Source organism: Gossypium arboreum, chromosome 5 (assembly GCF_025698485.1).
Source record: "Gossypium arboreum isolate Shixiya-1 chromosome 5, ASM2569848v2, whole genome shotgun sequence".
In the NCBI taxonomy this organism is placed as follows: Eukaryota; Viridiplantae; Streptophyta; class Magnoliopsida; order Malvales; family Malvaceae; genus Gossypium; species Gossypium arboreum.
In genome coordinates this window covers 89,138,635-89,282,813 of record NC_069074.1, presented here as the reverse complement: position 1 = coordinate 89,282,813, position 144,179 = coordinate 89,138,635, and the positions used below count along the sequence as shown (strand labels likewise).

The window sequence follows — 144,179 nt, the reverse complement described above, 5'->3', positions numbered from 1 at the left end:
TTGGTTAAATCCCAAAAGCATACATGAACAATGGTTTATTGTGCAATTGTATACATGAAATTTAATTAATTTGATCCAGTTCTTGAAACTTATTAACACAATTATTGATATAACATCATTTTATATTTATATATTGCATACATAAATATTTATATTTATTCAATATAAAAATATATTGATGTATTTATTTTTAAAATGTGTATGATTAAATCAAAATTAAAGTTTCAACTATACATTTAAACCACAATTAGAATTTCACGTCTACAATTACACATTAAACCGAAATTCATATATAATTTCGAGATGTATCTCTATCAAAATTTAGGTGTATACATATAATTAAATGCCATTTATATAAAAATATAAACAACTAATGCGGACCATACTTAAAAGAATAATGCTTGTATTAATATGTCATTTTATATTTTTTAATTAATCGAATCCATTTTATTTCATTAAAGTTTCCTTTTATATTTTATATGTTAATTTAAAAATGATAAAATCTTCAAAAAATTTTAAAATTTTAAAATTTTAAAATTTTAAAATTTTAAAATAAAAAATAAAAAATAAAAATAAAAAAATAAAAATAAAAAATAAAAAATAAAAAATAAAAATAAAAACTTAAAATTTAATATTTAATATTTTAGTCCATATTTCAGTTAAAAAGTTCGATATTTAAAATAAAAAAATTCCAAAAATGATAATCTCAGTACAAAACTTTTGAAAGAAAAAATAGAAAAAATATATTAAAATTGAAAAATAAAATAAAATTGAACAATAGTAGCAATGAAGTTCAAAAACAAAATTAATTGCCCACGTTTCAACCTCGTGTGGGCCAATTTCAAACATTGTAATGGCCAAACATTATAAAGGAATAGGAAAGAAATATAAAACATAAATAAAAGAGAGAGAAACAATGTAAAAGAAAATAAAAGAATTAAAATTATTTTTTAAAGCTTATATGACATGACAATCTATAATTGGTTGGAATCTTTTTAACGGATATAACATTTTGATGTAAAATAGGTATCAAAATAATAAAAGAAAGTTTGGTATACCAAATTGGGAAAACGAAAAGAGTATTGTTTAGGTTCTAATTTATGAGTTATGCCTTCCTTTAAATAGATTTAATAGTTTGACTTACGGAGATATCAATGTGGAAAAAAAAAGTAATTCATATACTGTAACGCCCCAATTTTCGGAAATCCTGTGAATGTTGGCATAGGTTTAATTATGTTAGTGGGCCTCTAGAAAGCCCAAACTTAAGATAGAACCCGACAATTTTAGTTAATTTTTGTTCCATAAGAAAAAGGGGGTGAAATTATGAAATAGGACCTATGTGAAAATGTTTGAAAATGATATAGGCTAAATTGAAGTGGCCAAATAAATAGGAGTGCAAAATAGGAGGATTTGCATGACAAACCTCCCATTTACATGAAGTGGCCAACCATCATGTTGTTGTAGACAAAATGTACACTTGATATCCATAATTTATGGTACAAATTGATACAAATTGATAATAGGTTAGGTAAATGTTCCATGATAATGGGTTAGGTAAATGTTTCATGATAATAGGTTAGGTAAATGTTCCATGATAATGGGTTAGGTAAATGTTTCATGATAATGGGTTAGGTAAATGTTTCATGATAAGAATTTCATGTCTTTTGTATTAAAGAATTAAATGGATGAAATATGAAGTTTTATTAAAAGAAAAAGGGGTGAAAAGAACAAAGTTTTGTCCATCTTTGTTCATCATAGCTGAAAGTTAGAGAAGAGAAAGAGAGGAGAAAGCTCTTGAGTATTTGGTCATTAGGAGGAGGAAAATTGAAGGTAAGTTCTTGGTACCTTGCTTCTATCTTGAGGTTCATGAGTTCTTCTTGATTCTACCTTAACTCTTGAAGTATATTTTGATTTTTAGTTGTGTTGTGAGCATTTAGTCATGAATTAAAATGAAGGAAATGGTTGTTGTTTCATGTTCTTTTGATGAAAAATGGAAGATATGTGAAGTTGAGCCAAACAAATGAGCATGCATGTGCCTTAGATGCTAAAGGGAAAAATCGGCTAAAATGTTGTGCTTTGAAATGATGAAATGGAGATTATGCTTAAGTAAAAATCATAGATATGTGATGATTGATTGGTGATATACATGTTTAAATAACATGCATGCAAGATAGGTGTATGAAAGAGTGATTTGGTAATAAATCTGCTTGGGATAGCAGCAGTAACGTGACTTTGGAAAATCACCATAAATTGTGGGAGATGAATTAGAAGCTGAATAAATTATGTAATTAAAGCTTATTGAGTCTAGTTTCTAATGAAATAAACAAGAACATATTTCGAATTCTGTACAATGAGAAATTTGATTCGTAATGAAGGGTGGTCAGATTAGTCAAACAGTGAAACATGGGAAACTTTGAGAAATTTCTGGTATTTATTGGCTAAACCAAAAATTCTGAAAATTTTATGGATAGAAGATATATGAGTCTATTTTCAGGGAAAATTAACGGAACTTGATTTGGAGTTTCGTAGCTCCAGTTATAAATGATTTAGTGACTGTTGCTCAGGAAGACAGCTTGCAGTGAAATTATGATTATGTGGTAAACATTGACAAAAATTTGTTAATGAGTTGCTTATTGATTTCTTATAAGCTTACTATGATCTGTAGGTGTGGTTGACCGAATATTGTAAGGGGTTAATACGTAGTTTGTATTTGAATAGTTAGATTAACGTGTTAGTAATCCAATTGTAGGCGGTTCGTGTGTGGATCTCGTCAGCATATCGTCGCAAACAGGTGTGTAACTAACACCCTCTTTCTTAGTCTAGATCGGCAAAAGTCGAAAAGCCGAAATGCCGAAAACCTGTATTTTGTAGATTTGCGAGTGTGCGAATGCTCGTGAGGTAAATCGATTAATGTTTTGGTAAGTTACAATGTTTGGACGCAAAGTGCATGATTTCGTGGCCTCAATATTTTTGGGCTTAATGGGCCAAAATTGGAATGATGGGCCAACGGCCCAATTCGTAAGAACCCTTGGTGCGTGATTACGTTAGTACGTGAAAAGTAGGAATATGCATGAAAAACCCTAAAATAGATAAATTCTGAAATACCTTTAAAAGTGGAAAATTTATAGTTTTACCCCTAGTAGATAAATTACCAAATACCCTAAGGTTAAATTGACCTAAATGCATGTTTGATTGTTGTTATTTCTTGCATGCCATGTTGTTATTATCGATGCATGGGATTGGGATATTGACGGAGGAAGTACTGAAAGTGGCTTGTCCACGTCTTGGAGGCTTTGCCTCAATTATTGATAATCGAGCAAAGAAGGCCGCAATCGTGGAGTGTTGGGTGGGTGGGTTGAGCTACTCCTACATGGAGTGTATGGCTGGTGCAGGTGGAGTGTAGTGGTTGGTGGGTTGAGTAGTCTCCCAAATGGGCTTGCATATGTTTCTTGATGTTGCATGTATTTTGAAATGGGCCTATGGGCCATCTCATTATCTGAATAAGGGGCTAAGGCCCGCTTTATTATGTCTGAAAAGGGCTCGCCCAGATATCATTATTACTGAATGGGCTTAGGCCCAATAGGCTTGAGCTGACTTGGGCTTTGAATGGGTTTTCCTTACACTGAGTTTCCCCAAACTCATCCCTTTTATTTTCATCCACGCAGAAATCCCCAACCATAGTGGGCTTGGAGTCGTGAGGGAATTTGGAGTGGCCACCCGCTCGAAAGTTTGATTTTCTTCGTGAACTGGACATCCTTTTAATTACGTTTGAGGTTTTGGGCTTTTAAATGTAATAAGGCCGCTTATTTATTTTGATGGTTTTAATATGTATTACTAAGATAGGTAATACTTATTTTAATTGTTGAAATTGGATAGCTTTAGGCGTTTTCAAAAACAACAGTTGATTTCAAAATAACACGACAACAAGCAAAGCTTCCATAATGAAAATATTTTCCAAAATTAATCACTTTTCCTAAAAATGACTTAATCGAATCGGTTTCCTAGAAATATCCATGACGTTAAGGTGTGGCAATGGCGGTATGCATGTCTAGGATTGGATCCGAAGGAGCTTGGTATAGCGATCCGATGGACTCACCACCTCTTTTCGGTTTCCTACCGGTGCATGACTTCCATTCACTTTAACCTTTAATGAATTAATCTTTTGAACATTAAGTATGATTTTCGGACTTAGAATGGAATTTTTTTTTTTTACGTTTTGATGTGGCATGCCGGATCTGGCCATAACTTCTGGGCCGGGTTTGGGGTGCTACATATACCACTTATAATAAAAAAAAAATATTTAAGTACCAAAATAGAAAAAAAGACATAGTTTAATTAAGTAACAATTTGAAGGTTAAACATTTTGAAAATTGGGCTTAGAGAAAATATTAGGAGAATATTTTTAGTAAAGGCTGTTATATTTTATAAAAGGGATTATGTTTCTTTTCTACAACATATAACAACTTTTTCTATTATTGTTACTGTCAAGCTAATCTATTTTTCGTTTCTCAAAGTTTGTGTGGTACAAATGTATTGAAGTCGTTTGAATATTGGCATTGATTTTAAGAGTGAGAAAAATTCGATTCTATTTAAAAAAAAAATTGAATTTTAAGTTAATTTGGTTCCTTAGTCAAATTGAATATGTAATTCAAGTTCGGGTCAAGTTGAATTTGAATAATTTAAATAATTGAATAACTTAAATAATACATTGGTAAAAATACTATTTTGATCTCTATTCAATTTTAGAAATAAACAAATTGATCTCTCCGATAAAAAATAGAATGTGAAATATGTTGCAAATAAATGGAATATATGTGTTATATACTCAAGAAATGATTATGGAATGGATAATGAAATTTTATAATGAAATGTGAAATGAATTGTGAAAAAGTTATTTATATAGCAAGTATGAGAATTGAGATATTTGTGAAATAAATGAAATATGATATGGTTGTTGTAGAAATTAAATATTAATATGTGTTTATATTTCAATTGTATATCTATAATTTCTTATATTTAATTATTCGGATTATAGAAATAACACTGAGTTTTACTCAGCGTACAATTTTTTTTCCCGTGCGCAGGTTAGGTACTTAATTTTGATCACCAATTCAGCATCCAACAACGATCCCGAACTCAAATGTGGTAATGTTTATCCTTTGTATCGGCATATACCTAGGGTGTCTAAATAATAGTTATTTTGTTGTTTGATTGTAAATGAGGTTATAAGTTCAATTTTAGTTGGTTTTATACATATAAATATGTGTTTGTTTTTGAAGCCATATTATGGCATGGTAAATTGAACTAAATCTAGATAAGTGCATATGAATTTAATTCTATGTTTAAGTGCTCATTAACTAGGAAAATTGATTTAGACTTGGTATGTTTATAATTTGGATTAAAATGATGCTTTGATGACTTGTTTTGATGATATGAAATGTTTGAAATTTCTATCTGTTTGATCTGTAAACTTCGATAATGCCCCGTAACCCTGTTCCGGCGAGGGATACGGGTTGGGGGTTACATATATGGAGTTTAGGGCTTTCTAATGATTCTAATTAAATTATAGGGGTACTTTAATATTTGAAAGGTAAGATCATGGGAACATGGCAGGTGATTAGTGGTAATAGGGATACTTTGTCATCTCGACCAATCTTATGTGCATAAAATCCTATATAGTTATTGGTTTAGGCTAATAGATAGATAATAAGCTGATCATGACTTTACTTTCTATAAGAGATATCATTGGATTAGATTATATATGTAAAACCATTAAAAATAGAAGCATAATAATAAGTTAATAATACTTGTTAAAATGCATCAGTTCAAACACTACAATGGTTTATTAGAGTGTAAATTAAAGGTGCACCATAACTATAATCAGCTAAGTTATTAATTGGAAGTAAGAGACGATATAGCCTTTTGCTTCACAACTCCATTAAAGCAAGCTTTTATACCAGTTAGAAGCACAATTATCAACACACCTGTTTTTAACAAAATAATAAACATAAACACAAGTGAATTACACTAAACTTGGCTGTTGCATAGGTAAATTTAGAAAAAAAAAAGAAACTAAAAATTTAAATCGACAACCATGTTTTTACCTGAAGTTAGTTGATATATTTGAACTTATGATACTTCGAATCTTCATTTTCCATTTTTCATTCATGTCCATTTGGATATGAGTATATAAGATCCTCTAAATATATATGTAAAAAAAAAACCTTAGAAAAAATCAATAAACTCATGTTAGACGCAAATTATATCTGACACTTGACCAAAAAAATCCAAACAATATAGATCTCCACCTACTGGTTTAGGTAACATGGCTTTGAAACCTGTTCTAAAATAATCCATTCTTTCATGTAATGTGTGGTAGTTGACTCCAACCCCACCTCCGGCTCCAATTTATATTCTTGTTGAAAATTGTATCACTGACAGTCTCTTCAATCGCATCTTGCTCAACCAATTGGGGTGTCTTAAAAAACAATTGAAGAAAATATTATAACTGAAATTTTAATCTCATGTCATCAAGGAAAAATAAGAAACATATAATTATTTACAAGATTAGTTAAGTAATTTAAGTAAAAATTTTACATGTTATGCCTTTTGTTGTAATTGTTATAACTACATAGAACAAAGTAAGATTAAAGGATTGCAGGGTCTATACCTTTGTTATGCAATGCACAAATTTTTGTGAATCAACGAAGAAACTAGTAGTCAACTTAGGGAATCTTTTACTTCCAATTCTATCAATGCTGACAATTCATAAATTTAAATTTTTTAAAATAAAGTTGAAATATTAATTATTTTATGAACATAAAAAATTATTTGAGTCCAAAAACAAACAAGCAAAAATATAGAAAAGAAGTACCTGTAATTCAAATTCATCCTTATTTGTTTCCATGTTGAAGACTTGTATAAGTCGAGGACAATTTTTTATACTAATATAATTCAGGTTGGGAAGCCTTTGAGCCAATGTACTTGAACACAAATATTTCAAGTTTTCACAACTTTCTATCTTGATACTTTCCAATTTTGGCCAGAACAGAGAATAATGATTTTTCATGTTCGAAACATATGTTTCAGCCACGTTTTCCACTTCTTTGGTTAAATGTTCCAAAAAGGAGCAATCCTGAATCTTGAGAACTTATAAATGGACCAAAGTCCGAGCAGTGAATTCCGAAAAGAGATATTTGAAATCCAACAATGCAGTTGCAGTTAACTCTAAACGAGTTAAATTTACAAAAGATTCCTGTCATTAAATAATATTTATTAGTCAAAACCAACCACTAAAATAAATTCATAATACAATGATATCAATATATATTTACATACGCACTAGTTTTAATAACTTACATATATTATCAAATCATAATATGATACATTACAATGATTTAAATCAAAAATTGATTTAAATTCAATAAAAATTGAATTGAACACTACAATTCAAGTCAAATTTCAATTTTCTTCAAATTTAAAAAAAAATTAAACATAAAAGTACCTGTGATCCAAGTCCAGGAAGCAGAATATCTTGTCGATACTTATTTTGTTCCATATTGAAGACTTGGATAAGTTGAGGACAACTTTCTATGGAAATAGATTTCAAGGATTGACGCCCCCGAGTCAAAGTGTTTACACAAACATATTTCAAACTTTGGCAAAATTCTATTCGAAGAATTTCCAATTTCGGCCAGCAACAAAGAGGACAATCATTCTGCATGTTTCCAACACACAACTTAGTAAGTTATTTGTTTTTAATGTTTTATTTTAATATTATAGACATATCAATATAAAGATTGACTCGAATAAAAATCAAAGGAGCTAGTTTGTCTTTTGACACGAGTATTAGTCTGTCTTTTGACATGGGGTTTTTCTAGGGTTCTTTTTTATTTTCCTTTGATTCATGTTGTTTATTTTTCTCCCTTTTACTTTGGTTTTGGGGTGGGGCCTGGTTACAGTTTTGGTTTTTGTGGTCCTTTTTGGGTGGGGTCATAGTTTTGATTCTTTTGGTACTAATGGAAGAAGATCTGGCTAAACTGAATATTATTGATGAAGAGGAAGAGGCGTTTATCGAAGAGGCGTCAGTGATGGAAATGAGTTATCAGCTTTGTTTAGTGGGTCGTTGTTTGACAGATAGCGTGGTACATTTTCCTTCCATGCACAATACTATGGCAGATCTTTGGCATCCTATTGGGGGGATCTGTATTTCAGATTTAGGAAATAAGAGATTTCTTTTTTAGTTTTTTCATGAAGTGGATATGGAACGGGTACTCTCTGGTACTCCTTGGTTTTCAATAACCATTTGCTGATCCTTCACCTAATTTAAGGTGACGAAGATCCTCTTGAAGTTCCGTTACAGTTTACTGAATTTTGGATACAAGTTCATGATCTTCCGGCAGGGATGACTACAATGGCAAAACAGTTTGGTGATTTTGTGGGGCAGTTCCTTGAGTATGATTCATCCATACCAACAATGGTATTCCATAAGTTCATGTGTATCCGAGTTAAGTTAGATGTGTCCCTTCCGTTAAAGCGAAAAAAGAAGGTTCGAATAGGGCCAGAGAAAATTTTGTATGCTCGTTTTCAGTATGAAAAACTAAGCCTATTTTGCTTTATCTGCGGTAAATTGGGTTATGGAGAAAGTTTTTGTCTGTTTCGCCTACGTATTGAACCAGCTAAAATTGTTTTTGGTTGGGATATCTCGTTACGAGTGGTGGGGCAACGTCGAAACACTGCGACGAGTCGGTGGTTAAGGGAGGCAGATGGCTCTGGGTGTAGGGAGGAGTTTTTGTTAAGTGATCCTAAAATATTTAATTTTGGAGATGATTTTGATTCTGGGCGAAAATTAAGGGGATTTTTAAATTCTCAATTAGTTAATCATCAGTCAATCGTCAAGGAATCTGGTCATAATCTTTCCTTTAATGGAGATGCTAATTGGCGTAATTTGAGAAGTTTGGGGCAGGACGGTATTTTTAATTCTAGTGGGCCCATGGACTTGATTGTAGTGGAAGAAAATGACCCTCTTACTGTTATGGAAGGAAAGAAGAGACAAAGGCTAGTGGGGACCTCAGCCATTGTCACCAGTAACGACAAAGGAGATCTAAATGTTTTAACGGCTAGCTCTGCAGGGTAGAGCAACAGGTCACAATGAAGGTTTTAAGTTGGAACGTTCGTGGTTTGGGGAGACCACGGACGGTTAGTAGGCTCAAAAATAAAATTCAAGCTATTAATCCCTGGATTTTATTTCTTATGGAGACAAAATTAAGTTCAAAGCGGATGGAAAAAGTACGTTTGAAGTGTGGTTTTGGCAATGGAATATATATTGATGCAATTGGTTCTAAAGGGGGATTATCTCTTGGTTGGAAAGGAAACGAGCTTATTCAGCTTAAAAGTTATTCTTCTTTTCACATTAATGTTGAGGTGCATGAAGCGAAATGCGGAGAAGTTTGGCGACTTACCGGTTTTTATGGAAATCCAGAGGAAAAAAAATCGTAGTCAGTCTTGGGAGTTACTTCAAAAGTTGGGCATGGATTCTAAGCTTCCTTGGTTTGTAGTCGGAGATTTTAATGAAATTATGTATTCTTATGAAAAAAAGGGTGGCAGGCTTAGATCAGATCATCAAATGTCTAAGTTTCGAGATGTGTTGGATGTTTGTGGACTTAATGATGTGGGTTTCATTGGCAGGTGGTTCACATGGGAGCGAGGAAGGTTCTTATTGACGAACATTCGAGAACGTTTTGAAAGCGGTGTTGCGTCTCTTGATTGGATGTCTCTTTTTTCGAGCCACCAATTGGAGCATCTAAGCCATTCTTTCTCGGATCATTTTTCTATCCTTTTAGAAACTCATGGCTGTGATCCTGAAAGTCAACAACCTAGGCCTAGTATGTTTTGATTTGAGGCTAAATGGTGTTTAGAACATAATTTTGAAGAGGTGATTCTGTCGAATTGGAACAGTTTTGATGGAAATATCCCTGACAAACTCCGATTCATGGGTCAACAATTGCAACATTGGAGAAGGTTAAAACGTAGAAAAGACAAATTCTTGCGGTCGAATATGGAGGATCGACTTCAAAAGCTTTATTGGTATTGATCCTTCTGATGAGGTTTTAGATGAAATTATGGAGGTTCAGCTTGATCTTAACCTGGAGATAGACAAGAAGGAGATATTTTTGGAACAACAAGCTCGGGCGAATTGGCTGAAATACGGAGACCAAAATACCAGCTTCTTTCATAAAGCTTCTATTTAGCAGTTTTATCGTAATAGGATTTCGGGGTTGGAACATGAGGATGGGAGTCGTGTCTCAACGAATGAGGAAATGCTTCAGCTTGCTTTGAGGTATTTTGAGAATTTATTTACGGCTTCAAGCTCCGGAGATGACGTTCGCCTAATGGGATTGGTTGATAAGCGCATTTCAAATGATATGAATGAAGAGTTACTAAAGCCATTTATGGAGGAAGATATCTTGCATGTTGTTAAGTCCAGGTATTGACGGGTTTTCAACAATCTTTTTCCAAACTTATTGGCACATAGTTGGTCCTGAAGTGTCTCGGTATTGTTTATCTATTTTAAAGGGGGAGATAGGGATGGAATATATTAACAAAACACATATTGTGCTAATTCCAAAAGTGGAGAAACTGAAAAACCTTGTTCAATTCAGACCTATAAGTCTCTGTAACGTCATCTATAAAATTATAGCCAAAGTTCTGGTTGACCGAATGAGTCCTTTCCTAAATGTATGTGTTAGTGAAACCCAAGGGGTTTTATTCAAGGGAGACATATCTCGGATAATGTACTTATTGCCTATGAGGTTCTACATTCTCTCAAATTGAAGAAAAGAGGCCAAAAAAGGAATTTTGCGCTTAAACTTTATATGAGCAAAACATATGACCGTGTTGAGTGGGATTTTTTGGCTGGTATGATGAATCGTTTGGGTTTTCACCCTGATTGGATTATTCTTGTTATGAGGTGTGTCTGCTTAGTTTCGTATTCGGTAGGGATAAATGGAGAACTTGGGAAATGGTTCTCTCCTTCGAGAGGATTGAGACAAGGAGACCTTCAAGTCCTTACCTGTTTTTGTTTTGCGCAGAGGGGCTCTCTACGTTACTCCAAAATACGAAGCAGGAAAAGTTGATTCAGGGAGCTCTTATAGGAAGGGAAAGGTTGGCGATTAATCATCTATTTTTTGCAGATGATTGCATTCTGTTTGGGGAAACATCGTTAGAAGGAGCTAATTTAATGCATCAGCTAATAACTGAGTATGAACAGGCTTCAGGACAATGGGTTAATTTTAATAAATCCCTTATTTATTTTGGAGCCAATGTGGAGCCAGAGATTAGGGAGATAGTGACAGGAGCTTTGGGGGTTCGTGTGGCCACAAACCCGGAGAAGTATTTAGGTCTTCCCATGATGATTGGTAGAAAGAAGAAGTGGGCTTTTGCTCATTTTGTGGACTGTTTTAGGAAAAGAATTGCGGGGTGGAATTTATGTTATCTATCTATGGGGGGTAAGGAAGTTTTTATCAAATCAGTCTTACAAGCTATTCCAGTCTATGTTATGCAGTGCTTCGCTTTACCTAAACTCCTTTGTCGTAAATTAGAGGGTCTTTTAAAAAAATTTTGGTGGTCTAATAACAAATCAGCAAAGGGGATTCATTGGAGTAATTGGAACGCTTTATGCAGACCTAAGTGTGCTGGTGGGATGGGCTTTCGAGATTTATTTTTGTTCAATCGTGCTTTGTTAGCTAAGCAAGTTTGGCGTATTTTTTCGAAGCCCAATTGCCTTTTACCAAAGGTTTTAAAAGCTTATTATTTTCCTCTAACAGATATTTTTCAGCTAAAGTGGGTACTTACTCTTCTTTTACATGGAGGAGCATCTGTAGTGCCAGGGAGTTGATTGCTGATGGGCTGGTCTGGCATATTGGAAATGGCAACAATGTGAATATATGGAATGATCCTTGGTTGCCTGGTCATGACAATAACAGGGTTTTAGTGCAAAAAATTAATACATCATGGACTACTGTGAATCAGTTGATTGATGCCGAGGAAAGCACCTGGAAAAAAGAGGTAATTCGAAGTCTGTTCGATGAAGATCAATCAAGGCGAATTTTTTCAATTCCTCTTGGTTGTCGAAGAACTCAAGACTTATTAGTCTGGAAATTTGAGGCCACTGAAAGTTACTCAGTGAAGAGCGGGTACAGGGTTTTGATTTCAGAGCATTTAAAGGGTACTAACCATATTGGTTACAATGCCAGCATATACAAAGATTTCTACAAGCTTCTATGGGAGTTACAGATTCCATCTAAAATTAAAATTCATGTCTGGAGACTCATTAACAATTATGTACCACATTTAGTTAACCTTTTTCAAAGGCATCTTTTAGCAATGTGTTTTGTTCCCTCTGTAAAGAATCACCGGGGGATTCTGATCATCTCTTATGGATGTGTGGAGTTTTGTAGCAACTATAGGTCTCCTTCAATGTCAGTTTTGCTCCGAATGATCTCATCTCGCATGGCAAAGATAATTTCATAAAAAGTTTTATAGAAGCAGATGTTAGCACAAGACAAATTCTTATTTTTTCCTCATGGGCTCTTCGGAATAGCAGAAACAAACAGATATATGAAGGATTTAGGTTCTCAAAGTAAGATATTATAGGTTTTATTTGTGGGTATGGTCAGGATCTACTATCTAGCCGTACTTATCAGAAGCCTTTTCCTTGTTCTAAGCGACATCAGCTTTGGCGTCCTTTTGATAGTGGGATGGTTAAACTAAATTTTGATGCGTCTTTTCTTAAAGAATTTGGATTCTCTTTTGCAGCAATTCTTGCAAGCAATGAGGAAGGGCAGTTCTTGGGAGCGTGTACTTACCCTTTTAGTGATGTGGTGGACGCGGTGGTGGCAGAAGCGAGAGCGTGCGAGAGGGCCATGCTTTTTGCGGCTGCGGCGGGGTGGACGAGGATTCTGTTGGAAAGTGACTCTCTGACTACTATTAAGAAACTGAACTCTGTGGAGGAGGACAGATCGATCCTTAGACCCATCATTAATAATATCCGAGTTCTGAGGAATCAGTTTGAGGATGTTTCATACCTGTTTGTACCGAGGACGGCTAATAGTGCAGAGCATACTCTGGCTTGTGTACACAGAGGATAAGGGGTTTTGTGCTTCTTTGAAGAATGAGATTGTGCTGAAGATTCTCCATGGGTGGTTTCAAAGAAGCTTTTCTGTTGGGTCAAGTTTTTAAGAACAATTATGTGGTTTCAGGAAGCCATTTCGTTTGATATTTCTGTTGGCTTTTCGTTTTGGTGCGGGGTGGTTTTACTTTGTGGATGGTTTTTTAGGTGTTTTTGTCGTTTCTTTTCTTGTGTGCTTTTGTTTGTTTTAAATTCTGTTGTTTCAGTTTTTCTTTATTGTTTTTGGACATATAACCCCGGGTCAAGTTTTAATAGAATATCAGTTATATTTGCAAAAAAAAAGAGATTGACTCGAATATACATTCAACTTCAGAATTTAATAAATCACAATTATAACAAGATAAAACATTAAAACACGAATATGCAATATTTGTACTTAGTTTTTTTTTTTTTTAGTATACAACTAATAAGTTGGAACAAAAATAGCATCGCTCTTGAACAAAAGGTAGAGGTTACAGCAGTTTGGTTGTTACAACTTCAAAAATCAATAAATCACTATTATAAAAATTAAAAATATCAAAACATATACGTGTAATATAAAAATTAGAAAGGGAATAAATTATATTAGGATAATCCTAAAATATATAATATTTAGGCACCAACAATAAAAGGCCACATCATCAGCTTTTAAAAATGTAAAAAAGTCTTATTATGCATTCCTCCTTATTTAATATATTCCCTAACTTAATTTATATGTTTATGATGTGAATAAGTAAGTGCGTGGGTGAGAAGAAAAAGGAAGAGTAAGAAATGAAAGAAATGTGCTTGTGTTTGTGTTTACTGAGAGGGGAAATAAGCAAAAAGTGAATTGTGAGTGTATAAGTAAGAGGAAGATATATTTGTATTTTGTGTAGGCCTATTTGTTTTGAGCAATAAAAGTTAATTTTCTTAGTCACTACTACACTTTCAACAAGTGGTATCCAAGTTATGTTTGTGTCCCTATCATTAGGAGATGGCAAACATGGTTCAACTATAATTCAAACATTAACAAAAGACAAAGTGTGATAATTGGATCATCAAGATGAAGGTTTTGCTCAGCCCCTAATATTGTTGAAGAAGGATGTGCTGAGCTCGAAAATACAGTTGTCGAAGCAACTTTGACAAAAGAAGAGAAAAGGGCATTGGAGGAAGCTTGTAAAATGGACAAGAATGCATTAATTGTTCTTTATTTTTCAAGGAGTTGGCTAATCAAACTTTGAAAAAAAAAATTAGATGCGAAGCCATTTAAAGAAACATGAGATATTTTGAAAAAAAAAAGCTTCAATGAATCAAAAAGGAAAAAAAGGTACTTCTCCAAACATGTAGAGCTAAAATTGAGGTGTTGAAGAAGAGAATGTCTGCAAATATTGATGGCTAGTCATTCAAGTGAAAATGATGGTGAACGAAATGAAATTAAATGAAAACTCTCGGTGATGTTAGAGTAATGAAAAAGATTCTGTGGTTGATGCAATCGAAGAATAAAATTTATTTTCATAGATATCTATTGATGAACTTGTGGATTCTCTCCAAGCCCATGAGCAAAAAAAGGCGACAAAATGAAGATACTAGAAATTTGGAGCAATTATTAAAAGCAAGATAATGGTAGGCTTTGACACGAAATGAAAATCGAATCAGTTGCAATAAAACAAGCTACACATTGAAGTGGTGCCTAAGGTAGTTGGCACTCCTTTAGCCACCAAATCAAAACAGAAAAGAAATAGAACATGAGAAGGGTTGATTACGCAATTCGGTTTCCCTATATTTGAGGAGCCTAACTTAGTGAGAAATATACATTCTCTTCAACAATTACACATAGTGAATCTAGTCAATCACACCATGTAATAATTTCCTCATTCTTGAACTTTGAATACTTGATACTCTCACAACTAAATTCACCTTTTGTGAATTCAGCAAGTAAAATCACAACAGAAGGTTTTACTAAAAAAAAAATCACACTCTTATTATAAGGTTTCCACACTAACAAATTAAGTACTTAAATATTTGTAGATTCACCCAAGCAAGTCTATTATCATATAAACATTGATTTGAAACTTGCTTACATATGGTGATCTAATTCAATCCCACTAAAAGATAAATAAGATAAGTACATCATCTTATAATAATGACAAAACAAAGTAAATATGGACTATTGTCAGCTCATCGTATAGAATCACAAACCAAATTAAAGTCCACAATCTAAAAGATTATCTTGAGCACTTGTCACGGGGCTAGACCTTTCGTCTCGAGAATTCTGTGAATGTTGGCATTGGTTTAATTATGTTAGTGGGCCTCTAGAAGGCCCAAGCTTAAGATAAAACTCGGTAATTTTAGTTAATTTTTGTTCCATAAGAAAAGGGGGTGAAATTATGAAATAGAACCTATGTGAAAATGTTTGAAAATGCTATAGGCTAATTTGTAGCGGCCAAATAAATAGGAGTGCAAAATAGGAGGATTTGCATATCAAACCTTCCATTTTACATGAAGTGGCCGGCCATCATATTGGTGGTAGACAATATGTGCACTTGATATTAATAATTTATGGTACAAATTGATAAAAATTGATAATGGGTTAGGAAAATGTTCCATGATGGGCATGATAAGCATTATGGGCATTTTTTTATTGGAATTATGGCATGAGTATGGCACAAATATTAGTATATCATTTATGTGTCATAAAATGTTGAGTGATAAGAATAACAAAAGGAAGTAAAGGAAGGTTTTTGTTCATTCTTTGTTCTTCATAGCCGAATTTGAGAGAGAGAGCAAATAGGGGAGGAAACCCTTGAGTATCCGGTCACTAGGAGGAGGAAAATTGAAGGTAAGTTCTTGGTACTTTGCTTCTATTTTGAGGTTCATGAGTTCTTCTTAATTCTACCTTAACTCTTGAAGCATATTTTGGTTTTTGGTTGTGTTGTGAGCATTTGGTCATGAATTAAAATGAAGGAAATGGTTGTTGTTTCATGTTCTTTTGATGAAAAATAGAAGATAGGTGAAGTTGAGCCAAACAAATGAGCATGCATGTGCCTTAGATGCTAAGGGGAAAAATCGGCTAACATGTTGTGCTTTAAAATGATGAAATGGAGATTATACTTAAGTAAAATCATAGATATGTGATGATTGATTGGTGATATATATGTTTAAATAACATGCATGCAAGTTATGTGTGAAAGAGTGAATTTGGTAATAAATCTGCTTGGGACAGCAGCAGTAACGTGACTTTGGAAAATTTCCATAAATTGTGGGATATGAGTTAGAAGTTGAATAAATTATGTAATTAAAGCTTAATGAGTCTAGTTTCAAATGAAATAAACGAGAATATATTTTGAATTCTGTACAATGAGAAATTTGATTCGTAATGAAGAGTGGTCATATTAGTCAAACAGTAAAACATGGGAAACTTTGAGAAAAATCTGGTATTGATTGGCTAAACATGAGACGGTTTATGAGCGTATAATAAGGTTTTATATATTTATAATGTGGATAAGCAAGTGCATGGGTGAGAAGAAAAAGGAAGAGTAAGAAATGAAAGAAATGTGCTTGAGTTTGTGTTTACTGAGAGTGGAAATAAGCAAAAAGTGAATTGTGAGTGTATAAGTAAAAGGAAGATATATTTGTATTTTGTGTAGGCCTATTTGTTTTGAGTAATAAAAGTTAATTTTCTTAGTCAGTACTTCAATTTCAACAAGTGGTATCCAAGTTATGTTTGTGTCCCTATCATTGGGAGATGGCGAACATGGTTCAACCATAGATTCAAACATTAACAAAAGACAAAGTGTGATAATTGGATCATCAAGATGAAGGTTTTGCTCAGCTCCCAATATTGTTGAAGAAGGATATACTGAGCTTGAGAATATAGTTGTCAAAGCGACTTTGACAAAGGAAGAGAAAAGGGCATTGGAGGAAGCTTGTAAAAAGGACAAAAATGCATTGTTCTTTATTTTTCAAGGAGTTGGCTAATCAAACTTTGAAAAAAACTTAGATGCAAAGACATTTAAAGAAACATGAGATATTTTGAAAAAAAAAAGCTTCAATGAGTCAAAAAGGAAAAAAAGGTACGTCTCCAAACATGTAAAGCTAAAATTGAGGTGTTGAAGAAGAGAATGTCAGCAAATATTGAAGGCTAGTCATTCTGAGGAGCCTAGCTCAGTGAGAAATATCCATTCTCTTCAACAATTAAACATAGTGAATCCACTCAATCACACCCGATGATAATTTCCTCACTCTTGAACTTTGAATACTAGATACTCTCATCACTAAATTCACCTTTTGTTAATTCAGCAAATAAAATCAGAAAACAGGGTTTCACTAAAAAAAATACACTCCTACTATAAGGTTTCCACACTAACAAATTAAGTGCTTAAATATTTGTAGATTCACCTAAGCAAGTCTATTATCATATAAACATTGATTTGAGACTTATTACTTATGATTGTCTAATTCAATCCCACTAAAAGATAAATAAGATAAGTACATCTTATAATAATGCCAAAACAAAGTAAATATGGACTATTGTCAGCTCATCGTATAGAATCACAAACCAAATCAAAGTCCACAATCTAAAAGATTGTCTTGGGCAATTTCTGAATAATTCAATCTCTAAATGATAATCTCCCAAGTGGCATGATCTTCCATAATGGGCTAGATATCAACCATAAACTCATTCATAGCCCATAAATTTGCTTAATAAGTTGACAATATAATGAATATGAAAACTATCTCCATATCAAGTTGGTGCTCCATGGAGTAGGCACTCCCTCTGGCACTAAAATGTTAGTTTCATGTTTTTCAATAATATCAAACCAACCTTGTAAGTTAGCAATCCAAGGGTAGAAGAAAGGTGTCATGAAATTAATTGAAGACTTTTCTAAAAATAAATAAAAATCTAAATAAAAATGAGAGACACAACAATTCATAATGCAGTTTATAAGCCTATATATAGGTTTCATATATTTGTGATATGTATAAGCAAGTGTGTGGATGAGAAGAAAAAGAAATAGTATGAAACAAAACAAAGGTGTGTGAGTTTGTGTGCATGAGAGTGGAAATAAGCCAAGAGTGAATGGTGAATGTATAACTAGTTGTAGGTAGTAATTGAGAGGGGGAGGAAAATATATTTTTATTTTGCGTTGGTGTATTTGTTTTGAGTAATAAAAGTAAATTTCTTTAGTGGCCACTACACTTCCAACAAACCAAATACACAAATAATATAAGAATCTAAACCAAACAGTTCACTTCAAGTCAGTTTTTGGTTTTCTTGTAATTTATCTCATCCCTGAAAGGATGCTATCAAAAAGCTAAAACAATTAAGAAGATTAAAAAGTTTGGAGAGAATAGGTATCCGTACCTCAATAATCTCTTCTTCTTGGACAAAATCAATGACTTGCTCTAGTCTATCGCAGTAGCTTATGGTGTGTTCTTGTAGATGCAACATACTTTGAGCTAGGCAAGTTGAGAAGATTGTTTTTAGTTTATTGCAATTCGAAATTGTTACAACCTTTAGTCTCGTGAGGCTTATAATTTCTTGATGAGATGGCTCTAATTTCCATATGCTCTCCAAGTTCAGCAATGAATCTAGATTCAATATTGTTAAATTTGAGAGAAGTGGTATTTGATATTGCACCTTTTTAGAAAGTTCATCGATTTGAAATATCACTTGTAACTGCTGACATTTTTTGATGATCAATTGCTTAAGGTTTTGCAAGAACCTAGTCGGAGAAAGACCGTAGCACAACCCTTTCAATGAAACCATGCTTTGTATATCTAATTTCGCCAAATTAGAGAATGCAGCAACCCTGATCCCTTGTTATAACAGTCAAGAATTCCATATCATTGCAAGATTCAAGCTTCAAATAAGTCAACTCATTTACTTCCATTTCACCTATGCTTGGCACAATGTTCTTTTGTCCACTAACATTCTTTAACTTCAACTTCTCCACATTGTAAAATAAATTGCTAAATGCACTCAATGACGATGAGAAGTTACGAATTTTCAATGTCCTAAACGCCCACTCATAGGTAAAACGCTCATTTACAACTATAGTGTACATTTGTAGTTTAGGGAACACAAAATCTTCTTGAGAAAATTGATCAGTAGAAAGTCTCAATGATAGCGCAGTTAAACAAGAGAATAAATTCAATTCCATTAAGTTGATAGTGTTTTTGCTTTGCACATGTAACTTTTGCAACGAAGTCAACCTGTTATATTCATAAAAAAAGCAGCATTAATTGTTAAGTTATGTGATACAAATACGAGGTCCAGAAAAGGAAAAAAAAAACTCTCACGTAAGTCAATTATTTGTGTTTAAAAGAACACATTTTTATTTTTTATGCGGAAAGATTAAATCATATAATTTTGAAAAAAAGTTAAATATTGGATGCAAATATCATATAATTTATGGCATGTACAATTTTTACAGCAGATTTTTAAAAATAAAATTTATCTCTAAATGAAAAAAATATAAATGCCTTTTCAATAATTTATAAAAAAATGGGGCAATGATTGAAATTAAAAAATGAAAAGTTTTCATTTGAACAAAATTGAAAAATTATGATTGAAACTTGTAAAAATTATGAAAAGAATTCAAACATTGATAGAAGTTTATATATCATTAGTGAATTTATATATCTTGTATATCAAGTAAACAAAATACTTTAAAATTTATAAAAGTATTTAAAATTATAAAAAAAATTGCATGAAGTAAATATGAATTAACATGCGTACTTTCATGTTTAAAAACTTAACATTTTAATTAGTATTTCCGTTATAAAATAATTCTAACACATTTTAAAAGTTGATGCTCAAATTTGACTCTTTTAAAAGGTTCGAACCAAATTTAACTAAAAAGAAAAGAATAAAGACTAAATTGATAAATCATGCAAATGTTAAGGGCTAACCTTTAAGTTATTTTTTTAAATATTTATTAAGTTGAATATTTGAAATATATATTGTGATATCTCCACGTGCAAGGAATGTGTTAAAACTAGTATTCTAAAATACAAAATAAAAAATACCTATTAAAGTAATTAATAGGAAAATAAATGATGTCAAAAGAAATACGAATATGATAAAAAAGAATATTACCTTGATACCAAGCTTGGCTGGATTCTCATTTCTGATTCCTCATAATATTGGTGGAATATGGATTCTTTAGAAAGACGTAAATACTTCAGTGTAGACAATTTCACCAATTCTTCACTTATCTGATAAATCTTAGTGTCAATCAATACAAGAATCTCAAGATTTGTCAGCGATGATGAGAAGTAGCTCGCAACTAACACAATTCAAAGTTTTGAGATTCGGTAAGGAATTGAATCCTTTCAGTGAGAAATAGACTTTTTCGAGATATAGAACTTGGAGGGCTTTCATTTCTTCAAAAAATGTACTGGAAACCACTAGTAAATCATCCCAATCCTCCCCCTCAAGACACAAAGTCTTGAGCTTTGAAAATTCCACTTTGTCGGGAAATTTTATGTTACTACTACAATTCCATAAAGCGATTGCAGTATAACATTCAAAACTTTCAACCATATCAGGCCATTCTTTCAACTTATCTTTTACCATGAACCTATTTTCTCCGGTTGATGTTAGCCAATGAGCAAAATCTCGAACCACGTCATGCATGCTTATCGTTTCTCCATAATCAGTTCCCAAAAGGAAAAAAATTGACATTCTTCGGCTTTTTGCATCATCAGTTACCAATAACAAGCCAGATTTTTGGAGTTTTTTAAGTGCCATAACCATTTCATTCCTTTTATCTTCAATCGAGTTAGCATTAGGGAACAATCCTATTCCAATTCCGCACATAATCAACTGCTCAATAGGGATTTCAAAATCTTCAGGAAAAAGGGAACATAGTAAGAAACACATTTGGATGTCATTCCTCGTCATTTGGCTATTGCCTTTCTTCAAATAATCATAGCTAAGCTTAAGAGGCTTGAGGACATCCCCGAGAACTTCCTCATTATCCAAATGCCTCGGGCCCTCGAGTCCTTGAATCTCTGATTTACGGCTCTCCACCCATTTAAATCTAAACTCAGACATTTCAAAGCTTTGGCCACGACAACAATTGCAAGAGGCAATCCCTTACATTGAGCAGCAACCTCTTTGGCTTCATTATTCAAGGCGGAACTGTTACCTTCTAAACCAGCTTGATCTCGAAATAAAAGCCATGCTTCGTCTTCGGATAAGATGGCAAGTTGAATTTCCTTCTGACAGTTCATTTTAGTGCAGACTTGTTGATGACGTGTAGTCAGAAGAATTTTACAACCCTTGTGGTCATCACCGAATGGAATTCCGATAATCTTCAATTCGAATTCTTCCCAGAGATCGTCGACAATTACGAGGATTTTGTTCACTCGTCGCATACTCTTGAATAGCTCTTCTGCTCTTCCTTCTCGGTTACTTGTTTGAAATTTTAAACCAAAAACATCTGCAACTTTATCTTGAATATTGTTGATGTTTGGATTTTGGGACATAGTAAACATCACAACTTTATCAAAGAGCTTTTGTTCTCCAGCATGCTTCCCAACTTCACGGGCTAAAGTTGTCTTACCAACTCCTGGCATTCCGTACAGTCCGATCATGTTGACAGCTTTCATAGCCTCCATGATCTGGTTCAAAGCTGATTTTGAAGATTTAGAGTCCATGAAATGCGTGGATGTGATGAAGTCTATTCCTTGAAGAGAACCGCGACAGCCCACCTGTGCAAAGTTAGAAGTCTGTAAAAGTTTAGAGATAATAGGAGTCTTCTCTGCCAGTTTCTTACTTAAGCAATATCGCCAGCCCCATTGAGGACACTGTTTGAAACACTTGACGCAATCTATTTCATCTTGCAAGTTCTGGGTTTCTTCCAGTTCTTTCTCAGCCCTTTTAAGCCAGTCCTCAACGTCCTCATAGATGACCTCACCATAACAGAAAAAGTAACGGAGATAGGGTGATGCGCATTCCATTGCCTGGTTTGTCACATTTTCGACAGCAGCAGAGGCAAGAGATTCGGCCATTTTTGTTGATAGTCTGATGAGGTTGAACAAAAACTTTGGTTATTAGTAAGAAGGTTATCAATTGTGACAAATAAAAGCAACTGTGACAAATAAAATGGAATGGAAGCTAGCAATTAAGAAGCTGTAATTATTGTTGTAAAGCAAAGCGGTTATTATTGAAGAAGCTAGAAATTACTCTTGAACTTACCTCTCTTTCTGTCTGTGAATACCAGAAAGTATATAGAGCTTCAGAGATATAAGTAGCTGTAAAAGATCAAAAGAGTAATTTAGGGCAGGTAATAGAAAATTGTGAAGGCCAATAAATAAAATAGAGATCCACTCAAATGCAAACTAAATGGCATTCAACAAAACGATGAAAATATATAGCAAGGAAGATGAGGAGCAGTTCCTCAAGACTTACCTTCACTGAACTATTCTCTGCGCTGTTTGTTTTGCGGAGTGGAAATCAAGGTATGAAGAAAGTTTGGTTTTCAGAAATAAAAGAAAGTTTTTTTTTTTTCCCTTAATTGAGACAGAATACAAGAAAATGTGAAAACTGAAAAACAAAGAGTGGAAATGATCAGAAACACAGATTTGAGAATTTGAAAGCAAAAAACACTTCGGATGATGAAAAAAACAATGGATTTGAAAGCAGGTTTTTTGTTTTTGTTTTTCTCTTAATTGCATATTTAAAGTGGTGAAATTGTTAGTTGAGGCATGTAATTTGAGTTTACTTTGCTTTGCGCTCCTCAAATAATTGAAGGAAAGAAAAGAGAGTAATTAATTATGGAGATTGTCTGTTTCTTCACCACTTTTTAGGTATTGTCTAACTTTAAGTTCTTGGGTGGGGATTCCAGATTCTACCGGCTTAAACAGCTGAATAGAGGGATCAAGAGCTATTCAAAGTGAAGCTAAAGCTATCAAATCTCGTCATATGAACAACAAAGCAATAAGCTGGAATGTCCATTACCATTAATCCCACCTTGTAGAGAGAGAAGATGAAATCTTTCTTTGAAGAAATAGATTAAAGTAGCAACTGTTTTTCCATTACTTACAAAAAGCTTTGACATGCATAACAGGCTCCAGTTAAAGATCTCCAAGCTAATCCCCAAAACTAGATCTTATCAAGACTCGACCTTGCTTCAAAAAATGCACAACGGCACAAACGTTTTTGTTTTAACATTTATACAGATATGACATTCACCAAAATACATTATAAACATCCATCACCTTCCTTCACCTCTTGTGATGAAACCTCACTTTCAACAGGAACTGTATCTTAACCTGTCCCAATCAACAATAATGTAGATGATAAGTACAAATCACATTAAAAACATCAATTGGATTTCAATAATTATAGCAATAACATTGTTAGGAGCAGGTTTAGCAGCAGTGGTAGCTATATTAAACGGACTCTTCAGTTTTTATAAAGTACTTGTGTCTGACAAACGTTCAGACATACTTATAAGGGTATAATCTTCCAAATGTATGGAAAAACTTACAGAAAAATTAAGCATACCCATCACGTCACTTACCCCCAGGACCTGATGCTATAGGCGGTAGGTGGTAGTAATAATAACAACACATGTCCAATTAATTTCAAACAAGGCTACATGTTACACCCAGAACAAAATATGTCAGAGGTTAAGGTCATTTAGTCCTCCCGAAACACTTTCCTCGAATCCAGGTAACCTAGATGGTATGTTGGTAGTAATAATAATTAGACATATAAACAAGGCCACTTAAGTACAGCAAGAAGGAAATATGTCATAGGTTACTTCAAAACAAAGGTCATTTAGTCCTCCCTGAACAATGCCAACAATTTCTTAGCCTCAAATATTTTCAGCACCTTTCAAACCTTAATCTTATGATTTCAAAATTAAATCCATTGTTCATCTAACCCAAACCACTTCTTAAAGAAAAACCTCAAAGCACTTAAAAAGATAGAGATAGAAATGATGGCATCTTAGAGGAAAGGGCTACAGAGAAAATAATACACTGATGGATATGCGTAAAGCACATTGCAATCGAACCAAAGTTGTAATTCATTTCATGCATTAAAGGTAGATAAACTCATCAACTGCAAAATGCCAGAATCAATATTTAGCTATATGGAAAGAAAAGATCTTTTAACTTACTTGAGAAGTGTTATAAACAATGTATTCATTATACATCAGCTCAGATTCCTTCACACTGGATGGAACCGGTTTGCTACAAGGAACAATAATGTCATCCTTCCACTTTACAAAGTCAGACCTCTTAGGTACTTTCTTTCCGAGCCCTTTCGTTGAGTGCTTTCCTTTTGGTAGTTTTTCTATATACTGAACAAGAATGACAAAAAGCAAAGAAAAATAATGAATAAATGCCAAGATCTGCATCTACACATTGGCATAGAGGGTGCACTCACCTTGGCCTTTGTTAGTTCATAGACCTCCCCTAAAGCAACTTCGCTGAGAAGCATGAGGCCCACGGGATTTTTCCTATCTGTAAAGCAATACTGAGCACTCTTACTGACCAAATCAGCAAAATAGACCCCCTTGCCAAACTGGAATGCAAAAGTGTTACAAATTTAATTTCGAGAAAGAAATGTGTATGTCCTGTATACAGTGATGTACAATAAAGAAAATGTAAGAGAACCATATAGCCAGTCGCTGGAGCTTCTGGAGGAGCTATTCTTAGTCCCTGGCTAAGTATCCCTACAAAATTTGTCAACCTAGAACCTGCATAAAAAAAAAAAAAAAAACCATAGTATGAGGAAAATTGCCCCAAATTATTTGTAGCAATTTGGGAAGCACGCATCTCTTGCGTAAATAACAAAGCCATTTACCATGCCAGAGAAGCATTCTGTTACTAAGCTTTTCTCTGAAAGGAGCAAACTTATCAAGTTCTCCTTCTCTTTCAAGTGAGAATACTTCTTCCAATTCAAGCTTCCAATCCTGCGAGTAAAATATATATAGTTGCAGTAATTTAATATTGCAAATTGAACCTACAGGAGAGAGGCAGAGGTGGGGGAAACAATAAACAAGCCCATAACCAGTTAACAGTAAGAGCTTTTCACAAATGCAAAATGCATACTCACAGTATGAGTAGGGGCATGAGTGGTAAGGAGATATTTCTCAATCAACTGAAAATCTTCACTATCATGAGGAAGGGGAGTAATATCACAATGGAGTTTCTTATATTTTTCATCAAGGGAGTCATCATTGTCAACATCAAAACCTACTAGTCTTGAGGCTATTTCAATGCCTTGAAGAGCTTCCAACATTTTCACCTACATTTCAAGCAGAAAAGGAAGACCATAGATTACTCATAGAAAGATTGTATAAACTTGCAGATTAGTTTAAACAGTTTTCAAGCAATAATTGAGCAAGTTGACTCCCAACTTCCTGCCTTCTGCATACAATAGTGTAAAAAACATTGGCATCTCACTCATACCCATGGTAGATGATACCACAACAAAGCAGTCTCAAGATAACCAGTCAATAACATTTTTCAAAATTTTTAACAGTGTTCTTTGTAGCAAAGAATAGCACCTAACTATCAAGTGCCGAGAAAATGTAGGTTCTACAAAATGAAAATGGCATTTCACCAACAGCATAATGGTACAATACAAGGAGAAAATGTCCAGCTATAATCTAGCACAGTACAAGCAATCAACAAATTTTAACAAAGAGCTACAACCTAGGCACCTAATCTGCAAAAGAGTTGAAGATGTCATAAGGAAACAGCATAACACCTTCAGTATTTAAGGAAGGAAAAAAAAGAGAAGGCAATTAAGTACCAATCCTAGAATGAGAAATTGTTTCTGAATTGAACATGAGAACACCAATGCTCAGATCAAACAGAGTTGGGACTGCTTAAAATAAACCAATACAGGAAGCAGACAAGTAAATTCAACTAGATGCATGCAAGATAATTAAATAGACTACTTTATTTATTACACAATAGAAATTGGTCCTCAAACATTTAAATACAGCACAAACTAGACCTTATAATTTGGGTTTAACACAGTTTATAAGTGGCCATAAATGCCTCAAGTGAAAGGAAATCAAATTTGACGGACTGTGACACGGTACCATCATTGAATTGAAAGCAGTCAAAAATCATGAAAAGGCAATAATATGTAGGATGTATACCTTTGCCTTAAAATCATCTTCATCCCTTATGACATGTGGATGGATAGAAGGAATAACAGTAAAAAATCTATTGCTGGCATCAAAAATAAAGCTTTCTTTGAGAGAAGGATCAGAAGCATCACTATTCAATAGATTTTGTATCTCTGTTAATGCCTCAAAGCCTGGGCCAAGAAGATATGGTTACTAAAATTTCTACTCTGCATATGCCAGAAATTTAACTCCTAGAATGCAACCTCTAAGGTGTTCAGCATGATAGAGAAAATAAACCAGATTTTACAGTTACCTACCTTTCTGAATATTGTTTTTGCTTAGCTTTCCAAGGGGCATTTCCGACATATTAATCTCAAACTCCATCATTGCGGCCCTGTAATCAAGAATGGATCTTTAAGAGATCAAAGTAATTTGAGAGAATAAGAGACGGGAGAGTTTGCTTGGAAAATAGGCAATTTGCCTGTATGTTTCCACATTAAAAAGCATCTTCACCAATTCAAGCAAGGGAGGAGGAAGTTGACTATCTGCATCAGTGTGCTTCTTTTCTAACACCTGTTTGTTAACTCCATAATCCTACAATTTCCAGCATGTAAAAGTGAACTATAAGAAAAGGGAATCCACTATCAAGCAAGAGGCATAACACATTTGATGAAAGACGGAAAGAAAATAAGCAATACAATATCCAATGGGAAAAATCTGCCAGGCTGTTTCTGGAAATTTTGTTTCTTTTCCCCTGCCTCCCATGAGTTCCCAGTTTTCTCTAGAAATAAACGTTTGAATTCAGAGATTGCATCTGATTTTGGCATCTCTTCCAATTTGCTTCCGCCAATTTTTTCATTCCCAACACGACCCCATTTACGGAATACATAACAACCAGACCCTTTATCTTCTTGGATTATTTGGAGGATGTAGTAACTTCACATAACAAACAAGTAGAAGTTAACATTTATTGAGAAGGAAAATAATCAAAAGAGGACAAAAATACTAAAACAGAAAATTAAGAAAGCTAAGTGGCAAAATTAATGTGGCGATAAATTGATATAGAAAACAGTCAGAAACTATGCTACTCCGACTCTTCATCTTTCTTGAAGTGCCCATGTCCGGTACTCATGTCTGGCGCTTATCCAGAAATGAGTATAGGATATGATCCTCCAAAAACTCTCAAAATACATGGGAATTTTGAGAAAATTTGACCATACCAGAGATGGACACATAACCATCTCCAACCCTTGCGTCCAAGTCCAAGTACAGTAGGTCAAAAAAGCAATGGGGAAAACACAATGTTTCCAAAGTAGCATGTGCGTCAGTCTTCAAAGAGGATTAAGGCAAGAAAAATGCCCTTATTATCCTCTGAAGAAGCAAGGAACACACAATCATTAAGTTGCATATGTCAATAAGCAATAAGGAAAACATTTAACACAAGTTCGAAATCAGGAATGTCAGTCAGCTATAACAGATTAGAAAGCCAACAACAGAGACAGGTGTATAAAATGAAACCTGTTAACACCGGTTGATAAGTCGGACAAGTTCAGAGTTGTGTTATATATACTTCCACTGTCCTCAAGTATATGACATGAATCTTGCAGACCAGAGGCTTCATGCACAGCACTTCGTCCTTTTACTTTGACAGTGACCATGCTAGAGGCCTCACCGATGGCTTCAACTTTGTACAAATCAAAAGGAAGCTTCTTCTGTTTTTTAAAACAATCAACAAGATAGTCCTCCCTAACAATTGGCAATCTCATTCTCCTGAAAAGTGGAACACTTGAAATGAGTCTAAAATGAATGAAGAACTCAAGAGAAGAAATCTGGAATCAGCTTTACCTTGCCTTCCTCCTCTCAGCATCATGACCCTCCGAGTCCCCACTCACAACCAAGCAATTTGTATCTGTAACATTATTTACTTATTTATTAAATAAAAACCAATTAACACAAGCAATTATATCAAAATAGAGTCCAGGAAGCACATACCAGTCTTGATCTTGGCATGAACCATACCACCTGCTTCCTTGATTTTTCCCTTCCACTCTTCCTGAGGAGCAAATATCGTCAAGGAATAAACAAACATTCACATTTATTCTGAACAAACTGAATATAACTTCACTAACTTTTAAAATACAGTGGAAGAGATATTACCAAAGACTCCTTAGGCAATCCAACAATGGAAACTTTCAAATTTGCCAAGCTTTCAACATTTGAAGTTTGAGATTGGCCATTAGCAGCTTGACTTGAAGAAGCAGAAGCTGGAGGCAGGATGCGAGCAGGTTTTTTAATTTTTTGTGATTTAAACCACTGCAAAAGTTTGAGTCAGGAAAATGTTACAGTTTAAACACTTCTACATATCACGTCAATATTAGTTAATACCTTGCTAAGAAATTCATTATTTGTTTCATCTGGTACTTTCCATTTCCCTTTAAGACGTTCAGGTTCACAAGTAGAGTAAGAACACTTGCTCCATGCTGAAATGTAGCCATGGCAGCGATATTTGCCTCCAGAAAAGCGAAGACAACCAGAACACATTGGGCATTTACCAAGTGCTCCAAACATCATCCCACTTTTGCTAGTGGGATGGTTGATTAATTCTTCATCTTGTTATTGTTTATTATTTTTTGATGAATAATTAATTATGAATTAAGAGTCTTCACCACTTTCACTTTCGCTACTGGGACAGCCATTCTCCATGCTCTTACTTTTTACTATTTTTACCTTACCTGCTTCCTTTGCTTACTTATCCTCTATAAATATCACCTCATATAAATTTTAAGAATTAAATAAGTTATTATCAATTTAATGGTGGGTGATTAAAATTAAGAATATGAGCATAGTTGTGTGATTATTGGTATACTTTACTCTAATTTATTTGTCGTGTCAATTTTTAAAATAGCATAAGTTAACCTAATGAATTTAATAATTACCATTTGAAGTCTTGACTTGAATGAAGCAATGGTTAAAATTCTTATCAGACACCTATTTAATATGGATTCGAACCTTATATCAAAAAATTAAAAATTAAAAATAATAAAATTAAATATAAAAATTAAGTATGGAACTTAAAAATTAGGATAAATTAACTACCAAAATAATCACTTTTGTTTGCCTCAAATTACTTTTTACGAAATCCATTCATCTAACTATTTTGTCCAATGACCTCGTCATGTGCATGTTACCCTCATATGACATCCTTGACTCCTTTGGGTTAAATTTATTCACTCAATACAATCCTAATTTATCTCCTTGTCATCCTTGTATCTTCCTAATGATTAATATAATCATTGTCAATCAAATGATTGTGATCAATTGCTTGTTCGAGAACAAGCAACCCGTGGCCACGTTTCATATTTATCAATCCACACAATGTTAATGTGAGGACATCATTAACTCTTTAATTGATCTATGAATTCCACTGTTACTAGTAAAGCCATGCCTTAAACAAGTCATGTACTCAACATACCAGTCATATGCTCGATTATCTTTAGAGCATAAATCTCCACTTATATCAAAGCACATTATAAGTTGCATACGCATGACCAGTGACTAACTTAAGGTTTAGGTAAATCACACCGTGAACGTTACAAGTGTATTAATTCACAAATGGAATCAGAATTAATTCATCTTGGGTCCAATCTAATGTATTATTCTACCAATGAATACATCTATGTCTCTACTTGTGGAGTCTGCTGCTCCGATAGCCAAGACTAGCCATCTCCCCAATTGGAATTGTAGACGACATAATAATTCTTCTTAGTATTTGACTCAAATGCTCATTTTAATTCTTTTATGAGATTACAAACTCATTTAGATTATCTACTAAAGTAAGTTGCAACTCATTTAGAAAGACAATTGTCTTTCTCGCAATGTAAACGTTCTTACAATTTCACTTATCTTTGGTTTGAACTTTAGACAATCAATGAGCTAATATTTGCTTGTCACAATTAATCTCTCCGGATAAAAAATAAAAAAATTAAAAAATTAAAAATCCAAAGAAGATTAATGGTGGTTAAGGCATGTGATTAGAGCAGAACAAATATTTGCATATTTAAAGTGGTGAAATTGATAGTTCAGGTAATTAATTTGAGTTTACTTTGCTTTGCGGTCCTCAAATAGTTGAAGGAAAGAATAGAGAATAAAGATTTGGGTTTCTTCACCACTTTCGCTAGTGGGATTGATGAATTTGTTACTTTTTATGATGGATAATTCATTATCAAGATTCTTCACAACACTTTCGCTAGTGGGACAGCCATTGTCGATGAATTATTGATGCTCTTACTTTTTACTAGTTTTACCTTACCTGCTTGCTTTGCTTAGTTATGGTGTATGAATACTACCTTTTTTATTATTGGTTTTCCTCCCTTGATTTATCTTAACATTTGAAATAAATTTATTTTTAGACTTTTTTATTATTATTTTGTTTGGTTTTTTAATAGGAGAAGTATTTTCAACCTTTGTTAGTTACACTTGAGTTTTTTTTTAAAGAAAAAGTTTAACCCTTAAATTGGTACATAGGCTCTATTATTTTTCCTATCCAATTAACTGATCCGGTATAATTTTGAAAATACTGGTTTTGATCGATGAAGACCTTTTTCGGTCCTGTCAAGTCAAGCAAGTAGGCGATGAAGTTCAAAAACAAAATTAATTGCCAACGTTTCAACCTCAAGTAAAAAAATAAATATAAAAATAAATAAATAAAAAAAGAGAAACAATGTAAAAGAAAGTAAAAAAATTAAAATTTATTTTTAAAAGGTTATATGATGTGGCATTCTATAATTGGTTGGAAATTTTAAACGGATATAACAATTTAGTGTAAAATGGTAACAAAAGAATAGTTTATGTTCCACTTGTGATAAAAAAAAAAGTTTAGATATCAACTTCGGAAAAAAGAGTATAGTTTAGGTAGTAATTTGTGGATTAAGTCTTTTCTTTTTTAAATAGATTTAATAGTTTGATTAATGGAGATATGAATTTAAGGGGGAGAAGTAGTTTATGTACTACTTGTGACAAAAAAGTTTAAGCACGAAGATAAAAAAAAAAACATAATTTAAGTATTAATTTGTAGGTTAAAACAATGTGACGTGTAGAGAAATATTAGGAAAATATTTTTAATAAAGGTTGTTATATTTCGTAATTGAGGATTATGTTTTTTTATTATAAGATATAACTTGTTAATATCAAGTGAATATATTTTTCCTTTCGTAAGTTTGTGTGAAACAAATATATTGACGTCAGCATCACACATATGATAATATATTGAATAAACTTTTCAAATGTTTAGACAACATTAAAAATTTTCATTGTGTATGTAGAAGCCTAAATTAGCCCGGGCCTTTTACAAAAATTAAGACCCACTACCCAAACTCAAAATTAAAAAAAACCCTAGCCCACAACCTAAATTTTTTCTCAACTAAACCCTAACCCCACTTTCTAGCCACCCTCTCCCCACTTGCCTCTAACAACTCAGCACCATCCCCTAGCCACTCCCATACCATCTGCCACCACCATGCCTCTGCCACACCTGCAAACAAGCAAAGGAAAAGGATAAAAAATGGAGCAATAAACAGTAACAGAATATTGTATTTTTGGCTATAAAAGCCACAAGCAAAAACGGAATGTGGGGTTTTTTTTTTTTATTTTTGAAGAAAGATTGTAACACAGATATTAGAAATCAAAACGGATACAAAAACAAAAAAGGAGAATCAAGGTTCAAGAGGTTTAGTTTTGTTCTTTTTTTTTTCTTTTTGTTCTTTGCTTACCTTGTTTTTTTTTCGTATTTATTCATTGTTTTTTTCCCTTTCTTTTTTTAAGAAAACCTTTTTTTTACAAAGAAACCAAAAAAATTTTTTTAAGTAGGCGTACCTAGGTTGCGCTCCTTTGCTGTACACGGCGATCAACGCCGTCGTCGGTGGCGATGGGGCGGATCTCTGAGTAACCCAATCGACGGAAAGAAAAAGGGGGAGGGGAAGAGAGCATAGAAGCTTTCTGTTCTTTTTTTTAGATTGAGGGTTGAAAATGAAACACAAAAAAAAACTTTGTTTTTAAATAATGGTGTTGAAACGACACTATTTTGTTTGGTGGGTGGGGTCTGTGCACTTTCCCTAAAAGGGAAATTTATGCGTTTAGTCTCCTCTCTCGCAACCTCGTTCAATTAACCCCCATCTTCTATCTTCTTTTGTTTTTTAAATTTGGCCCTCAGATCTTGTTTGGTTTTCGTTTTGATCCCTAATTAACTATCCAATATTTATACTTTTATACCCTGAATTTTAATTTGTTTTTAGCCATGTCCTAAATCTATTTAATTCATTTATTAACTCTTTTTTAAATGTTTCATTTATATGTTATTTCAAATATTTTATATGTTGTTTATTTACATCATTATTGTAAATATTTTATATATATATATATATATATATATTTGTACATTTCCTAATATTTTCTTTTATTGTAGATATTATTATTATTATTATTATTATTATTATTATTATTATTATTACCAAATATATCATTTTTCTTATTCTATTATTAGTACGTGATTTGTTTTATTTTCTTTTTATTGTAAATATCATTATTCTCTGTTATTCTAATATTCTAGTATTCCATGTTAATATTTTTCATTAATGATATCATTTTTTGCGTCGTTTATTTATTTTAATTTCTCATTTTAGGAATATTTTTTCTCATGTTTTAATTAATTTCAAAATAAGGCAATGTTTCGTGTTTTAGAACATCGAGAAATTGTGCCCTAACTTACGGGGTTTCGATTTTTCTCGTTAATTCTAAATAGCCAAGTATCCTTTTGAGTTTTGAAACACACAGAATTCCAATTAAAATTAAAGACAAACTTGCGCTCGGAAGTTCATGGTATCGTGTCCTAACTTACGGGATGTGATACTCCGATACCTCGAGATAAGGAAATCTTTAGCAATCATTTTGAGCTAATTCAAGCATTTTCAAAATTGATATCGACATAAAAAGGGATCGTAAAAAATTAGAAACAAGGCAATATTTTGTGTTTGGAAATTTCGAGAAATCGTGCCCTACGTGTTGGGTTTCGATTTATCATTTGACCGAACAACCGAATATCCTTTTTAAAAGTTCAATGCATGAGTTTTGTAAATCATGAGATGACCTTGGTATCGAGGGTTTAAAATGTCATGTCCTACGTGCTGGATGTGATATTTTATTTCTTCGGAACGAGAGAATCTTAATATCCACCTCGAGTTATCCAAACATTAATAAAAATAGATTGCATTTCAGAATTTATGTTAAATCTTTTAATTTTCAACATTAAGATATTAATTAATCAATTAGGTACCAATTTTGGGCGTTACGAGGGTGCTAATCCTTCTTCGTACGTAACCGACTCTTGAACCCGTTTCCTCAAAATACGTAGACCAAAATCGTTGTTTTAGTAAACCAAAATGTTTTATTAAAATGACCAAACTTCTTGGTGATCCGATCGCACCTAAACAAAAAAGATTGGTGGCGATTCCCCATTTTAATTTTCATTTTCAAATAAAGTCGATCCCCGTTTTTTCAAAAAATGGTTTCGACAGCTTGGCGACTCCACTGGGGAACCAAATAAGAGAGTCAAGCCACAAGTTGATTAACTTTTGTCTTTTTGTCGAAAATTGAAAATTTGATTTTGATATACGATTCTTTCATTTCACCCGTTTTTCTTACAGTTTTCATCATTTTATTCCTATTTTCTTTAATCGCTTCGAGTTTTTATGCATATATCCTCGCACATTGCATTGCATGACCGCTATGGTCACACCCTTTTAAGTGGGAGTGAGAAACTACTCCTCGTGAGGTTTTCACCTCCGTGCAAGATAGTGGATTGCTTTCGGGATACATCCGTACCTATGTCTTCGTGAGATTTTCATCTCCGTGCAGCCATAGGGAAATGTATTCCCCTGAACTGAACTCGGTCTATATGAGCCTATAATGGGTGAGGATCGAGGAATCTGCTAGTTCAGGTACCCTTACTCTAGAACCGAGCCACATATAGAGAGACCTAGGAGCTTACCCTAGGTAGAGCCACTCCGAACCCCTAGTTGGTCACCCGAATAGGTGCTTTATTTGTTATTTATTTCTCCTGTACTAACGTGTTTTATTTTTTGTCTTGTTTATAACCGTATTGCATTACATCATTATAGAAAGGAGGTGTTGATTCATATTTGATTGCTAAATAGAATAGTTTGTCATAAGAAAATGAATTTCTTGATAAAGTGGATTATAACACGGTTGTCTAAATATGTTCCAAGTAAACACAATGAAGGAAGATTGATATTCCATGAAGAAATACACGACTTTGCTTTATAGCCTGAGGACTCAAGCTAACAAAGATTATTCGAGAGCCGTCATGTCTTAAAGAAGCTAACGAGTATCACGGGGATAAGTGGGCAATGGGCCGCGATCCAGATCGAGCAGAAAGAAGATAATAGAGATATCTTTTGGAAAATTTGTAAGATTTGACCATAACAACCAGATATGAAGAAAAAGATCGGTGTCTTCGCTTGGAATATGAGGGCAAGGCTGCATATGTAATCCGTTTTATGTAAAGAAATTTGTTTTCTAGAAAAGTTGTTCTAATGGAATTGAATTCATAATCAACGCCTCTCTTCCTTTTTGTATTGCATTTCATCATATGCATTAGATTTTCACAAAAAAGAACCTAATTAGGTAAAATTAATTCAATTAACATGGGAACCGACAAAATTCAAACGACTAGGCATCTTGTTAGGAAAATGTTGATTAGAGATTGGTTGCCAAAAATGGGTTTCTGATGGAGGAGTCAATTACACAAGTGACTGAAATGTTTTGTAATAGACTCTTTTGATTAATGAAATGCCTAAGTAGGGGCCATCTTGGAATCAACACCAAATTCTTGCATATTCATTCATGACTAACATTCATTTGTCATTCATGCATTCATTCATTTATTGCATATTCCATACTCGTTCGCTGAGGTTAAAACATACAAGTTGCAATTGTAATACCACAAGACTGGAACCACGTCAATCGTATAGAACACGCCGACAAACTAGAGTAATGGAGGCCGAATTCAACGAAAGGATTGAGAGGATGGAAAGAATTCAAAGGGAATTACAAGAGCAACTGGCCAAATCACAGCAAGAGACAAGAGACTTAATGGTGAGATCCCGAGAAGAATCGCTTGAACAGAAGGATCAAATGGCCAAGATAATGGAAATGATGTCAGCTTTAGTTAAGGGAAAGGGACCTATGAACCCTGACGTTGTGGAACCATGGTCAAGGGGTAATCCCGATCAAGATCCGCCCCATCCGCCAGGATTTACTCCACCGCACGCCCACGCAACACAAAGAGGATACACTCAATGGGAACCTATAGGCCCGGAGCAGCGACTTGCACCACCTGTTAACTTGGGACAAGGAATGTTCGTGTCGAACCCAGGGGCTAGTCCTGCTGATCTACTAGTTCCAGATTTGGACAACCTAGCAGAGATAGCTAGGTTGAAATTAGATAATCAGGACGCAAATGAGAAGTATAGGAGTCTAGAGGAAAGACTCAAAGCGATAGAAGGCACTGAAGTCTTCTCCGCACTAGGTGCCAAAGAACTCAGTTTGGTACCCGATCTAATTTTGCCTCTGAAGTTCAAGGTGCCTGATTTTGAAAAGTATGATGGGACAAGGTGCCCAAAAGCACATCTCATCATGTTCTGCCAGAAGATGACTGGCTATGTGAACGAAGATAAGCTACTCATACATTGTTTTTAAGATAGTCTAGCAGGACTAGCTCTTCGATGGTATAACCAGCTTAGTAAGGAAAAGATCCGATCCTGGAAGGACTTGGCATCAACGTTCTGTGAGCAGTACAAGCATGTATCGGATATGGTCCCAGACCGGATGACCTTACAAATGATGTAGAAAAAGCCATCAGAGACCTTTAGACAGTATGCGCGAGATGGAGGGACGTTTCGGCCTAAGTGGAACCCCCACTAACAAAAATGGAGATAACCGTTCTCTTTATCAACACCTTAAAAGCGCCGTTTTATGGCAAACTAATGGGAAGTGCCACGAAGGATTTTGCGGATGTTGTAATATCCGGTGAGCTCATAGAGAATGCCGTCAAGAGCAGTAGAATAGAGGGTTCAGAAAGTTTAAAAAAGACAGTGCCCATGAAGAAGAAAGAATCAGAAGCCTAAATGGTAGGAATGGGAAGTCGTTATGCCCCTAATCCATATCCAAACCAACCCCGACCTCAAAATTATCTACCTCCAAATTTCTATTATCCCCCTCAAACCTCTTACTACCAAGCACCACCTCTTTCCTACCCCATATACGCCATGAACAACCAAAGACCCGTCACCACATTCTCACAAAACATGGTACCCGCTCAAAGCCAGCCCAGAAATGAACCAAGACCAGTAAGGTATAATCCCGAGAGACCACACTTTACTCCCATCCCTGTGTTGTACGGGGAATTGTACCCAAAACTTTTAGAGAAACAACTGATTTCTCCCCATTATATGGCACACCTGAAACCCCCGTACCCGAAATGGTACGATCCAAACGCTAGTTGTGCATACCATGTGGGAAACCAGGGACATTCCACGGAAAATTACCTAGCCTTTAAGAAGAGAGTTCAAAGACTCATTGACGCGGGTATCCTACGATTCGATAGTGCTAGTAACACAACTGGAAACCCGTTCCCTAACCATACCAAAGGGAATGTGAGCACAGTGGGAAAGAGGACGAATGGAAAGTCATAAGATGTGTTTCAGAAATAGGGACGCCTCTGCAGAAAATCTGGGAGGTACTGGTTAAGAAAGGATTGCTTTGTCACCCTGATAGAATTCTCGGAGAAAAAGGTCAAAGTTTTTGCAATTTCTATGGAATTGTAGGACACGACATTTAGTCGTGTGAGGAATTTAAAAGGGTGCTTCAAGACCGGATGGATAATAAGGAGATTAAGGTCCTTAACAAGAGGAAAGAGACTAACAAAAGAGAAGTATGCACCTCTGACAACCAGTCATCAGGTCTCCCTTATAGCGCGGATCGACCGTTAGTAATTTATTACGACGCGACGAAAGAGCCGGTGAAATCAAAAATGATAATCGAAGTACCGTCTCCTTTCCTGTACAAGGACGACAAAGCCGTACCATGGAAATATGACATCAATATCGTCACACCGAAAGGTGAAAAGTCCGAAGTCATAACTGGAAATGTTAGAGAGGTAGGTCATTTTACCCAAAGTGGAAGATGTTATTCGAAAGAGGTCGAACCAGTGAAGAAGAACAGTGACTGGAAGCAAAAAAGGAAAGCAGTGATGCATGAGGCTGAAGTCAAGCAAGAAATTCCACCAGTACAAGAAACTAAAAAGCCTGTGGATGAGGAGGAAGTACAGGAGTTCTTGAAATTTATCAAGTACAGTGAATACAATGTGGTGGAACAATTGAATAAGCAACCAGCACGAATCTCAGTTTTATCTCTGCTGTTAAATTCGGAGCCACACCGGAACGCTTTGCTGAAGGTGTTGAATCAAGCGTACGTGGCAAACAATATATCCGTTGAGAAGCTTGACAGATGGGTGAACAACTTGAATGCAGATAATTTCATTTCTTTTAGTGATGACGAAATACCGCCCAATGGTAGAGGCTCCGTGAAAACACTGCATGTTACGACTCGTTGCAAGGGCTACATAATACCGAATGTGCTTATCGATAATGGCTCGGCACTTAATGTCATAACTTTGGCCACGCTTTCCAGAATTCCGATGGATCTGTCCTATTTAAGGCCCTGTCATTCGACGGTAAGGGCATTCGATGGGACAAGGCGTGAAGTCATGGGAAAGATTGATATCCCTCTAGAAGTGGGCCTTTACATTTACAATGTCGAGTTCCAAGTCATGGACATCACACCCTCGTATAACTGCCTTGAAGGAAGGCCCTGGATCCATTCTACTGGAGCAGTTCCATCCTCTCTCCATCAAAAAGTAAAGTTCATCATGGATGGTTGTTTGGTCACTATCGAGGGAGAAGAAGACATTATCGCATCTATCTCTGTTGATGCGCCATATCTTGAAGTAACCAAAGACGTAGTCGAATGTTCCTTCCGATCCCTTGGATTTGTCAATGCCACTTTTGTCGCTGAGGGAAACAGAATTTCGGTGCCAAAACTGTCGAGAAATACCAGAATGGGTGTCAAGTTGATTATAGGAAGGGGAGCTCGAGCGAGAAGAGGTTTAGGAAGATACTTGCAAGGAATAGTCAAGGCTCTAAAGCCAGTGCACCACAAAGCCCGATACGGTTTAGGGTTCTAGCCGGACATACGTTAAAGAAGAAGACAGTGGAAGAAAGATCAGGAAAGAATGATCGCGAGAACCTTAGGCTGAGAACCAGAATGGGAGCCTATGGAATTCCCTCATTTGTCAAGAACATTTACGTCTATGGGAATGATATACCCGAGGCAGGATAATGCACAAGACACAATGTTAATGATCGAAAAAGGTTTTTAGAACATTAGTATAAATATCATTGACAAAGGAGCTGACACAAGTAAAGATGTCTCAAGGATACGCCTTTGTCCCCCGGGTTTCACGTTGAACAATTGGACTGCCGAGGACCTTCTTGTAGTTTATAAGTCTTCAAAGTAATGCCCAAACATTAACATTCTATTGTGTCTTTAGATATAATAGATTTCTTTTGTAAGAGGTTGCATTTGCTCTTTATCATTCAAATAAATATTAATGAAGATGCATTTTTCCATGATCTTTCGCATTATCACTAATCATTTTCTCATTTCATAGCCTATCTTTACATTTGCCTTATGCCATGCCATAACATTTCGTTTGTTGGTTCCAATACTTGGATGCCCCTCTATAGTTTCCTTTTCCATTCAACTTTCAGGTGCTCAGATGTCAACAGCATGAACAAACCTGTTACGAGTCCTGGAATCAGTTTTGAGAAGGTTGTTTGTTTAGGAGAATTCGAAGCCGAAGAAAATGCTGAAGACTATGTCTCATCTCCTGACTTGCTAAGAATGGTAGAACAGGAGGATAAATAGATTTTGCCTTATCAAGAATCTGTTGAAACAATAAACTTGGGAACTGAAGAAAGGAAGCAAGAAGTGAAGATTGAGACCTCTATTTCAGGGGGCACCAGTCATAATTTGATTACTTTGCTCCGCGAGTACAAAGATGTATTCGCATGGTCATATCAAGACATGCCAGGATTGGATGAAGATGTAGTGGTCCATAAACTCCCATTAAAACCAAAATGCAAACCCATTCAGTAAAAGCTAAAGATGAGACTTGAGATACTGTTGAAGATAAAAGAAAAGGTAAAAAAGCAATTCGATGTGGGTTTCTTACAAGCTTCTAAATATCCAGAATGGGTGGCTAACATAGTTCTGGTGCCAAAGAAAGATGGCAAAGTACGAATGTACGTGGATTATCGTGACCTGAATCGAGCAAGTCCTAAAGATAATTTTCCCTTACCACACATTGATAGATTGGTGGATAACACAACAAAACATTCATTGTTTTCTTTCATGGATAGATTCTCGGGGTATAATCAGATCAAAATGGCCCTTGAGGATATGGAGAAAACTACCTTCATAACGATGTGGGGAATGTTCTGCTACAAAGTAATGCCATTTGGGTTAAAGAATGCTGGGGCAACATATCAGAGGGCTATGGTGACGCTATTCCATGACATGATGCATAAAGAAATAGAGGTCTATGTTGACGATATGATTGCCAAATCCCGAGGGGAAGAAGAACATGTGGTGAACCTCAAGAAGTTGTTCGGAAGGCTGAGAAAGTTTCAGCTAAAACTTAATCCAGCCAAATGTACGTTTGGGGTTACCTCGGGAAAGTTGCTAGGCTTCATTGTCAGTGAAAGAGGTATCGAGGTTGATCCGGATAAAATAAAATCCATTCAAGAGTTACCGCCTCCGCGCACGCAAAAGGAAGTCAGTGGATTTTTGGAGAGGTTAAACTACATTGCCTGTTTCATCGCTCAACTTACCAACTAATGCGACCCAATCTTTCGGCTTCTTCGAAAACATAACCCGGGAGAATGGAATGAGGAATGCTAGGTGGCTTTTGATAAGATAAAACAATATTTGTCTAGTCCTCCAGTGCTAGTATCGCCAACTCCGGGAAGACCATTGATATTGTATTTAACTGCGTTCGAAAATTCAATGGGCTGCGTTCTGGGGCAACACGACGAGTCAGGAAAGAAAGAAAAGGCGATTTACTACCTCAGTAAAAAATTCACTGAATATGAGGCAAAGTATTCATCCATTGAAAAATACTGTTACGCTCTGGTTTGGGTAGCTCGGAGACTCAGGCAATATATGTTGTATCATACGACATGGTTAATCTCAAAGCTGGACCCAATAAAATACATGATGGAATCAACGACACTCTCAGGAAGAATAGCACGATGGCAGATCCTCCTATCAGAATACGACATTGCCTATGTAAGTCAGAAGTCGATAAAGGGGAGCGCAATAGCTGACTTCTTAGCCAATCGAACAACGAAAGAATACGAGCCAATAAGATTTGATTTTCCGGATGAAGACTTGATGTGCGTTACAGAAAAAGAGTGCGAGTCATCAAAAGAGAAAGCATGGAAGATGAGCTTTGATGGTGCATCGAATGCATTGGGGCATGGGATTGGAGCGGTCTTAGTATCATCAGAAGGGAACCATTATCCGTTCACTGCCAGGCTGAATTTCTTCTGTACCAATAAGATAGCAAAATATGAGGCTTGTATCATGGGACTTCGTGCAGCAATTGGAAGAAACATCAAAACTTTAGAGGTATACGGAGACTCAGCCTTGGTGATATACCAAATCCGTGGAGATTGGGAAATGAGAGATTCAAATCGGTCAAATCTGGTGATCTAGTGGCAGAGCTGATTAAAGAATTCGAAGAAATAACTTTTAATTACCTCCCACGAGAAGAAAACCAATTGGCTGATGCCCTGGCCACTTTGGCTTCAATGTTTAAAGCAAATAGAGAAACAAAAATAATGCCTCTTCAAATGAGCATATATGAAGTCCCTGCATATTGTTTCAGCATTGAAAAAGAGCCAGATGGACGGCCATGGTTCCAGGATGTCCTAGAATATATCAAGAATCAAAGGTATCCCGAACAAGCAAATGAGAACGACAAAAGAACAATCAGAAGAATGGCAGCGGGATTTGTTCTCGATGGAGACATTCTGTACAAAAGAGGAAAAGATCAAGTACTCTTGAGATGTGTAGATGCTGTTGAAGCCAGAAAAATACTTGAAGATGTCCACGAGGGAATTTGTGGGACACATGCCAATAGTTTCACTATGGCTAGGAAGATTATGAGACTCAGTTACTACTGACTGATGATGGAAATTGACTGCATTAGTTTTGCAAGAAAATGCCACAAATGCCAAATTTACGGTGATAAAATTCATGTAGCCCCTTCGCCCCTTCATGTTATAACTTCTTCGTGACCCTTTTCTATGTGGGGCATGGATGTTATAGGGCCAATTTCCCCAAAAGCTTTTAATGGACACCGGTTCATTTTTGTGGTTATTGATTACTTCACAAATTGGATAGAAGCTGCTTCGTTTGCCAATGTGACAAAGATTGCAGTTTGCAGATTTTTGAAAAAGGAAATCATTTGTCGATATGGTTTGCCTGAGAGAATCATTTCAGATAACGCCTTGAATCTGAACAACAAGATGATGAAAGAAGTGTGTGAACAGTTTCAAATAAAGCATCATAACTCGTCACCCTATCGCCCGAAAATGAACGGAGCTGTTGAAGCGGCCAACAAGAATATTAAGAAGATTATTGGGAAAATGACCGAGACATATAAAGACTGGCACGAGAAGCTACCATTTGCTTTGTATGCATATCGCACATCTGTACGGACATCTTCGGGGGCAACTCCTTTCTCTCTGGTCTATGGAATGGAAGCTGTGCTACCTATCGAAGTTGATATCCCCTCTTTACAAGTCTTAATGGATTCGAAATTAGAGGAGGCAAAATGGGTTCGAGCTCGATATGACCAGTTAAACCTCATCGAAGAAAAACGTTTAAAGGAAATTTGTCACGGACAGATGTACTAGAAGAGAATGATCGCGGCCCATGACAAGAAAGTACGGCCAAGAGAATTCCACGAAGGAGAACTCGTACTGAGAAAGATTCTCCCAATACAGAAGGACCTACGAGGAAAATGGGCACCAAATTGGGAAGGACCATACGTCGTAAAGAAGGCATTCTCGGGCGGAGCTTTGATTCTCACTAAGATAGATGGGAAGGAATTATCGAATCCAGTGAACTCAGATGCTGTGAAGAAATATTATGCCTGAAAAAAATTAGGATGAAAACCCGAAAGGGCCTTCTAATAAAGCAAACCCGGGCTTAAAGAGCAAGGCGGTTGAACGATGGGTTAAACAGCGAGACTACAGCATTTAAAGTATTTTTCAATAGCTCGAAATCTTCTACGCAAGAAGCCATGCTTGAAAAGATTCTTGATAAGAAACATGGAAGAGTTCATGTGTTGAATATCTAGAGCATTTGTATCCGTTGAATGCGACCCCTTTTCTCTTTATGACACTTTTTCACTATAATTGGTTAATTTTCTTTGTTTGCTACATTTGAAATAAATAAATGTGAGTATCCCTTTATTCCTGCCTGACCATTTTCATGCATCTCATTATGTCGTTTATTTTCATGATAAATAGTGAAATGACATACTCTAGACAAAAGAAATGTTGAGCATTACCCGGATAAGAATTTGATAAGTACAAGAGTCTCAAGGTAAGGACAAAGTTCAACCAGGGGCATCTGAGAAACATTGATTACTTATAAAGCTTGAGGATGGGTACAGGGCCTAAAAAGAAAGTCAAGAGCCGAAGAAATGAATGCAGATCATCACAAAAAAATCGTGACAAAAAAGGACATAAGACAAATATGCCAAAGGCGCATAGCATAATCATGTAGGCATAAAGACATTTAAGACAAACATATGCATATCATGATAACGTTATGCATGACATCTATAGGTACTTCAGTAGAGTAAGAAGATGTGATGATAGTTGTACTGAATCAAAGGAAAAGACACTTGAGTTCCACCAGATGACAAGTTTTGGTATTTTGATGTTTTTAATTTATGTTTCAAAATTCAACTCATATTGCGAGAAATGAGTTGAGCCTCAAGACACGTTGAGGTAATTTTTATTTTTATTTTCAAAATTCAACTCATATTGCGAGAAATGAGTTGAGCCTCAGGACACGTTGAGGTAATTTCAATTTCTGTTTTTCAAAATCAACTCATATTGCGAGAGGTGAGCTGAGCCTCAGGTTACATGTCGAGGTATTTTCAATTTCTGTTTTTTCAATTTATGCTTTTCAAAAATCAACTCATATTGCGAGAGGTGAGTTGAGCCTCGGGGCACGCTGAGGTATTTTCAATTTCTGCTTTTCAATTTATATCTTTCAAAAAAATCAACTCATATTACGAGAGGTGAGTTGAGCCTCAGGGCACGCTGAGGTGCTTTTCAAGTTCTTCTTTTCAAAAAAATCAACTCATATTGCGAGAGGTGAGTTAAGCCTCAGGACATGCTGAGGTATTTTCAATTTCTGTTTTTTTTTCAATTTATATTTTTCAAAAATCAACTCATATTGCGAGAGGTGAGTTGAGCCTCGGGACACGCTGAGGTTTTGTTAATTTTTGTTTCAACACTCAACTCATATTGCGAGAAAGAGTTGAGCCTCAGGACATGCTGAGGTATTTTCAATTTCTATTTTTTTTTCAATTTATATTTTTCAAAAAAATCAACTCATATTGCGAGAGGTGAGTTGAGCCTCGGGACACACTGAGGTATTGTTAATTTTTGTTTTAAAACTCAACTCATATTGCGAGAAATGAGTCGAGCCTCAGGACATGCTGAGGTATTTTCAATTTCTGTTTTTTTTCAATTTATATTTTTTAAAAAAATCAACTCATATTGCGAGAGGTGAATTGAGCCTCGGGACACGCTGAGGTATTGTTAATTTTTGTTTCAAAATCAACTCATATTGCGAGAGGTGAGTTGAGCCTCAGGACACGCTGAGGTAATTTCAATTTCTGTTTTTTCAAAAAAAATCAACTCATATTGCGAGAGGTGAGTTGAACCTCAAGACACGTTACATGTTAAACTCAAAATGGTCTCAAAGAAGTTTGTACAGAGAAGCTCAGGCTGCGATATTTGGGGCATTTAGCTTTCCATTTTACCCATTCCTGAATTTATCTTTGATTATCTTATTCTTTTCAAAATGCGCTTCCAATAAACTTACATTTGCTCTCATTATTTAACTTGTTTGTTTCGAGTTATGCTCTTAGTCAATTTTCTTCTTGTCCATTAGTATAATCCTTTTCAAGCATTTCACATTGAAATAATTATTAATGGACTAATCATACTTTCGTAAAAGGAGTTTCGCGTATTACTCTAAAAACTTCTAAATAGTACAGGAACCTGAAACCAGTCGGTTGTTTAAGAGCTCACCAAGTGTAAGGGCTGGAAATATTTGAGCTCAAATTAAGTTTATCTCTCGGATTTTCTATCAAAAAATATCAGTCAATGGAACAAGTTACAGATCATACACCCTTGAGTTATAGTAGGATACAGATCCTATAGCCAAGAATTATAGTGGAATAGTTTAAAGATAGTGCCAACCTTGTGTCCCCAAATTATAGTGGAATGGACCCTGAAGTTACAGTGGAGCAAGCTGGTTAAGCAAAATGCGATTATTTCCTTGGGTTTTGGGTCGAGATACCAGCCGAGCAATAGGGCAGCGTACTATGTCAGTGATAGAGCCCTGATAGGCAATGAGTGATGACGCGTTAAGTTTTTTCAAAAAAAAAAAAAATAAATAGATATATCAGGATGAAGATCTGAAAGGGCGTCCTAATAAAGCAGATTTGAACCCAAGAAGTAAAACGATTCAAGCAGTGAGTCAAACAACAAGACTATAGTATTTAAAGCATTTTCAGTAGTCCAAAACTTTCTACGCAAGAAGCCATGCTCGAAAAGATTCTTGATTAAGAAATATGGAAGAGTTCATGCGTTGAACATCTAGAGCATTTTGAAATGACATACTCCAAACAAAACAAATGTTGAGTATTACCCGGATGAGAAATTGATAAGTACAAGAGCCTCAAAGCAAGGACAAAGTTCAACCAGGGGCAAAAGAGTGATATTTGAGAAACGTTGATTACTCGTGAAACTTGAAGGTGGGTACAGGATCTAAAGAGAAAGTCAAAAGCCGAAGTAATGAATGCAGATCATCACAAAAATCGTGACGAAAAAAGACGTACGACTAACATGCCTAAGGCGCATAGCATAATCATGTAGGCATAAAGGCATTTAAGACAAACATGTGCATATCATGATAACATCAGGCATGACATCTACAGGTACTCCAGCAGAGCAAGAGGATGCGATGTTAGTTGTACTGAATCAAGGAAAAGACACCTGAGTTCCACCAGATGACATGTTTTGGTACTCTGATGTTTTAATTTCTGTTTTTCAAAAAAATCAACTCATATTGCGAGAGGTGAGTTGAGCCTCAGGACACGCTGAGGTATTTTCAATTTCTATTTTTCAAAAATCGACTCATATTGTGAGAGGTGAGTTGAGCCTCGGGACATGCTGAGGTAATTCCAATTTCTGTTTGTCAAAAAATCAACTCGTACTGCGAGAGGCGAGTTGAGCCTTGGGACACGCTGAGGTAATTTCAATTTCTGTTTATCAAAAAATCAACTCGTATTGCAAGAGGCGAGTTGGGCCTCAGGTCACATGCTGAGGTATTTTCAATTTATGTTTCAAAACTCAACTCATATTGCGAGAGGTGAGTTGAGCCTCAGGTCACACGCTGAGGTATTTTCAATTTCTTTTTTTTAAAAAAAAGTCAACTCGTATTGTGAGAGGCGAGTTGAGCCTCAGGTTACACGTCGAGGTATTTTCAATTTTTGTTTTTCAATTTCTGCTTTTCAAAAAAATCAACTCATATTGTGAGAGGTGAGTTGAGCCTCAGGACACGCTGAGGTATTTTCAATTTCTGTTTTTTTCAATTTATATTTTTCAAAAATCAACTCATACTGTGAGAGGTGAGTTGAACCTCGGGTCACATGTCGAGGTATTTGCAAAATTTGCTTTTCAAATTAAGTTCAAAAAAAAAATCAACTCATATTGTGAGAGGTGAGTTAAGCCTCGGCTCCAATGCTGAGGTATTCAATTTCTGTTTTTCAATTCATGTTTTCAAAAATCAACGCATATTGTGAGAGGTGAGTTGAGCCTCAGGTCATGCTGAGGTATTTTCAATTTATGTTTTAAAAAAAAATCAACTCATATTGCGAGAGGTGAGTTGAGTCTCAGGACATGCTGAGGTAATTTCAATTTCTGTTTGTCAAAAATTAACTCATATTACGAGAGGTGAGTTGAGCTTCAGGACACGCTGAGGTAATTTTAATTTCTGTTCTTCAAAAAAATCAACTCATATTGCGAGAGGTGAGTTTAGCCTCGGTTCACATGCTGAGGTATTTTTAGCTTCTGTTTTTCAATTTCTGTTCTTCAAAAAAAAATCAACTCATATTGCGAGAGGTGAGTTGAGCATCGGCTCACATGCTGAGGTATTTTCAATTTTTGTTTTGCAAAAAAATCAACTCATATTGCGAGAGGTGAGTTGAACCTCGGGACATGTTGAGGCAGTTTCCGTTTATGTTTTCTAAATTCAGTTTTTATCAAAAGTCAGTTCATATTGCGAGAGGTGAGTTGAGCCTCGGGTCACATGCCGAGGATAAAGATTGGAGTTAATCGATGACACAGATTTTGCCTCCTTGAAGTTACAGTGAAGCAGGTTGAAGTTACAAGTCTTATCTCCCTGAAGTTGTAGCAGAGCCCTGAAGTTGCAGTGGAGCACATTGAAGTTACAGATCTTATCTTCCTGAAGATACAGCAGAGGAGCAGATCACAACGAATTTCATATCCCTGAAGATACAAGTAGATTGAAGCCACAAGTCATAGCTCTGAAGTCGCGATGGATTGAAACAAAGCTACAAGATGCGGTGGACTAGAACGAGGCTACCTGAAGAAGAGGAACACCAAACAAACCGAAACTCAGCCAGACTGGGCAAATTTGGTCTTCCTTGAAATTCTTTGCTCTATTTTTGTTGCACGACAATGAGCAAAGAGGGACAGCTGTTGAAACCCAAATTTGCCCTACCCACTTAGCCCACTTAACCCCAACGGAAGCCCATGATCCATTTACACTAAACCCCAAAACCCATTTACATTAAACCCCAAATTAAACTCAAAACCCAACCCAAAACCAAATTGTATCAGCCCAATTGATTAACCCTAACCCAAAAAAAAAAAAAAAACAAACAATCAAGAAACCCTAGCCATCTAGCCACCTTCCCACTTGCACCGCAACCACCTTCTGACACCACGCCACCGACGTCGCCCACTTGCACCGGCCACCAACTCTGCAGCACCGCTCAACTGCTCCTGCAAGACAATAAAGAGAGAGGACAGAAAATAATGGAAAAAAGAACTTGTAAAGGCTATAAAAGCTAATTTAAAACTTTGTAAAGGTTTGGGGGCCATTCATATATCATAAAACGAGAGATTTAAACAAAAGATAGCATAGATCAAATAGGAAAGCAGAGAAAAATACCTAAGAAAAAGACGAATGGAAACCGAAATTGGAAGGTGATTTCATTTTTTTATTTTTCTTTTTTGGCTTTTTTAAATCGGTTCCTTTTTCTTTTTTTTTTTCTTTTTCTTCATTTCTCATATATATATATACATATTATTAAAATACAAAAAAAATTACCTTTTTCGGCCACCTTGCAAGGTGGTAATTTTTCAATGGGCAATGATTGGTGGTGGCAATCGGCCGGAGTCTTCGCCGGAGCATACACCTGCAGAGAGAAAACAAAAGGGGGTAAGGAAATTTTTTTTTAAAAACAAGCTGGAAGTGATTTTTTTAAAAAAAAATTTGGCCTTAAATAGGCCTCCAAAACGACGTCGTTTTGGACAAGCCTTTTAAGCACCAAAACGACGTCGTTTTGAGCCTTAACCCATGGCTGACCCGCCACCCAACCCGCTCCAAATTCAGGATCCACCTGTTTTTGGTTTAATGGGTTATTTATGCGCGTGGTCCATCCGCTTTTTATTGCTTTGCGATTAAGTTTCAATATATTTTCAATTCGGCCCTATAATTTGCTGCGCTTTCCAATTTGGTCCTTATTGTTGCTGTGCGTTTTGGTTGGAGGGGTTTATTGCGTTTTTAGTCCCTCCACTATTTGTGCGCGTTAGAATTGGTCCTTCTCTTCTTTATTTATTTTTAAATTGCCCCAAAACTTCCATTTTAGTTTCGATTTGGTCCTTTTTCGCCTCTATTTGTCTAATACTATTTTTTTCTTTTTTTTAATGTATTATTATTGCTAATTATTATTATTACTAGTATTATTATTATTATTAATCTTAGTGTATGTTTTATTATACATGTATGTATATATATTTTTATATATAGTATTATTTTAATTACTTTATTCTAATATTATTATTCTAATATTATTATTATTGTTGTTATTATTATTATTATTATTATTACATTTATTTTTATCCTATTATATTTATTATTTTCCTATTATTATTATTTTATCATTATTATACGTATATACATATAGATGTTTTTAAGTACTGTTATTAATAGATTAATTTCTTACTATATTATTATGTATATTATTTTACTCATTTCTTTATTAATTTTTATTTATTATTTTAAATACTCTTATATTATGTATATTATTTTTTAAATATTATATTTTTATATATTATGTAAATTTTTCTTTTCCTTTTATTCATATATTTTATTATATTATGTATATATTTTTTTTTAACTACATTATGTATGTATTTTAATTCTATATTACGTATATACTTTTGATATTATTATATGTATATATATTTTAATATATATAGGTATATATTTATATAATATTATTAATCGGTACTTTTAACATTATTATTTCTAATATGTAAATGCTATGTAAATATTTTAATACTATATTATGTATACATTTTTATATATATTACATATATATGTCTTTTAATATTGTATTTTATATATCATATATATATATATATATTTGAATACTATATCATATTTTTTATATTATCTTATGTATATATTTTTAATACTATATTATGTATGTATTTTCAACATACATATTATGTATATATTTTTAATGCTATGTATACACTTTGTAATACTATTATTACATTTATATTTTAATATATGTACGTATGTATATAGGTAACATTATTAGTATTTTTAATATTATGTTTCCATCATTTTACTAACTATTATTATATGTATATATATATATATATATATTCATCGTTTTATTTCATGTTTAATACTATTGCTGTCATGTTTAATATCGCGTACGTTGTTATTGTTTTTTAATATCATCGTCATAGTTATCATTTGTTTTGATATATTTCTAAATCTGTTATTTTTTATTTTCGGCCCGTTTTTGTATCATCTTGCTGTTCACTACTTTAAAGATTTTTATCCATGTCTTTTAATTTCAATAAATAAGGCAATGCATCGATTTAACATTAAGTCATCGATTTCATCGCTATGTTGGGTGAAAATCGTCAGCTCGTGTTAAAAACGGAGCACCCTTCTAAAAAAATTGAAAACTAAAAATTCCCATTTTTCAATCGGATCATGGTTAAACGTCAAATTGAATTCGTATTTTTGAAAATCAAGACAACACATGTTTAATAAAGATACCAATTTTGGGCGTCGCAAGGGTGCTAATACCTTCCTTGTGCGTAACCGACTCCCGAACCCTATTTTTCTCTGTATTTTCGCGTTGACCCAAACTCGGCCTTCATATTTGTTCAAGAATAAGTTTTCTTTTCTAAAAAAGATGATTTATTAGGTGTCTGATCACACTTAAAAAAAAAGATCGGTGGCGACTCCCCTTTTTAATAAATTTTTAAATTTCCAATAAGTCACCTCAATTAGTGATCGAAATCAAAAAAATTTTACGTCGCTCCAATTTAAACATGAACTTACCTCGATACAAAATATGAGCAATCGAGCCTATTCCTCGTAAACTTTGTTTTTCCCTCGATCACGACTTGAATCTTGTTTCTCTTGATCTATAATACCAAATTAATTTTATTTAATACATACATTCATCAAAACAGCCCCTAGTACGAACTTTGGCAAAATTACCATTTTGCCTCTAAACTTTCACATATTTGCACTTTTGCCTCAAGGCTTGTAAATTAAACCTCATCCTATTTTCTTATGTTTTATGACATGCTGATCACTTTTCCCTTCTATGGCAACATCAAATTCACACTCTAACATGTACTTATGAATATTAGGTATTTTTACCGATTAAGCCCTTTTTTGTCCAAAATTTTAGAAATTGGTCAAATTGCTATTTAGGACCTCCTCCTTAATATTTCAAAGCAATTTCATACTAAAAACTTCTAGAATAAAAGTTTTGCAAATTATTCGATTTAGTCCCTAATTTCAACTTAAGCACTTTATGCATAGAATTTCATCACGAAATTTTCACACAATCATGCAATCATATCATAAACCTCAAAATAATTATAAATTAATTATTTCTATCTCAGATTTGTGGTCACGAAACCACTATTCTGATTAGGCCCTAATTCGGGATATTACAACATCATTGTGTCTTCTATCGACAATCACTTTTTTTTTCTAGCCTTAAAGCGGATGTCTTTTATCTTCCTCTAATTAAGGATATTTTAAATGAAATACTCCAAAAAGTAAGACTTCATCAAACTCTTATCTATAATTTTTGAATTTTAAAATTTTAAATGGTAATTATTTTTATACAATATTAGTAGGAATGGGAGTAATATGGTTTGAACTTGTACCAAACATATGTTTAACAAGAATTTTAACCGCCTCTCCATTCAGGTCAAGACTTCAAGTGATAATTGTTAAATTTATTAGGTTAAAGCTATGCAATTTTTAAAATTTGATGAGACAAATATATTAAGGTAAACTATACCAATAGTGATGGATAAGGCATGTAATTTGAGTTTACTTTGCTTTGCTCTCCTCAAATAATTGAAGGAAAGAAAAGAGAGTAATTAATTATGGAGATTGTCTCTGTTTCTTCACCACTTTTTAGGTATTGTTCATGAATTTCTTACTTTTTATTATTTTTATGATGAATAATTAATTATGAATTAAGAGTCTTCACCACTTTTGCTAGTGGAACAGTTGATTAATTCTTCACCTTGTTATTTTTTTATTATTATTTGATGAATAATTAATTATGAATTAAGAGTCTTCACCACTTTCACTTTCGCTACTGGGACACCCATTCTCCATGCTCTTACCTTTTACTATTTTTACCTTACCTGCTTCCTTTGCTTAGTTATGGTGTATAAATATCACCTAATATAAATATTAAGAATTAAATAAATTATTATCAATTTAATGGTGGGTGATTAAAATTAGGAATATGAGCATAGTTGTGTGATTATTGGTATACTTTATTCTAATATATTTGTCATGTCAATTTTTAAAATAGTATAAGTTAACCTAATGAATTTAACAATTACCATTTGAAGTCTTGATTTGAATGGAACAATGGTTAAAATTTTTATCGACACCTATTTAATATGGTTTCGGACCTTGTATCAAAAATTAAAAACTACAAATAATAAAAATAAAGTATAAAAATTAATTATGGAACTTAAAACTAGAGTAAACTACTAAAATAGTTACTTTTATTTGACTCAAGTTATATTTATAATATCCTTAATTAGTGGAAGATAAAAACATCCACTTTATTTGGAGTTGTTGGTTAAAAAAAGAAGTGATTGTTGGTAGAAGACACAATCATGTAAAGGAAATTTTCTAAATCTACTTTTTTTAATTAGAAAATTATATATAAAATTATATTAACATTTGCAGAAACTTTAAATATTTGGAAAAATATATAATACAAAGAAAGAGGAAAGTACAAAGAAAATGTAAGGAGAAATCAAGAAAAATAGTAAAAGATAGTTAAGATATTTGTATAAAACAGTAACATGGACATAGTTGGATGGCCATTGATATAATTCACTCTAATATATTTGTCACGTCAAATTTTAAAAAACAGTAAAACTTAACGTAACGAATTTAGCAATTACTATTTAAAGTTTTTACTTGAATGGAGCGACGTCAAAACTCTTGTTAGACACCTATTTGGTATGGATTCGAATCGTGTTACTCTCATTTTCTACTTAAAAATATTTGTATTCAAAAAATAATGACCATTAAAAATTTTAAAATTCAAAAAATTAAAAACTAAAAATAATAAAATTAAAGTATAAATAAGAGTTTCATGAAGTCTTACTTTTGGAGCATTTTATTTACAATATCCTTAATTAGTGGAAGATAAAAGCAATTCTCTTTATTTTGAGTTGTTGGTTTCACTTTTTTTTTAAGAAAAGAAAGTGATTGTTGGTAGAAGGCACAATGATGTGAATAGAGGCGATTTTAGGGGGTTGGCATGGGCCTCGGGCCTCCCTAAAATGAAAAATTGTCATTTAAGTAATCTAATTTTTTTTTTAAATTTTAAATTAAGAAAGATAAAATTGCAATTTAGCCCCCTTAAAATTATAAAAATTTGATTTAATCATTTAAAAATTATAAAGATATAGACTATAAAATTTAAAATTCCATTCGCCCCTAAAAATTGTTTTGGCTTCATACGGATGTAAAGGAAGTTTTCTAAATCTATTTTTTTAAAATATATAAAATTATATTAACATTTTCAGAAACATTAAAAATATATATAGAAAAGCATATAATTCGAAGAAAAGAGAAAATATGGAAAGAAAATGTAAGGAGAACTCTAAAAATTAGTAAAAGATAAGTTAAGATATTTGTATAAGACAATGCAACCTTCCATTTTTATCTCTAGAAACAATTCTGAATTTTATTGTTTATTTATTTTATTTTTATGTTTAGAATAAAATATTTGTTAAAAGAAATTATTGTTGATAAATTTATATATTCATTGTTTTCTTGATTAAAATAAAATGCTTATTATTCTATTTATTTTTGTTACCGAAATTTTGATTAATCTAAATTTTAAATTGATTGTTTTATTAAATTATGAGAGGTTGGAACGCTTATCCCCAATTTTTTGAAAAATGTGTCCATATTGTAGTAAACATGTAATTATTTTCTATATATTTAAACAATGAATAAATAAATAAAGTTAATTTCACATTTCTCTATTATATCATCTGTATTTCTTTATTTTATGTTTTGCATACATTGCGAAATTGTGACAAACAAATGTTAGCCCATTGATTGTCTAAGTTTAAACTGATGATAATTGACACTATAAGAACATTTCCATTACGAGAAAAATAACTTACTTCATTAGATAATCTAAGCGAGTCTGTAATCTTGTAAAAGAATCAAAGTGAGAATTTGATTCAAATACTTTGAAGGATTATTATGTTGTCTACAATTCTAATTAGGGAGACGACTAATCTTGGCTATCAAAGTAGTTGACTCCATGGGTAAAGACATAAATGTATTCATTGAAAGAATGATACATTGGACTAAACCAGGTTGAATTAATTTTGAATCTGTTTGTGAATTTATTCACTTGCCCCAATGGACTAAACCAATTATGCAGACATGAGCTTGAAGATAGCCAAGAAAACTACTGAGTCGAAGCGCTCATCCTAAACAAATCAAAAGATACAAATTTTGATTAACTATTTATTATTTTAGATAATACAACCAAGTTCTTGTGGAAAATTTTTAAGCTTTAGTTTTTCCCTTAAACCTATTTTCTATTGTGTTTTCCGAACCCGATCTTCTAATAATTGGTATCAAAGTCAAGTTGTATTCTATCTATAAGTATAAACAAATAATCAAAATAGATTTTCTTCTTCTTGAATGATTCAACTACATAAAATTGACATGTTTTAGATCTTATACATGTCTAGAGTTATATATAAGAAAATTGACTTAAATTCCTAATTTTTTTCCTCAAATCAACATATACCCTTAATTTTTCCAAGTTGATATGAATTCTAAATTGGTTTACCAATAAACATGATAAGCTTATTTAATAAAAATTAAAATAATTAATAAATTTTAAATGAAATTCTATAGTCAACTTGTTGATGAATCATTTCAAACACATTAATTAAATATAATAAAATAGAATTATTATAATAAACGAAATATAAGCTGAATTAATATATGACACGATAAAATGATCATAGCATTAATATATAAAATACTAATTATTGACATGTAAAATTTATTTAAATTTACAAACTTTGAAATAAAAAAAATTCACAGAGATAATGATATTTTAAATTTAACTATTATGATAAATTATACAAAACATGTAATGAGGTGAAATATGACACATAAGAGTTGCAACTTGAAGGCGGGTTCCTTGTCTCAAGTATGGAGAAACTACATTTGGAGGATATGCAAGAGTTGCAAGTAATTTGGAAAGATTCTGAACAAATAGCAACCTTTCAAAATCTTACTCATCTTGAAATAGTTGATTGCAATAGACCGAGACATATCTTCACACCCATGTTTTCTCCAAATTTTCTGCAATTCAAAGACCTAAATTTGTGATGATGTAATGAATTGGAACAAATCATTTTCAAGGATTAAACTTCTCTATCATCTTCAAATGGTCTTCGACGACAAGTAAGCTTTCTTAACTTGACAAAAATATGGATCAACAACTACAACAAATTGGAATGTGTCTTTCCTTTAAGTGCTCCTCTCTATCTTCCAATACTCGAAGAGTTCAAAGTGGAAGAATTGTCTAGATTAGAGCATGTATTCGAACATAAAGATGACACAAACACTGTAACTGAAGAGGATATGGTAATTGCAGACTTCAATAAATTTTTAATTGCTTACTGATATAATCAAATGGAATTTTGTTTTCACAGAAGTTAAGTCTTCATGACGAGAAGAATAATACTCAACTGTCTAAAACACAAGGAGACCACTTCCTAAATTTGGAAGATGTAAAACTTAACAATTGAGGAGTTGAAGAGGTGTTTCTGCTGAAGGGTCTTCAATTTCATATTTTTCAAGAGTCTTGAAATAATTGTTAGTAAACTTTGGTCTTTTGATTGTACTTCATAGGTATATGTGGAAACTAAGACACAAATATGCACTTACTTCCCTTTGAGCTTGCACCGCCACTTTACTGCTTTGGCAACCTTCTTTAGTGGTTGTACCACTGTTTCCATCAATTGAAACTGAAACATATTCTTCAACTCGTTGAGAAAAACTTCCATGATGACTTTGTTCTACTCTGTCGTATCATGCTTTTAGAAAAGCGCAGATGCCCCTATATTGAACTAGGCCTTGAGCATATGGAGTTTAGGGCTTTTTAATCATTCTAATTAAATTATAGGGGTATTTTGATATTTGAAAGGTAAGATCATGGGAACATGGCAGGTGATTAGTGGTAATAGAGATACATTGTCATCTCCACCAATTTATGTGCATAAAATCCTATATAGTTATTGGTTTAGGCTAATAGATAGATAATAAGCTGATCATGACTTCACTTTCGGTAAGAGATATCATTGGATTAGATTATATATGTAAAACCATTTAAAATAGAAGTGTAATAATAAGTTAATAATACTTGTTAAAATGCATCAGTCCAAACAATACAATGGTTTACTAGAGTGTAAATTAAAGGTGCAACATAACTATAATTAACTAAATTATTAGTTGGAAGTAAGAGACGATATATCCTTTTGCTTCATAACTCTATTAAAGCAAAGCTTTTATACCAGTTAGAAACACAGTTATCAACACACCTGTTTTTAACAAAATAAAAAACATAAACACAAGTGAATCACACTAAATTTGGTTATTACATAGGTAAATTTAGAAAAGAAAAAGAAACTAAAAATTTTAATCGAAAACCATGTTTTTTACCTGCATTTAGTTGATATATTTGAACTTATGATACTTTGAATCTTCATCCATTTGGATATGGATATATATGATCCTCTAAATATATAAAAAAAAAAAACTTAAAAAAATCAATAAACTCATGTTAGACACAAATTATATCAGACACTTAACCAAAAAAATCCAAACAATATAGATCTCCACCTACTGATTTATGTAACATGACTTTGAAAGTTGTTCTAAAATAATCCATTCTTTCATGTAATGCATGGTAGTTGACTCCCACCTCCCAGCAGGCTCCAATCTATATTCTTGTTGAAAATTGCATCAGTGACGGTCTCTTCAATCGCATCTTGCTCAACCAATTGGGGTGTCTTAAAAAACAATTGAAGAAAATATTATAAGTGAAATTTTAATCTCATGTCATCAAGGAAAAATAAGAAACATATAATAATTTACAGGATTAGTTAAGTAATTTAAGTAAAAATTTTGCATGTTATGCCTTTTGTTGTAACTGTTATAACTACATAGAGCAAAGTAAGATTAATAGATTGCAGGGTCTATACCTTTGTTATGCAATGCACAAATATCTGTGCATCAACGAAGAAACTAGTAGTCAACTTAGGGCAATCTTTTACTTTCAACTCTACCAATGCTGACAATACAATGTGATATTCTTTGGGACAGAAGTGAATGAGACTTGGTAGCTCTTCAAGTGTTAACCTTTCTAATTTATCAAATTTCATCTCCTCTTCAGCTGTCACTTCCACTTCATCTTCTAATTTGAATACTTGTTCTAATTTAGAGTTCCTTTTAACTATGAGACTTTCAAGTTTTGGAAGAACAGGAACAGATCCAAAAGGAAAGAGACTTTTCAAATTACCACAATTTGTAACTATGATCTTAGTCAAATTTGGAAAGCTTAGAGGTTGGAGGCCAGTATTCGCATTTGATGATGAAGAAGAAACTTGATCCTTGGCTAAAATGATTCGCTCTAATTCGTCACAGCCCTCGATGAAAAGATCCATCAAATGTGATAGACTAGGAGCCGTCGCAGGTGAAAATATATATTTTAACTTCTTGCAATCACTTAGCTTTAGAGTTGTAAGGTTCCCAAGGGTTACAACTTGAGCAAAATCATTCCATATAATCCGTACTTCCAATAAATTGGCCAAGCATAAGTTTTCTATGCTTGAGAACGAGTACTCACCTTGAACTTGAAATACTTCTTTATGATTCCCAACTACTATACAATCTTTATTCAATACAGGGACATCAATGTCACATAACCGGTGGCTATTTCCCACGTCTCTAAGAACCAATTCCTACGTACACATAGAAATCCTAACAAATGTCATAAAAACACACTACAGTAAATGTTGCCCATAAGTCTTCATAATTTTACATATTCCAAGTAATAGAGAATACTACTACTCTGATCCATATACAAAATGCAAACAATTTAAATAATACCTTTATGAGCGGAGCTTGTACAATGAAGCATGAGAATTGGGGACAATTTAACACTTCTAAATATTGCAGAAAGGGCACATTAAGTAGAGTGTTTGGTAACACATATTTCAATATTTGGCAATTCACTATCCGAAGAATTTCCAATTTTGGCCAGCAAAGATTCTGCATGAATGAACCACATATTTAGATATTATACATAATATACTTGTTTAAATAAAATTGAGAACTATCATTTATAAAACACAATTTAAGTTATAAATAATTTCTTTATCAAAACATATAGAAAAGAAATAAATTCATCTTTGAACATACGAAACTCTATACTCCAACCACTTCAAAACCATTAATCATGACTATAGAAAAATAAAAATACAATATTCATTGTAATAGCCGATGAGAGTGGTAGAGTTCTAATGCTCATTCAATTTTAAAATAAACGAATTATGAATATAAATTTTTTCGGTCAAAACCCATATTTGGGAAGCTTTGAATAAAAATATTAGCCTCCACAAATGGATTTTGATAAGTTGCAAATTAACATACAATTGATAAATTTAAATTGTTTAAAATAAAGTTGAAATATTAATTATTTTATATATGAACATAAAAAATGATTTGAGTCCAAAAACAAACAAGCAAAAATATAGAAAAGAAGTACCTGTAATTCAAATTCATCCTTATTTGTTTCCATGTTGAAGACTTGTATAAGTCGAGGACAATCTTCTATACTGATATAATTCAGGTTGGGAAGCCTTTGAGCAAATGTACTTGAACACAAATATTTCAAGTTTTCACAACTTTTTATCGTGACACTTCTCAATTTTGGCCGGAACAGAGGATAATGATTTTTCATGTTTGAAACATATATGTCATCCACCTTTTCCACTTCTTCGATTAAATGTTCCAAAAAGGACCAATCCCGAATCTTGAGAATTTCCAAATGCACCAAAGTCCGAGCAGTGAATTTCGAAAAGAGATATTTGAAATTCAACAATGCAGTTTCAGTTAACTCTAATCGAGTTAAATTTACAAAAGATTCCTGTCATTAAATAATATTTATTAGTCAAAACCAACCACTAAAATAAATTCATTTTACAATGATATCAATATATATTTACATACGCACTAGTTTTAATATCACACATGTATTATCAAATCATAATATGATTTAACAAAAATCATAATATGGTACATTACAATTGATTTAAATAAAAAATTGATTTAAATTCAATAAAAATTTGAATTGAACACTACAATTCAAATCAATTTTCAATTTTCTTCAAATTTAAAAAAATTAAACACAGAAGTACCTGTGATCCAAGTCCAGGAAGCAGAATATCTTGTCCATACTTATTTTGTTCCGTATTGAAGACTTGTATAAGTTTAGGACAACTTTTTATGGAAACATATTTCAAGGATTCACGCCCCAGAGTCAAAGTGTTTACACAAACATATTTCAAACTTTCGCAAAATTTTATTCGAAGAATTTCCAATTTCGGCCAACAACAAAGAGGATAATCATTCTGCATGTTTCAAACACACATCTTAGTAAGTTATTTATTTTTAATGTTTTATTTTAATATTATAGACATATCAATATAAAAATTGACTCCAATATACATTCAACTTCAAAATTTAATAAATCACAATTATAACAAGATAAAATATGAAAACACGAATATGCAATATTTGTACTTAGTTTTTTTTTTTTAGCAAACAACTAATAAGTTGGAACAAAAATAGCATGGCTCTTGAACAAAAGCTAGAGGTTACAACGGTTCGGTTGTTACAACTTCAAAAATCAATAAATAACTATTATAAAACTTAAAAATATCGAAACATATACGTGTAATATAAAAATTAGAAAGGGAATAAATTATATTAGGATAATTCTAAAATATATAATATTTAGGCACCAACAATAAAAGGCTACATCATCAACTTTTAATAGTGGGCTAGATATCAAACATAGACTCATTCATAGCTCATAAATTCGTTTAATAAGTACTAATAAATACTAAACCAAGCAGTTCACTTCCAATCGGTTTTTGGTTTTCTTGTAATTTGTCTCATCCCTGAAAGGATGCTATCAAAAAGTTAAAACAATTAAGAAGATTAAAAAGTTTGGAGAGAATAGGTATCCGTACCTCAATAATCTCTTCTTCTTGGACAAAACCAATGACTTGCTCTACTTTATCGCAGTAGCTTATGGTGAGTTCTTGTAGATGCAACATGCTTTGAGATAGGCAAGGTGAGAAGATTGTTTTTAGTTTATCGCAATTTGAAATTGTTACAACCTTTAGTCTCGTGAGGCTTACAATTTCTTGATGTGATGGCTCTAATTTCCATATGCTCTCCAAGTTCGGTAATAAATCTAGATTTAATATTGCTAAATTTGATAGAAGTGCTATCTGACATTGGTCATTTTCAGAAAGTTCATCGATTTGAAATATCACTTGTAACTGCTGACAATATTTGATGATCACTTGCTTAACGTTTTGCAAGAACCTAGTCGGAGAAAGACCGAAGCACAACCCTTTCAATGAAACCATGCTTCGTATATTTAATTCCACCAAATTACATAATGCAACACTTGGCCCCTGATCCCTTGTTATAACAGTCAAGAATTCCATATCATCGCAAGATTGAAGCTTCAAAGAAGTCAACTCATTTACACCCATTTCACCTATGCTTGGCACGATGTTCTTTTGTCCACTAACATTCTCTAACTTCAACTTTTCCACATTGTAAAATAAATTGCTAAATGCACTCAATGAGGATGAGAAGTCATGAATTTTCAATGCTCTAAACGCCGACTCATAGGTAAAATCCCCATTTACAACTATAGTGTACATTTGTAGTTTAGGGAACACAAAATCTTCTTGAGAAAATTGATCAGTAGAAAGTCTCAATGATAGCGCAGTTAAACAAGACAATGAATTCAACTCCAATAAGTTGATAGTGATTTTGCTTTGCAAATGTAACTCTTGCAATGAAGTCAATCTGTTATATTCATAATTAAAAAGAAAAAAAACAGCATTAATTTTCAAGTTATGTGACACAAATACAAGGTCCAAAAAAGGAAAAAAAAATCTCATGTGAGTCAATTATTTGTGTTTAAAAGAACACATTTTATTTTTATCTGAAAAGATTAAATCATATAATTTTGAAAAAAGTTAATTATTGGGTGCAAATATCATATAATTTATGGCATGTACACTTTTACAGCAGATTTTTAAAACTAAAATTTATCTCTAAATGAAAAAATATAAATGCCTTTTCAATAATTTATAAAAAAAAAGGTGCAATGATTGAAATTAAAAATGAAAAGTTTCATTTGAACAAAATTGAAAAATTATGAAAAAAATTCAAACATTGATAAAAGTTTATATATCATTAATGAATTTATATATCTTGTATATCAAGTAAACAAAATACTTTAAAATTTATAAAAGTATTCAAAAAATAAAATTTTGAAATTCAAAAACTATAAAAAAAACATGAAGTAAATATGAATTACCATGCGGACTTTCATGTTTAAAAACTTAACATTTTAGTTAGTATTTCCATTATAAAACAATTCTAACACATTTTAAAAAGTTGATGCTCAAATTGTCTCTTTTAAAATGTTAGAATCAAATTTAACTAAAAAGAAAATAATAAAGACTAAATTGATAAATCATGCAAATGTTATGGGCTAACCTTTAAGTTATTTTTAAAATATTTATTAAGTTGAATATTTGAAATATATATTGTGCAAGGAATATGTGTTAAAACTAGTATTCTAAAATAAAAAATACCTATTAAAGTAATTAATAGGAAAATAAATGATGTCAAAAGAAATATGAATATGATAAAAAAGAAGATTACCTTGACAGCAAGCTTGGGTGGATTCTCATTTCTGATTCCTCATAAAATTGATCTTTAGAAAGACGTAAATATTTCAGTGTAGACAATTTCACTAATTCTTCACTTATCTCATCAATCTCAGTGTCAAACAATGCAAGAATCTCAAGATTTGTCAGTGATGATGGGAAGTTTTTAAGCTCGCAACTATCACAACACAAAGTTTTGAGATTCGGTAAGGAAGGGAATCCTTTTGCTGAGAAACTGACATTTCGAAGATATAAAACTTGGAGGGCTTTCATTTCTTCAAAAAATGTACTGGAAACCACTAGTAAATCATCCCAATCCTCCCCCTCAAGAAACAAAGTCTTGAGCTTTGAAAATTCCACTTTGTCAGGAAATTTTATGTTACTACTACAATTCCATAAAGCGATTGCAGTGTAACATTCAAAACTTTCAACCATATCAGGCCATTCTTTCAACTTATCTTTTACCATGATCCTATTTTCTCCGGTTGATGTTAGCCAATGAGCAAAATCTCGAACCACATCATGCATTCTTATCCTTTCTGCACCATCAATTTCCAATAACAAGCCAGATTTTTGGAGTTTTTTTAGTGCCATACCAATTTCATTCCTTTTATCTTCAATCGAGTTAGCATTAGGGAACAATCCTACTCCAATTCCGCACATAATCAACCCCTCAATAGGGATTTCAGTATCTTCAGGAAAAAGGGAACACAGTAAGAAACACATTTGGATGTCATTTTCCGTCGTTTGGTTATTGCCTTTCTTCAAATAATCGTAGCTAAGCTTAAGAGGCTGGAGGACATCTCCGAAAACTTCATTATCCAAATGCCTTGACTCCTTGAATCTCTGATTTACGGCTTTCCACCCATTTAAATCTAAACCCTCACCTTTTAAAGCTCTGGCCACGACAACAATTGCAAGAGGCAATCCCTTACATTGAGCAGCAACTTCTTTGGCTTCATTATTCAAGGCGGAACTGTTACCTTCTAAACCAGCTTGATCTCGAAATAAAACCCATGCTTCGTCTTCGGATAAGATGCCAAGATGAATTTCCTTCTGACAGTTCATTTTAGTGCAGACTTGTTGATGACGTGTAGTCAGAAGAATTTTACAACCCTCATGTTCAACACCGAATGGAATTCCGATTCTCTCCAATTTGATTTCTTTCCAGAGATTGTCGATAATTATGAATATGTCCTTCTCAACTTTCAATCTCAACCATAACTCTTCTGCTCTTCTTTCTTGGGTTTTTGTTTGAAATTTTAAACCAAAAATATCTGCAACTTTATCTTGAATTTCGTTGATGTTTGGATTTTGGGACACAGTAAACATCACAACGTTATTAAAGAGCTTTTTTTCTCCAACATGCTTCCCAACTTCTTTGGCTAAAGTTGTTTTACCAACTCCTGGCATTCCGTACAGTCCGATCATGTTGACATCCTTAGCATTTATAGCCTCCATGATCTGGTTCAAAGCTGATTTTGAAGATACAGAGTCCATGAAATCCGTGGATGTGATGAACTCTATCCCTTGATAAGAACCGCGATAGCCCACCTGTGCAAAGTTAGAAGTCCCTAAAAGTTGAGAGATAATAGGAGTCTTCTCTGCCAGTTTCTTACTTAAGCAATATCGCCAGCCCCATTGAGGACACCATTTGAAACACTTGACGCGATCTATTTCATCTTGCAAGTTCTGGGTTTGTTCCAGTTCTTTCTCAGCCCTTTTAAGCCAGTCCTCAACGTCCTCATAGATGACCTCAATTTGCCTTTTAGCCTCATCGACACGAGTGTCCACCCTCTGTTTCCTCAATTTAAGAGCGTTTCGTTGATTCGTGAAATCTTGAACAATCTCTCTATAACAGAAAAAGTAACGGAGATAGGGCGATGCGCATTCCATTGCCTGGTTTGTCACATTTTCGACAGCAGCAGAGGCAAGTGATTCGGCCTTTTTTTTGATAGCCTGATGAGGTTGAACAAAAACTTTGGTTATTAGTAAGAAGATTATCAATTGCGACAAATAAAAGCAACTGGGACAAATAAAATGGAATGGAAGGTAGCAATTAAGAAGCTGTAATTATTGTTGTAAACCAAAGCGATTATTATTGAAGAAGCTAGAAATTACTCTTGAACTTACCTCTCTTTCTGTCTGTGAATACCAGAAAGTAAATAGAGCTTCAGAGAAATAAGTAGCTGTAAAAGATCAAAAGAGTAATTTAGAGCAGGTAATAGAAAATTGTGAAGGCCAATAAATAAAATAGAGATCCATACCAACACAAACTGAATGCCATTCAACAAAAAGATGAAAATATATAGCAAGGAAGATGAGGAGCAGTTCCTCAAGACTTATCTTCACTGAACTATCCTCTGCACTGTTTCTTTTGCCAAGCGGAAATCAAGGTATGAAGAAAGATTGGTTTTCAGAAATAAAAGAAAGTTTTTTTTTTCCCTTAATTGACAGACAGAATACAAGAAAATGTGAAAATTGAAAAACAAAGAGTGGAAATGATCAGAAACACAGATTTGAGAATTTGAAAGCAAAAAAGACTTTTGGATGAAGAAAAAACAATGGCAAGTCTTGGGTTTAACTTTATAATGTTTTTCTTCCTCATTAGTTTCATTTTTTATATTAATCTACTCATCCGAAAGTTTTTGTTTCACTCCATCCAATTTCATATTTTGTCTTTCTGTATCTATATAAATGAATTTAATTATCAATTTATCACAATTCATATTCAATTTGACTCAATTTACATCCTAGTCAAAATTACTATTTTGCCCCAAAACTTTTCATAAATGACAATTTCGTCCCTAGGCTCGGAAAATGAAATTCATGAAATTTAATCCTTATTTCAAGCCTAACCAAAATTTTAATATTACTTTTACATATTTTCGATTTAGTCCCTAAATTATAATTTCATCAAAATTCTCTTTGTAAAAATTGGTTATTTATCAAAAACATTTCATTTTTTACCATAAATTTAAAATTTTCAGCATATTCATGCATGGCAAAATTTTTATACTTTGATAACTTTTCATATTAATCCCCAAAATAGATAGATTAGACTATCCCGATCACAAAAACATAAAAATTACTAAAAACGGAACGGGAATACTTACCCAATTAAGCTAAGAAAGCTTGTTTAAGCACTTTTCTCTTTCCTAGGGTTTTCATGTTTTTAATTTGGGGAAGCTGATATCAAATAAGATGATATTTCTATTATCCTTTTTTAATTATGTTAGTTTTCAATTTAGTCCTTGCACTTTTTTAATTTTTCTTTATGCATAGATAAATCATCAAAAATATCTACTAACTTTTCTTTAATGGTCTAACTACCATATAGGGACCTCAAGTTTTTAATTCCATAGCTATTTGATCCTTCTAACTACTAGAATTCAACTTTTACATTTTATACAATTTGGTCCTTTTCATAATTAGAAACATAATCGGTAAAAAAATTTTATCAGAATTTTCATATAATATTTCTATCATAATTTGGTCGATGAATTATTGATGCTCTTACTTTTTACTGTTTTTTTTACCTTGCCTGTCTGCTTGCTTTGCTTAGTTATGGTGTATGAATACTACATATTTTATTATTGGTTTTCCTCCCTTGATTTATCTTAACATTTGAAATAAATTTATTTTTAGAGTTTTTTTTTTTTGTTATTTCGTTTGGTTTTTTAATAGGAGAAGTATTTTCAACCTTTGTTAGTCAAAGAGTTGAGTTTTTTTTTTTTTTAAAAAAGGTTTAACCCTTAAATTGGTACATAGGTTCTGTCATTTTTCTCATTTTAGTACCTAAACATTTTTTGATCACTAGTGCTACCTAAACTATTTGTCCCTAAGTTGGGACCTCTATTATTAGACAAACCATTTTTTTTTTAAAAGTAACCAATTAAAATTGCCTTGTAACAAAAAAGATAAAAACATTATTTTCTTTATATAAATTTAAAAAATATTAAAATTCATAAAAATTAAATTAAAAATAGAGAGAACTGATTCAACTATGTTTTTTTTAGCTTGTTTCAACTTATTTGTATTGATTCACGACTCAATCGGTTCAACTTCTATCTCTGAATTGATTTCCTATCCAATTGACTGATTCGGTATAGTTTTGAAAGCACTGGTTTTGATCGATGAAAGACCTTTTTCAATATTGTCAAGTCGAGCAAGTAGGTGATGAAGTTAAAAAACAAAATTAATTGCTAGCGTTTCAACCTCGTGTGGGCCAATTTTGAACATTGCTGACATTATCAAACATTACAAAGGAATAAGAAAGAAATATAAAAAATAAAAATAAAAGGGAGAGAAACAATGTAAAAGAAAATAAAAGAATTAAAATTTATTTTTTAAAAGTTATATGATGTGGCGTTCTATAATTGGTTGGAATTTTTTAACGGATATAACAATTTAGTATAAAATGGGTAACAAAAGAATAATTTATGTACCACTTGTGATAAAAAAAGTTTAGATATCAACTTGAGAAAAAAGAGTATTGTTTAAGTAGTAATTTGTGGGATAAGCCTTTTTAAAAAAATAAATTTAATGGTTTGGCAGAAAATATTTAAGCACGAAGATAAAAAAATAACATATTTAAGTATTGATTTGTGGGTTAAGACAATGTTATGCGTAGAAAAATATTAAGAAAATATTTTTAATAAAAGTTGTTATATTTTGTAAATGTCTTTTATAAAATATAACTTGTTAATGTCAAGTGAATATATTTTTCCTTTTGTAAGTTTGTGTGGAACAAATGTATTGTCGACATCGATAATATAATGAATAAACTTTTCGAATGTTGACACAACCGTAAAAATTTTAACTGTGTGAACTTCCTTTACATCATTGTGTCTTTTACTGACAATAACTTATTTTTTTCTAGCCCTAAAGCGGATGTCTTTATCTTCCGCTGATTAAGGATATTTTAAATAAAGACTCCAAAAAGTAAGACTTCATCAAACTCTTATCTATAATTTTCAACTGTTAAATTCTATTATTAGTTTTTAAGTTGCATATTCAATTATTATACTTTAATTTTATTGCTTTTATTCTTTAAATTTTTCATTTTAAAATTTTAAATGGTAATTATTTTTTATACAATATTAGGGGTAGGAATATGAGTAATACAGTTAGAACTCGTACCAAACATATGTTTAACAAGAGCTTTAATCGCCTCTCCATTCAAGTCAAGACTTAAAATAATAGTTGTTAAATTTATTTGGTTAAAGTTATGTAATTCTTAAAATTTGATGCGACAAATATATTAGGGTAAACTATACCAATTGTCACCCAACTATGCCTATGTTCTTGTTTTGGTCATTCAACTTTTTTTTTTTTAATTTAGGCACTAACATTTGAATTGTTCCTGTTTTGGCCACCCGCAATTAAATTGATAATGAAAAGTCTTTTTCTAACTAGTAAAATAACACATCTAGTCCACCATACTTTCATATTCTCTCAATTTGATCCTAACTCTAAATAATTTCATAAATTTAAACCAAATTTCATAATTAGTTATATTGGAAACTTGAGTGCGTATAATTTTTGCAGCTTTTTTTTATAAATTATTTAAAATTTTATATTATTTATGAAAATAACTCACTTTAAAAAGTATGTAAGTAAATGACTTGTTTTGAACAGTAAACATCGGTGACGCTATTGTCATTGGCATCACCACCCTTCATAATTGGCCAATTATTGGCTGATTTCTAAAAAAAAAATTATATTTTTGGGTGTCGTCGTTGTCATTGGCAACACTGGACTGGAGTATGATTATATAAAGCGTTTAGGAACTTGATGAAACCATTACCTTTTTAGAGTGGATGAAAAAAGTTGTGACACGATTCCTATTAGCACAACCAATTTTAAATCCTTTTAAACTTTCGGTCTATTTGCATGTTAAATTTGTCTCCTTTTGAAATTAAATTTAAATAGCCCTTAAAAATATATAAGAATAATGGTGGTTAAGGCATGTGAACAAGTATTTCCATATTAAAAGTGGTGAAATTGTTAGTTCACTTTTCTTTGCGCTCCCCAAAGAAATAAGGAAAGAATAGAGAATAAAGAGTATAGGTTTCTTCACCACTTTCGCTAGTGGGACAGTCATTGCTGAATGAATTGAAGGAAAGAATAAAGATGATGACAAGTCGTCAAGCAAAGATTGTCGGTTTCGTCACCAGTTGGGCTTGAAGGACAGGCATCGTACTCAAAGAATAATGAATAAGGAATAATTTTAGTAGTGATGGTTTCTTCACCACTTTGGCTAGGCATTGTTGATGCTCTTACTTTATACTACTTTTAATTTAAGACGGGAAGGAAAGGAGGTGCATGCAGCTTCTCAAATATTAACACAAGGAAATAAGAAATATGTATATATTTTCCTTATAATGATTAGATAGACGGGTCCCCATCTACTCTTTTCCTACTATCCACCTCTTTCATTACCATCCCCCAACTCACCCTCTTTATCAACTTATTCAGAAACACAGTTTATAAATTTACAAAATTTTTAAAATTATAATTTTTCATTTTATAAATATTGAGAGTTGAATTTATCCTACTTTTACACTTTGAACTAGAATTACAAATGTTGTAAATATTGATGACTAAATTTATTAATTTTTTTATATTTAGGATCAAATTGATAAAATGTATAAACATTAGAGAGCCAAACTTATTACTAGAGGAATAAAAAAAGCTCGCATCAACCCTTCTGTCAAATTTCAAACAACTATTAATGTTTGGTGAAAAAAAATTGATTTCAAAGAGTTTAGTGACTAACTCAGAAAAATTAAAAGTTTAGTGATCAAAATAGAATACAGACAATAGTTTAATTACCATTTTTGTACTTTACCGTAAACTTAATTAACAAATAATGAACAAGATCCTATGCACAAATTATGGTAACCAAGTGTTATATTTTATATATGAAACTTTAATCAAGAGAGTTTTTTTTTTTCTTTTTTTACTTTTTAACTAGCTAACATATGAATACATAACGAATAATATGCAATATTGTAAAAATTTAATTGTAGTCAAACCAGTGAGTAATTTTACCATCTTTAATCACAAATACAATAAGTGATTCAGACTCTATCACTCCTCAAATATAAAGATCTCACATATGTACCTAAAAACTAGACCACTCACCTCTGAATCCTCCTATTGAGAACTTGAGTAGTAAACACTCAATGTTAACAATATAGTTTGTACTTAATCACCAAACAGTTCCTCGATGAACATATTCAAATGCTCTCAATATGCTCTTATACATAACCTAGACAAGCCTAGAAGCATTTATCAATTTCGGTTTGTTAACATAGAATTTCAGTGAATACAAATGAACTCCTTGAAAGTTGTCATTACAACATTAACATTCAAAGCACAACCATTGAAGATGTCATCTCTAAAACTAGCAACACGATCTCAATTTAATCTCCACATTTCAAGTGTTGAATTTATTCACTCAAATTCAATCCAATCTTTGATAGTGAAGGAATTTGATGGGTGATGAATCCACCAAAATAATATTTCTATGCCTAAACAGTATATACATAGTAGTATCGAGAGTAGGATCGATCCAATACAAGCTGGGATATTTAAAAGTTTTAGTTTAACTAGATTGCACGTCAGGCAAGTGTCGTGCCCATGATATGTGACGATATGTCCAAAAAATAAAAGGGGGAAATTAAATTTGATTAAAATAAAAATAATTAAAATCAAACTAGTAGTAAAATAAACTAAAACGAAATTAAATTAAACAAACTGGTGTGACAATGTTCTAGCTTCAGGCTCAATTTTAGTTTCAGTTTCAAATCGATTTTTGATAATAAGTCTTCTCCTTCAATTGATAAGTCTATTATAGTGATCGAGGATGCCTTGTACACTATCAATCCTTCTGTGTAAATCAATTGTGGAAACGTCTAACAACTAACCTATATTAAATGAATGACCACGAAATACGCGTTCACGATTTAACTCTTCAATAGCCTTGTAGATCCTTTTCTCCTATCTGACTGAAGATTTGTAGTGCTGAGGACAGTTATATAGGTCAAGAGATTCCAACAATGGAAGTCCTTGAGATGAAGTGGCTGGAAGCACATATTTCAATCTTTGGCTACTCCAGCAACTTAAAAAACCCTTTAATCATGGCTATAAATTAAAGAAAAAAAAACAATATTCTCTGTAATAGCTAATCAGAGAGATTGATTTGCCACGTTTACTATAAACAAATTTTTAAAAAGCCAAAAAGTATACATGCAGTTTTCATTGAAATAAATAAATGTCAAAAGGCTTTCTTTAAATTATTTTTCTTCATTCCTCATGTAATTTGCTTACAAAACTCTTAGTACATTAAAAGAGAGCGATATATATATATATATATATATATATATATATATATATATATTACAAAGGACGCTTCTAGGAATAGGGATTGGGATTCAAATGCTAGGGTAATCCAACTTCAACAAATCGATGGTATATTACTTTTTAAAGATGATTATACCAATTAATTGAATAAATTTTAAAATTATGTATTATAATTTGTTCCATTGCTTTAAAAATCAACATATTTTATTTTTAAATTTTAATTCAATTATGAAAGTATTTGAAACTTTTTTTTGCTTTGATACAAATTGCTTAGAACAAATAGCGAAGTCAAGATGTTAATCTTGGAGAGGTCAAGTTAAAATTAGATGTGCTACATAACAATCAATTTAAACATGTAAACAATCAATTTAAAAGAAAAAAATCAATATTTCACCATAACAATCGATTTTTGGGAGGGCTATAGTATGCATACAAAGGGGGAAATTGCAAAAATCTTAAACCTTGGGGAGGCCATGGCCCTCCTGAGCCTCTACTAGGCCTCGTCATTGCCTAGAATCATCCATAGTCCCTCCCCAACCCTTTAATAGGAGGATAAATATTTTTCAGCGCACTCGAACCTATGTTATATTGCATAGACAACAATGTTGATTGTATGGCCCAAATTTTGCCCGGGCCCAATAAACCAAATAAATAAATACTAAACCCAAACCTAATACCTAACCCTAGCCCAATTAGCCCAATACCCAAAACAAAAACAAAAAAAAGAAAAAGAAACCCTAAATCACCTAATCCCACTACTTTAGTTGCATTGATAGTGCAAATAGCACTTCTCGACCACTCCATACCTGCAAAAGAAGACAAAAAAGGACAGCAAAGAAAAACACCAAAAAATGAAATTCTTTGTATTTTTTTTCTTTGGATTTTGGGCTATATAAGAGCCCTATGTTCATTGTAACAAAAAAAAAAAGAGGAAAACTAGCAATCAAAAAAAATACAAAAGGTTAATCTCTGATTTTATTTTATTGATTCTTCATTTCGTTTTTCATTTCTTCAATATTTCTTTTTTCTCAATACAAACTTGTTAAACAAAGTAGAAAAAAAATAAAAGGAAAGAGGAGGGATTCTTACCAGATCCACCCCATGGCTGTGTCGTCGGAGTTCTCCTCTCCGTTCAGCGTGGTCGAGACCAAGAAAGGGTGGGTGAACCTTTATCTTTCGATTTTTGGAGAGCAAACCTCCAACAAATAAAAAAGGAAGGGCTAAAGGAGCCCATTTGGGTGTATCACCGACCACCAAATGCGGTGGTGGCGCGGTGGTCATACGGCGACAATGATGGGTTATTTTCTAACCCTAGCAGCCAAGGTTAAAAAGAGGGAGAGAGAGCAGTGGCTGCTCTTTGTTTTTAAGAAATGGGGGTTGGAAACACCAAATAAAAAGGATTTTAAGTTGTTTTTTTTTAAAAAAAAAGGGGCCTGCACTTTGACCCGTTTAACAGGCCTAATATGTGCCTTTTAATTGAAAATGGGGGAATTGTGCATTAGGTCCTTCCCATTTGTGCAAACATTCAATCATGCCCCATTTATTTCACTTCTTTTTTAATTTGGCTTTGAAACCTATGTATATTGGCAATTCGGTCCCATTTCTTTTTTATTTTATTATTTTTGCCCGAACTTGGTCTAGAGTTCAAATTAGCCCTTTTCGCCCTTTTCTTTTATATTTTATTTTATTATTTAATATTATGGTATTATAATTATATTTTATTTTCTTGCATATTATTTGCTATTATTATTATTACCTTCATTCCATTATTATTATTACTATTATTATATTTTACTATCATTATTTTTCATACATATATATGCTCTCGTTTATATTATTACTACTATAACTACTATATTTTTTTACTACCTCTATTATATATTACCAATATATTATTACTACTATTGTTTCTTGTTATTATCATCACTTGTTATTCTCATCACTATTATTACAATTTATTATTGTTACTTATTATTTTACTATCATCATTATCATTATTTTCATTATAACTTAATAGATTATTATTATTATTATTATTATTATTATTATTATTATTATTATTTAATATATTATTTTTACTATTATCGTCATATTGTTACTATTACTATTATATTATTATGTTATTATATCTTTTACTATTATTATTATTATTGTATTTTTCTATTATTATTATTATTATTATATTTTCCTTTATTTTTGTATTTACTTATCGTTATTATTTTATATTAACTAATTTGATAACTGTATATTTTTAGCATATTTATTTTATTTACATATCATTACTTTTATTATTATTTCATCATCTATTCTATTTATAGTTTTTAAATAATTTCAAACATTTAGCTTATTCATTATTTCCTTTCTTATTATTTGTTAGACTCATTTATCTTACCTTCGTATTTATCGTTATTATTCATATTTGTGTTTATGTTTATCCTGTTATGGTTATCAATTTTTATTTGTTATGCATTCTTTATTATCTCGTTTCATTACGAATTTAGGTTTTATCCAACCCGATAGTAATTCTTTCACTAAAGTAAATATTCCGTATTTGGTAATCCGAGACAATCGTACCCTAACTTACTGGGTTTCGATTTTTTTTCACGTTTAACCTAAATAACGGCATATTCTTTTAAATCATAATACGAGTGTTAAATAAAATACTTACTCTCTGATATTTGAGGTGTTGTGTCCTAACTCACTGGATATGACATCTTATTACCTCGAGATAAGATTTTTTTGCAAATAAGGCAATGCTTGGTGTTTGGAAATTTCGAGAAAGTAGTGCCCTAACTTATTGGGTTGCCACTTTTCTCGTTGAATTCGAATAATTAAGTACCCTTCTAAGTTTTTTTAAAGGTTTTCTAAATGCAAGCCAGTATCTTGGAATTTCAAAGCAATATGTCCTAACTTATTGGATATAGCGTTTTGCTGTTTCGAGATAGGAATTTCAAAAAAGGTTAACTTAATGTCAATACTTTGACGCGAGTGAATCCCAAAGTTAAAAGTTAAAAGATTATTCGAGAGCCGTCACGTCTTGACTTTCTTAAAGGAGCTGACAAGTATCACAGAAATAAGTGAGCAACGAGTCGCAGCCTGGATCAAGCAAAAAAGGAGTTAATATAGACATCTCTTGGAGAATTTGTCAAACTCGACCATAAGATCCAGATATGAAGAGGAGCATAGGTGTCTTCACTTGGAATATGAGAGAAAGGCCGTATAAGTAGTCCATTTTATGTAAAGGAATATGTTTTCTAGAAAAGTTATTCTAATGGAATTGAATTCAATATCAATATCTCCTTTTCTTTTGCATTCATGCATTTGCATTGCATCACATCACATGCATTTAAATCCATAAAAAGACCCTAATTAAGGTTAAAAATAGAGAGACAGAGAGTGAGAGAAAGAGAAAATCTGGAAGCAATCATCCTCACGGTACACGCACCAGGACAAAGAATATGGATCAAAGACTTGAGCAGATCCAGAAAGAAATGCAAGAGCAATTACAGGAACAATTGGCAAAAATCCAACATGAGATAAAAAATCAAATGTTGGAGGCCCAAAGGAATATGATGGCTGAAATGGCTTAGGTGCTGACAGGGGCAGCAGATAAAGGAAGGGCCCTATGACTATCACTGAAGAGGGAACTGAGGAATAAAAGTCTCCAAACTTTTGCATACTTGGGAATGTTTTGAACAATGGGATTGTGGAAGAGATCTCTTTATTTTTAGAGCTAATCTAGAGTAATATTCAAAACACGCTTCTTGCTTTAAGCCTAGAAGCAATAATAATCCTTTTGTGAAATAGGCTTGTGTCCTAAATCTTTGTTTCAATAAAATGCATTTCATACTATACGAATAATCGTTCTTAAATTCATTTGTTCTTTAAATTTTTTTTTAAATTTTCATTTATTCATAATCATACCATACAAATAATCATCCTTAGAACCATTTATTCTTTGGAATCTGCCTTCAACGGGTCCCTAGATATCAATGATGTGAGTAATGCTGTCATTGACTCCGAGTCTCCTTTTGAGAGAAATATGGGCCTAAAGGGATCTCAACACTTTGAAGATGACAGAGATGTAGACTACTCTCTGATTTGTTAATGATGGTAGAGTAAGATGAAAACAGATCCTCTTTTACAAAAAGACAGTAGACAGTAGGCCTAGGACAAGAGAAAGAGTCAAACATCGGAGTCTGCATCACCACAAAGGCAAAGTGAGAAGTCATTGAGTCACTTCCAAGAATTTAAAGATTTTTTGCACGATCATATCAAGATACGCCTGGCTACTAAGACAGGAGGATGTTGCAGGGTTTTGAATGACATATGCTAATAGTTTTACGATGGCCAGGCTAATCATGAGATTTGGGTTCTGCTGGTCTACCATAGAAAGGGATTGCATCAGTATGCCGTAAATGCCAAATTTATGGAGAGAAAATTCATATGACCCTTCATTCTTTTGACTTTCTCTATGTGGGGCATGGAGGTTATTGGGCTGATTTCGTCGAAAGCTTCTAGCAGGCATCAATTACTTCGCCAAGAGGGTGAAAGTCGCTTCATATGCCAATCATCAAATCCTAAAAAAAAAAAAAGAAGAAGATCATGGAAAGATGACTGATACTTGTAAAGATCGACATAAGAAGTCATCATGTACCCTCTATGCTCATCGAACATCGGCCAGGACCTCAGCTGGGGCAACACATTGCTCGTTGATTTATGGGATAGAATCGGTTTTGAAGATGAGATTCTTTTCCTCTGAGTCTCGTCAGAACTGAAGTTAGATAAGACAGAATGGATCCAATCCTGATAGGATCAATTGAATTTGAAAAGAGAAGGTCGAAAGCTATCTGTCGAAGTCCAATGCACCGAAAATGACTGATGTAAGCTACGACAGAAAGTTTCGTCCTAGAGAATTCCACGAGGGGGACTTAGTGCTGAAAATATACTTTTTATACAAAAGGTCTTCAGAGGAAAGTGGACCAAATTGGGAAGGACCTTATGTAGTGAAGAAGGCCTGTTCTAGAGGAGCATCAATTCTAGCCGAAATAGATGGTAAAAACTTGTCCAATCTTGTGAATTCAAATTTTGTGAAGTGTTTCACCTAGAAAGTGAGAATCCAATGCGAAAACCAGCAAAGGAAGCTTTGAGACATTCCAAAAAAATGAATGAAGAAGAAAAAAAGAAAAGAGGAGAGGCCATGGCGAAAACCCGCAAAGGGCGCCTTGAGACCAAAGGGGATTTGAGTTGAAAACCCAAAAGGGGCAGCTCAAATTTGGATCAAAGTGGGGCATACATTAGTATTGCTATGTCTGAATTAACAATGAAGAAGTATGCAACATCTTGGGGCATCGACAAAGTACTCTAGATCCTCTAAACACATATTGAGCTCAGAAAGGTCCTCAAGAAGTTGATACAGAGAAGCTCAGGCTGCGATATCTGGGGCATTTAGCTTCCATTTTGCCCATTTTGAATTTGTAATCTTTGATTCTTTTCAAGATATGTTCAAATAAATTTTCTTCTTATTGCATTGCTATATTTGATTAACTCATTCGTTTTGAGTTAATTTCCTTCTTATTGCATTTGCAATCTTTGATTAATTCATTTCGAGCTATGCTCCCAATCAATTTCCTTTTTTTCCGTTGTTTTGATATTTTTCAAGCATTTTGCATTTAAATAATGATTAATGGACCAATAATACTGTAACGCCCCAATTTTTGGGAATTCTGTGAATGTTGACAAAATTTCATGCTTTGATTTTGTCATTTGTGAGTGAAATTATGAAATAGGACCTATGTGAAAATGTTTGAAAATGCTATAGGCTAAATTGAAGTGGCCAAATAAATAGGAGTACAAAATAGGAGGATTTGCATGATAAACCTCCCATTTTACATGAAGTGGCCAACCATCATGTTGTTGTAGACAAAATGTACACTTGATATCCATAATTTATGGTACAAATTGATACAAATTGATAATAGGTTAGGTAAATGTTCCATGATAATGGGTTAGGTAAATGTTTCATGATAATGGGTTAGGTAAATGTTTCATGATAAGAATATCATGTCTTTTGTATTAAAAAATTAAATGGATGAAATATGAAGTTTTATTAAAAGAAAAAAGGGTGAAAAGAATAAAGTTTTGTCCATCTTTGTTCATCATAGCTGAAAGTTAGAGAAGAGAAAGGAGAGGAGAAAGCTCTTGAGTATTCGGTCATTAGGAGGAGGAAAATTGAAGGTAAGTTCTTGGTACCTTGCTTCTATTTTGAAGTTCATGAGTTCTTCTTGATTCTACCTTAACTCTTGAAGTATATTTTGATTTTTGGTTGTGTTGTGAGCATTTGGTCATGAATTAAAATGAAGGAAATGGTTGTTGTTTCATGTTCTTTTGATGAAAAATGAAAGATATGTGAAGTTGAGCCAAACAAATGAGCATGCATGTGCCTTAGATGCTAAAGGGAAAAATCGGCTAACATGTTGTGCTTTAAAATGATGAAATGGAGATTATGCTTAAGTAAAAATCATAGATATGTGATGATTGATTGGTGATATACATGTTTAAATAACATGCATGCAAGATAGGTGTTTGAAAGAGTGATTTGGTAAAAAATCTGCTTGGGACAGCAGCAGTAATGTGACTTTGGAAAATCACCATAAATTGTGGGAGATGAATTAGAAGCTGAATAAATTATGTAATTAAAGCTTGTTGAGTCTAGTTTCTAATGAAATAAACAGGAACATATTTTGAATTCTGTACAATGAGAAATTTGATTCGTAATGAAGAGTGGTCAGATTAGTCAAACAGTGAAACATGGGAAACTTTGAGAAAAATCTGGTATTGATTGGCTAAACCAAAAATTCTGAAAATTTTATGGATAGAAGATATATGAGTCTATTTTCAGGGAAAATTAACGGCACTTGATTTGCAGTTTCGTAGCTCCAGTTATAAATGATTATTGACTATTGCTCAGGAAGACAGCTTGTAGTGAAATTATGATTATGTGGTAAACATTGACAAAAATTTGTTAATGAGTTGATTATTGATTTCTTATAAGTTACTATGATCTGTAGGTGTGGTTGGCCGAATATTGTAAGGGATTAATACGTAGTTCGTATTTGAATAGTTAGATTAACGTGTTAGTAATCCAATTGTAGGCGGTTCGTGTGTGGATCTCGTCAAGATATCGTCGCAAAGCAGTGTGTAACTAACACCCTCTTTCTTAGTCTAGATCGGCAAAAGCCGAAAAGTCGAAATCTCAAAAGCGGTATTTTGTAGATTTACGAGTGTGCGAATGCTTGTGAGGTAAATCGATTAATGTTTTGGTAAGCTGCAATGTTTGACTGCAAAGTGCATGATTTCTATGCCTCAATATTTTTGGGCTTAATGGGCCAAAATTAGAATGATGGGCCAACTGCCCAATTCGGTAAGAACCCTCGATACGTGATTCGTTAGTACGTGAAAAGTAGGAATATGCATGAAAAACCCTAAAATAGATAAATTCTTGAAATACCTTTAAAAGTGGAAAATTTACGATTTTACCCCTAGTAGATAAATTACCAAATACCCCTAGGTTAAATTGACCTAAATGCATGTTTGACTATTGTTATTTCTCGCATGCCATGTTGTTATTATCGATGCATGGACTGGGATATTGACTTGAGGAAGTACTGAAAGTGGCTTGTCCACGTCTTGGAGGCTTTGCCTCAATTTATCGTTAATCGCGAGCAAAGCAAGGTCAAGAATCGTGGAGTGTTGGGAATTTGGGTGGGTTGAGCTATTCCCCACATGGAGTGTATGGCTGGTACGGTGGAGTGTAGTGGTTGGTGGGTTGACTAGTCTCTCCAAATGGGCTTGTATATGTGTACTGATGTTGCATGTATTTTGAAATGGGCCTATGGGCCATATCGTTATCTGAATAAGGGCTAAGGCCCAGTTTATTGTAATCAAAAGGGCTTTGCCCAGTATCATCATTACCCAAATGGGCTTGCATATGTTATTGATGTTGCATGTATTTTGAAATGGGCCTATGGGCCATCTTATTATCTGAATAAGGGCTAAGGCCCGCTTTATTGTAATCTGAAAAGGGCTCGGCCCAGACCACCATCATTACTGAATGGGCTTAGGCCCAATAGGCTTGAGTGACTTGGGCTTTGAATGGGTTTTCCTTACACATCGAGTTTCCCAAACTCACCCTTTTATTTTCATCCACGCAGAAATCCCCAACCATAGTGGGCTTGGAGTTGTGAGGGAATTCGGAGTGGCCACCCGTTCTGAAAGATTGATTTTCTTCTGGTGAACTGGATATCTTTTTAATTACGTTTGAGGTTTTGGGCTTTTAAATGTAATAAGGCCGCTTATTTATTTTTGATGGTTTTAATATGTATTACTAAGATAGGTATTACTTATTTTAACTGTTGAAACTGGATAGCTTTAGGGCGCGTTTTCAAAAACAACAGTTGATTTCAAAATAACACGACAACAAGCAAAGCTTCCGCAATGAAAGTATTTTCCAAAATTAATCACTTTTCCTAAAATGACTTAATCAAATCGGTTTCTAGAAATATCCATGACGTTAAGGTGTGGCAATGGCGATATGCATGTCTAGGATTGGATCCGAAGGAGCTTGGTACTTAGCAATCCGATAGACTTACCACCTCTTTTCCGGTTTCCTACGGTGCACTGACTTCCATTCACTTTAACCCTTAATGAATTAATCTTTTGAACATTAAGTACGATTTTTGGACTTAGAATGGATTTTTTAACGTTTTGATGTGGCATGCGGATCCGCCATAACTTCGGGCGGGTTTGGGGTGCTACATTTAGTGGTATCGAGCCTAGGTTGCAACAACTCTGTGGAATGGGTTTACAAAACAAAGATTTTCGAAAGCGAAAATTTTATAAAGAATACGAAAAACTCGATTTTCAAAATTTAGATCTTTAGAAGGTGGCATTCCGAATCTCCGGCTCAAGTCTGTAAGTATTCTAAATTTTTCTGAATATTTTCCTGAATTATCTGTCTGTATTAAAATCCTACTAGGATACTCTAGATAGGATGATACTGAAACCATAAAAAATCGATAAGAGATCAAAGCGTAGCTAGATTTCGATTCTGCGAAAACAAACTCGAACTCTTATCGATTCATAAAACATCTGTAATAAACACTGAAATATTGAATTGATGCATAAAAATTCGTAATCAAGATAAATCGATATGAGTACGAGAGCTACTTAGGGAAGAGACCGTGGTCGAGGCCGAGGTAGTACTCAAGCTGGATCTTCGTCTTCTGAACACATACCCACTGGAGTAGCACGACCACCACCGACGGATGAGAATGGGCCGTATGATAGAGCCGCCGAGGATGATGCCCTGTCACAGGCAATGCTTCGTGTTCTGAAAAGGGTTGCTGGAGCAAGTTCGGGCAACGAAATTTAGGGATCTATTTCTGAAGGACTTCGGGACTAACAGAACGGAGATATTTAGGGGCGTGTCTGGTATAGCCCCGAATGTGGCGAAATATTGGTTGGAGGCCACAGAACGGATTATGGATGACTTGGACTGCTCTGAGGAGATTGTGAGTGGGGTATCTGTACTAAGTCCCTTGGGTCACTTTCGGTTAGGGTAGACAAAGCGTATAGGGATGTACCCTTAAAAACTCAAGGTAGGATTTTCCCGGAGATCGATGGAGTTACTGTTCGGAGAGTTTGATCTCATTTTGGGAATGGACTAGCTTGTTAAGCATAAGGCGACCCTGGATTGTACTGCTAAACGAATGGTGTTAAGGACCACAAAGGATGAGGAGGTTATGGTGATAGGTGAGCGAAGGGATTATTTGTCTAATGTGGTGTCGGCATTAAGAGTCGAAAAGTGGATTCGGAAAGGTTGTGAGGCCTAATTGGTATTTGTAAGTCAGTCGGAAGAGGAGGGACTGACAGTGGATAAGGTTAGGACCGTAAAGGAGTTTCAAGATGTTTTTCCGGAGAAGCTTCCAAGATTGCCTCTGAATCGAGAAGTTGAGTTTGGAATAGACTTGTTGCCTGGAATGGCGCTTGTGTCTATCGCACCGTATAGGATCGCACCGAAGGAGTTAGTAGAGTTAAATGCTCAAATTCAAGAGTTGTTGGATAGGGGCTTTATTAGGCCAAGCGTGTCTCCATGGGGAGCACCAGTGCTATTCGTGAAAAAGAAGGATGGTACGATGCGGATGTGCATTGATTATCGCCAGTTGAACAAACTGACGATTAAGAATAAGTATTCACTGCCAAGGATGGACGATCTATTCGACCAGCTTAGATGAGCTTCTGTATTTTCCAAGATCGACCTTCGATCTGGATATCATCAGTTAAGGGTCAAGGAGGCAGATATCCAAAAGATGACATTCAGGACTCGATATGGTCATTACGAGTTTCTGGTTATGCCATTTGGACTAATAAACGCTCCTGCAGCGTTTATGGATCTGATGAATCGTGTGTTCCAACCATTTTTAGATCAGTTCGTAGTCGCCTTTATTGACGATATCCTGGTATATTCTAAAACTGAAACGAAACATGATGAGCATCTCCGTATAGTGCTATAAGTATTAAGGGAGAAGGAACTCTTTGCGAAGTTCAGCAAGTGTGAATTTTGGTTGAGGGAGGTAACCTTCTTAGGACATGTGGTCTCTGCTGAGGGGATTAAGGTGGACCCTCGAAAAATTGAAGCGATTTTGGAGTGGAAGCCGCCTAGGTCAGTGTCAGAAATACGGAGTTTTCTAGGACTGGCAGGATATTACAGAAGGTTTGTGGAAGGTTTTTCTGTGATGACAGCACCTTTGACAAAACTCATAAGGAAATGAGTACCGTTTGTATGGACTAAGAAGCAGCAGGAAGCTTTTGAGAAGTTGAAGAAAGTTCTGACTGAAGCACCTGAGTTGATTCAGCCGGAGTCTGGGAAGGATTTTAGTGTGTACAGTGACGCATCACACGTGGGTTTGACTGCGTGTTAATGCAAGAGGGTAAGGTGGTTGCATATGCATCACGATAGCTTAAGCCTCATGAGGGAAACTATTTGACTCATGATTTAGAGTTGGCAGCAGTGATATTTGCACTTAAGATTTGGAGACATTACTTGTACGGAGAAAGGTGTATTATATACACTGACCATAAGAGTCTTAAGTATTTATTGACTCAGAAGGAGCTGAACCTTAGGCAAAGGAAATGGATTGAGTTGCTTAAGGATTATGACTGTTCGATCAAGTATCACCCAAGTAAGGTTAATGTGGTAGCCGATGCTCTAAGTCGTAGAGTTGTATCTAATCTGAGAGCAATGTTTGCTCGTCTGAGTCTATATGATGATGGAAGTCTGTTGGCTGAGTTGCAAGTGAGGCCAACCTGGGTGGATCAGATTAAGGAAAAACAGTTGAACGATGAGTCTTTGGTCGCTCGTTTTCAACAAGTTAAGGAAGGGGAAACTTCTGAGTTTGGGAGCCAGAAGAGACGATGCAACAGCAATACCCTCATCTGTTTGGATTAGGTAAATTTCGAGGACGAAATTTCTTTAAGGAGGGTAGAGTTGTAACGCCCCAATTTTCGGGAATTCTGTGAATGTTGACAAAATTTCATGCTTTGATTTTGTCATTTGTGAGTGAAATTATGAAATAGGACCTATGTGAAAATGTTTGAAAATGCTATAGGCTAAATTGAAGTGGCCAAATAAATAGGAGTACAAAATAGGAGGATTTGCATGATAAACCTCCCATTTTACATGAAGTGGCCAACCATCATGTTGTTGTAGACAAAATGTACACTTGATATCCATAATTTATGGTACAAATTGATACAAATTGATAATAGGTTAGGTAAATGTTCCATGATAATGGGTTAGGTAAATGTTTCATGATAATAGGTTAGGTAAATGTTCCATGATAATGGGTTAGGTAAATGTTTCATATATAATGGGTTAGGTAAATGTTTCATGATAAGAATATCATGTCTTTTGTATTAAAGAATTAAATGGATGAAATATGAAGTTTTATTAAAAGAAAAAGGGGTGAAAAGAACAAAGTTTTGTCCATCTTTGTTCATCATAGCTGAAAGTTAGAGAAGAGAAAGGAGAGGAGAAAGCTCTTGAGTATTAGGTCATTAGGAGGAGGAAAATTGAAGGTGAGTTCTTGGTACCTTGCTTCTATTTTGAGGTTCATGAGTTCTTCTTGATTCTACCTTAACTCTTGAAGTATATTTTGATTTTTGGTTGTGTTGTGAGCATTTGGTCATGAATTAAAATGAAGGAAATGGTTGTTGTTTCATGTTCTTTTGATGAAAAATGGAAGATATGTGAAGTTGAGCCAAACAAATGAGCATGCATGTGCCTTAGATGCTAAAGGGAAAAATCGGCTAACATGTTGTGCTTTAAAATGATGAAATGGAGATTATGCTTAAGTAAAAATCATAGATATGTGATGATTGGTTGGTGATATACATGTTTAAATAACATGCATGCAAGATAGGTGTTTGAAAGAGTGATTTGGTAAAAAATCTGCTTGGGACAGCAGCAGTAATGTGACTTTGGAAAATCACCATAAATTGTGGGAGATGAATTAGAAGCTAAATAAATTATATAATTAAAGCTTGTTGAGTCTAGTTTCTAATGAAATAAACAGGAACATATTTTGAATTCTGTACAATGAGAAATTTGATTTGTAATGAAGAGTGGTCAGATTAGTCAAACAGTGAAACATGGGAAACTTTGAGAAAAATCTGGTATTGATTGGCTAAACCAAAAATTCTAAAAATTTTATGGATAGAAGATATATGAGTCTATTTTCAGGGAAAATTAACGGCACTTGATTTGCAGTTTCGTAGCTCCAGTTATAAATGATTTAGTGACTGTTGCTTAGGAAGACAGCTTGCAGTGAAATTATGATTATGTGGTAAACATTGACAAAAATTTGTTAATGAGTTGCCTATTGATTTCTTATAAGTTACTATGATCTGTAGGTGTGGTTGGCCGAATATTGTAAGGGATTAATACGTAGTTCGTATTTGAATAGTTAGATTAACGTGTTAGTAATCCAATTGTAGGCGGTTCGTGTGTGGATCTCGTCAGCATATCGTCGCAAACAGGTGTGTAACTAACACCCTCTTTCTTAGTCTAGATCGGCAAAAGCCGAAAAGTCGAAATGCCAAAAACTGGTATTTTGTAGATTTGCGAGTGTGCGAATGCTTGTGAGGTAAATCGATTAATGTTTTTGGTAAGCTGCAATGTTTGGACTGCAAAGTGCATGATTTCTATGCCCTCGATATTTTTGGGCTTAATGGGCCAAAATTAGAATGATGGGCCAACGGGCCCAATTCGGTAAGAACCCTCGATACGTGATTCTGTTAGTACGTGAAAAGTAGGAATATGCATGAAAAACCCTAAAATAGATAAATTACTGAAATACCTTTAAAAGTGGAAAATTTACGCTTTACCCTAGTAGATAAATTACCAAATACCCTAGGTTAAATTGACCTAAATGCATGTTTGACTATTGTTATTTCTTGCATGCCATGTTGTTATTATCGATGCATGGACTGGGATATTGACGGAGGAAGTCTGAAAGTGGCTTGTCCACGTCTTGGAGGCTTTGCCTCAATTTATCGTTAATCGAGCAGCAAGGCGCAAAATGTGGAGTGTTGAAATTTGGGTGGGTTGAGCTATTCCCCACATGGAGTGTATGGCTGGTACGGGTGGAGTGTAGTGGTTGGTGGGTTGAGTAGTCTCCCAAATGGGCTTGCATATGTTTCTTGATGTTGCATGTATTTTGAAATGGGCCTATGGGCCATCTTGTTATCTGAATAAGGGCTAAGGCCCGTTTATTATAATCTGAAAAGGGCTTTGGCCCAAGATCACCATTACCCAAATGGGCTTGCATATGTTATTGATTGCATGTATTTTGAAATGGGCCTATGGGCCATACATTATCTGAATAAGGGCTAAGGCCCGTTTATTGTAATCTGAAAGGGCTCGCCCAAGACCATATTACTGAATGGGCTTAGGCCCAATAGGCTTGAGCCGACTTGGGCTTTGAATGGGTTTTCCTTACACATCGAGTTTCCCAAACTCACCCTTTTATTTTCATCCACGCAGAAATCCCCAACCATAGTGGGCTTGGAGTCGTGAGGGAATTGGAGTGGCCACCGCTCGAAAGATTGATTTTCTTCCGTGAACTGGACATCCTTTTAATTACGTTTGAGGTTTTGGGCTTTTAAATGTAATAAGGCCGCTTATTTATTTTTGATGGTTTTAATATGTATTACTAAGATAGGTATTACTTATTTTAACTGTTGAAATGGATAGCTTTAGGCGTTTTCAAAAACAACAGTTGATTTCAAAATAACACGACAACAAGCAAAGCTTCCGCAATGAAAGTATTTTCCAAAATTAATCACTTTTCCTAAAATGACTTAATCAAATCGGTTTCCTAGAAATATCCATGACGTTAAGGTGTGGCAATGGCGTATGCATGTCTAGGATTGGATCCGAAGGAGCTTGGTACTTAGCGACCCGATGGACTCACCACCTCTTTTCCGGTTTCCTACCGGTGCACGACTTCCATTCACTTTAACCTTTAATGAATTAATCTTTTGAGCATTAAGTACGATTTTCTGGACTTAGAATGGATTTTTTTTTAACGTTTTTGATGTGGCATGCCAGATCCGGCCATAACTTCTGGGCCGGGTTTGGGGTGCTACAAATACTTTCACAAAAGAAGTTCTGCATATTACTCTGGAAGCTTCTAAACAGTATAGGAACCTGAAATAGGACCATCATTTAGAACTCACCAAGCCTAAGGTTTGAAAATGTTTCTAAATTGCGACTATCTCTTTGAATTTTCTATCGAAGATATCGGTTGAATGAATAGGCAAGATATTTCGTCAATGATACAACCTCGACAAATGACAAGCAATGTCAACCTAAGTGTAAGAGAGGGTCATTCTCGAGAAAAAATGATACTCTACATTCATGCAAATATCGAGCATATACAATGGGTCATTACACCCAAGGAATGGTGTAACAGATCAAATTGATTGAAGATGAAACAAATCCTATACCTTGAGTTGCAGTGGGTTGGATAAGTAAAAAAAATTCATAAAGTTTGAGTGGGACAAGCTTGTCGAGCAGATGAGATTATTTCTTCGAGTTTTCTATGCCAGCTAAACAAGACGACAGAATAATGCGTCAATAATAAAACCTCAGTGAACGACAAGTAATATCAAACCAAGCATTAAAAATGACATTTTGCATTCACACAAACGTCATCCACACACATCTACCTAGGAGCATTTGGCTTAATCGAGTCATGGCATCTTAATCATTAGGCATGAACTCATACACATTATACAAGTTAAGTCCTTCAAGGGACAATGAAGATTGATGTGCCTTAATCCCCTAAGCAGTTGGGTAACAGGCTAAAGCATAACAGATCTGACCTTCGCTGAAGCAGATCCAAGATGATTTGGCATCTCTGTATCAGGCGGGGAGCAGATCGAAGACATAGCTGATTTGGCTTTCACGTGTTTGCATTGAAGTAGATCCAAGATGATTTGGCATCTCTGTATCAGGCAGGGAGCAGATCGAAGACATAGCTGATTTGGCTTTCACGTGTTTACGTTGGAGCAAATCCAAGATGATTTGGCGTCTCTGTAGCGGCGGAGAACAGATCGAAGATTACAGATTTGGCATCCCTGTCCTTATAGGGAACAAGTTGAAAATAGCAGATTTGGCATCCCTGTGCTTATAGGGAACAGATCGAAGATAGCAGATCTGACATTCCTGTCCTTACAGTGAAGTAGATCGAAGATTTCAGCATGGCATCTCTGTGCTTATAGGGAACAAGTTGAAAATAGCAGATTCGGCATCCCTGTGCTTATAGGGAACATATCGAAGATAGCAGATTTGACATTCCTGTGCTTACAGTGAAGCAGATCGAAGATTTCAACAAGTGGCATCCCTATGCTTATAGGGAACAAGTTGAAAACAATAGATTTGGCATCCCTATGCTTATAGGGAACAGATCGAAGATAGCAGATCTGGCATTCCTGTGCTTACAGTGAAGCAGATCGAAGATTTTAGCATGGCATCCCTGTGTTTATAGGGAACAAGTTGAAAATAGCAGATTTGGCATCCCTGTGCTTATAAGGAACAGATCGAAGATAGCAGATCTGACATTCCTGTGCTTATAGTGAAGCAGATCGAAGATTTCAGCATGGCATCCCTGTACTTATAGGGAACAAGTTGAAAACAGCAGATTTGGCATCCCTGTGCTTATAGGGAACAGATCGAAGATAGCAGATTTGACATTCCTGTGCCTACAGTGAAGCAGATCGAAGATTTCAGCATGGCATCCCTGTGCTTATAGGGAACAAGTTGAAAACAGTAGATTTGGCATCCCTGTGCTTTTAGGGAACAGATCAAAGATAGCAGATCTGACATTCCTATGCTTACAGTGAAGCAGATCGAAGATTTCAACATGGCATCTCTGTGCTTATAGGGAACAAGTTGAAAATAGCAGATTTGGCATTCCTGTGCTTATAGGGAACAGATCGAAGATAGCAGATCTGACATTCCTGCTTACAAAGTGAAGCGGATCGAAGATTCACATGGCATCCCCTGTGCTTATAGGGAACAAGTTGAAAGCAGCAGATTTGGTATCCCTGTGCTTATAGGGAACAGATCGAAGATAGCAGATCGACATTCTGTGCTTACAATGAAGCGGATCAAGATTTCAGCATGACATCCCCTGTGCTTATAGGGAACAAGTTGAAAACAAGCAGATTTGCATCCCTGTGCTTATAGGGAACAGATCGAAGATAGCAGATTTGACATTCCTGTGCTTACAGTAAAGCAGATCGAAGATTTCAGCATGGCATCCCTGTGCTTATAGGGAACAAGTTGAAAACAGTAGGTTTGGCATCCCTATGCTTATAGGGAACAAGTTGAAGACAGCAGATTTGGCATCCTTGTGTTTATAGGTAACAGATCGAAGAAGCAGATCAAGAGCTCAAGACTCGGCGAGCCCGGGCAAAATTGGTCCTTTTATAGTCTTTACTCTGTTCTCGTTACACAACAACAAGCAAAGAGGGGCAGCTGTATGGCCCAAATTCTACCCGGGCCCAATAAACCAAATAAATAAATACTAAACCCAAACCTAATACCTAACCCTAGCCCAATTAGCCCACTACCCAAAACAAAAAAAAAAGGAAAAAGAAACCCTAAATCACCTAATCCCACTACTTTAGTTGCATTGATAGTGCAAATAGCACTTCTCCACCACTCCATACCTTCAAAAGAAGACAAAAAAGGACAGCAAAGAAAAACACCAAAAAATAAAATTCTTTGTATTTTTTTTTCTTTGGATTTTTGTAACGCCCTAATTTTCGGGAATTCTGTGAATGTTAGCATAGGTTTAATTATAGTGGGCCTCTAGAAGGCCCAAGCTTAAGATAAAACCCGGCAATTTTAGTTAATTTTTGTTCCATAAGAAAAAGGGGGTGAAATTATGAAATAGGACCTATGTGAAAATGTTTGAAAATGCTATAGGCTAAATTGAAGTGGCCAAATAAATAGGAGTGCAAAATAAGAGGATTTGCATGACAAACCTCCCATTTTACATGAAGTGGCCGGTCATCATGGTGTTGTAGACAATATGTGCACTTGATATCCATAATTTATGGTACAAACTGATAATGAGTTAGGTAAATGTTCCACGATAATGGATTAGGTAAATATTCCATGATAATGGGTTAGGTAAATGTTCCATGATGGGCATTTCATGTCTTTTGTATTAAAGAATTAAATGGATGAAATATGAAATTTTATTAAAAGAAAAAGAGGTGAAAAGAACAAAGTTTTGTCCATCTTTGTTCATCATAGCTGAAAGTTAGAGAAGAAAAAGGAGAGGAGAAAGCTCTTGAATGTTCTTTCACTTGGGGAAGAAAATTAAAGGTAAGTTCATGGTAGTTTGCTTCTATCTTAATGTTCATGAGTTCTTCTTGATTCTACCTTAACTCTTGAAGCATATTTTGGTTTTTGGTTGTGTTGTGAGCATTTGGTCATGAATTAAAATGAAGGAAATGGTTGTTGTTTCATGTTCTTTTGATGAAAAATAGAAGATATGTAAAGTTGAGCCAAACAAATGAGCATGCATGTGCTTGGATGCTAAAGGGAAAAATCGGCTCATATGTTGTGCTTTAAAATGATGTTTAAAGGAGAAGAGAATCCAAGGTGAAAACCCGTAAATGGCACCTTGTGACCAAAGGGGTTTTGAGTTAAAAACCCGAAAGGTCAGCTCAAATTTTGAAGAGTACACAGTGATCTTGCTATATTTGAAGGGCGAAGCACGTTGTATATTGAGGCATTAACAAAGTACTTTGGATCTTTTTAAACACATGTTGAACTCAAGAAAGACTTCATGGAGCTGGCGTATAGGCACTCAAGCAGCAATATCTTGAGCATCTAACTTTTATCCTATTTTCTATCTTTAGATTTTGTTCCTTCCTAAAGATAGGCTTTTAGATTAATTTCTTTTGTATCCTTTCCTTTTAATTCATTCAAATCCAATTATTCTTAAAGAGTTATTCATCTTCCATGTTGCATTGAAATAATGATAGATGAACTAAATATATTTACAAATGAAGTTTTGCGCATTACTCTGGAATTTCTAGATAATACAAGAAACTAAAATAGGACAATTGTTCGAGAAATTCACACATCCTCGTTAGGCGGTAGCATTAGAGGAAGGGTACAGCCTACAAAGTTGAGCAAGAATAATGCTTTGAAAAGACAAATGAAGGAATGAGTGGTGACGTCTAGGATAGGGGTCATATTCACAAAATTCTGCATCATAACATGTTTAATTAGGAACATCCGACTCATTTCGATCATGGCATCCTAATTATCAAGCATAATCATTCTACAGGTTATCAAAGATGACGCACCTTAACCCCTAAGCAGTAGGGTAATAGGCTGCAGCATAGCAGATCTGGCTAAAGCAGATCCAAGATGGTTTGGCATCCTTGTGCTTACAAAGAGCAAATCGAAGACATAGCTGATTTGGCTTTCGCATGCTTACGCTAAAGCAAGTCTAAGATGATTTGGCATCTCGGTATTGTCAGAGAACAAGTCGAAGTCTGGCATCTCTATTTTGACGGAGAGCAGATACATAGCAGATCTGGCCTTCAGATGTTTATACTGAAGCAAGATCCAAAAAAGCCCAACATCTAAAAACCCAACAGCCCAAAACCCAACAACCTCCAAAGCCCAATCACCTAAACCCTAATGGCCCATTTATGAAATAAAAAAAATCCAAACATCTTCACTCCAACCACCCCACTAAACCACTCCACTAAACCACTCCAACCACCCCACTAAACCACCCCACTAAACCATCCCAACCACTCCACTTGCCTATAAAAAAATTAGTTGTAAAATTTGGCTATAAAAGCCATTCAAGACTATGTTAGAAGGGGTTTTGTTTTCTTGAAAAGGCTAGTTTTTAGAGATTAATCAAAGATCAAAGCAAAAGAGGTTTCTTTGTCTATTCTCATTTTAAGTTCTTTGTTTGTTTATTGTTTCCCTTTCAATTTTATTTTGTTTTTTTATACGAAAGTAAAAATAAAAGTAAGAAGCTTACCCATATTTTCATTACCGAAAAAGTTTTTTTTGAGGTCCCATTGTAATGCGTTGGCGCCGACAAGGGTTCGTGGAGGTCCGGTGACCGGAGCAAAGCCGGACTAATGGCCGGATTTAGAAGGGAGGGGGAGAGTGTTATTTTTAATATTGTTATTATTTTCTATTATTATTATTATTACTAATACCACTATTATCATCATTATTACTATTATATTATAATACCTTTTCATTATTATAACTATTGTGTTTTTACTATTATTATTATATTTTCCTTTTTTTGTATTTACTTATACGTTATTATTTTTTATATTAACTAATTTAATAAATATATATTTTTTTAGCACATTTATTTTATTTACATATCATTACTTTTATTATTATTATTTCATCATCTATTCTATTTATAGTTTTTTTAAATAATTTCAAACATTTAGCTTATTCATTATTTCTCTTTCTTATTATTTGTTCGACTCATTTATCTTACCTTCGTATTTATCGTTACTATTCATATTTGTGTTTATGTTTATCTTGTTATAGTTATTGATTTTTATTTGTTATGCATTCTTTATTATCTCGTTCCATCACGAATTTAGGTTTTATCTAACCCAATAATAATTCTTTCATAAAAGTAAATATTCCGTATTTGGTAATTCGAGACAATTGTGCCCTAACTTACTGGGTTTCGACTTTTCTCATTTAATCTAAATACAAAATACTCTTTTAAATCGCTATATGAGTTTTTTTAAAAAAATACTTATTTTCAGAAGTACGAGGTGTTGTGCCCTAACTTACTGGGTATGACACTTTGTCACCTCGAAGTAAGAATTTGTTTTAAAATAAAGGCAATATTCGGTATTAGGAAATTCGAGAAAACGTGCCCTAACTTACTGGGTTTCGACTTTTCTTGTTTATCCTAAATAACTGAACAACCCTTAAAAAATTTAGAATATATGAATTATAAATAAAGGCAAGCTCATTCTCAAAGTTTGAGATGTCGTGTTCTAACTTACTGGGCGTGACATTTTATTACTTCGATACGAGAGAGCCTTTAACATTTGTTTTAATTTATTCGGTCATTTTCAAATTAGCATTTTTACGAAGAGGGATCGTATTTCAATGTCTTTCAAGCTTTCAATTTTCGACACTAAGATATTAATTAATCAACTAGGTACCAATTTTTGGGCGTTATGAGGGTGCTAATCCTTCCTCGTGTGTAACCGACTCTCGAACCTGTTTTCTTGATTTACGTGGACCAAAATTGTTGTTTAAATAAATCAAACCATTTATTAAAAACAACCACTTTTACAAGGTGATCCAATCACACCTAAAAAGACTAGTGGCGACTCCCGTTTTCGTTTTTCTCCAAGTCAATACCCGTTTTTTTCAAAAAAATGGTTACGACAATGAAATAGAGATTATACTTAAGTAAAATCATAGATATGTGATGATTGATTGGTGATATACATGTTTAAAAAAACATGCATGCAAGTTATGTGTGAAAGAGTGATTTGGTAATAAATCTGCTTGAGACAGCAGCAGTAATGTGACTTTGGAAAATCACCATAAATAGTGGGAGATGAGTTAGAAGCTGAATAAATTATATAATTAAAGCTTAATGAGTCTATTTTCAAATTAAATAAATGAGAACATATTTTGAATTCTGTACAATGAGAAATTTGATTCGTAATGAAGAGTGGTCAGATTAGTTAAACAGTGAAACATGGGAAACTTTAAGAAAAATCTGGTATTGATTGGCTAAACCAAAAATTCTAAAAATTTTATGGATAGAAGATATATGAGTCTATTTTCAGGGAAAATTAACGGCACTTGATTTGAAGTTTCGTAGCTCCAGTTATAAATGATTTAGTGATTGTTGTTTAGGAAGACAGCTTGCAGTGAGATTATGATTATGTGATAAACATTGACAAAAATTTGTTAATGAGTTGCTTATTGATTTCTTATAAGCTTACTATGACCTGTAGGTGTGGTTGGCCGAATATTGTAAGAGGTTAATACGTAGTTCGTATTTGAATAGTTAGATTAACATGTTAGTAATCCAATTGTAGGCAGTTCGTGTGTGCATCTCGTCAGCATATCGTCGCAAACAGGTGTGTAACTAACATCCTCTTTCTTAGTCTAGATCGGCAAAAGTCAAAAAATCGAAATGTCGAAAATCGATATTTTGTAGATTTGCAAGTGTGTGAATGCTCGTGAGGTAAATCGTTTAATGTTTTTGGTAAGCTGCAAAATTTGGACTGCAAAGTGCATGATTTCTGTACCCTCGATATTTTTGGGCTTAATGGGCCAAAATTGGAATGATGGGCCAACGGGCCCAATTTGGTAAGAACCCTCGGTACGTGATTTTGTTAGTACGTGAAAGGTAGGAATATGCATGAAAAACCCTAAAATAGATAAATTACTGAAATACCTTTAAAAGTGGAAAATTACAGTTTTACCCCTAGTAGATAAATTACCGAAATACCTCTAGGGTTAAATTGACCTAAATGCATGTTTGACTGTTGTTATTTATTGCATGCCATGTTGTTATTATCTGATGCATGGGATTGGGATATTGACGGAGGAAGTACTGAAAGTGGCTTGTCCACGTACTGGAAGCTTTGCCTCAATTTACTGTTAACTGAGCAGCAAGGTTGCAACTGTGGAGTGTTGGGCTGGGTGGGTTGAGCTATTCCCCACATGGAGTGTAGGGCTGGTACGGGTAGAGTGTAGTGGTTGGTGGGTTGAGTAGTCTCCCCAAATGGGCTTGCATATGTTATTGATGTTGCATGTATTTTGAAATGGGCCTATGGGCCATACTGTTGTCTGAATAAGGGGCTAAGGCCTAGTTTATTGTAATCTGAAAAGGGCTCTGGCCCAATACCACTGTTACCTGAATAGGCTTAGGCCCAATGGGCTTGAGCTGACTTGGGCTTTGAATGGGTTTTCCTTACACACTGAGTTTCCCCAAACTCACCCCTTTTATTTTCATCCACGCAGGTAATCCCCAACCATAGTGGGCTTGGAGCTGTGAGGGAATTCGAAGTGGCCACCCGTTCTGAAAGTTTGATTTTCTTCTGGTAAACTGGACATCCTATTATTTACGTTTGAGGTTTGGGTTTTTAAATGTAATAAGGCCGCTTAATTATTTTTGATGGCTTTAATATGTATTACTAAGATAGGTATTACTTATTTTAACTGTTGAAATTGGATAGCTTTAGGGCGCGTTTTCAAAAACAACAATTGATTTCAAAATAGCACGACAATAAGCAAAGCTTCCGCAATGAAAGTATTTTCTAAAATTAATCACTTTTCCTAAAAATGACTTAATCAAATCGGTTTCCTAGAAATATACATGATGTTAAGGTGTGGCAATGGCGGTGTGCATGTCTAGGATTGGATCCGAAGTACTTAAGTAGTCCGATAGACTCACCTCCTCTTTTCCGGTTTCCTACCTGGTGCACAGCTTCCATTCACTTTAACCTATAATGAAATTATCTTTTAAAACACTAAGTAGGTTTTTCTGGATCAACAATATAAAATATTTTGAACGCTTCGATGTGGCATGTCGGATCCGGCCAGAACGTCTGAGTCGGGTTTGGGGTGCTACAATTTTGGGCTATATAAGAGCCCTATGTTCATTGTAACAAAAAAAGGGAAGAAAACTAGCAATAAAAAAAAATACAAAAGGTTGATCTCTGATTTTATTTTATTGATTCTTCATTTTGTTTTTCATTTCTTCAATATTTCTTTTTTCTCAATACAAACCTGTTAAACAAAGTAGAAAAAAAAATAAAAGGAAAGAGGAGGGATTCTTACCAGATCCACCCCATGGTTGTGTCGTCGGAGTTCTCCTCTCCGTTCAGCGTGGTCGAGTCCAAGAAAGGGTGGGTGAACCCTTATCTTTCGATTTTTGGAGAGCAAACCTCCAAAAAATAAAAAAGGAAGGGCTAAAGGAGCCCATTTGGGTGTATCGCCGACCACCAAATGCGGTGGTGGCGCGGTGGTCATACGGCGACAATGATGGGTTATTTTCTAACCCTAGCAGCCAAAGTTAAAAAGAGGGAGAGAGAGCAATGGCTGCTCTTTGTTTTTAAGAAATAGGGGTTGGAAACACCAAATAAAAAGGATTTTAAGTTGTTTTTTTTTTTAAAAAAAGGGGCCTGCACTTTAACCCGTTTAATAGGCCTAATATGTGCCTTTTAATTGAAAATGGGGGAATTGTGCATTAGGTCCTTCCGATTTGTGCAAACATTCAATCATGCCCCATTTATTTCACTTCTTTTTTAATTTGGCTTTGAAACCTATGTATATTGGCAATTCGGTCCCATTTTTTTTTTATTTTATTATTTTCGCCCCGAACTTCGGTCTAGAGTTCAAATTAGCCCCTTTTCGCCCTTTTCTTTTATATTTTATTTTATTATTTAATATTATGGTATTATAATTATATTTTATTTTCTTGCATATTATTTGCTATTATTATTATTACCTTCATTCCATTATTATTATTACTATTATTATATTTTACTATCATTATTTTTCATACGTATATATGCTACTGTTTATATTATTACTACTATAACTACTATATTTTTTTACTACCTCTATTATGTATTACCAATATATTATTACTACTATTGTTACTATTATTATCATCACTTGTTATTCTCATCACTATTATTACAATTTATTATTGTTACTTATTATTTTACTATCATCATTATCATTATTTTCATTACAACTTAATAGATTATTATTATTATTATTATTATTATTATTATTTAATATATTATTTTTACTATTATCGTCATATTGTTACTATTACTATTATATTATTATGTTATTATATCTTTTACTATTATTATTATTATTGTATTTTTCTATTATTATTATTATTATTATTATATTTTCCTTTATTTTGTATTTACTTATACGTTATTATTTTATATTAACTAATTTGATAACTGTATATTTTTTAGCATATTTATTTTATTTACATATCATTACTTTTATTATTATTTCATCATCTATTCTATTTATAGTTTTTAAATAATTTCAAACATTTAGCTTATTCATTATTTTCCTTTCTTATTATTTGTTAGACTCATTTATCTTACCTTTGTATTTATCGTTATTATTCATATTTGTGTTTATATTTATCCTATTATGGTTATCAATTTTTATTTGTTATGCATTCTTTATTATCTCGTTTCATTACGAATTTAGGTTTTATCCAACCCGATAGTAATTCTTTCACTAAAGTAAATATTCCGTATTTGGTAATCCGAGACAATCGTGCCCTAACTTACTGGGTTTCGATTTTTTTTTCACGTTTAACCTAAATAACGGCATATTCTTTTAAATCATAATACGAGTGTTAAATAAAATACTTACTCTCTGATATTTGAGGTGTTGTGTCCTAACTCACTGGATATGACATCTTATTACCTCGAGATAAGATTTTTTTGCAAATAATGCAATTCTTGGTGTTTGGAAATTTCGAGAATGTAGTGCCCTAACTTATTGGGTTGCCACTTTTCTCGTTGAATTCGAATAATTAAGTACCCTTCTAAGTTTTTTTAAAGGTTTTCTAAATGCAAGCCAGTATCTTGGAATTTTAAAGCAATATGTCCTAACTTATTGGATATAGCGTTTTGCTATTTCGAGATAGGAATTTCAAAAAAGGTTAACTTAATGTCAATACTTTGACGCGAGTGAATCCAAATTTTCAAAGTTAAAATATTTTAAAGAGGACTACATCTTAATTTTTTTTTTTTAAATTTCCGTCATTAAAGACATTTGATAATCAATTAGGTACCAATTTTTGGGCGTTACGAGGGTGCTAATCCTTCCTCGTACTTAACCGACTCCTGAACCCGTTCTTCTATTTCGTGGACCAAAACTAATGATTTTAGAACAAAATATTTTAAAGGTGATCCAATCACACCTAAAAAGATTGGTGGCGACTCCCGTTTTCGTTTTTTAAAATCGATTCCCATTTTTCAAAACTCGATTTAAAAATGGTTTCGACATTGATACCAACCAAACTAGAACTTAGTTGGTATCACCGTGCTCTTTTCAAGTTTTTCTACCCACCAAAAACTTTTAAAATAAGGTGATATTAATTATTGCACAAATTAGATTTGAATAAATAGCTGTAATCCTAAGTCCATATTTATTTTTTCCATGTTAGAACACTTGTATAAGTTGAGGGCAAGCATATATTTCGACTGATTCCAAGCACGAAAGTCCTTGCGCCAAGGTGTTTGGCCATAAATAATTCAAGTTTCTACAACCTATGATCTCAATAGTTTTCAATTTTGGCCAGCACTCAGGATAATAATTCTTCATGCTCGAAACATGTATCTCACCATCAAAGTGTAACAATCTCGAAGGTAGAGTGGTTCAAAATACACTAATGTTGTAGCAGAGATAATTGAAAAGAGATAAGTGAGTTTATGACATTCAATTATATTCACAGTTTTCAAACTCTTGGAGGTTAATACAATGAGTAGATCCTTTCCGTATATCATCTCTAACCACAAAACAAGTTAAATTTGAGAGAAATTCCTGTTATATTATCATATATCATTTCTCTCTCTCTTTACTATGAACTTCTATGAGGTTAAGTTATGATTACTTATATGGTTAATTCACAGTTAAATCTACATATAGCATGCTTTAAAAATCCTTATTTAAATTTCAATAAAAAGTAATTATTAAAATAAAATTATTTATAAAAATATATATAAGATAATATTAATTATCGAGAATGTAGTACTCAATTTGATAATTGTAATTATAAAATTTACATAAGCTATTAGCAAAATATAAAATAAATTTCATATTTACAAATATAAAAATTTTCATAATAAAATATTTTAATTATATTTTAAGTTTTTAAGTTATTTGAACTTAAATGTTAATTCACAATTTAGTCTTAATTATAAAAAGTATAAAAATTTAAAAATTAAAAATAAAGTATAATTTTTAAAAAGTACATATAAAATTATTTTAAAAATTTTTGTATCCAAAATGACTCTCAACAGTACCTTCTACTTTGTTCTTTCTTTCTTTCATTCAATTAACGAAGTTGGAAATATCAATTAACAAAGACAGCAAAAGCCAGAAACTGGTACTGTCTTTGTCGCAAAGAATAAGGCTACTAGAGTTGGTGTTGGTAACCAAACCATTATTCTTGGTTTATATATTTGTAAATTTTGAGCTTTTTTGAGAATTTTAATTAGGCATATGAAATGAACAATGTATCAAAAGAAAAGGGCCAAGTCAAAAGAGATTGAATAAAAAAACTTTAATTTTAGTTTTTCACATCCTTTTTATGAGAAAATGAGTATGGGTTTATGAAAAAAAGTATATATTATAAAAATTAAAAAGGTAAATATAAAATATTTTAACATTTTTAAATATATTTTATACTTTTAGAATTTGAACTAAATTGATAAGTTTTGTAAACATTGAGAGCTAAATTTGTTGAATTTTTTAGATTTAGGATCAAATAGATAGAATGTGTAAATATTGGAGGGCTAAATTTATTGTTAGGCCAATAAAAAAAGCCCACATTGGACTTTCTTTACTAAGTTAAAAGTAACTAAAATATTTAATTTCAAAAAGTTAAGTGATTGAATCGAAAAAATTAATAATTGAGTGACTAAAATAAAACAAGCTTAATAATTGGATGGCTATTCTTATACTTTACCCTGTATTCATTTCATCACTCCACCCTTAAATCCTTTTTGAATAACGTCGGCTCCCACATTTGATTTTAAGTCAAAATGCTTCTTAAGCTATAATAATATGGCATAGGCGAACTTATTGAGTTCTGCTGTTGAATTCCGTCTTCATATGTTGTCTGATTTGCACAATTGATGGAGAATTATTTTGTATTGGCTTCCTCAAATGCTTGTCAGTTAAGTGACATTTACTGGAATCTATGTTTGCTGAAGCTATATCTTGAAAATGTGGGAATTAGTTGCCAATTATGTAGCACTGATGCCCCTATGTGCATACATGTGAATGTTCAAAACTTGAAACCAGAAAAGGAAGTCAACCGAGTTTATAAATTCTTCCTTACGAAAACTTAAGGCATTTTCCATATATTGAGGGATTAGTTTTGACTTTGTTCTGATTATTGAATAGTGTTTTATATGCAAGTTGAAGCTGGACTTTCTATGTTCATCTTGCTCAAAACATGCCTGACTCTGCCTCTGCAGTAGCATCCGTACCCGGAACATCGACAATTCTGTAAGCGTGACGATCCTTCAACACAGTTTAGAAAGAAACCACCCTTTCAATTCTACTAGAATTGCTAAATTAGGGCACAAGAATCTCAATGTAGTCATTGTTTTTGAAGTCGATTTTGAAGCCCAGTTCGAAATCAGGTTGTTGGAACCGGGTCTAGGTTTACTTGGACCGGAAAGTTCTGGGTTTGATCGAGTGAGGGAAAAGGAAATGATCCAGAAAGCTGGTTTCGAACTTAAGGGAGATGGGAAGTGTCAAGATGAGAAAATTTAAGGACTTGATTGATAAAAATGAGAATCCTTGTGAGAAATTAGATTAAGGCTCTAATGTAGATGCTATAAATGGAGAAGGGATTGTGATTAATGCTACTTTGATTAAGTATGGAGTTTTTAGTCAGCTTTCTCATATTTGGAAAGTAGACACACATGGGAAGATGCCAAAATTTGAACACATATTGACATCAACCATGGCCAAAGAAGCTTTGAGAGGAGGATTTGTTGTGAAAAAACTCGAAAGGAAGAAATTAGAAGGGAACATGGAACTGGAACTAGAAGAAAATGAAGAAATTGAAATCAAGGTTCCACATCAGTACTTTTATTCCCAAGTCAAAAAAGCAATTGGGGTTGATGAGCTTAAATCAATGCATTTTGAGGTGAAGAATTTGATTGTTTTAGATGGGACATGGTCTAAAGCTGGTAGAGTTTACAAATGAGAATCCATGGTTGAAACTTTTGCCGCATTTGAGGTTGGATTTGGACAAGATGAGCTTGTATAGTGAAATAAGGAGTCAACCAAAGGTAGGATGTTTGTCAACCATAGAGAGCATTGTATATAGTTTGAAAGGTTTGGGTGAGAAGGTTGATGGGTTGGAGAATTTGTTGGATGTTTTTGAATCCATGGTTGGGGATCAAAGGTGCTTAAAGGATGAAAGGTTGAGTAAAAGAACCAAAGATTGATTCCATTAGTTTCACCATTTTTTGCTATTTGGTTTGTTTTTAAAAGGTTAAAGATGCTCTAAATTTTTGTATTCTTATAAGTTTAGAATTTAATTTTTTTTATTTTTGTTTTGAAGAATTTAGTTTTTATTACAATATCATTAAAAAACTATTTTAAAATTAGTCCAAAACAATTGTTCAAATTCACATTGAAATACTGCATTTCACAAGAAGTGTTGTGATGATGAATCCTCCAGCATAAAACAATTAGCAAGGGATGAAAATGTAAACAGTCAAAACAAATGGGGCTATAAAGTAAAAAAGACGACAAATACTGAACTATTTTTAATTTCCAAAATATCCCTCTTTGATTTGTTACTTCTAAAAATCACCCTCTTCCTCTTTCAACTTCTGTTTTCCATTTCCAGGATTGGCATTACCCACCAATTTTTCTTCTTCCAGAGCAATGCAAAAGCTCCTTTCACATCCACTCTCGAATCCCCCAAAACACTCATTCTCTTGCTTCTTCTCCCACTCTGTTTCCAAAACCACTTACGACCCTCCATTTTCCCCTACTTCCAAACCTCCAAAACCCAAACCAAAGCCACCCGACCCAACCCCAAACCGGAACCCGACTCCTATAAAGTCAAGCCTCCCATTTAACTTCAGGCACTCCTACTCTGAAACCGACCCGTCACTCGAACCCATCGGGTTCCGAGAGCCAAAGAGGTTTTCTCCATTTGGACCTGGAAGGCTTGATAGGGAATGGACCGGAACTTCAGCACCGGTCTGAGATAAAGTGGATAGTTGCTTGGGTATGAGTGTGATAAATGATGAATTAATACTTCTCTCAAACTTTTCGGATATGAAAAAGTCTGTCATCAATCTGAAAAGATCCTCCTTTACAATCTCCCAGCTTTTTCTAAAAAAACACAGCTTAAAATCGTCCGGTCCAAGTGCTTTCGATTCATCACAGCTCCATACTGCCTCTTTAGTCTCATCCATCGAAAATGGTGCCTCTAGTTTCAAAGCCTTCTCCTCATTTAGCTTTCTGAAATTCAATTCCAATGCTATTCTCCATTTCCTCTTTCATGTCCTTCACTGCACTTATGACTCCCTATTTTCACTGCACTAATTAGTCCATAGGAGTATGATTGATCCCACTGAGACTAGGATATTTAAATTTATCATTCAATTTAATTAGATTACGCATCAAGTAACTGTAATACCCACGACATGTGATAATCTGTCGAAAATAAAAAATAATAATTAACATAAAAAGATAATAAACAAATTTTTCCCTTCTGGAACGATTCCATTTCGTCTACTTCATTCAGAACGTTTTCATGATATTATGTTGCATGACATAAAGGCTAATTTTCTAAAGTGAAAAAATATAAACATTAAAAGTTAATTTTATGATTATGTAAAAATAAAAAAGGTTTTGAGTGTTCTTAGTTTATTTTTTCCTTGTGGTGAAATTAAGAGTGAGTTTAGATGGGCAATATATTTACCTATAAGTTAAATTAGAGTTGTTTTTTTTTTTTTAAAAAAAAAAGTGATTGATGGTAGAAGACACAATGAAGTGAGCAAAGGCGATTCTAGGGGTTGGCATAGGCCTCGGCCCCCTAAAATAAAAAATTGTCATTTAGGCCATCTAATTTTTTTTAAAATTTTAAATTAGAAAGGTAAAATTGCACTTTCGCCCCCTTAAAATTATAAAAAAGTGATTTAATCCTTTAAAAATTATAAAGATATAGACTATAAAAATTTAAAATTTCATTTGACCCCTTAAAATTATTCTGCTTCACCTGGATGTAAAGGAAGTTTTCTAAATCTAATTTTTTTAAAAAATAGAAAATTATATATAAAATTATATTAACATTTGCAGAAACTTTAAAAAAATAGTTTTGGAAAAGTATATAATACGAAGAAAGAGAGAAAATATGCAAAGAAAATGTAAGGAGAACTCTAAAAATTAGTAAAAGATAAGTTAAGATATCTGTATAAGACAATGCAACCCTCCATATTTATCTCTAGAAAGAATTCTGAATTTTTTTTGTATTTTATGTATTTTAAAAATAAAAGCATACTTTTAATTTTTGGAAAGTTTTAATACTTTCCATATTTTTTTATCTTTTAATACTTTCTGATTTTTTTGAAATTCTTTTGTATTTTTATCTACTTTTTAGAAGATTTTTTTTTAAAATTTTGGGAATTTTATATGGCTTTCCATATTATTTTGATTTGTTAAATTTTTTGAGTTTTTTTATTTTTTTATTTTCATTTTTTGGTATTTTATGTATTTTTAAAACTAAAAGCAAATAATTTTAAAATTTTTGGGAATTTGATATAAATTTTTATTTTTATTTTTAAAAAGTTGGGAATTTTCTAAAATATTTTCCTTTTTTTTGTTTTTCCCATTTTCATTTTTAAAATTTATTTTAAAAAATAAGAATTAAAAACGTAACGTGCTGAGAGTGAGCCATATCATTTTTTTTAATGCCATTAACAGTTAAGGTAAAATAATTGATAGTTGGAAAATTAAGGTATGAAACTAATTAGTGGAAGACCAAGACATCTGCTTTATTTGGAGTTACTGGTTTCACTTTTTATGTTTATTTATTTTATTTTTATTTTTAGAATAAAATATTTGTTAAAAGAAATTATTGTTGATAAATTTATATTATTCATTGTTTTCTTGATTAAAACAAAATGCTGATTATTTTATTTATTTTTGTTACAGAAATTTTGATTAATCTAAATTTTAAATTGATTGTTTTATTAAATTAACAATAGATTAATGTTATATATTTATTATATATGTTGGTACATAAATAAATTGTAATGTAATAAATTTATAATTTTTTCGGTAAATATTAGATGTAGTAGTAGCACACATTGCACTATAAAAAAGAGTTCAAATCCAATTCTAAAGAGAACATTATTGAAAGGACAACTGTAAACCTAAAAATTAATTTTCATAAACTATAAAAAGATATGAATAATACATTAATCATACTAAAATATAAATTTTAACATATTGATTAAACTTTTATTATTCCAAGCTTAACTAATGAATTTTATTAATATAATGTCAATGATTTTAATATAATATATTAGAAAAATATAATATCAATTATTTGCTATCATTAAATGAAGGATAGAACAAATTGAAAGTTTCTCTCTCAAATAAGAAAAATATCATCCTTTTAAGCATTTTAATAAAATACTAGGCTTTTTATAAAATTAACCCAAAAAATTTAATTAATTACATAAATAACTCATTTTTTTGATTATACACATAAATGACCTAAAATCTACAGTGAAAATTGGTGGAGCCAAAGAATTTGGAATCACTAACATGCCAAGTCAGCAACCGGGATAAAAAAAATCAATTTTTTGGTCGAGCCATGTAGAATGGCACCAACTATATAAATATCAAGGAAGTACTGTAATTTCTGAAAAATGGGGAGACTTTAATAAAATTTTCTATTTTTGGAGGAGCCAAATAAGTTGACGTGCTGTTTCCAATGTGTGTGTGTTTTTTTAAGTTTTCTAAAATTTTAAATATATTAAAGAAATGTTAAGTATAATTAATTTTAAAAGTTTAATATAATTTAAATTTTAATATACTTAATATATATTTTAATAGGTAAAGACAAAAGATTTTCTTAATATATTTAAAATTTAAAAAATAAAAATATTAAAAATATTAAAAATGTTAAGTATAACCAATTTTAAAATTTTAATATATTTAAAATTATGATTTTACATGAAACAATTCTTCGATTAAATTATGATTACCTTAAACCGTGTATATTATCTGAGGAATTGTATTCTTTTAATAGTACCCTTTTCTTTTCTACGTAACACATTCTGTTCTGACATTGAACTACACTAAACTATTTGACATAAATTATGGCTCTCGAAAGTTGGAAATCACTGTCAACCAAGCAATGGAGTTAGCTTCTATGGGAGACATAGGTCAATGCATATGGAGTATTTAACAATTTGGAACTGTATATAGGTGTTCAACTTGAAGGCGAGTTCCTTGTCTCAAGTCTGGAGAAACTACATTTGAAGGATATGCAAGAGTTGCAAGTAATATGGAAAGGTTCTGAACAAATAGCAACCCTTCAAAATCTTACTCATCTTGAAATAGCTGATTGCAAGAGACTGAGAGATATCTTCATACCCATGTTTTCTCCAAATTTTCTGCAGTTGAAAGACCTAAATTTGCGATGATGTAATGAATTGGAACAAATCATTTTCAAGGATTAAACTTCTCTATCATCTTCAAGTGGTCTTTGACGACAAATAAGCTTTCTTAACTTTACAAAAATATGGATCAACAACTGCAACAAATTGGAATGTGTCATTCCTTTTAAGTGTTTCTCTCTGTCTTCCAATACTTGAAGAGTTCAAAGTTGAAGAATTGTCTAAATTAGAGCATGTATTCGGGCATAAAGATGAAACAAACACTGCAACTAAAGAGGATATGGTGCTTCCAAAGTTAAAGAGATTGGAACTCCTACAACTAGCAAGCCTTGTCTACTTCGGCCCTTTGGTTATCACTTTATGTTCCCACGGTTCAATGACACTACAATCGTGAAGACTGCCCCAACATTATTCTGTGTTTCACTGTTGATGTAAATAACTTGATGCAGGCTCGGGCGTAGGTAAACACCCTAATATCTTTTCCTGATATGAGGATTTATGATGTTGTTTTTTCTACCATTAAATAGAACAATTAGAACCTTTGCAATCAATTGATTATCATTTTCAACTTCATATTAGTTTATTGTTTCTTTTTATTTCAAGAAAATGACAGAAATAGAGGATAAAGGGTGTTGCAATATGAGATTTGGGATGCTAATTGCAGACTTCAATAAATTTTTAATTGCCTACTGATATAATCAACTGGAATTTTGTTTACACAGAAGTTGAGTCTTTATGATGAGAAGAATAATACTCAACTGTTTAAAACACAGGGAGACCACTTCCTAAATTTGGAAGATGTAAAACTTAACAATTGTGGAGTTGAAGAAGTGTTTTAATTGAAGGGTCTTCAATTTCATATTTTTCAAGAGTCTGAAAATTCACCAAGTGCTTGAAATAATTGTTAGTAAACTTTGGTCTTTTGACAGTAGTTCATAGGTATATGTGGAAACTAAGACACAAATATGCACTTACTTCCCTTTGAGCTTGCACCGCCACTTTATTGCTTTGGCAACCTTCCTTAGTGGTTGTTCCTTTGTTTCCATCAATTGAAATTGAAACATATTCTTGAACTCATTGAGAAAAACTTCCATGATGACTTTGTTCTAATCTGTCGTGTCATGCTTTTAGAAAAGCACAGATGCCCCTGTATTGCACTAAGCCTTGAGCATATGGAGTTTAGGGCTTTCTAATCATTCTAATTAAATTATAGGGGTATTTTAATAACTGAAAGGTAAGATCATGGGAACATGGCAAGTGATTAATGGTCATAGGGATACATTGTCACCTCGACCAATCTTATGTGTATAAAATATTTCCTATATAGTAGCTAGTTTGGGCTAATAGATAGATAATAAGCTGATCATGACTTCACTTTCAGTGAGAAATATCATTGGATTAGATTATACATGTAAAACTATTAAAAATAGAAGCGTGTTAATAAGTTAATAATACTTGTTAAAATGCATCAGTCCAAACACTACAATGGTTTACTAGAGTGTAAATTAAAGGTGCAACATAACTATAATTAACTAAACTATTAGTTGGAAGGAAGAGACGATATATCCTTTTGCTTCACAACTCCATTAAAGCAAGTTTTTATACCAGTTAGAAACACAGTTATCAACACACCTGTTTTTAACAAAATAATAAACATAAACACAGGTGAATCACACTAAATTTGGTTATTACATAGGTAAATTTAGAAAAGAAAAAGAAACTAAAAATTTAAATCGACAACCATGTTTTTCCCTGCATTTAGTTGATATATATTTGAACTTATGATACTTCGAATCTTCATTTTCCATTTTGCATTCATGTCCATTTGGAGATGGATATATGTGATCCTCTAAATATATATAAAAAAAAACCTTAAAAAAATCAATAAACTCATGTTAGACACAAATTATATCAGACACTTAACCAAAAAAATCCAAACAATATAGATCTCCACCTACTGATTTATGTAACATGGCTTTGAAACCTGTTCTAAAATAATCCATTCTTTCATGTAATGCATGGTAGTTGCTCCCACCCCACCACCGGCTCCAATTTATATTCTTGTTGAAAATTGCATCAGTGACAGTCTCTTCAATCGCATCTTGCTCAACCAATTGGGGTATCTTAAAAAATAATTGAAGAAAAAATTATAACTGAAATTTTAATCTCATGTCATCAAGGAAAAATAAGAAACATATAATAATTTACAAGATTAGTTAAGTAATTTAAGTAAAATTTTTGCATGTTATGCGTTTTGTTGTAACTGTTATAACTACATAGAGCAAAGTAAGATTAAAGGATTGCAGGGTCTATACCTTTGTTATGCAATGCACAAATTTCTGTGAATCAACGAAGAAACTAGTAGTCAACTTAGGGCAATCTTTTACTTCCAACTTTATCAATGCTGGCAATACAAAATGACATCCTTTGGGATAGAAGTGAATGAGACTTGGTAGCTCTTCAAGTGTTAACCATTCTAATTTATCAAATTTCATCTCCTCTTCAGCTGCCACTTCCACTTCATTTTCTAATTTGAATACTTGTTCCAATTTAAAGTTCCTTTTAACTGTGAGACTTCGAAGTTTTGGAGGAGTAGGAACAGATCCAAAAAGAAAGAGACTTTTCAAATTTTCACAATTCGTAACTATGATCTTAGTCAAATTTGGAAAGCTTAGAGGAACATATCCAAAAGGAAAGAGACTTTTCAAATTTCCACAATTCGTAACTACGATCTAAGTCAAATTTGAAAAGCTTAGAGGTTGGAGGCCAGTCTCAGCATTTGATGATGAAGAAGAAACTTGATCCTTGGCTAAAATGATTCGTTCTAATTCGTCACACCCCTTGATGCAAAGATACATCAAATGTGATAAACTTCGAGCCGTCGCAAGTGAAAATATATTTCTTAACTTCTTGCAATCACTTAAATTTAGAGTTGTAAGGTTCTCAAGGGTTACAACTTGAGCAAAATCGTTCCATATAACCCGCACTTCAAATAAATTGATCAAGTATAAGCTTGTTATGCTTGAGAACGAGTACTCACCTTGAACTTGAAATACTTCTTCATGGTTCCGAACTACTATACAATCTTTATTCAATACAGGGACATCAATATCGCATAATTGGTGGCTATTTCCCACGTCACTAAGATTCAATCTCTGCGTACACATAGAAATCCTAACAAATGTCATAAAAATAAAGTAGAGTAAATGTTACCCATAAGTCTTCATAATTTTACATATTCCAAGTAATAGAGAATACTACTTCTCTAATCCATATACAAAATGCAAACAATTTAAATAAGACCTTTATGAGCGGAGCTTGTACAACGAAGCATGAGAGCTGGGGACAATTTAACACTTCTAAATATTGCAGAAAGGGCACATTAAGTAGAGTGTTTGGTAACACATATTTCAATATTTGGCAATTCACTATCTCAAGAGTTTCCAATTTTGGCCAGCAATAATTCTGCATGAATGAACCACATATTTAGATATTATACATAATATATTTGTTTAAATAAAATTGAGGAATATCATTTATAAAACACAATTTAAGTTATAAATAATTTATTTATCAAAGCATATGAAAAGAAATAATTTCATCTTTTAGCATACAAAATTCTATACTCTAACCACTTCAAAATCATTAATCATGATGTTAGAACAATAAAATGCAATATTCATTGTAATAGCTGATGAGAGAGAGAATTCTAATGCTCATTCAATTTTAAAATAAACGAATTATGAATATAAATTTTTCAGTCCAATCCCATAGTTGGAAATCTTTGAATAAAAATATTAGTCTCCACAAACGGATTTTGATAAGTTGCAAATTCACATACAATTGATAAATTTAAATTTTTAAAATAAAGTTGAAATATTAATTATTTTATAAACATAAAAATAATTTGAGTCCAAAACAAACAAGCAAAAATATAGAAAAGAAATACCTGTAATTCAAATTCATTCTTATTTGTTTCCATGTTGAAGACTTGTATAAGTCGAGGACAATTTTGTATATTGATTTTAGTCAGGTTGGGAAGCCTTTGAGCCAATGTACTTGAACACAAATATTTCAAGTTTTTACATGTTTTTATCCAGACAGTTCTCAATTTTGGCCAGCACAGAGGATAATGATTTTTCATGTTTGAAACATATATGTCATCCACCTTTTCATCTTCTTCGATTAAATGTTCCAAAAAGGAGCAATTCCAAATCTTGAGAAACTCCAAATGCACCAAAGTCTAGGAAGCAATTCCGAAAAGAGATATTTGAAATTCAACAATGCAGTTGCAGTTAACTCTAAATGAGTTAAATTTACAAAAGATTCCTGTCATTAAATAATATTTATTAGTCAAAACCAACCACTAAAATAAATTCATTATACAATTATATCAATATATATTTACATACCCACTAGATTTAATATCTCACATATATTATCAAATCATAATATGATAGCCTAACAAAACAAAAATAATAATATGGTACGTTACAATTGATTTAAATAAAAATTGATTTAAATTCAATAAAAAATTGAATTGAACACTACAATTCAAATCAAATTTCAATTTTCTTCAAATTTTACAAAATTTTAAATGCAGAAGTACCTGTAATCCAAGTCTAGGAAGCAAAATATCTTGTCCATACTTATTTTGTTCCATATACAAGACTTGTATAAGTTGAGGACAACTTTCTATGGAAACATATTTCAAGGATTGACGCCCCGGAGTCAAAGTGTTTACACAAACATATTTCAAACTTTCGCAAGATTCTATTTGAAGAATTTCCAATTTCGGCCAGCAACAAAGTGGACAATCATTCTGCATGTTTCAAACACACATCTTAGTAAGTTATTTATGTTCAATGTTTTATTTTAATATTATAGACATATCAATAAAAAAACTGACTTGAATATACATTCAATTTCATAATTTAATAAATCACAATTATAACAAGATAAAATATTAAAACACGAATATGCAATATTTGTACTTAGTTTTTTAGTATACAACTAATAAGTTGGAACAAAAATAGCATGGCGCTTGAACAAAAGCTAGAGGTTACAGCGGTTTGGTTGTTACAACTTCAAAAATCAATAAATCACTATTATAAAAATTAAAAATATCAAAACATATATGTGTAATATAAAAATTAGAAAGGAAATAAATTATATTAGGATAATACTAAAATATATAATATTTAGGCACCAACAATAGAAGGCCACATCATCAACTTTTAAAAATATAAAAAGTCTTATTATGCATTCATCTGTATTTAATATATTCTCTAACTTAATTTAACTTTAGTTAAATTACTTAACAAATTAAAAATTTTAATAAATAAAAACATGTTTTCTAAATAGTATGAATCAAAACAAAGGTGTGTGAGTTTGTGTGCATGAGAGTGGAAATAAGCAAAGAGTGAATGGTGAGTGTATAACTAGTTGTAAGAAAATATATTTTTATTTTAGTTGGTGTATTTGTTTTGAGTAATAAAAGTTAATTTCTTTAGTGGCCACTACACTTCCAACAAACCGAATATACAAATAATATAAGAATCTAAACTCAATAAATACTAAACCAAGCAATTCACTTCAAGTCTGTTTTTGGTTTTCTTGCAATTTGTTTCATCCCTGAAAGGTGCTATGAAAAAGCTAAAACAGTTAAGAAGATTAAAAAATTTGGAGAGAATAGGTAACTGTACCTCAGTAATCTCTTCCTCCTGGACAAAACCAATGACTTGCTCTAGTCTATTGCAGTGTCTTATGGTGAGTACTTGTAGATGCAACATACTTTGAGCTAGGCAAGCTGAGAAGATTGTTTTTAGTTTATTGCAATTCGAAATTCTTACAACCTTTAATCTGGTGAGGCTTACAATTTCTTGATGTGATGGCTTTAATTTCCATATGCTCTCCAAGTTCGGCAATGAATCTAGATCCAATATTGTTAAATTTGAGAGAAGTGGTATCTGACATTGCACCTTTTCAGAAAGTTCATCAATTTGAAATATCACTTGTAACTGCTGACAATTTTCAATGATCACTTTCTTAATGTTTTGCAAGAACCTAGTCGAAAAAAAACCGTAGCACAACCCTTTTAATGAAGCCATACTTTGTATGCCTAATTCCACCAAATTAGAGAATGCAACACTTGGCCCCTGATCCCTTGTTATAACAGTCAAGAATTCTATATCATTGCAAGATTGAAGCTTCAAAGAAGTCAACTCATTTACCCCCATTCCACCTATGCTTGGCACGATGTTCTTTTGTCCACGAACATTCACTAACTTCAAATTTTCCACATTGTAAAATAAATTGCTAAATGCACTCAATAAGGATGAGAAGTTACGAATTTTCAATGTTCGAAATGCCGACTCAGAGGGAAAACCCTCATTTACAACTATAGTGTACATTTGTAGTTTAGGGAACACAAAATCTTCTTGAGAAAATTGATTAGTAGAAAGTCTTAATGATAGCGCAGTTAAACAAGACAATGAATTCAACTCCAATAAGTTGATAATGCTTGTGCTTTGCACATGTAACTCTTGCAATGAAGTCAACCTATTATATTCATAAAAAAAAGCAGCATTAATTTTCAAGTTATGTGACATAAATACGAGGTCCAAAAAAAGAAAAAAAAAACTCTCATGTGAGTCAATTATTTGTGTTTAAAAGAACACATTTTTATTTTTATATGGAAAAATTAAATAATATAATTTTGAAAAAAGTAAAATTCATTAATTGGCTTTTTATTAAATTAAACTTTTAAGAAATTTTGTATATTAATTTTGTATAGTTATATTGAATTGAAGGTTTTTAAATAAAATTTTATAAATACTAAACAACATATTTTTCATTAAAACTTCTAAAATCAATTATTCAATAATTATTTATTGAAATAGAATATTAATTATTTTATTATTACTAAAACTAAAGTCATTATTAAAGTGAAATCTTTATTATATTTTTTTATTAATTTTTATGTTTACATTGATAAAATTTAAATTATTCCTTTTTCTTATCCATAACATATATATTTTAAAATATAACTAATAGTCATTATCTTGATGATCTATTAAAATTTGAAGTCTTTACTGTATTAAACTTCCTTAGTTAATATTTTATTGAATATTTCATATTTACTTGATCATTATTAATAAAAGAATTTATTGGTTCACATATTAGTACATGTATACTTCATGCAGAAATTACATTATATATCTTGTATATCAAGTAAACAAAATACTTTAAAATTTATAATAAAAATTTCAAATTCAAAACTGTTAAAAAAATTAGCATGAATGCGGACTTTCATATTTAAAAACTTAACATTTTAGTTAGTATTTTCGTTATAAAAATAATTTTAATACATTTTAAAAAGTTGATGTTCAAATTCGAACTCTTTTAAAAGGCTCGAACCAAATTTAACTAAAAAGAAAAGAATAAAGACTAAATTGATAAATCAAAGAAATGTCAAGGGCTAACCTTTAAGTTATTTTTTTAAAATATTTATTAAGTTGAATATTTGAAATATATATTGTGATATCTCCACGTGCAAGGAATATGTGTTAAAACTAGGATTCTAAAATAAAAATACCTTGTGTAATTTCGAAATACGAATATGATAAAAAAGAAGATTACCTTAATAGCAAGCTTGGGTGGATTCTGATTTCTGATTCACCATAAAATTGAGCAAAAGAAAGACGTAAATACTTCAGTGTAGACAATTTCACTAATTCTTCACTTATCTCATCAATCTCAGTGTCAATCAATGCAAGAATCTCAAGATTTCTCATATTCATCAGAAATGATGAGACGTTTTCTAGCTTGCAAAACTCACACCACAAAGTTTTAAGATTTGATAAGGAATGGAATCCTTTTAGTGAGAAATGTTTGAGATATAGAACTTGGAGGGTTCTCATTTCTTCAAAAAATGTACTGGAAACCACTAGTAAATCATCCCCCCTCCAGTTCCACTCCCGCTTAAGAAACAAAGTCTTGAGCTTTGAAAATTCCACTTTGTCAGGAAATTTTATGTTACTACTACAATTCCATAAAGCGATTCCAGTATAACATTCAAAATTTTCAACCATATCAGGCCATTTTTTCACCTTATCTCTTACCATGAATCTATTTTCTCCGATCGATGTTAGCCAATGAGCAAAATCTCGAACCACATCATGCATTCTTATCCTTTTTGCATCATCAGTTCCCAATAACAAGCCAGATTTTTTGAGTTTTTTAAGTGCCATAACCATTTCATTCCTTTTTTCTTCAATCGAGTTAGCATTAGGGAACAATCCTACCCCAATTCCGCACATAATCAACTGCTCAATAGGGATTTCAAAATCTTCAGGAAAAAGGGAACACAGTAAGAAACACATTTGGATGTCATTCCCCGTCATTTGGCTATTGCCTTTCTTCAAATAATCGTAGCTAAACTTAAGAGGCCTGAGGACATCCCCGAGAACTTCTTCATTATCCAAATGCCTCGAGTCCTTAAATCTCTGATTTACGGTTCTCCACCCATTTAAATCTAAACTCAGACATTTCAAAGCTTTGGCCACGACAACAATTGCAAGAGGCAATCCCTTACATTGAGCAGCAACCTTTTTGGCTTCATTATTCAAGGCGAAACTGTTACCTTCTAAACCAGCTTGATCTCGAAATAAAACCCATGCTTCGTCTTCGGATAAGATGCCAAGTTGAATTTCCTCCTGACAGTTCATTTTAGTGCAGACTTGTTGACGACGTGTAGTCAGAAGAATTTTACAACCCTTATGGTCATCACCGAATGGAATTCCGAGAATCTTCCATTTGAATTCTTCCCAGAGATCGTCAACAATTACGAGGATTTTGTTCACGCGTTGCATACTCTTCAACAGCTCTTCTGCTCTTCCTTCTGGGCTACTTGTTTGAAATTTTAAACCGAAAACATCTGCAACTTTATCTTGAATATTGTTGATGTTTGGATTTTGAGACATAGTAAACATCACAACTTTATCAAATAGCTTTTGTTCTCCAGCATGCTTCCCAATTTCTTGGGCTAAAGTTGTCTTACCAACTCCTGGCATTCCGTACAGTCCGATCATGTTGACAGCTTTCATAGCCTCCATGATCTGGTTCAAAGCTGATTTTGAAGATTTAGAGTCCATGAAATGAGTGGATGTGATGAACTCTATTCCTTGAAGAGAACCGCGATAGCCCACCTGTGCAAAGTTAGAAGTCTCTAAAAGTTCAGAGATAATTGGAGTCTTCTCTGCCAGTTTCTTACTTAAGCAATATGGCCAGCCCCATTGAGGACACCATTGGAAACAGTTGACGCGATCTATTTCATCTTCCAAGTTCTGGGTTTCTTCCAGTTCTTTCTCAGCCCTTCTCAGCCAGTCCTCAACGTCCTTATGGATGAGCTCCATTTGCTTTGTAGCCTCATCGACATGAGTGTCCACCCTCTGTTTCCTCAATTTAAGTGCGTTTCGTTGATTAGTGAAATCTTCAACAATCTCTCCATAACAGAAAAAGTAACGGAGATAAGGTGATATGTATTCCTTTGCCTGGTTTCCCACAATTTTGACAGCAGTAGGGGCAATAGATTCCGCCATTTTTGTTGATAGTCTGATGAGGTTGAACAAAAACTTTGGTTATTAGTAAGAAGATTAACATAAGACAAATAAAAGCAATTGTGAATGCTTGCTTAACAAATAGTAGTAGGAATCATCAATGTGTTTGATAATGTAATTAGTTTGGTTTTAAATCAGTATTAGTAGTGGATTCGGAGTAGTAAAAAATCGAATGGAAGTTACCAATTAAGAAACTGTAATTATTGATATAGACCAAAGAGATGATTATTGAGGAAGATAGAAATTATTCATGAACTTACCTCTGTTTCTCTCGGTGAAATAGAGCTTCAGAGAAATAAGTAGCTGTAAAAGATCAAAAGAGTAATTCAGAGCAGGTAATAGAAAATTGTGAAGGCCAACAACACAAACTGAATGGCATTCAACAAAATGATGAAAATATATAGCAAGGAAGATGAGGAGCAGTTCCTCAAGACTTACCTTCGCTGAACTATCCTCTGCGCTGTTTCTTTTGCGAAGTGGAAATCAAGGCATGAAGAAAGATTGGTTTTCAGAAATAAAAGAAAGTTTTTTTTTTCCCCTTAATTGAGACGATACATAAAATGTGAAAACTGAAAAACAAAGAGTGGAAATGATCAGAAACACAGATTTGAGAATTTGAAAGCAAAAAAAGGACTTTGGATGAAGAAAAAACAATGGCAAGTCGTGGGTTTAACTTTATAATGTTTTTCTTCCTCATTAGTTTCATTTTTTATATTTAAGTTGATAAAAGAAATTTTTATTTTATAAATTTTTATAACAGTCTATAGATTGGGTGTTGCAATGTTATATCCGTAATATATCTGGTCCTCCATCACCGTTGATAGAGAATTAATTGGGGGAAGCGGGTTTTTTGGCACGTGACCACGACAGGCCGAGGTGCAAGTTAGACCTGAAACTTATCAGTGCGTTGATAGAGAGGTGGAGACCCGAGACGCACACTTTTCATCTTCCATGCGGAGAGTGTACTATCACTCTGGAAGACGTGCAGTTGCAATCGGGATTGCCGGTAGATGGGTACGCAGTCACCGAGTCCGCTCAATCTACTGATTGGGGAGCCCTATGCTACGAGCTTTTGGGTGCTATTCCGGATAATATTAACAGAGGTGGAATCGAGATGGGCTGGTTACGAGACACATTCCTGGAGCAGGATAACGATTCGACTGAACTAGAAAGAATACGATATGCTCGAGCATACATTCTTGAAATGATTGGAGGTTATCTGATGCCGGACTTGTCACGAAACCTCGTACATCTGAGATGGCTACTGAAACTCGTTGATTTTAGAGCAACTGGTGAATTGAGTTGGGGGTCTGTCATGTTAGCAACATTGTACAAGGAGATATACGGGGCGACGCGACCGAATAAAGCCAAAATCGGAGGTTGCCTATCACTACTGCAATCATGGGCACGGTTTTTTAACTAATAGTTAATTTAATTAATTAACCATAAACCCTAATTTAATTATTTTTTTAATTAATAGTTAATTTAATTAATTAACTCTAAACATTAAACCCTAATTTAATTACTTTTTCTTTAAAACCCTAAACCCTTAAAACTCTAACCCTAAAACCATAAATTAAGTAAAAATCCTAACCCTAAAAAGGGGGGCAAAACGTGTCTTTGGGGAGCGTTTTGTCCACGTCAGCACAAAATACGCCCTAGGGACGCGTTTTGCTGACACATCACCTGAGATCGCGCTGACATGGACACGTTTTCGGGAGATTCAGTCCTTTCCGATAAATAATAAAAAAGTTGGCCCATTTCTGTAAAAAAATTTAGAAAAGGGCTTTTTTGGGTAAAACTGCCATTAAATTGAATTTCTTTGTTAAAGTAAAATTCTTTTATTGCTCATTTTATTAAATTAAATATTGATTTTTTATATTTACATTGATAAAATATAAATTTATTCATTCTTCTTGCCTCTTTATTGAATATTATAATTTTTATATATACTTTAATGTATAATTAAATCATTGTCAATATAATATATTATATATGATTTTATTCAAATAGAATACTTATTATTTTATTTATTTTTATTACAGAAATTTTGACTAATCTAAATTTTAAATTGATTATTTTGATAAAATTAACATGCTATATATTTATTTATGTCGGTACATAAATAAATTGTAATGTAATAAATTTATAATTTTTTAGTAAATGTTAGATGTAGTAGTAGCAGACATTGCATTCTTACAAAAAAGGTTTAAATCCAATTCAAGAGAATATTATTAAAAGAACAACCGTGAACCTAAAAATTAATTTTCATAAGCCATAAAAAGATATGAATGATACATTAGTCATATAATGATTAAACTGTTTATTATTTCAAGCTTCATTAATGAATTTTGTTAATAAAATGTCAATCATTTTAAATTTAATATATTAGAAAAATATAATATCAATTATTTGCTATCTTTAAATGAAGGACTGAACAAACTGAAAGTTTCTTTCTCAAGTACGAAAAATATCATTCTTTTAAGCATTTTAATAAAATACTATAAATTAACAATAATTTCTTGGCCTAGTGGCAAGAGTATTAGGTTGTAAGCATGAGAGCTTGGAACCCTTATCCTCATTTTTTTGGAAAAATGTGTCTATATTATAGTAAACATGGAATTGTTTTCTATATATTTAAACAATGAATAAATAAATAAAGTTAATTTCACATTTCACTATTATATCTTTATATTTCTTTCTTTCATATTTTGCATACATAGCGAAATTATGACTAACAAATGTTAGCCCATTGATTGTCTAAGTTCAAACTGATGATAAGTGACACTATAAGAACATATACGTTACGAGAAAGACAACGTACTTCAATAGATAATCTAAGCAAGTCTGTAATCCCGTAAAAGAATCAAAGTGAGAATTTGATTCAAATACTTTGAAGGATTATTTTATCGTCTACAATTCCAATTAGGGAGACGACTAGTCTTGGCTATCAAAGCAGTTGACTTCATGGGTAAAGACATAAATGTACTCATTGAAAGAATGATGCATTGGACTAAACCAATGTTGAATTAATTTTGAATCCGTTTGTGAATTAATTCACTTGCCCCACTAGTAATTTTGTGGAGATTTTTTTTATTCGAAGCGAGCCCACACTCAGCAAACATGAGCTTAAGGATAGTCGAGAAGACTACTCAGTCGAAGCGCTCATCCTAAACGAATCAAAAAATACAAATTTTGATTAGCTGTTTATTACTTTAAATAACACAACCAAGTTCTTGAATAATTCAATTACATAGAAATTGATATTCTTTAGATCTTATGCATGTTTGGAGTTATATAGATATGAGAAAAATTTGACTTAAATTCCTAATTTTTACCTCAAATCGACATATACCCCTAATTTTTCCAAGTTGATATGAATTTTAAATTGGTTTGCCAATAAACATGATTAAAAATTAAAATAATTAATAAATTTTAAATGAAATTCTATACTCAACTTGTGGATGAATCATTTCAAACACATTAATTAAATATAACAAAATAGAATTATTATAATAAGCGAAATATGAGCTGAATTAATGTATGACACGATAAAATGATGATAACATTAATATACAAAATACTAATTATTGACGTGTAAAATTTTATTTAAATTTATAATGATATTTTAAATTTAACTATTATGATAAATTATACAAAACATGTAATAAGGTGAAATATGACACATAAGAGTTAAAATGGAAAATTTTCTTTATATTAAATTATAATGATAAACTATACATTAAGAAAATATTAAGAAACTTTATTTTTAAATGTTTACCTATTTTATTAATTTAATTCAATTTTTTTAAAATTATCAAATTTAAATTTCAATATCTCTATCACAAGTTTCATACATCGATAAAGTCTTGAAACGGTTTGCAATGATCGATGCGAAGTCAGGCGCTCAACCGACTACATTGGGTTTTCATCTTTCTTTGGTTGACTATCCTAATACATGCAGAAGAAAGATTAAATTGAATGAAATTTTAATTTTTATAGTTTATATTTTATAATTTTTAAAATTAAATTAAATTTTTATAATTTTAAAGGAGCTAAAGTATAATTTATCTTTACTAATTTAAAATTTTAAAATTTTTAAAAATCTAAATAACAATTTTCCATTTTAGGGGCGGCAGATCTGTCTCTTGTTTCTCATCATTAGTATTGAAAGCTACAGAGACATAAAATTTAAGAAAAATTCTTTTCTTTTTAACACAAAATAAAGTTAATAAGTGTTTTAAAATTTTATTTCTTACATTATTTAAAGGAGATGTTTTATTTTTTTATTTTACTAAAAGAAATTTTAAAATATTGAGGCATGTGATTATTTTAAAAATCAAAATTATTTTTAAAAATCCAAAGACGAATAATGGTGGTTAAGGCATGTGATTAAAGCAGAACAAATATTTACATATATAAAGTGGTGAAATTGTTAGTTGAGGCATGTAATTTGAGTTTACTTTGCTTTGCGCTCCTCAAATAATTGAAGGAAAGAAAAGAGAATAATTAATTATGGAGATTGTCTGTTTCTTCACCACTTTTTAGGTATTGTTGATGAGTTTCTTACTTTTTATTATTTTTATGATGAATAATTAATTATGAATTCAGAGTCTTCACCACTTTTGCTTTCGCTACTGAGACAGCCATTCTCCATGCTCTTACTTTTTACTATTTTTACCTTTCCTGCTTCCTTTGCTTACTTATCCTATGTAAATATCACCTCATATAAATATTAAGAATTAAATAAGTTATTATCATTTTAATGGTGGGTGATTAATATTAGGAACATTAGCATAGTTGTGTGATTAATCACTCTAATATATTTGTCGTGTCAATTTTTAAAATAGCATAAGTTAACATAATGAATTTAATAATTACCATTTAAAGTCTTGACTTGAATGGAGCAATGGTTAAAATTCTTATCAGACACCTATTTAATATGGATTCGAACCTTGTATCAAAAAATTAAAAACTAAAAATAATAAAAATAAAGTATAAAAATTAAATATGGAACTTAAAAACTAGGATAAACTACCAAAATAGTCACTTTTGTTTGCCTCAAGTTACTTTTACGAAAGCCATTCATCCAACTGTTTTGTCCAATGACCTCGCCATGTGTGTGTTACCCTCATATGACATCCTTGACTCCTTTAGGTTAAATTCGTTTACTCAATACAACCCTATTTTATCTCATTGTCACCATTGTATCTTCCTAATGATTAATATAATCACTATCAATCAAATGGTTGTGATCAATTGCTTGTTCGAGAACAAGCAACCCGTGACCACGTTCCATATTTATCAATCCACACAATACTAATGTGAGGATATCATTAACTCTTTAATTGATCTATGGATTCCACTATTACTAGTAAAGCCATGCCATAAACAAGTCATGTACCCAACATACCAGCCATGTACTCGATTATCTTTAGAGCATAAGCCTCCACTTATACCAAAGCACATGAGATGCATACGCATGGTCAGTGACTAACTTAAGGTTTAGGTAAATCACACCATGTATGTTACAAGTGTATTAATTCACAAATGGATTCAGAATTAATTCATCTTAGGTCCAATCCAATGTATCATTCTACCAATGAATACATCTATATCTCTACTTGTGGAGTCTACTGCTCCAATAGCCAAGACTAGCCATCTCTCCAATTGGAATTGTAGACAACATAATAATTCTTCTCAGTATTTGAATCAAATGCTCATTTTAATTCTTTTATGAGATTACAAACTCATTTAGATTATCTAGTTGTTTTTCTCGCAATGTGAATGTTCTTACAATTTCACTTATCTTTAGTTTGAACTTTAGATAATTAATGAGCTAATATTTGCTTGTCACAATTTCGCTATGCGTGCAAAATATAAAAGACATAAATACAAAAGACATAATAGTGAAATGTGAAATTAACTTTATTTATTTATTCATCGTCCAAATAAATATAAAACAATTACATGTTTACTACAATATAGACACATTTCTCAACAGTTCACACATAAAGGTTTGCACACCTAGGGTTCAAACATACAGTTTCAAACATAGGGGTTCACACACTCTGTCATACTATATAACATGAGGGTTCACACTACATGGGAGTTCGCATAACTTGGGGGTGTTTACATACATACTACCCTATTTTAATTAATCATACACAATGGTCTAAATTAGATCCCCCACCTAATTTGACAACAAAAAACCTTAATTTGGAAAGGAGATTGACGATCTACTTAGGAGGAGAGGGACGATTTTGAAAACTTTGAATTCCTCGGTTGAAAATTGATTTAACAAAGGAAAAGAAAAGGAATAACTATGGAATATTTTCCTTGAAAAATCCTTTAGATAAAATTCTAGGGTTTGAACAAAATTGATTATTTATAAACTCTTTTTCCCTAATTGAAATCGGTTTTAGGAATTCATGTAGAATTAGGATTATTTTGAATTAAGGACTAAATTTTTTAAAAAAAAAAGTTTTTTGGGTTGGGTTAGTTTAAAATTTTGACACTTTTATTGGTAAAATAGAAAAATAAAATATTTTGGCTAAATACATACAAGAGGATGTGAATTTAGGACCTAATCGAAAACTAAGGCTTTACGACTAAACCAGCAGACTCATTCTTACTAACTTTTAACACAAATAATTTTTAAGGCATTGTAATTCTCTTACCCTATGCTTAAAAGGAAAAAAAATCCTAAATTTTATCCCTATTTCTTCTAGCCCCATTTTTGGGATGTGACATGACAATTTATAATTGGTCAGAATTTTTTTAGCAGATATGTAACAAACTTAACCCATATCCGTTGCCGAAATAGAGTTCCATTGCCGGAATAGAGTTACGGAGCATTACCAGAATTTACAGAACGTATAACAGGCATTTCATATAATTTAGCAATCATATAAGAATCTATTCGATGTTTTATTTGTTTTATTTTACTAAAAGGAAGTTTTAAAATATTGTCCTTTACTTTAAGAGCAGAGAAAAATTCGATTCTATTTAAAAAAATCGAATTTCAAGTTAATTTAGTTCCTTAGTCAATTTGAATAGGTACTTCAAGTTTAAGTCTGTACAGGCCCAAATCTGCCCGGGCCTACACCATACCACACCATACCAAAAACAAAAAACTAATAACAAAATCAAACAGAAATAAATAATAAGCCAAATTATTTATGGGTCCAATGTCCATTTACAAATTTTCGGGCCTAAACCAAACCAAACCCAAACATTAAATTAAATACCAAATTAATCCCTAGCCCAATAAACCTAATCCGAATGGCCTAGTAATCCTAACCTAATGGTCGAATTCCGTCATGAACCCAAAGGCCCAAATGCAAAAATGGCCTAATAGCCCAAACAACCCAAATCCTAGCCCAAAACAAAAAACACTTAGGAAACCCTAAGCCACCAACCTCACGCGTGCCGCAGCCTCGCAACGGAACTAGCCTTCACGTCACGATCTCCGTTCCTCCACGCCATACACATCTGTAACAAACTAACAAACAAAAGGAGAAAGCAGCAAATAACAGCAAAATGACAACAGTGAAATTTGTATTTTTCTTTTTTTTTATTTTTGTTTATTTTTTCGGCTATAAAGCCGAATGAAATCAAATATAATGGGGGTTCTTTTTTATTACGAATACACGCATATTGAGAGGATAAAAAATCAATTCGAAATTAAAAAAAAAAAGTCTCAAAGGTGATTCTCAGATTTCTTTCTTTTAATTTTTTTTCCTTTTCTTCTTGAATCTTTGTTTGCATGCAAAAATAAAAAGAGAGGAATATACCTTCACAAGTGCACCAATAGAGCATTTTCTTCTTCGTTGCAATTGGAACAAAAAGGGGACCTTCGTTCCATGTCTATTGCTGATCACAGTGGCGTGTGAAGAATGGAGTTGAGGGTTCCTTTGTCGGCTAAATAAAGGGGGAAACATGAGGAATTAGGGATTTGTTTCAATTGTTGTAGAGAATGGCAGATTACCATTCAATTTTTTTTAGTTTTGATAACAAAATGAAACGGTGCCGTTTAGGGGAGGAAGGGATCCACGTGTCGACCCGTTTCGTGGCCCGGATCTGTGGTCCCCTTTGTTTGTTGATTTGTTCAATTAAATCCTGTTAAGATTTCTTTGCTTTTTTTAATTTTTCTTTGAGATTTACACGCTGCTTCAATTTAGTCCACGCTTAAGTGCCGCGTTTTGGGACCCGGGACATTTCATTTTTAGTCCCTGATTGTTTGTGCGCATTTAATTTTGGTCCTTCATTCTGTTTTGATAATTAGATTTATTTATAAATTATCCTCTTGATTCTGTTTTTGTTCCAATTGAGTTTTTTTTTTTTTAGTATTATGTAATTCCTTTACTCTTTTTAATCCATTTCTCACTCATTTTTTTTATTTTAATATGCTATTTCATTGATTTTTGAATTAATTTAGTTCATTATTTTCATGTTTTCATGTGTATATTTTTTTAAAAAATTGTTTTATTTTGTAATTTGTCTGTTTTAAATTTTCTTTTATATAATTCTAATTTTAAAGATTTTTAGGATATTTATTTTATACATTATTATATATACCTTTCGAATATGTTTTATGTAAATATTTTTTTAAATCTATTTATGTGTATATATATATATTTTTTTTCTCTTATAAATTTATTTATGTAAACAAATTTGTTTCTAAATTTATTTTTGAGTTGTATATTTTATTTATTTTAAACACTTTCATATATTAGTATCTTCGTATATACATTATTTATATTACGTTTTTCTTGCATATATATCATCATTTTTAAATCAATATGTTTTGTTTTAAATTATTTTGTATATTATCTACTCCAAATTTCTTCTTACATAATATCTATTTCAATAATCATTCATAAATTATTAGTTTCATTATTTTTATACATGTAAATTATTTCAACTTTTGGCATGCATTATTCATTTGTAATTTTTTCATATAATTTTTAATTTGTTTGAATTTGCTTCTAGTTTCCATATTGTTTTGTATATTGTGTGTTTTTCATATTGTTTGCATGTTGTTTATTCGTCCTTTGTATTATTATTTCAATTATCATTCATCTATGTTTGAAAATTGGTTATATTTTGTTCTAATATGTTTCTTTGATTAGTTATGTTTTAGTTTCCATTATTTTGATTATTAATGTTTTTCAAAATAGGATGTGTGCTCATTGCTCTTATGTATTTGTTAATTTGTTTTGTTTTTTTTCACTCACTAAGTATAGTACATTATTTGTGTCTATTGTTCCATGTTTATAGTTTCGCCTTTCGTTCACAGGTGTTGCATCGTACTTTTAACTTATTGATCCAAATTAATTATTACATTTTGTTTCAAGTCAAGCTAATGCGTTTTAAGCTGGCTTTACAATTGTTTATTTGAAAATTTCCCAAAACAAAGGCAGTGTTTGATGTTTGGAAATTCGAGGAATCGTGCCCTAACGTGCTCGATTTCGATTTTTTGTTTGTCCAAAAAAATCAAATATTCCTTTGAAATTTCATCCGTATTTTCTAAATTCTAAAACAAGGCAATGTTTAATGTTTGGAAATTCGAGAAATCGTACCCTACCGTGCTGGCTTTTGGTTTTTCGTTGGACTAAATAATTGGGCATCCTTTTTGTAATTTTCAACGTATGAGCTTTTGGAAGTCAAGAATTTATCGTGGTATCGAAGGTATAAAGGATCGTGTCCTATCGTGCTGGATGTGATGCTGTATTCCTTTGAAACAAGAGAATTTTGACGACCAACTTGAGTCATTTGAATGTTTTAAAAGAAATCATATTTCAAAGTTTTTTTTTCAAAAAAATATTAGACATAAGGACATTATTTAATCAATTTGGTACCAATTTTGGGCATAGCGAAGGTGCTAATCCTTCCTTGCATGTAACTGACTCCCGAACCTGTTTTCTCAAATCTCGTATGCCAAAATTGATATTGTCATAAAATGCTTTATTAGGTGATCCGATCACACCTAAACAAAAAAAAGGATTGGTGGCGACTCCACACCTCGTTTTAAAAGTCGATCCCTTTTTTTTTCAAAAAATAAAATGGTTTCGATGGCTTGGCGATTCCGTTGGCGACCAGTAAGAGAGTCAGGCCGTAAAATTGATTATTTTCTGTCCTTTTGTCGAAAATTTAAAAATTGATTTGAAAATCATGATTCTTTGTTGCATTTGTTTGCATGATTGTTGTGGTCTAAGTTTTATAGAATAATATTACATTGCATTGCATGACCGTAGCGGTTATACCTTTAAGGGGAATGAGAAACTATGCCTTCGTGAGGTTTTCACCTCCGCAAGGGCTAGTGGATTACTTCCGGGATACATCCGTACCTATGATTTCGTGAGATTTTCATCTCTGCATGGTCATAGGGAAATGTATTCCCCTGAACTGAACTAGATCCATATGAGCCTATAATGGGTGAGGATTGAGGAATTTGCTAGTTCAGGTACCCTTTCTCCAGAACCGAGCAACATATAGTGCACCTTGAGAGTCCACCTTAGGTAGAACCTTGCCCAAATTTAGTGGTCACCCGAATAAGTGCTTTATTTGTTATTTATTTCTTTTGTACTAACGTGTTTTGTTTATGACTGCATTGCATTACATCATCACATAAAGGAGGTGTTGATTCATATTTGATTGCTAAATAGAACAGTTTGTCATGAGAAAATGGATTTCTTGATAAAGTGGGTTATAATACGGTTTTCTGAATATGATCCAAGTAAACAAAACGAACGAAGGCTGATAGTTCGCGAAGGAAAATAAGACTTTACCTGAGGATTCAAGTCGATAAAGATTGTTTGAGAGCCGTCGCGTCCCTACTTTCTTAAAGGAGCTAATTAACATCGCGAAGATAATAAGTCGCGGCTTGGATCAAGCAAAAAGGAGCTCATGGAAGCATTTATTGGAAGCCTGTGAGATTTGACTTTTACGAAGAAAATGGATCGGTGTTTTCGCCTGGAATATGAAGGCAAGGCTGCATACGTAATCCGTTTTATGTAAAGGAATCTGTTTTCTAGAAAAGTTGTTCTAATAGAATTGAATTTAAAATGAACGCCTTTCTTTCTTTTGCATTCATTCTATGCATTTGCATTGCATTACATCATTGCATCATTTGCATTAGATTTTCAAAAAAGGGCTTTAATTAATTAAAATCCTTTCAATTAATCTGGAAACCAATAAAAACTTACCAACCAAGTGTCGTTACGGTACCTGTGCTAAGAAAAAAGGTATGGACCAAAGATTGGAGAGACTTTAACAATTTCAAAGAGAGATGCAAAACCAGTTACAAATGCAAATGCAAGAGCAACTGACAAAGATCTGGCAAGATATGAGAGACCAAGTGCTAGAGTCTCAAAGGAATATGACGGATCAGCTGTCCCAATTGCTGACTAAGGAGCCAGAAAAAAAAGGAAAAGCCCCATGATCAATACTGGGGAGAACAATGATGAGCCTCTCTACCCTCCAGGTTTCACCCCGACAAATGTTCAAACATGTCCACAAGGTGTACCTATTATCAGAACCCAGTAATATCAGGCTGATACCTCGGCACCAATGGATTTCCAGATAGGCTCAGGCTCCAATTCGGGGGGTAATACTACAGGAATGTATGGCCCAAATTTTGCCCGGGGCCCAATAAAACCAAACCCAAATAAACATAACTCAACTACCCAATTAAAACCCAATACAAACCCAAAACTTAGCCCAAAACACTAACCCAACCCCAAAAAAAAAAATCAGAAAAAGAAAAAACCTAATCTCATCTACTCCACCACCATAATTAGCCACCCACCCCCATTTTGCTCCACTTGCCTACAATGGAAAAGGCAAATAAATTAAAAAAAAAAGAAGAACAAGTGGTAAAAGCTTATAAAAAGCCACAATCTCAATGTAAAAGGGGGGGGGATTGGAGAGGAATTTATTGTATTTTGGAGAGAAGAAATTTTTTTGAGATTCAAGAAGAGATTTTTTTTTTTGAGATTCAAGAGGGGATTTTTTTTTTTTTTTTGAGATTCAAGAACAAAAAATCAGTATATCAATAGCAATCAAAAAGGTTCAAAGGGTTTCATTATATTCACTCCAATCGTAGTAAGAAATAAGTGATAGAATCAAAGTGCACGCGTTTTGGGTCAAAGGGCTATTGTCCGTTTTAGTCCTTCCCGGTTATTTGCATGTGCGAATTAATCCCTCTTCTTTTATTTATTATGGATTTGCCCCAAAATATTGCTCTCAGATTCGATTATGTCCTTCCTATTATTTTTTATTTGTTTCATTTACCTTATTTATATTATTATGTTTGCATTTATCTCTTATTTCATTCTACTACTAATATTATTAGCATTTCTATTGTTTTTACTATTAATTAATGTATGTTTATTATATATGTACGTATGTACATTTCTATATATATAAGTATTATTTTTATTACGTCATTTTAATATTACTATTATATCATATTTATTTTCGCATTTTAATATTATTATTATTATTATTATTATTATTAGTGTATATTTTATGTACATATATGTATGTATATACTTTTATATATAGTATTGTTTTTAAATTTAATATTTTTATTTGCTCTTTGTATTTCTATATTATTATTATTATTATAATATGGTAGTGTGTATTTGCATTATATGTGTATATATATTAATATATAGTATTATTTTTGTTTACTTTATTTTAATATTATTATTACCTTCATTCCATTATTATTATTACTATTATTATATTTTACTATCATTATTTTCATAATGTATATATGCTATTGTTTATATTATTATTACTATAACTACTATATTTTTTACTACCTCTATTATGTATTACTAATATATTATTACTACTATTGTTCTTGTTATTATCATCACTTGTTATTCTCATCACTATTATTATAATTTATTATTGTTACTTATTATTTTACTATTATTATCTAATATATCATCATTATCATTATTTTCATTATAACTTAATAGATTATTATTATTATTATTATTATTATTATTATTATTAGCATTACTTTTATTACTATTATTTAATATATTATTTTTACTATTATCGTCATATTGTTATTATTACTATTATATTATTATGCTATTATATCTTTTACTATTATTATTGTTGTATTTTTCTATTATTGTTATTATATTTTCCTTTATTTTGTATTTACTTATACGTTATTATTTTATATTAACTAATTTGATAACTGTATATTTTTAGCATATTTATTTTATTTACATATCATTACTTTTATTATTATTTCATCATCTATTCTATTTATATTTTTTAAATAATTTCAAACATTTAGCTTATTCATTATTTCCTTTCTTATTATTTATTCGACTCATTTATCTTACCTTCGTATTTATCGTTAGTATTCATATTTGTGTTTATGTTTATCCTGTTATGGTTATCAATTTTACTTGTTATGCATTCTTTATTATCTTGTTTCATTACGAATTTAGGTTTTATCCAACCCGATAGTAATTCTTTCACTAAAGTAAATATTTCGTATTTGGTAATCCGAGACAATCGTTCCCTAACTTCTTGGATTTCGATTTTTTTCTCTCACGTTTAACCTAAATAACGGCATATTCTTTTAAATCATAATCTGAGTGTTAAATAAAATACTTACTCTCGATATTTGAGGTGTTGTGTCCTAACTCACTAGATATGACATCTTATTACCTCGAGATAAGATTTTTTTTTTGAAAATAAGGCGATGCTTGGTGTTTAGAAATTTCGAGAAAGTAGTGCCCTAACTTATTGGGTTGCCACTTTTCTCGTTGAATTTGAATAATTAAGCACCCTTCTAAGTTTTTAAAGGTTTTTAAATGCAAGCCAAGATCTTGGAATTTCAAAGCAATATGTCCTAACTTATTGGATATAGCGTTTTCTTTGCTTGAGATAGGAATTTCAAAAAAAGGGATAACTTAATGTTAATACTTTGACGCTAGTGAATCCCAATTTTCAAAGTTAAAATATTTTAAAGAGGACTACATCTTAAATTTTTTTTTTCTTTCGACATTAAAGATATTTGATAATCAATTAGGTACCAATTTTTGGCCGTTACGAGGGTGCTAATCCTTCCTCGTACGTAACCGACTCCCAAACCTATTCTTTTACTTCGTGGACCAAAACTAATGATTTTAAAACAAAATGTTTTAAAGGTGATCCAATCACACCTAAAAAAGATTGGTGGCGACTCCCATTTTCATTTTTAAAATCGATTCCCATTTTCCAACACCACGATTTGAAAATGGTTTCGACAGCTTGGCGACTCCACTAGGGATGTAATAAGAGAGTCAGGCCATATAATTGATTATCTTTTGTCTTAATGTCGGAAATTAAAAATTTTAAAATTTAATCCTCTTTGCATTACATGTGTTTGTATTATTACATACTATATTTTGATCGCATTGTATTTTGCACGACCGTTGTGGTCACACCCTTAAGTGGGAGTGAGAAGCTACGCCTTCGTGAGGTTTTCGCCTCTGTACAGGATAGTGGATCACTTTCGGGATACATCCGTACCTATGGTTTCGTGAGATTTTCATCTCCGTGTAGCCATAGGGAAATGTATTCCCGAATCGAACTCGATTCAAATGAACCTATAATGGGTGAGGATCGAGGAATCTGCTGGTTCGGGTACCTCAAACTTTAGAACCAACCCCATGTCGAAGGACCGTATAAGCCCAACTTAGACATCACCCTTATAAGTTATCGTTGAAATTTATTGATATCATGTGATCTGACTATCTCTTTTCTTTTGCTTGCATGTCATTTTGCATTTACAAAGATATCGGTTCGTGGTCGGGTTTCTAAGTTAGGAAGTTTTATTATGGAGAACGGACTTCTTGATAAAGTGGAAGGCAACGTTAACGTCCACGATGGTCCGAGCAAACTCAACTAGAAAAGGGAGACAGATAGCTATAGGATATGTATCGAGCTGCCAGATTATACTCAGATAAGTGTCACAGAATAATCTCCAAGAGCTTAAGGAAATTTGGGATCATGGGGCAAAGAGACTAAGCAATTATTCTACGGTAACTATGGAGACTTACCTTACTTGCTTGATGTTCAGATAGACGAGCACTTATTCAGAGCTCTTGCTCAGTTTTGGAACCCGGCGTACAATTGTTTCACTTTTGGGGAAGTAGACATGGTACCTACTGTGGAAGAGTACACTGTTTTACTTCATTGTCCCCGATTTCAGAATGATAGGATCTATTCCCGAGCTCCTTGTGTCCCTACCTTTTGGAAAAAATTGATGATTATTACGGGGATGAGCGAGCAGTGGGCCACGGCCCGAATTAAAGAAAAGGGTGAGTGCAAGTGTATTTCGTGGGATGCTTTGAAAGATTTGATTTTGACACACCCTGATGAGACAAAGAAGATAGATGTTTTTACCCTAAGTTTATATGGATTGATGGTTTTCCCTAAGGCTTTGGGATATGTGGATGAGGCAACCACGGATCTTTTCATCGACTCAAGAAAAGGTCACTTCATCCCTACAATTTTGGCGAAACATTTAGGTCTTTAGGTGCATGTAGGAGGGTGGTCTTTGGCGGTGTTTATAGGGTGTGCTCGATTGCTTTTGGCTTGGTTCTCTGATCATTTCGGTTGATAGATAGGGTGGTTTTCGAGTTTACTTTGAGGATTATTCACCGTTGAAAGATATAGTAGCTTCAACCAGGAGAGTTGATGTTCCAAAAGAGAATTGGATAGCGTTACTTCAGAACCTTCAGTCGAAAGATGTCGAGTGGAGGGCTCCGTGGATGATGCCTGGTGAGGTTCTTTACCGATGCGGTAGTTTTGATTGGGTACCCTTATTGGGGATTTGGGGTGCCATTGGCTATGTCCCTTTGCTCGTACTGAGGCAGCATGGATTGAGACAGTTCATACCAGCAACTCAGGGGTTGGCTCAAAGTGAGTTTGTATATAGAGGAGCCAATTACAAGAGGAGGGTTAGTGAAGTTTCTAGTGCTTGGAAGAAGACTTGTCGATTGAGAGGAAAAGCTATTAGCCCCACTACGACACCGGAATACATAGATTGGAGAGGTAGAAGAGTTAATGATAATATCCCTAAGCCAAGTATGGAAGGAGCTCGACCAATGGAGGAATATTTGCAAGTAAGGCCCTCAAAGTTAGAAATTATGAAACAAGAATTTGAGAGACAAAGCTTGGAGTTCGAGAGGAGGATAGCAAAGCTCGAAGAAGAAAAGATGTACTTGAGTTTGGACGTTGATGTTCAAAAGATGGAAGTCGAGAAAGAGAGGAAAGAAAAAAGGAAGATTGGGGAAGATCGAGATGATCTAAGGGAGCATTACAAAAGGGCACAAGTAGCCTTGAGAAGGGCGAGAGTAGGAGGATCTTCGAATCAGTGGCAGAAGGAGGTTAAAGAAGAAAAGGATAGAGCCGAGTACTGGGAGAGGAAATCCCAAGAAATGCGGGGGCAGAATTTGGCATTAGAGGAAGAGAATAAAGGATTGAGGACCAAGGTAATGGAACTTGGAAAATCCCTGCGTTGGCACCAAAACCATAATTCTACGGTCGAGTTAAAGGAGCTAAGAAGCAAGGTTGAAGATTTGGAGGTAGCATTGCATGACGGTGAACTCCGGGTTGAGCAGCTCAAGGTGCAAGAGGATTATCTGAGGGGAGAGCTATATCAAGCTGAAGAACAGGTCAGAAAAAGGGATCATGTCATTAGTGAAGCCATAGCTCGATTCGAGAGGTTCTTTGAGTATGTGCATGACTTGGCAATTTGAGCTGACGTATTGAGTCGATGTATTCATCATCGTCGGATGTAGGACGAAAGTTAGCCCTTTTATTAGATAGAGTTAAAGCTTTGGGCCTTAGGCTAAATCGTATTTGTAATCCTCTTATATGTAAAGATATTCTTTTCTAAATAAAATTTTCTAAATAAAGTTGAACCGAATCGATATTCTTTTGCATTCATGCATTTGCATCTCATAACATTTCATCACATCATTTGCATTCAAAGTTATAGAAAGACCACGATTAGTTAAAGTTTACTTTCCGAGAGGTAGAAAAGAGAGGTAGAAAAGAAAACTGAAATTACACATCCTTACTAAGACTCGTACTAAAACTAAGAACATGGATCAAAGGTTTAAGCAATTACAAAAGATATGCAAGATCAAATGCAAGAGGTTGGCCAAAATACGAGAATGAAATAAGGGAGCAGATGCTAGAGGCTCAGAGAAACATGATGGTTGAAATGGCTCATTGCCGAGAACCAGCGATAAAGGAAAATCTCCCATGGCGATCATCAAGAGGATAATGAAGGTCCTCCTCCGGGTTTTACTCGCCTCATGTGCCCCTACAAACCGAGGCACCTCTTAAAAGGCCATCTGTCACAAGAAGGCCTCAATATGAGCCGATGGATACTAGAATCCCCATAAATTTCCCATCTGGGTTGGGAAATAATTTGGGTGATAGCTCGATCAACCCTATTACTCCGATCTGGATTTAATGGAGAAGGAAAAATGGCCATGAATCCTCAAAACAATTGGAAGATCGTTGCAGGTGGTTAGAGGAGAAGTTTAGGGTTTTAGAAGGCGCTGGCAATCATCATGGGATTGATGCCAAAGACTTAAGTTTGGTTCTAGATTTGGTGCTTCCTCATAAATTTAAGATGCCAGAGTTTGAAAAATACAATGGGACTACTTGCCCAGAGGCACACATAACAATGTTTTGTAGAAGAATGACTGGTTATATGAACAACGATCAACTATTGATCCATTGTTTTCAAGACAGCCTAGTAGGAGCGGCGGCAAGGTGGTACAATCGGTTGAGCTGTGCAAGAATCAGTTCATGGAGAGATCTAGCACGTGCTTTCATGCAACAATATAACCATGTGACTGATATGACGCCAGATAGGATCACACTTCAAAACATGGAGAAAAAACCTAATGAAAGTTTTAGGCAATATGCACAACGATGGAGGGAGGTGGCAATGCAAGTACAACCACCATTGTTAGAAAAGGAAACCACCATGTTATTTATTAATACTTTGAAGGCGCCATTCATCACACATATGATTGGAAGTACCACAAAAAGTTTCGCGGATATAGTTATGGCGGGTGAGATGATTGAGAATGCCGTGAGAGGCGGTAAAATCGAGAAGGAAGTGGCTAAAAGATTAGCCCCAAGGAGAAAGGATAATGAGGTGAATAGTCTCAACTCGAGGGCAATCACAGTTGGTTAACCCAAAGTAGCTATGGTCGAACAACAAAATACCCAAAGACAGGAATCTGGCATAAGGCAGAATTCGGAAAGAATGCAATTTACGCCTATCCCTGTGACGTATCGTGAGCTTTATCAAAGCTTGTATGATGCACATGCCATTGCTCCATTTCACTTGAAACCACTACAGCCACCATATCCCAGATGGTATGATGCAAATGCTAAGTGCGAATATCATGCGGGAATACCGGGGCATTCGATCGAAAACTGCACAGGATTTAAGAAGGCCGTGGAGAGGCTTATCAAGATGGGGTTGTGAAATTGACAGATACCCTAATGCCGAAAATCGTTCGGATCATGGCAATCAAGGAGTGAATGCCATTGATGAAACAAAGAAAATAAAAATCAAGGAAGACATTGCTGAGGTGAAGATACCTATGAAGGTAATATGGGAGGAGATGGTAAAGAGAGGTATACTGACCTCTAGAAAAGGAGGAGAAGGAATAGAGAACCATTGTGAGTTCCATGGGGAAGTAGGTCATGTGATTCAAAATTGTGAAGAGTTCAAGGTCATGGTACAAGGCCTTATAGTTAACAAAGAGTTGCAGGTTTCTGAGGGTCGTTCTTATGAAGGACAAATATGTGTACTGGAGAATGAACGACAAAGAACCAGCCAACCGAGAATTATTATCTCCTTGCAAGGGAATAATGAAGAGGGGTCACAAATTAGGCCTAAAATAATCATCCATAAACCTAATCCTTTCCCTTATAATGATGACAGGAGGGTGCCATGGAGCTATGACTGCAATATAACAATACCTGAGGGGGAGAGTATAGCTAGCGCGTCCAGGGGCACGCAAAATGAAGGTTCTCATACACGAAGTGGGAAACGATATGACGGGGGGAATATCAGAATAGAGCCCGCAGAGACGAAAGATGTCAAGGCTAAAAGGGAAAAGGAAACTGAAGTACTCATCAATGAGCCGGTAAAGGAGGAAGAGGCTAAGGAGTTTCTAAAATTCTTGAAACATAGCGAGTATAGCGTGGTCGAAAGCGATTCATAAGCAAGCAAGGTAGCGATATATCGATGTTAGCCCTACTCTTGAGCTCTGAGGTGCATCGAGATGCGTTGTTAAAGGTGCTTAACGAAACATATGTTACCCATGACATATCCATTAACAAGCTAGACCGGTTAGTAAACAACATCAGTGCTGACAATTTCATTTATTTTAATGATGATGAAATTCCACCTGGGGGCATAGGGTCAACCAAAGCCCTACACATCACTACTCGGTGCAAAGGATACACACTTCCAAGTGTACTCGTGGATAATGGGTCTGCTTTAAACGTCCTACCCCTATCCACCTTGAACAGATTGCCCATTGACAGTTCGCATATGAAAACGTGTCATAATGTGGTAAGAGCCTTTGATAGAACTGAAAGAAAAGTAATGGGGCGAATCGACATCCCTTTGGAGATTGGGCCGAATACGTATGAAGTTGATTTCCTAGTGATGGATATCAAGCCCTCCTATAATTGTTTATTGGGGAGACCATGGATACACTCGGTAAGAGCAGTGCCCTCTTCATTGCACCAAAAATTAAAGTTAGTAATGGATGGTCGCTTAATAACCATCAATGCGGAAGAGGACATCATAGCGACAGTTACTAGCAAGGCCCCTTATGTTGAGGCAAATGAAGAGGCTATTGAATGTTCTTTTCGCTCTTTAGAGGTCATCAATGCCACCTTTATTTTGGAGGGAAGCAAAGTACCGGTACCCAAAATGTCTGGAGCCACGAGGATGGCCTTACAAATAATGATGGGGAAAGGAGCATTGCCGGGAAAAGGGCTAGGAAGACAGTTGCAAGGAGAGGTTCAAATCCCAAAACTAATTGAGAAGAAAGACCGCTTTGGCTTGGGCTTCACGCCAGACTACAAGCACAAGAGGCGTGAAATAGAGAAGTGCCAAGCAAGAAGAAAGCGCGTTTGAATGGAAGAGAAGTGGAGTGGGGACCGATGACATTCCCACCTATATCCAAATCCTTAAAATCGGAGGATTCTTTGAGAAAGGAAAGTCATCGAGTTAATGTTGTGCACAATGAAGGATCGAGCAAGGAAGCCTCGAGAGCATTCGCCTTACGAACCGGGAGCTCTCGAATAATTGATGCGGAAGACCTTCCTGTAATCTTTAGGAATTTTTCGAGTAATTCTCAAAACATGTCTCATTACTCTAGGGCCTAGGAGTAATAAGATTATATTCGTGAAATAGGCTTATGTTCATCTATAATTATTTAAATAAAACATAACCTTTTATCAATTTAAACGAGTATCATTCTATTTTTATCGACCAATATTCCTCCAAATTGTAACAATTCTTATTCTTTTATTCATAGCATATAAACAATCATTCTTCGATTCATTCATTCTTTGTATATTCTTTCATACCTCCACAGGTCCCTATATATCAATGATATGAGCGCTGATACTACAGCTCTTAATTTCTCTGGCGAGCAAGACATGTGTTTAGAGGAACCTCAGGATTTTGAATATGTTCAAGATTGTGACGTATCTCTCGATCTGTTAAGAATGGTTAAGCAGGAGGAGAAACAAATCATGCCACATGAGAAAGAGGCAATAGAGAATATAGCCCTAGAGGAAGGGAAGGAATTGAAAATCGAAACCCTAATTGGCGTGGACACAAGGCATGGTCTGATTGAGTTGCTTCGAGAGTTCAAGGATATCTTCGCTTGGTCATATCAGGATATGCCTGGATTGAGTACTGACATTGTGGTACATCGTCTTCCGATAAGACAAGATTGTAAGCCAGTCCAACAGAAGTTGCGAAGAATGAGGCCAGATATCATTTTGAAGATAAAGGATGAAGTCAAGAAGCAGTTTGATGCAGGATTCTTGCAAGAAGTGAAGTACTCTGAATGGGTAGCTAACATTGTGCCTGTCCCCAAGAAGGATGGGAAAGTACGAATGTGTGTTGATTACAGAGACTTGAACAAAGCAAGCCCAAAAGATAATTTTCCTTTACCCCACATTGACACTTTAGTAGATAACACAGCGGGATATTCATTATTCTCCTTTATGGATGGTTTCTCAGGATACAACCAGATAAAGATGCATCCAGAGGACATGAATAAAACCACCTTTATAACCTTGTGGGGGACCTTTTGCTACAAAGTAATGCCATTTGGACTAAAAAATGCAGGGGCAACGTACCAAAGGGCCATGGTGAACTTGTTCCACGACATGATGCATAAGGATATCGAGGTATACATTAATGATATGATTGCCAAGTCACGTACGGAAAAAGAGCATATTGAGGTCTTGAGAAGATTGTTTGTAAGGTTGAGAAAATTTCAGCTGAAGCTCAATCTAGCAAAGTGTACCTTTGGAGCCAGATCCAGAAAGTTGTTAGGCTTCGTAGTCAGTGAAAAAGGAATTGAAGTCGACTCAGACAAGGTCAAAGCCATACGAGAATTACCCCCACCACGTACTCAGAAAGAAGTTCGAGGATTCCTAGGAAGGTTGAATTACATTACTCGGTTCATTTCACAACTAACCGAGAAATGTGATCCTATCTTTCGCCTCCTCAGAAAGCACAATCAAGGTATTTGGGATGGGGAATGCCAGAGTGCTTTTGAAAGGTCAAGCAGTATTTGTTAAATACTCCGGTATTGTCTCCGCCCAGCCCAGATAAACCATTAATACTGTACTTATCAGTGTTCAGTAATTCTATGGGATGTATGCTTGGCCAGCATGATGAGTCAGGGAAAAAGGAGAAGGCAATTTATTATCTCAGTAAGAAGTTCACTGACTATGAGATGAGATATTCACCAATCGAAAAGTTGTGTTGTGCGCTGATTTGGACAACTCGGAGATTAAGACAGTACATGCTATACCATACCACTTGGTTCATCTCAAAACTTGATCCGTTAAAATACATGATGGAGTCAACGGCTCTGAATAGAAGAATGGCGAGATGGCAAATCTTGCTTTCAGAATTTGATATAATCTACATAAGTCAGAAGGCTATAAAAGGAAGTGCGGTAGCGGACTTCTTGGCTAGTAGGGCTCTAGAGGATTATGAGCCACTAAACTTCAATTTTCCAAATGAAGAGTTGATGTGTATAGCAATGACTGAAAATTCTTCTTGGAGGCTCAATTTTGATGGGGCTTCTAATGCGATCGGAAATGGAATTGGGCGATCTTGGTATCTCGAATGGCGATCATTATCCTTTTATGTGCAAGTTGGACTTTGATTGCACAAACAATATGGCTGAATATGAAGCATGCATCATGGGACTTCAAGCAGCTATAGAGCGAGGTATAAAAACTCTAGAAGTATATGGGGATTCGGCGTTGGTTGTTTATCAGCTTAGAGGTGAATGGGAGACAAGGGACCCTAAATTGATTAGTTATCGAAAGGTAGTTTTGGGGTTACTTGAGGAATTTGATAGCATCACCTTCAATTATCTCCCACGAGACAAAAATCAGATGACAGATGCTTTAGCAACCTTGGCCTCAATGATCAAGGCAAATAAAGAAGAAGAAATGAAACCAATTCAAATGAGTGTTTACGAGGCTCCAGCTCATTGTTGTAACATTGAGAAGGAGGGAAATGACAATAACCCCTGGTACCAAGATATATTGCGATACGTGAGAGATCGTAAATACCCTGAACAGGCCAGTGAAAATGACAAACGAACCTTGAGAAGGTTAGCTTGCGACTATGTTTTAGACGGAGATATCCTGTACAAAAGACAAAAAGACCAAGTACTTTTGAGATGTGTCGATGCTGTGGAAGCCAAGTTAATTCTAGAAGAAGTTCACGAAGGTGTATGCGGGACGCATGCAAATGGGTTCATGATGGCAAGGCAAATTATGAGGTTTGGCTATTATTGGGCCACTATGGAAGGGGATTGCATCAGTTACACCAAGAAATGCCATAAGTGTCAGATTTATGGGGATAAAATTCATGTACCACCTTCACCTTTGCATGTTATGACTTCTCCATGGCCCTTTTCCATGTGGGGCATGGATGTTATTGGACCAATATCACCGAGAGCTTCGAATGGACATCGGTTTATCTTTGTAGTAATTGACTATTTCACAAAATGGGTAGAGGCTGCTTCTTATGCGAATGTTACTAAGTCAGCTGTGAGTCGATTCTTGAAGAAGGAGATCATTTGTCGGTATGGAATGCCTGAGAAGATCATATCCGACAATGCATTGAACCTAAACAACAAAACGATAGCAGAGGTTTGCGACCAGTTCAAGATCAAGCATCACAATTCTTCCCCTTATCGTCCAAAAATGAATGGGGCAGTGGAGGCCACCAACAAGAATATTAAGAAAATAGTGGGGAAGATGAGTGAGACATATAGAGATTGGCATGAGAAGTTGCCATTTGCACTCTTAGCCTACCGAACATCTGTTAGAACCTCTCACTGGGCAACTCCATTCTCGTTAGTCTATGGGATGGAAGCAGTATACCTATTGAAGTAGAAATACCTTCTCTTGAATCTTGTGAAGTAAAGTTAGATGAAGTGAGTGGGTTCAATCCGGTATGACCAGTTGAACTTGATTGAAGAAAAGAGGCTAAAAGCCATTCGACATGGTCGATGTATCGAAGCGAATGATGCGAGCTTATGACAAGAAAATTCGACCAAGAGAATTCCATGAGGAGACCTTGTCTGAAAAAGATCCTTCCTATTCAAAAGGATTTTAGAGGAAAATGGATGCGAATTGAGAAGGGCCGTATGTCGTGAAAAAGCTTTCTCCGTGGTGCATTGATCTTAGCAGAAATGGATGGGAAAAGTTTACCTAATCCAGTGAACTCGGACTCTGTTAAAAAATACTTTATCTAAAGAAAAAGAGAATCTAAGGTGAAAACTCGCAAAGGGCGCCTTGAAAAAAAAATCAAAAACGGAGAGGCCAAGGTGAAAACCTGCAAAAGGCACCTTGTGACCAAAAGGTTTTTGAGTTGAAAACCTGTAAGGGCAGCCTAAATTTTGAAGAGTACACAGTGATCTTGTTACAAAAAGCAAAGAATACTACAAACTGGGGCATCAACGGAGTACTGGGGATCTTTTAAACACATTTTGAACTCAAGAAAGACTTCATGAAGCTGGTGTATAGACACTCAAGCGGTGATATCTGGAGGATCTAACTTCTATCTTATTTTCCATCTTTAGATTCTATTCCGTCCTAAAGATAGACCTTCAGATTAATTTCCTTTGTATTCTTTCTTCTTAATTCATTCAAATCCAATTATTCCTAAGATTTATTCATCTTCCATGTTGCATTTAAATAATGATAGATGAACTAGATATGTTTACAAACGAAGTTTTGCGCATTACTCTGAAATTTCTAGACAATACAAGAAACTAAAACAGGACAATTGTTCGAGAAATTTACGTAAGTAAAGGATGAAGGAACTCGAGGAATTTCTTTCATCCAGTCTAAAGAAAAAATGAACAAAATCAATGATTCAATTTTAAGAAAAGATTGTTTTACAAACATCCTCAGCGGATCGTAGCATTGGAGGAAAGGTACAGGCCTACGGGCTGAGCGTGAATGAAGGTTTGAAAAAAGAAAGGCAAATGAAAGAATGAATGATGACGTCTAGGATAGGGGTCATATTCATGACATTTTGCATCATAACATGTTTAATTAGGAACATTTGACTCACTTCGAGCATTGGCATCCTACTTATTAGGCATAATCATTCTACAGGATGACGCGCCTTAATCCCTTAAGCAGTAGGGTATAGGCCACACATAGCAGATCTCGCCTTCAGATGTTTATGCTGAAGCGGATCCAAGATGGTTTGGCATCCTTGTATTCACAAGGAGCAAATCGAAGACATAGCTGATTTGGCTTTCACGTGATTATGACGAAGCAAATCTAAGATGATTTGTCGTCTCTGTATTGTCAGAGAACGAATCAAAGTTTGGCATCTTCACTTTCATGGAGAGCAGACACATAGCAGATCTCACCTTCAGATGATTTCGCTGAAGCAGATCTAAGATGGTTTGGTATCCTTGTGTTTACAAGGAACAAATCAAAGACATAGCTGATTTGGCTTTCATGTGATTACGATGAAGCAAATCTAAGATGATTTGTCATCTCTGTATTGTCAGAGAACGAATCGAAGTTTGGCATCTTCACTTTGATGGAGAGCAGACACATAGCAGATCTCGCCTTCAGACGATTTCACCGAAGCAGATCCAAGATGGTTTGGCATCCTTGTGTTTACAAGGAACAAATCAAAGACATAGCTGATTTGGCTTTCACGTGATTACGATGAAGCAAATCTAAGATGATTTGTCGTCTCTGTATTGTCAGAGAACGAATCGAAGTTTGGCATCTTCACTTTGATGGAGAGCAGACACATAGCAGATCTCGCCTTCAGACGATTTCACCGAAGCAGATCCAAGATAGTTTGGCATCCTTGTGTTTACAAGGAGCAAATCGAATCATAGTTGATTTGGCTTTCACGTGCTTACGTTAAAGCAAATCTAAGATGATTTGGCATCTCTGTATTGTCAGGGAACAAATCGAAGAAATAGATCTGACATTCCTGTGCTTACAGTGAAGCAGATCGAAGATTTCAGCATGGCATCCCTGTGTTTATAAGGAACAAGTTGAAGACAGCAGATTTGGCATCCCTGTGTTTATGGGGAACAGATCGAAGAAGCAGATCAAGAACTCAAGACTTCGGCGAGCCGGGCAAAATTGGTCCTTTATAGTCTTTGCTCTGTTCTTGTTACACAACAACAAGCAAAGAGGGCACCAGATGGCCCAAATTTTGCCGGGGCCCAATAAAACCAAACCTAAATAAACATAACTCAACTACCCAATTAAAACCCAATACAAACCCAAAACTTAGCCCAAAACACTAACCCAACCCCCAAAAAAAAAATCAGAAAAAGAAAAAACCTAATCTCATCTACTCCACCACCATAATTAGCCACCCACCCCCATTTTGCTCCACTTGCCTACAATGGAAAAGGCAAATAAATTTAAAAAAAAAAAGAAGAACAAGTGGTAAAAGCTTATAAAAAGCCACAATCTTAATGTAAAAGGGGAGGGGGGATTGGAGAGGAATTTATTGTATTTTGGAGAGAAGAAATTTTTTTGAGATTCAAGAAGAGATTTTTTTTTTGAGATTCAAGAGGGGATTTTTCTTTTTTTTTTTGGAGATTCAAGAACAAAAAATCAGTATATCAATAGCAATCAAAAAGGTTCAAAGGGTTTCATTATATTCACTCCAATCGTAGTAAGAAATAAGGGATAAAATCAAAGCTGCACGTTTTGGGTCAAAGGGCTATTGTCCGTTTTAGTCCTTCCCGGTTATTTGCATGTGCGAATTAATCCCCTCTTCTTTTATTTATTACGGATTTGCCCCAAAATATTGCTCTCAGATTCGATTATGTCCTTCCTATTATTTTTTTATTTGTTTCTGTTTACCTTATTTATATTATTATGTTTGCATTTATCTCTTATTTCATTCTAATACTAATATTATTAGCACTTCTATTGTTTTACTATTAATTAATGTATGTTTATTATATATGTACGTATGTACATTTCTATATATATAAGTATTATTTTTATTACGTCATTTTAATATTACTATTATATCATATTTATTTTCGCATTTTAATATTATTATTATTATTATTATTATTATTATTATTATTAGTGTATATTTTATGTACATATATGTATGTATATACTTTTATATATAGTATTGTTTTTAAATTTAATATTTTTATTTGCTCTTTGTATTTCTATATTATTATTATTATAATATGGTAGTGTGTATTTGCATTATATGTGTATATATATTAATATATAGTATTATTTTGTTTACTTTATTTTAATATTATTATTACCTTCATTCCATTATTATTATTACTATTATTATATTTTACTATCATTATTTTTCATACATTATATATGCTATTGTTTATATTATTATTACTATAACTACTATATTTTTTACTACCTCTATTATGTATTACTAATATATTATTACTACTATTATTCTTGTTATTATCATCACTTGTTATTCTCATCACTATTATTATAATTTATTATTGTTACTTATTATTTTACTATTATTATCTAATATATCATCATTATCATTATTTTCATTATAACTTAATAGATTATTATTATTATTATTATTATTATTATTATTATTAGCATTACTTTTATTACTATTATTTAATATATTATTTTTTACTATTATCGTCATATTGTTATTATTACTATTATATTATTATGTTATTATATCTTTTACTATTATTATTGTTGTATTTTTCTATTATTGTTATTATATTTTCCTTTATTTTTGTATTTACTTATACGTTATTATTTTATATTAACTAATTTGATAACTGTATATTTTTAGCATATTTATTTTATTTACATATCATTACTTTTATTATTATTTCATCATCTATTCTATTTATATTTTTTAAATAATTTCAAACATTTAGCTTATTCATTATTTCCCTTTCTTATTATTTATTCGACTCATTTATCTTACCTTCGTATTTATCGTTAGTATTCATATTTGTGTTTATGTTTATCCTGTTATGGTTATCAATTTTTACTTGTTATGCATTCTTTATTATCTTGTTTCATTACGAATTTAGGTTTTATCCAACCCGATAGTAATTCTTTCACTAAAGTAAATATTTCGTATTTGGTAATCCGAGACAATCGTTCCCTAACTTACTGGATTTTGATTTTTTTTTCTCTCACGTTTAACCTAAATAACGGCATATTCTTTTAAATCATAATACGAGTGTTAAATAAAATACTTACTCTCTGATATTTGAGGTGTTGTGTCCTAACTCACTAGATATGACATCTTATTACCTCGAGATAAGATTTTTTTTTTGCAAATAAGGCGATGCTTGGTGTTTGGAAATTTCAAGAAAGTAGTGCCCTAACTTATTGAGTTGCCACTTTTCTCGTTGAATTCGAATAATTAAGCACCCTTCTAAGTTTTTAAAGGTTTTTAAATGCAAGCCAAGATCTTGGAATTTCAAAGCAATATGTCCTAACTTATTGGATATAGCGTTTCTTTGCTTGAGATAGGAATTTCAAAAAGGGATAACTTAATGTTAATACTTTGACGCTAGTGAATCCCAATTTTCAAAGTTAAAATATTTTAAAGAGGACTACATCTTAAATTTTTTTTTTCTTTCGACATTAAAGATATTTGATAATCAATTAGGTACCAATTTTTGGCCGTTCTGAGGGTGCTAATCCTTCCTCGTCACGTAATCGACTCCGAACTCGTTTTTTTTACTGTGGACCAAAACTAATGATTTTAAAACAAAATGTTTTAAAGGTGATCCAATCACACCTAAAAAAGATTGGTGGCGACTCCCATTTTCATTTTTAAAATCGATTCCCATTTTCCAACACCACGATTTGAAAATGGTTTCGACAAGGAAAATAGACTTTTAGTGGTGCTTTTTTTAGCCTTTAGCGGCGCTTTTAGGTGCCACTAAAACTTTTCGCGGCGCTTTCTAAAACGCCGCTATAGGTCAGGGCTTTTAGCGGCGTTTAGCGGCGTTTGTGGAAAAACGCTAAAGGTCGTGGCTTTAGCGGTGTTTGTGGTAAAACGCGCGCTAAAAGTCGAGGCTTTATGACATTTGTTGGAAAAGCGCCGCTAAAGGTCAAGGCTTTTAGCGGTGCTTTTTCTACAAACGCCGCTAATTTTGGCATATTTGTAAATATTTTTTTTCATCAATATCCAGCCCTTCCTGCATTAAAATCCAACCAAATACAACAAATATAATATAAAATGCAATAAAAACAACAAATTTAACATAAAAATACAACCAAAAATATTAATTCTAAATGATACTTCAAATTTAACTAAAGATATATGATATAATTAATAAATAAAGTAAATTTAAAATATTTTTACAATAATGTTAAACGTGACAAAACTTAAAAACATTCTTACAATAAGAAAACTAATGTCTAAGCGGCGGCTTTTGCGATTGTTGAAACATATGCATCATCTCTGAAGTCGTAGCTAGAGGTCATCGTACTTTTTGCTCGCTCGCTACCATCGCTCGTGCCTCGGCCTCTCTCTTGCAGCATTTGCCTCCCTTCTCCGCCTCCGCTCTAAGTTGTTCTTGGAGTTCTTCATATTTTCGTTGAACCTCGGCAATTTGCTCAACCGTGTTCGCTTGCATCCGAGCTATCTCGGTCTTTTAACCTCGAACTTGACTTGAGCTTGACTTAGGAAGGCATGTATTCTTCGGGCCGGATCCAAAATATTGGGTCGGGGTAACACGGATCCTTGAAATCGAACCCGACCGTACCTTTCAGACCCAAAACTTCAGTGATAATTACATTATCAATGTTCTCAAGATTAACAGAACTATCACTCAAGCAATCGCTTCATATTCGCCTTCTTCTCTTTTAGTTTCTCCTAAAAATCAATTAAAGAGTTAGAAACGAAATATATAATAAAAAGAAATGCAACATAACTTAACATTATTTAAAACTACTAATGATGAATTGAATTAAACAATTATAAGTAAAGATTATAAATATTTAGAATAAATCAAATATATTAAGTGAATATACCATAATTTCTCCAGCTTCGGATGTCATAGGAGATCCATCTTTCTTCCTATGCGTAATCTCAAAAAGTCAAGGCGTCCAACTTTTTGTCCGGAGTTGACTTCCTACAATATAGTAGTAAGAATATTATTTAATAATAGAAAATTATTAATATTTGAAAGAATTAATAAATTCATAATACCTCGGCCTCATTCTGAAGCAAAACTTCTCGACCTCGCTGGTAATGCGTGAATTTTTGTTTTTTCCTCCGCTTGTTCCAACTCGCTCACGGTCCTACATAATAAAATTATTATTACGTATATAGTAAACACTATATATAAGAGTTTGGAAATACGCAATACCTCTCCTTTCTTTGAATTCCAAAATCTAACCGCATCTTCCCATTGATACCTCAGCATTCCTGGCGGAACATTTCTCAGTTTTTCCTCGAGGCCTATGTCTTTCTTAAAATATTGTTTCTTTAAAGTGCTTTTATTGTCTCTCCATCTTTTACCTAATGCCTTCTTAATCATCGGAGACTTCTAAAGCAAATCTCTCCTAAAAGAACATAAGTTTAGAATGTAAATATAAATGAAACTTAAACCAAAGTATTATAAATTGCATTCACATTTTGTTACGTTAATATTAGCGAGAGCCTGATTTTTGTTGCTATCAGGCATGTGATGCCATGATTCGTAGTTGATGGGCAACATATTTGCATTTCGTGCTAAAATGCCCAAATAGCCTGCTAAAAGTTGAGCTTCAGATCCAACAGGCTGACCATGAGTATTTCTACTTACTTTAACACGCTCGACAGGATCTAAGTCGTATAAATCTCTAAGTAGCGTACATCCTCGAACTCTGCGCGTCTCACCACTTTCAGCTGAAAAATGATATACTATTATTATATTAAAATTGACAAATAATTCAATAATAAAAGTCAACACATGTAAAATGAACATAACATTACTTTGAAATTCTTCAGGCTCATCAAGTGTCTCCGGCACATTCGAAGATCCAACAACTGTCTGCTGTTTACTATTTCCTTCTTCCGAATTTGGAGTATTCTGGACAATACTTAAATCTCGTAATCTTCTTCTACGCATTTTTCCTGCAATACACATAAAATAGTTAAAGCTTCAGTAACAAATTAAAACAATAGTAGTACATATAAAATAGTTAAATTATATAACATGACAAAGATTAAAATTATAATATTACATATAATTAAAAAATTGTAAAATCTTACTACATCATTATTCGTAAATATCTTCATCCACATCATGTCGAACCCATTGATGTTGTGTATTAGTACTAGGGATATTTTCATCTAAGTTTTGTTCTGGAAAAGGTAATGTTTCTGATCTTTCGACAATGTCATCTCTACTTCCATTACCCATTTCAAACAAGTCTCTAGGGGTGTTCCGGAGTACAACATACCAACCCTCATCAGTTGGATCTTTCGAATAAAAAACTTGTTTCACTTGAGAGGAAAATACATATGGCTCGTCCATCAATTGTTGTCCAGTGTGAATCAAGCGAGAGAAATTCAACATTGTAAAACCAAATTGATCTTCTTTAATTCCTCGAGCAGTATTAACATCAGCCCAATCACACCGAACTAAGACAACTTTCCATCTGCCATAGTAATCCAACT

General features: G+C 33.4%; 6 protein-coding genes, 4 long non-coding RNA genes and 1 pseudogene across 11 annotated transcripts; 2 read left to right on the top strand and 9 right to left on the bottom strand.

Moving 5' to 3' along the window:
* Positions 1-12,868: 12,868 nt before the first annotated feature.
* On the bottom strand, positions 12,869-13,724 carry LOC128293122 (uncharacterized). Its single transcript, XR_008283193.1, has 2 exons — positions 13,086-13,724; positions 12,869-13,002 (listed from the first exon to the last, which is right to left on the bottom strand). It is a non-coding gene; the product is annotated as an uncharacterized LOC128293122 (long non-coding RNA).
* Positions 13,725-18,942: 5,218 nt separating this feature from the next.
* On the bottom strand, positions 18,943-21,056 carry LOC108451136 (disease resistance protein At4g27190-like). The gene is made up of 3 exons (XM_017748865.1): positions 20,552-21,056; positions 20,250-20,439; positions 18,943-19,363 (listed from the first exon to the last, which is right to left on the bottom strand). The coding sequence occupies exons 1-3, from the start codon at positions 21,054-21,056 to the stop codon at positions 18,943-18,945; spliced, it is 1,116 nt and encodes a 371-aa protein (XP_017604354.1).
* LOC108450364 (putative disease resistance protein At3g15700) lies at positions 19,013-22,249 on the bottom strand. Its single transcript, XM_053028579.1, has 2 exons — positions 20,250-22,249; positions 19,013-19,363 (listed from the first exon to the last, which is right to left on the bottom strand). Exon 1 carries the CDS (start codon positions 22,166-22,168, stop codon positions 21,074-21,076), a length of 1,095 nt encoding a protein of 364 aa, XP_052884539.1. The 5' UTR covers positions 22,169-22,249; the 3' UTR covers positions 19,013-19,363; positions 20,250-21,073.
* Positions 22,250-23,153: 904 nt separating this feature from the next.
* Positions 23,154-28,994, bottom strand: LOC108450363 (poly [ADP-ribose] polymerase 1-like). Its single transcript, XM_017747948.2, has 15 exons — positions 28,639-28,994; positions 28,411-28,566; positions 28,246-28,306; positions 28,099-28,162; positions 27,772-28,023; positions 26,952-27,189; positions 26,735-26,847; positions 26,571-26,647; positions 26,284-26,444; positions 25,227-25,418; positions 24,975-25,083; positions 24,785-24,867; positions 24,555-24,692; positions 24,286-24,468; positions 23,154-23,431 (listed from the first exon to the last, which is right to left on the bottom strand). The coding sequence occupies exons 1-15, from the start codon at positions 28,822-28,824 to the stop codon at positions 23,384-23,386; spliced, it is 2,061 nt and encodes a 686-aa protein (XP_017603437.1). The 5' UTR covers positions 28,825-28,994; the 3' UTR covers positions 23,154-23,383.
* Positions 28,995-31,538: 2,544 nt separating this feature from the next.
* Positions 31,539-32,339, bottom strand: LOC128293217 (uncharacterized). The gene is made up of 2 exons (XR_008283342.1): positions 32,125-32,339; positions 31,539-31,783 (listed from the first exon to the last, which is right to left on the bottom strand). It is a non-coding gene; the product is annotated as an uncharacterized LOC128293217 (long non-coding RNA).
* Positions 32,340-56,121: 23,782 nt separating this feature from the next.
* Positions 56,122-57,438, bottom strand: LOC128292862 (probable disease resistance protein At1g12290). The gene is made up of 2 exons (XM_053027866.1): positions 56,850-57,438; positions 56,122-56,657 (listed from the first exon to the last, which is right to left on the bottom strand). Exons 1-2 carry the CDS (start codon positions 57,309-57,311, stop codon positions 56,541-56,543), a joined length of 579 nt encoding a protein of 192 aa, XP_052883826.1. The 5' UTR covers positions 57,312-57,438; the 3' UTR covers positions 56,122-56,540.
* Positions 57,439-57,509: 71 nt separating this feature from the next.
* Positions 57,510-64,318, bottom strand: LOC108451135 (probable disease resistance protein At4g27220). 2 transcript variants are annotated; one of them, XM_053027864.1, is made up of 7 exons: positions 63,899-64,318; positions 63,765-63,820; positions 61,627-63,590; positions 59,904-60,759; positions 59,067-59,279; positions 58,415-58,795; positions 57,510-57,918 (listed from the first exon to the last, which is right to left on the bottom strand). In XM_053027864.1, the coding sequence occupies exons 3-7, from the start codon at positions 63,525-63,527 to the stop codon at positions 57,685-57,687; spliced, it is 3,585 nt and encodes a 1,194-aa protein (XP_052883824.1). In that variant the 5' UTR covers positions 63,528-63,590; positions 63,765-63,820; positions 63,899-64,318; the 3' UTR covers positions 57,510-57,684. The 2 variants fall into 2 exon arrangements, with proteins under 2 accessions (XP_052883824.1, XP_052883825.1); XM_053027865.1 differs by lacking the exon at positions 63,899-64,318 and having other exon boundaries at positions 61,627-63,871.
* Positions 64,319-91,886: 27,568 nt separating this feature from the next.
* On the top strand, positions 91,887-92,968 carry LOC128292799 (uncharacterized). The gene is made up of 2 exons (XR_008282724.1): positions 91,887-91,989; positions 92,647-92,968. It is a non-coding gene; the product is annotated as an uncharacterized LOC128292799 (long non-coding RNA).
* A 4,887-nt stretch (positions 92,969-97,855) lies between these two features.
* On the top strand, positions 97,856-99,633 carry LOC108451134 (uncharacterized; annotated as a pseudogene).
* An 11,065-nt stretch (positions 99,634-110,698) lies between these two features.
* LOC108451133 (probable disease resistance protein At4g27220) lies at positions 110,699-113,327 on the bottom strand. The gene is made up of 3 exons (XM_053027650.1): positions 113,120-113,327; positions 112,942-112,984; positions 110,699-112,676 (listed from the first exon to the last, which is right to left on the bottom strand). The coding sequence occupies exon 3, from the start codon at positions 112,661-112,663 to the stop codon at positions 110,699-110,701; it is 1,965 nt and encodes a 654-aa protein (XP_052883610.1). The 5' UTR covers positions 112,664-112,676; positions 112,942-112,984; positions 113,120-113,327.
* Positions 113,328-119,840: 6,513 nt separating this feature from the next.
* Positions 119,841-120,768, bottom strand: LOC108453163 (uncharacterized). Its single transcript, XR_001866512.2, has 2 exons — positions 120,478-120,768; positions 119,841-120,175 (listed from the first exon to the last, which is right to left on the bottom strand). It is a non-coding gene; the product is annotated as an uncharacterized LOC108453163 (long non-coding RNA).
* Positions 120,769-144,179: the final 23,411 nt, after the last annotated feature.

What these genes read in the sequence shown, in the direction of transcription:
- LOC108451136 (XM_017748865.1), bottom strand. Translation starts at nt 21,056, where the DNA reads ATGACGAGGAATGACATCCAAATGTGTTTCTTACTATGTTCCCTTTTT. An exon ending in TGATTTACTAGTGGTTTCCA is followed by an intron (nt 20,440 to 20,551) that starts GTACATTTTTTG and finishes GAATTGTGTTAG; the next exon opens with TTGCGAGCTACTTCTCATCA. An exon ending in CAGCCAAGCTTGGTATCAAG is followed by an intron (nt 19,364 to 20,249) that starts GTAATATTCTTT and finishes TGAATATAACAG; the next exon opens with GTTGACTTCGTTGCAAAAGT.
- LOC108450364 (XM_053028579.1), bottom strand. Translation starts at nt 22,168, where the DNA reads ATGGCCGAATCTCTTGCCTCTGCTGCTGTCGAAAATGTGACAAACCAG.
- LOC108450363 (XM_017747948.2), bottom strand. Translation starts at nt 28,824, where the DNA reads ATGATGTTTGGAGCACTTGGTAAATGCCCAATGTGTTCTGGTTGTCTT. An exon ending in TTATCAACCGGTGTTAACAG is followed by an intron (nt 27,190 to 27,771) that starts GTTTCATTTTAT and finishes TGTTATGTGAAG; the next exon opens with TTACTACATCCTCCAAATAA. An exon ending in CAAAAACAATATTCAGAAAG is followed by an intron (nt 26,445 to 26,570) that starts GTAGGTAACTGT and finishes TTCTTGGCCCAG; the next exon opens with GCTTTGAGGCATTAACAGAG.
- LOC128292862 (XM_053027866.1), bottom strand. Translation starts at nt 57,311, where the DNA reads ATGGATCTTTTCATCGAGGGCTGTGACGAATTAGAGCGAATCATTTTA. An exon ending in TTGTGCATTGCATAACAAAG is followed by an intron (nt 56,658 to 56,849) that starts GTATAGACCCTG and finishes TTGTTTTTTAAG; the next exon opens with ACACCCCAATTGGTTGAGCA.
- LOC108451135 (XM_053027864.1), bottom strand. Translation starts at nt 63,527, where the DNA reads ATGGAATGCGCATCGCCCTATCTCCGTTACTTTTTCTGTTATAGAGAG. An exon ending in AAGAAGAAGAGATTATTGAG is followed by an intron (nt 59,280 to 59,903) that starts GTACGGATACCT and finishes TGAAACATGCAG; the next exon opens with AATGATTATCCTCTTTGTTG. An exon ending in TTCCTGGACTTGGATCACAG is followed by an intron (nt 58,796 to 59,066) that starts GTACTTCTGTGT and finishes ATTTAATGACAG; the next exon opens with GAATCTTTTGTAAATTTAAC.
- LOC108451133 (XM_053027650.1), bottom strand. Translation starts at nt 112,663, where the DNA reads ATGGCGGAATCTATTGCCCCTACTGCTGTCAAAATTGTGGGAAACCAG.